General features: G+C 29.4%; 1 protein-coding gene across 1 annotated transcript; it reads left to right on the forward strand.

Annotated features, from left to right (window-relative positions):
- Window positions 1-59,699: 59,699 nt before the first annotated feature.
- On the forward strand, window positions 59,700-113,856 carry LOC129948611 (lysosome membrane protein 2). Its single transcript, XM_056059761.1, has 10 exons — window positions 59,700-60,378; window positions 86,261-86,429; window positions 108,619-108,710; window positions 109,466-109,623; window positions 111,428-111,566; window positions 111,706-111,909; window positions 112,372-112,627; window positions 112,692-112,945; window positions 113,147-113,272; window positions 113,337-113,856. The coding sequence occupies exons 2-10, from the start codon at window positions 86,270-86,272 to the stop codon at window positions 113,673-113,675; spliced, it is 1,728 nt and encodes a 575-aa protein (XP_055915736.1). The 5' UTR covers window positions 59,700-60,378; window positions 86,261-86,269; the 3' UTR covers window positions 113,676-113,856.
- The last annotated feature ends 14,490 nt before the right edge of the window (window positions 113,857-128,346 follow it).

Below are 128,346 nucleotides of genomic sequence, written 5' to 3' on the forward strand. Positions count from 1 at the left end.
CTCTTAAGCTCTTAAAAAGCAACAGATACGAATTGTTTATGAAATATAAGCCAGGTAAGTTTTTGAAGGTAGTACCCGTGGCATGATGGTTAGTGCGTTAAGGCGAAGCGAGAGAGTCGTTTATAGTACACGGCTCCACCAAAACCTACATTTGTGTTTCAGTACGTAAGTAATGTTGTAAAATGTAAAAAAAAAAAAAATAATTTTCGCGGGTACTGCCTCTTGCGAGGATTTGACAAATCCTTCAAGAGTAATCCTTGTCATGAAAAAGTGCTTTCTCAAACTAGCCGTTCGGATACGGCCTTAAATTGTAGGTCCCTTCAATTCCTGACAACAGTACTCGCACATAGGAATGGTTGAGAGTTGTAAGTCACTAGGCCCTGGTTCACAACGGACTGTTGCGCCACCCCATTTGATTTTTTGAAGTTTTTGAAGCCGTCAACTCCTTTCAATTCTTTAAATCCATTTGAAAATTAAATTATACTGTTTTAGCAAAATTCTAAAATTCAAATTTGGTTTTCATGAATCCCAGCTTCATTTTATTATTAATTACTTTTCGGACCGTTCAATACAAGTAGTATTAGATTGTTTCAAGTCTAAAAACCATGGTGTGCCCCAGGGCTCTGTTTTATCTCCAACACTCTTTCTCATTTTTGTTAATGATCTTCTGCCTGCAATACCTACTCCAACACATTGACTCTCTGAGGATGGTACTCTTAGCGTTTTATATTCGTTTGCAGACTCACATCTCTCTTCTTCGGATGTGGAATTGCAACGTCAAGATATGATAAGCTCATTAAATTCCTTCCTAAATAACATTTTTCAATGTGGATTAAGAAACCGAGTGGAATTTAATGCTTCGAAAACCCAATGCTGTCTTGTATCGTTAAGGAGAGATATATCCACATTGCCATTATCCATGGATGGCACTTGCATCAATAAGATTGAACACCTCGATATTCTCGGTATGTGTGTCACAAACCATCTCTTTTGGAAAGATCACATACGGCATGTCGTCAAAAATTCCGCAAGATGTTTGGGTTTTCTAGGGCAAGAAGTTTTTTTTCCCTCTCTGATTTGGCTGTTATTTACAAGACTTATATACGTCCAAAGCTTGAGTATAACTCCCATCTCTGGGCTAGTGCTCCTGCAACTTACTTAAGCCTCTTGGATAGTATTGAACGGAGAGCATTTAAATTGATAGATGATAATATCATCATAAGTTCATTTACTTCGCTTGAACATCGTCGTAAGGTTTCTTGTCTGACCCTTTTTTAACGTTATTTTAACTGTTTATGCTCTAGTGAAATATCCAGCTGCATTCCTCCCCTTAAACAGTTCAACCGTAATATTCGCGATTCTAGGAATGCTCATCATCATACCCTCTAGCCCAAATTCGGTCGTAGTGTTAAATACAGAGATTCGTTCTTTAGCCGTACTTCACGAATGTGGAATGCCTTACCACATTCTGTCTTTCCTATATTCATGGCAATATTTAGGAATTTAAAACCAATGTGCACTGACATTGCCTCTCAGACCCTCCCCCCTTTTCCTAGTGCTCACACTGTCTGTCTGCATAATAGAGGGTAGCAATATCCCCTTGAGTGTTCGCGTATTATAAAAAAAACTAGCAACTTTTGAAGTATTGAAAGCCAAATTTGACTAACGAAATGTTGGCACTGCACAATGGACCTAAGCTGGAAATCACATTTAAAAAGGAAATGAATGTCTTGAACCTTCTTCTACATTATATTAATACAAAATGCTTTCCCCCAAAGTTCTCAAGATCTTGAAAAAGCAACCGACACGAATTGTTTATGAAATATAACCCCTGCAAGTATAGTACACATCATATGTGCCAAAATTTAAGATAACTAAGGTTTCGTATATCCAAGTCAATATTTTGCTGTCCTTTCATCCAAAAATCCTTGTAATCTAAGGTTTTTACTCTAAATATGCAATTACATTTTAGAATCAAAACGGGCATTTTTTAAATAAATACATAGTTTTTTCGACCTTTACTTCAATGTTCGCTTCATTAGTTTGGAAAAGTAGATGTTGCTTTATTTAAACCTAATTGTGTTTATATTTCCTAAAAATAAGACAGCTTGGACTTCCTTAACGTTCGCTTTAGTTTCTGAAAGTTGATTTCATTAAATTCTTCCTTAGAGATTACAAAAGTTTTCATTATTTTAAAAATATTAGATCTTCATTTTTAAACCTTAAAAACTCACAGCCAATAAATAAGTCAACAAGTTTAATAACGCAGTGCTGTATTTTTTTTTCTCAGTTTATTTATCATAAATAATTTTCTAATATTTTAACATCAATAAATCTCTAAAACAAACAATAATTTCATTTATAAGCCCATCTTTCATATTTCTACAAAAATCCTAAAAAAAGTGTTTTAGATGATGTATTAAATATAAAATCAACAACAACAACTTTCTCCACCTTTCCTATAAATTTATAAATTTTTGAGATCCGGACAAAAAATATATAAAATATCGTTTCTATTGCAATATCAATATATCAAAAAATATATAAACGTGAACTTTTCAATTCAATACTCTCTCGTTGTGTGTGAATCAAATTCAATATAAATTTTGTGCGGCGTCGATGATGGCGATGAAGGTGGCAGTGGTGGATGGAGGGTGGGGGTATCACATCTTTTTGTCATAAATATAATAAAATCCACTCACAGCCATTAACACTGGATATTATCCTTCCACAAATCATGCTGCAATAAAAAGTTTCGCAACAAATCTGGGCTCACTAAAGTGTGAAAGCAATTTCATCCCGAAAAACGAGGACAAAAATTTTGATCGAGTTTTCTCTCTCATCGTCGTCGTAGTCCACAGCAAGGACGAGGGTGGGTTGTGGGATAAAGTGTATATACTTTTTCGTAGAAGCTCATACCGATATGATGTATACACTTCCAACCACCCACAATCCGAAACGAAACCTGCAACCCCTCCCTCAAAACCAATCTGCGTCAGGGTAAATAATCGTTTTGTTCTCGCATGAGGAGAGCATAGAGCATAAAACAATCTTTCAGTAATAAAGATGAAAATTTTATTAAAAGATGTCTGAAACAGATGTCGCCACGTATAATCTTTTATCGTATTCTTTCCACATCGTGACACAAAGTGTATTTATATCAGCCCAGCAGGAATCGGGATGTGATGGTGCGCTCTGGTTCAGGGACAAGCTATAAGCTATACCATTGTGTACAATATGCTATATACAGTCCATAAGGAGCAGCAGCAGAAGCTATAGCAAGCTCCGCCGCCGCTGGCAGCAAATGTTTCACGATTATATGAAAATCGATATGTTAGTCAATTTGGGTGCAATTTACTTGCCAATCCAAACCCCATTCCGCCCAAGGACCTTACATGTCGGATCATTATTTGGCATTACAGATGAGAGTATAGAGTTGTGGGGCTGGGATGGGGCGTGCTTGGAGGAATTCTTATAGACATGTTACAAAGTCAAATTGTGATGTGTGGAATAAAATACGTGTTATGTAGTCAAGGACGATGTACCTTCCCATAAGTCGTCGCACCGCACACCTAAAGTATACCTTGTCAACATTACAAGAGCGCTTTAGATAGATAAAAATATGGCATGTCTTGATTTTAGTATGTGATGTCCCCGATACCTTCCATATTGTCATTATCCTGCTGGGTGCCCGTCTTTTGCACTTGTGCGTATCCCAGACAGTGCTTAAATGTCATTTATTAAGCCAAAGATTTTATATAAGAGAGAGGCATCAACCCATCAAAGCTATAGACGTATATTATACACCTCAGCCATTAAATGCGCGAATGTTATATCAAGACTATCCCCAGGACCCCATCTGCAGGTATAGGAATAACTCTATATAGGACAAAGGATCCTGGGCCTGTAGATATGAATGGGAAGACGAAATCTATCTATGGTGCAATAAATTGCTTTACTTTTGTATATTTTCTTTTTATTTTGAAATGACAAATTGCGTGTTTGTTTTTGTTGTTTGGAATATAAGCAAAAAGTCGGTATCATATAAATAACACAGAGGAAACACACCCAGGAAGCAATTGCTATTTGTGCAATTTTCAAACAAACAATTTAACCTCTAATGGGACTCTTGTGGAGTCGTAAATTCCATACTTTTCTTCTTTCTACAATTTTCAAAAACACAAAAATAAAAGAATTGAAATAAGAAAAAACCCTTTTTTGCATTGTTTTGAAAACTGGTGGTGTGTGAAATTTGCACGGTGAGTGTGATTTTAGCCCGAGGAGGGTTATTGAAGTCAATTGTATAATGGGTTAAGGGTAAAGGGTATATGTACGCAGAGAAAGGACACAAATAAAAAGGTGACACACTCATAATCGGAAGGTGCCAAATATAATGAATGTTGTGTTTGATATCTTTTTTGAAGTGTCAAATATTGCGCAACATATTGTTTGAATGTTTTTTAAAGTAATGAATGTTTAAGGAAGGATTACGAAATACTGATACTGCTGGAAAGATACCTAGAAATATGATATTGACTTATTAATTGTATTTGAAGTTGGATCTGTTAATCTATTTTTTGTATCAAAGTCATTTAATGAACATTTCAACATTCAATTTTGGAAAATAGATGAAGTTTATAAATATCAAAAATTGTTGGTATATTTTCTGACTTTAGAGCAGAAAGTAATGTTTTTGAAAAATCGATGCATATCATCAAATATGTAATTTTTCTTTGTCTGTGGTCTCTGTGGACTCCAACTCGAATGAGACAGTCCACGTTGTGCGTTTTAGTAACGAAATTATTGGACACATTTAAATTAAACTTCTTTACCTTTCATTTACCCGTAGAAACCCCTTGCAGGTCTGTGTTTTTTTGCAAATTAGACTGCATCGGTTTCTTCGTCTAAAAGAAGGTGTACCACAATAGACTTTCGTTGGATTTGCGTGACAAGACCAACATATCAAATACTTGCTTTATACTAGGGGCTTTTTTTGTTAAGTTCTACGCTAATTTTAAAATAGAATTTAAATTTGTGAAGAAATTAAGTCAAATCATTAGAAACACAACTAAATAAACACACTTTGAAAAATAAATTCTTAAATAAGCTTTTCGCACGCAGAACGTGATTTATGACCGTGTTTTACTATCGATTTTTCACACCCGCAGCTTATGCAATACATCAATATTAGCGTTTTGAACTTTACGGTTGCAGAAATAAACAGGATTATAAAAGGTATAGTGTTTTAAAAAATTGTATTTCATTATTTTGAAAATTCAACTGAAAATAAAAAAGAGGCTGGAATGTCACCAACACTGATAACTTTCCAACCCGTCTTTCGATTTGTCTTGCTTAAAAGTTTTTAGGCTTTCGTGTTGTGTTAAAAAAGTTGTCAATTGAATTATTCCTAAAAAAATTAAAAATTACAAACAACATTTGTTCATATAAAGAAATAGTTTAGTTTGCGAATCTAGTTTTTTTCAAATAGATTTTTAGTCGAATTGTTAATTTTTTTTACAAATTGATGAATGAAATTAACTTCAGAGATATGAAGAACCGATCATCAATTTTTACCAAATTTGCGTACTTTTTCTTGTAGATTTTATATTTGTATGAAAAAACGGACTGTTGAATTTTTATAAACAAAAACTACTGAATATCGAAAACAATATTTTCTGTGAAATAAAAAGAGTTTAAAGATAATATTTATAATTTTTAAAAAGCTTTAATAGTCGTAAGTAAATTTTTTAAAAATTTTAGTATTCGATTTTTTTCAAAATTTGTCCTAATGTTGAAAACAATATTTTGTATAGGCTAAAATTAGTTGGAAGCCATAACCTCAAATTTTTGAAAAGATATTTGAGTCGAATATCTATTTTTACCAAATTTTATTAATTTTTTTGTTTAGGTTTAAAAAAAAACTGTCATCTCGAATTTTCTCAAAATGTTACCGAATGTTGAAAACAATATTTTTTATAAGATAAAATATGTTTGAAGCCATAATCTCATGTTTTTGAAATGATATTTGAGTCGAAATTCAATTTTTACCAACTTTGAGTAATGTTTTTTTAGGTTTTCATTTTTTATAAAAAAAAATCGATTTACATAAATTTATAAATATATAAATTTACTTGATTGTATCGGACACAGAAATGTTTCTTGTTCATTATATCTAAAGCTCTCTTTTAATATTTTCTAATTTCAGTTTTTTAAGGAGATGAAAAAATTCGTCAATGTTCTAAAAAAAATTGTAGCTTTAAACAATATTTAAGTTTGGCATCAAAACACATCTCATAGTTTTTTGTTTTAATGTTTTTCATCTGCTCATCAGGCAGGAATTTGAAGTTTTTCCATGTTTAACTAACAACTCTATTAATATTGAAATGTCATACTTGAATCCCCTATAAAACAAGTTGAACCTAACCCTCCCCCCTAAAAAACCTCCTAAAAAATTATGAAAACATTATTCCTCTGATGTGAAATCAAATGAAATAGAAATTAATTTATATTCAAAATAAAAAAATATATACATAAATAATAAAAAAAAAAACAGAAATATTATTTGAAAGATAAATTTGATGTGCTCAGTGATTTTTGTAAAACCGCTCATCAATTTTAAAAGCTATAAAAAAAGCCATGCTTATAATTAAAAACGAAATAAAATAAAATAAAATAAAATAAAATAAAATAAAAATAAAAATATATATAAATATATAAAAATAATCTCAAATTGGAAACAAATAAAACAAAAATACAATCAAAGAATAACTTTTCGTATATATTTGTAGGTTGGTATGACTTTTCATTCACAGATGACTAAAAATACCAATATTTTAGCTACAGTAATCGGGTTACCATCTGGGCTTAAATTTGAAAACAGTTTTTTTCTTATTTATTATTTAAAGTTTCATTCTAAAAAAAAAAAACAGTTCTTTCTTGGGAGATTTTATGTTTGTTCCTAAATAATAACATATACTAAATATATCTTCACAATTTTTGTGTAACTATGTAAAAATATATATCAGGCTTTGAACTTTTTTTTATGAAACTAAAATGGAAGCAGATAACAAGAACATAACAAAACGTTTACAAAATTCTTTAATTCATATATCTTTCTTTTAAAACCTCTGTGATCGTTTATTGGCCATTACAGAATTTAAAAGCATATTCGTGTTAGGTCTATCACTTCAAGAACACAAATATGGTAGATTTCTTGGATTTTAAGGCAATAAATTGCGGATAATAAAGGAGATGAAAACGTGGCACATTCTTAACAGCAATCCTAAAATAGCAAATATCTTCCTTTATAGTTGCTTGAATTTTATTTTACTGAAAATAAATTGAAATGAACTATGTCCGTTAATTTTGAATTTGTCATATTTTTAGATCTTAATGCTTTTTACATCAGACTTATGACTCAAGTCATACATCATATACGAGTACATCAGAACTTGTCTTCTTTTTAGTACATTTATGTTTTCGGACTGCCTTTTTTTTTGCAAGAATCAAAAGTATTCGATTTAAGTAATAAGATATACATGAAAAGTATATAACCTCAGATTTATAATTTTTGTCTCCAAAAACTCATAACGTGAAGCAGTACAAATTATTAGAATATAACAAAAACTTTTAAAGTAGTTTAATACAACGCCAATTGTGTGCACAATTCGTGTGTTTAGAATTTAGTGGCGTGATGGTAAGTATGTTGGAGCAAACGGGACCAAGTCCCTTGTTAGTGTCGAAGGTTGAGCTTCAGCTCATCTTCAACTCAATAAAAAACAAAAAGTCAGCAGGTGTCGATGGTATATCCACCGGAGGAGGTAATTGACTTTTACAGCACGCTCTTCAATAATGCACTGAATAATGCTGTGCACTGTGGTTCATCCTCTCCCGAAAAAGGAAAAGGACAACTCCAACCCGTCAAATCTTCGGTCGATAATTTTTTTTCCAAGCATCAGAAAAGTTTTCGAAAAGATCATCAATAGGGCTCCTACTAAGCGGCCTGCGGGCAACAAAATAATTCCGGATAAACAGTTCGGGTTCAAGGCTGGTCATGACACAATTCATGCTGCGTCTAAACTCGTTTCTGATATCCAATGGAATAAATCAAAACAACAATGCACAGGTGCTGTTCTGGTTGATTTAGAAAAGGCCTTTGACACCGTATGGTTAGAGGGTCTTTACCTAAAACTGGGCAGGCTTGGCATAAGCAAACCTTTGTTTTATATACTTTATGAAATGGTTATCGGTAGAAAATTTGTTGTCAAAAGTGGCAATGTAACTTCTACCACAACATTCTCAATTAAAAATGGTCTTCGCCGATTCTCTTCAGCATTTACACCAGCGATCTGATAGGTTTTCTTACAAAGGCAATTGCGTACGCGGATGATCTAATTGCGTACAGAACGGCTCGAAAGGTTTAGGTTATTAGATTGCTCTTGCAGCGTAATTTCGACAAGATTCAGCGATATTGCAACGACTAAAAAATGAAAATAAATGTAAGGAAGTCAGAGACAATTCTGTTCCGGACTCCGTATCACACGAGTGATATGTGCAAGAATTGGCGCAAGATGGTCATCGTTGATCTTCACCGGCAGCGACTACCTAACAAAAGTGTAGTGAAGTACCTCGGTATCTGGTAAGATCAGTATTTATATTTTGGCAGACATATAAATGCAGAGCAGGGCCAGAGGAGCTTTTCTCGGAAAAACGGCTATTTTACAGCAGTCGGCTTGACCCCAGAGTGAAGGTAATTTGCTACATGGCCCTCATACGGCCAATGATCGTTTATGGTTGTCCTGTGTGGTTCAACGTTGCCCCTTCCCAGATGGAGAAGTTTCAGATGTTCGAGCGGCAGTGTTTACGACGCTTAACCGGCTTATATCGAACAGCCAAATCTTCTTACGTGCATTAATATTCCAATGAGGTCCTATACAACGGGGCTCAAATCAACAGAATTGACAATTTCATGATAAGACTCCTTCGAGGTCATATTGCAAAAGTTATGTCTTTGACCAATAATATAATTTTTACGGGCGTTCTATCCGAACGACGCGACGAGTATTTTAAAAGTGCACGATTGAGGGGCTTCATTCCACCAGAGGCACTCCTCTTTTTAGACAGATGCGGTCTGATACAGGATAGATTGGTAGAGAACCAGTTTTGGTAGCTTCAATCGGCACTTGATAGTGGGTATTCGGGATGGGGTTTCAAGCCTTGGCTAGATTAAATACTTGTTTTATAGTTTGAAGGGTGAAAAAAAAGTTAGACAGTAAGATTTGCTGCTGTGGTTGTTCTAGTTCTAATTAGTGTATAATAAGAATAGGTTGTTTAAGTTAGTTTTTAGTTTTATATGAAGGACCTTAGTTTAAGCAGTTTTTAAGTTAAAATAAAAAAGGATATTGATATTAGTTTTTTTTTTACATTTTCTAATGAATACAAAAATAAATAAAATTGATTTGAAGTTAAATAAATCCAAGGGCCGAAAGGCATTAGAATTAAGTATTATTGTTTAACTTAGAGTGTCCGTACGGAACCAGTAAGTTATTAACTAGGCTATTTTTATGAATTTTTGTCTAGCTTTGAGATAGTCTTAAGAATTAATGAATAAAAATTAATTTAAAAACAAATGTGTGTTGGACTTTCATGCAAGAGGTCTTGGGTTGAATCCCTGCATGTGCCACCTTAAGTCTCTTTCACGGGTACTGCCTTTTACGAGGGATTGACAAAGCCGCCTAGAATAATTCTTCTCATAAAAAGTGGTATCTCAAATTAGCTATTAGGATCAGGCTTAGGTCAAAATGACGCTTGTGTGCACCGGGGCTAGGGACGTTATTATAAAGCTCCCCAGCAAAAAACATATAGCTTTTTTGGAACTTTCTTGAAAATAATATTTAACTGTCCTGAAAACTTAAGCCTTAATGTGAATTCCTACCGGGGTCACTTTTAATCCTTTAATTTAATTCAATTATACTTTTTTTAGCCACTTTTATATGAAACCATTTACAACTTGAAGCTACGTATATAATTTCTCGAAATTTTTTATAAACGCTTTTCAGAATTATGGTAATACAAAGTTGTACAATTTTGAAAAAAAAAAAAATAGATACAAATAATAAGAACATGATACGCTTTACCTACTTTGGGACATACGTATAGTAATATGAAATAACATAGGTGGTTAACTTACAAAAATAAATATAACTATTCTTTAATTCTAAGAAATGTGGTTATGACCACCTTGTTTTTATACATACTCGTGTATATTTGGTATATTGAATATGCATATAGAATATATATAGAAAGAAATTGATGTCATTGCATTTTATTTGTTGTTTCAATACAAATTTGCATTAATTTTATGCATCCAATGGATTGTGCTAAAATTGTTCAGTATTTTACAATTTTGTGTCGATGTGATATTTTCGTTATCCTTATTTTTGTTTGTCTGTTTGTTGATAGGTATAGCAAGCGGCTATATACTACGAGGATATATGTATGTATAGGTAGATAACTTACCTCTATATAGAACTTTTATCTATAGCTTGTGTATTTTTATTATTTTAACCAGAATTGTAGGTTTTTTTTTAATTTTTGTGTTTTGCTGATGCTCTTTCTCTCCCTGATGATATTTTGTTTTTGCCAACATCATTTTTTCTGCATTCAAACATCCTGGCATTGATTTATGCATGATAGAGCATATCAAGCGATGTGTAAAATGGGATATTTTTCCTGCTTTATATTCGTTTATTCTGGTTATGACCATCGCGGTATATATATAGTATAACTATATATGATGACGACCGACAACGACGACGACTACGACGGATCCTTTATTATCTGAACCAGGTCTTTCTCCCCTATATCATATAACCTCGTGCATCAAATGCAATCCTTTTATATCATCAGGCAGACCAGAGAGGTGCTCGGTTTTTATTTTGGTTTTTTGTGTTGGGGGTGTAGGGCGGCGATCTGAACAAAGACAGGATTTTAAAAATGGAGCAAATAAAAATCAACATGTCTGTAGCATAATCGCGGCACATCTACAAAGGGGTGATCCACCATATCCGCCGCCGCAACTTCGCATATCCAACCAAACTGGGGATGCAAAGGATAAAAAAAGGACAAACAAAATTGTGAAAAAATTAAAAATGAGTTAACACAAACACTGCGCGATTTATTTGCCCATGTGCTACCAGCAGGCAGGATAAAGGACTTGGGAAAGTTCTTTACCTTTCTGATTGCATATAGGTATATTCGCTTTGCAAATGGATGAGATTTACATCATATAGAGTAAAGAGGAAGTAGGACTCTTCAACTTCAACTTCATGGAACACGATTTATCAGAAGATTTTTGTGTTGTTTTTCTTTTGAGTTGTGTTTATTGAATTTCTTCGTCCTTAAATGATGTCGCGTTCGTGTAAACGTCCCTAGTGTATATACCCAGACTCATTTGTATCTAATACTTGACTTTGACAGGTATACATTCGTGTTACAAAAATGTCCTTCGACCCTTAAATTGATTTTGTTGGTCTTGTTGTGACAATATTTTTATTTAATTTTGTTATTTTTTTCGAAATGTGATTAATAAAGGTGACAACAAATTCTCTCTCTTCTTCTTTTCAAGTCAAAGGCAAAAGGGGTGAGTTATTTTTGTGAACGTGTGAAAGGATATGACTTTAAAACATTTTTGTTTGATGCCCATCCAGCGACCAACCCTTTCCTCTCTCCATATTTTGAAGTCAATTTGGAAACACAAATTAATTTTAATTTGAAACATGTTTAGTGTGTGTACAGATATTTATTAGGACGATTGTGAAGTGAATAAAACGTAAGTATGTCTGGTACATATATTTTGAAATCATCTCATGTGTAATGAATTCGAAAATTTATGGATCCAGCTTTGGAGTTGAAAGAGCGATTGTGACTGTTTTGAATGGGTTTAATGTTGAATAAAGTGTCAACTGGTTGAGGTAATTAGTCATTTAGATCCAATGTGTTAGATTGGATAAATTAGGCAAATTAGATATTGATTTATGGGATTTTCAATGGGCTTGGTGTGTACTGGAATGAATAATATCTATAATAGATTATTTTTGTTACTTTTGAATAACTATCAGAAAAAAGGATATGTTTATGTTATTTAGTCCTTAAGTAAGCTCTTTATAAATCACAAAAATCTTACTTCATGCTTCTGAGTTTGAGATGATTTCTATTTAACAATCTGAATATTTTTCAAATAAATACTGATATTAAGAAAACTCTTAAGAATTATTTGACTGCCATGAATTAATATTTTTGAAAGAATATTAAGTGGGAATATGAATCTTATTTCTTTGAGCTGTTTTGCAAAGGAGTTTCATACTTAAAAGAATACAATGAGTATATAGGTAGGTACAATAAAGAGCTAGATAGGTACTTGTACTAAATATACAAAAGAAGTTATGTTATAACAAACAAAGTAAAAAGGTATTGATTAAAATGTGTTGCTAAGATGGATTTATTAATAAAAATATAGATGCATAGACCTTCCAAAACTTTTAAATTCTACTCTAAAGGGTAGGGAGCGAATACTACGACGGCAAAGTATACATTAATGAGAGACAACTTTTTATTTTTTGATTCATAATTTACAGTAAGATAACAACCTTTTTATTTGTGAGGTCCTTATAAAATATGTTAAAGTCTCGTTAAAAATAGTACCGAGATTCCTAGCAGACGTTACAAATTCAATAACTGAGCCACCCAGCAGAATTGATGGAAGCTTGACTTACCAACTGCTCGTTTGTAAATACACAAGGTTTTAGATTTTCTTGGATTGATGTTATGCTTATGAGAGCCCACAGTTGTATAACTACTAGATCCTCATTAACATAGTTAATGGCATTTTTTATACTATCTAAAAGAGTGTCCAAGTATAATTGGACGTCATCAGAAAACATATGAACTTTACAAGATTTAACCAGTCAAGGAAGCTCATTAATGTAAAGTGAAAATAATAGAGGTAAAAGAATAGAACCCAGAGGGACCCCTGTTTGGACTGTCAGAAAACATTTGAAATCATACTTAAGTTTTTGGCACAGCACGTCGACTGATCGACTGTGTTGAACGCTATTGAAAAATCTAGCAACGTTAAGAATGTAGCACGATTCTTGTCCTTCGCTCTGCGTATATTATCAACAACAAGCAAAAGCGCTGTTTTACAGCTTCTTTTTGCACGAAACCCGGATTGCAGGTGTCCCTGCATCTGTTTTAAAAGTAGTTTTTCGAAGACTTTAGATATGAATGGCAGGATAGCAATAGGCCTATATTCTGGGTTAGCACAGTTTAAAGTCTTAGCAATAGGAAGTATCTTAGCATATTTCCATACTCTCGGATACTCAGAACTTGTTAGTATAGAATTGAATAAATGAGTTATGTATTTAAGAATATGCGGAAGTACAATTTTCAAGAACTTCGGATTGATCCTATCTATACCTACCACGCCTGATTTAATGGACAGCATTGCCTCGACGATATCTTCATCTGTGAAACGAGTAAAGTTAAAACTTTGTTCAGGATCATCAATTTCGTTATTCGAAACATCATATGCAGATCCATGAGATTCAATTGAATTACATGTTTTAAGAATAGATACATTGGTTTCCATGCGCTCTACATGTCTATTTCGCTGTACAGCCCGTACAACTCGTCGTTCCATCTTCTCCCCCACTTCCCTTCTATGTATACGGGACCGTAGATCCCACGACGAACTTTTCTCTCGAAACGACCCAAGGTGCTTTCATCCGCTTTTGTCATAGTCCATGCTTCTGCACAGTATAGCATGACAGGACGCTTTGCTCCTTCGAGAGAGGACTTTCCTACTCAATTGCTTTCTACGCTCAAAGAAACAGAGGTGTTGTAGGTCCTTTCTTGACGACAGCACTTTGTTTTGCCCTCACTAACCGTTAAACCCATTTTTGGCGCATCTGCCTCAATACTTACAAAAGCCCGATTGCCATAATGCTGAGTTCTTCCGATTATGTCAATGTCATCAGCATATACTAGTAATTGGACAGACTTTTGAAAGATAGTGCCTCTAGTGTTGACGTGTGAGCTCTGCACTATTCTTTCAAGCACGATGTTAAAAAAACCACATGACAGCGCATCACCTTATGCGGCCTTGAAATCGATGAAAAGATGGTGGGTGTCGATTTGGTATTCTTTGTTTTTTTTTTCCAGGATCTGCCGTAATGTAAATATTTGATCGACGGTGGACTTTCCTGGTCTTAAACCACATTTTTAAGGACCTATCACCTATATATGGCAGAGAAGATTTTGGAAGCGATGTTAAGTAAACTGATTCCTCTATAATGGGTGCAGTTTAGAGGGTTTCCTTTTTTCAGAATCAGGCAAACAATACTGAGGTTCCATTCCATTAATCGGTCAAACTTCCTTTCGATCATATCTCATAGTTAAGTGGATGCATGCTCCACACCTACTTATCTCCAGCTGTTTTAAAGAGCTCGGCATTCAAGCCATCTGCTCCAGCGGCTTTGTTAGACTTCAGCTTAGATATGGAAATCTTTACTTCGTCTAAGTCGGAAGGACGAGATTGTTGGCTTTTGACTTAAGAATTCATTTTTGGACCTTTAAGTCTATAAAATAAAATGGAATTAGTCAGATACGCTATGAAAATATATTAATTCTATAAAAGGGTACAAAAATAAGAAAAATGTTAAGGTCTCACATTAAAGTCTTAGATTACAACGTACTTTTCTTAAGAGTTAGGACGCCGAAGGATTTATTGTTCCGTGAGATGCCTTAATGTCATTGTTGAATTATTTCCAAAATACATTATCAAATCTAATTTCAACAACAATTATAAACTTTTTTTCAAAAATTGGTTAATAACAAAAATGTACTTACATTTTTCTTAATAAATTCTAAAATAGTTTGTATTAAAAACAGATCAACTAATTTACATTAGGGAAAATTGGAAAACAAAAACTCGGTTATTGATAGAATGAGTAGTTAAGAAAGTCCTTGCTTGAATTCGGTATTAACAAATTTTGTAAATTTTTATAGTAAAATTATACAAAATTCAAAAAATTATAAGAGTAGCTTTTAAGATCGTTTACAATTTTAAATTGTTTTTTCTTTTTCAGGCTTTCAAGAAAATCATCCAAATAAATAGTTATTCCTAAGACTTCAAAACACTTTTTGTTTAAGAGAAAAACATGCCTTTGAGGCTTAATGTATTACAAGTAAGGGATTTGAAGGTTGATGATCTAAAAGACTTTTGGATACAAACATTTTTAACTATTTATTTCATCCTTTGCCATTACCTGTCAAAGTTGTTGAAAATTAAGACATCGCGGTATGACATTTTTTTTATTTAAACTCTCACACTTGCCATGATATTCTTTAACAATAATATTCTTGATTAAACCGCGGTTTTTGACATTAAATTAATAAGTGTATATTTAATATGCATTCTTATCAAAAAATAAATCATTTAATTTTATTTGTTTAAGATCTCATTTTTATATTAAATCCATTAAAATGTATAAATTAATTCATAAAAAAGAAGAGTTCTTTACTAATTATAGGGAATATCTAAAAGAACCAGTACCAGTACTCCAAAGTCTGAAATATTAATACAAATAGGCTAATCTTATACCTGCTCTATAATATACAATGAAGATCTTGAACTCGTTCACAAATTGGCACTTAGTTTTTATTTTTATCAGCTTAAAATAATAATTGCTTATAATTCTATCATATTATGTCTTATTAAATAATTATTATTATTTTATTCAAATCAAAATAAACACTGTGCATGTGATTAGAATTATCATAATAAAATGGAGTATATATATCTTCGTCTATATAATAATGACATGTAATTTAATTTGACACTTACATATAAAAACAATAAAACGCATGACCATGAACAATTATTTCACTAGAATTGTATTAATTTTTTAATCTATTGTCTCTTGACTTAGTTCTTTATCTTGTCATAAATAAAATGAATGCAGATTGATTAAATTTAATTCCACATACATATGTACATATAAAAAAGTGAATCTGGGTGATATGCCTCAAGCGAAGCTATAGATCACCTATTTGAATCAACTTGAACTTTTTTTTACCAGCTTATTTGTATAGCAAAATAATTGTTTTACAAATAAATGTGTCTATCATTGGAATACTTTTTGTTCACATCTCGTAAAACACAATAGTTCTGGAAAGCTGTCAATCTTTAAAGGTAGAATAGAAGTTAAGCAAATTGTAACTTTATAGAGCCGCATTATGTTCAAGGGTTAAAATTTGAATTCAAGAATTGAATATCTTTCCCTAATTACGTGAAAATCCATAACCACAACAGGAAAAACTATAGAAGTCAACCCTTAAGGATGCACCCTGTCAATCATTTGCATCAGTCAACTGTCAAATTATTGTCATATTTTTCGTTTCTTATTTGTTTGAGGTTTAACTCTTTTATACAATTTGTTTACGCATACATAATTTTGTTATTTGATTTTTTTTAAAATTTAATGCAAATATTTGTTCTTGATTATTTTGAATAGTAATCATTTATGCAAAATTTGCTTAAGTTACTTGTATAAGATTTGAAAAACTAAGTTAAAAAAGATGGGATATAATGTAAATATTGACATTGTCAAAAAAAAATCTATGTAAATATTTTGATTTTAATTACTATTCTTTTACTTAAATACTCATCATTTTGATTTGAATTTTGAGTAGTTACCCATATACCTACGTTTAAAACGTTGGACTTTAAAAAAATATCCTTAAACAGTTTTCTTCCAAGAAATATAAACCTTTCATAAATTCTACATAAACAGCTTCAAGCTTCAATTAAAATTTGAGTACGAAATTCTGCATCACAAAATGCCGAATCACAAAATCCCGAAACATAAAATTCCATCCTTTCAATACTAAATCAAGAGTACTGCATAGGTTTTATTGTTGTTTTTTATTCTTAAGCTTGAAGTTAATTTTATGGATCTATTATTTAATTTAGAGGATAGAGCTAGGACATTAATATTAATCTGCGAGCACAGAAGAAACTCTTGTTAGATAGTTTGTTAATTTGTGTACAAGTATATTTTGAAATTAGCTGAATGTGACTTCCTTTTGTTTGGATTTTATGTGTTGTTTATTATAAGCTCTAAGTTAATTATGTTTATTGATAATAATTTGCTTTGTGTTAAATTTGAAACTATATTTTTTAATATTCTATCTGAAACCAATATTATAAGTATAATTTTTAATGATGGCTAGTAGCGGATGGTTTGAGCAGAACCATGCGTCCTTCATCAACTTTTGGCCGTGCACCAATCGGAAAGAATTACGATGTTTGAATTTTTGTATCCATAATAATTTTGAAACAAATTAATGAGAATCAACGAGAACGAAGTTTCCAACTAAATAAATAAAATAAATCGTAGAAAATCAGGGCCCAGTGACTTACAATTGTAAAACATTCCTGTGTGTGAGTCATGTCAGGGATGGAATGGACCTACACTTTTATGCCGAATCCGAACGGCTTATTTCATGTTTCATCAATTTCTCTTAGGAAGCAGTCCCAGAAGCTAAGTAAGATACTGATTTACTGAGATACGAGAGATTTATTTAAACTGTATCTACAGGACAAATTTTTATACTTTGCGAAATCATCGTACAATTTATTGATAATAGCTATGTTCTTCTGTTGTACCTTAGCCTTATAAATGTAGTTTTTGAGTGTATTTAACATTTTTGAAGATGCATATTTTGAGAACACGATGTGACTTCGAAATCAAAAAAACTTGATCCTTTAAAAAATGTTGGTTTTGTTTGTGTGGCAAAAAAAAAATAGTTTGCCGAAGGTCCCTAAGACGCTTTTTCTTGTTGTTTTCTGGTTTTGAACTGAACTATATCTTCTAATTTCTGATTTGTTAATTGAATGCAACTAAAAATAGAACCAGAACAAAAAAATATCTACGAAATTCAACCCATAAATATGCCCATAAGGCAAATAAATTTATAAATTTTACCTTCATCAGTATTTTGATTGATTGACTACCGTTCAGCGGCACAACTCAACAGAATCATGCAAAAAACTTTTCTTTTTTACTAACAATTTAATTAACTTTATAACAACTGCAAACGATATAAACTGAGAGTCTTACTGAAACATCGTTGTTTTTGTGTCTATTTTTTTCTACTATTTTATTTACAAAATTTTCTGGCATGCCTATTAAAATGAACTTTTGGGATTTTATTCATAAATTCGCATTTCACATCCTTAGGCCATTTTATGATTGACCGATCCAACTCTAACCCCACAACCAACCCTTCATCGTATAGGTAAGGTAACTTACAGACCTATGCAGAAGGCTGCATGATGTCAGAATTTTTTAATTAAAAATGTTTGTTTCTGTAACGTCTTTTTGGGATTGAATTTATAAATTCTCTTCTCCTATTTTGGGATGATATATGTAGAGAGATACAAGAGTATAAACTGCACTTGACATGACTGAATTTGAGTTTTCAAAAAATATGATTTATTGGGAAAAAAGCAACAACAAAAAAATAGAGCTTACCTTACCTTCTCCAGTCTACAAGTGATTTTTCTTTCATGGTGAAAAGTTACTAAAACTCAAGGATTCATTTTCGTATAAAACCTAACTTTATGAATTATTAAGGATGGTTTTGTGATGGTAGCAGATGCTTTCTTCCAGTTTTTTTTCACTTCTATGCCATCAATTCAATTTTACCATAATTCCTAATCTCATTTTCTATATTAATATGATAGCTGCCACGTGACCAGAACTGATTTGTTTTTATTGAAAGTTTTCATTCAGAGAATTAGCTATACCTACACTTTATAGGAGAGCTATTCGAATATAAAAGTTGCTAAATACCTACAACATAGATGAATAATGTACTTAGATATAGAAGAATCAAATCAACCCCTTTGATTTAATATATTTGAAAATACACACATATTTGTTGTTGTTTTTGAATTTAGATTGCATCAAGTTAGATATTATTATCATCTGAAACAAATGATGTTATAGAATGGTAACTAACCCCATGAGTGTAACTAATGCACACACCCCTAAATTGTCTATAGTCCTTTGAATGAATCATAACAAAGCATAAAATTAGGGCAATTTTCAACGACTTTATACTCTTTAGGAGTGATATGGTATACTAAGCAGCTAAGGAGTGACAACAAAAAACAGGGGTGTCGTCTTTTTAACAAAAAAATATGCTGATGGACAAATTTTGAAAATTTGGAAATGAATAAATACTTTTTTTCATTTCTTAATTGTTTGACAAATAACTTAGAACTTCTGTAGGGATTTCCAATAAGGGATTTCATTTTTATAGAAAAAACATATTTTAAAGAAATTGTTGGATGTTTATTTTATTGTACAAAAGAAAAAATGGCAAAGTATATGACACAATTTGGTACCATGGTTACAGTTGCGGTTGCATATTTTCATGATTAATACGCACATTTAAAGCTTTATATTTTCGATAACTTCAAAGATTCCATTTGTATGGTGACTAATTGATTTTCGAGCATTGGTATAGAGATATAAGCTTAAAATAAAAGTTCGAATCTGAAGCTTATCAATTCCGACAAAGCGGGTATTGTTTTAGCATTACGAAGTTTTTACTTCATAAATTTTAAAAAGCGAATCTATTATTGGAAAATCTTTTCATGTTTGAGAAGTTCTTTTTTCGAAGTAAAGCAAAAACTTGGACTATTTTTAAAATTTAATATTTCATCTTGTATTTTTCCTCGAACAAATTTTGTTTTTGTTTCTACATGTTTGGTTCTGGCTGAATATGAGTTGTGTTTCGCAAGTTGAATAGCACTTTTGTTATCACAATAAATAACCATTTGCTTAGAACATTCTGGAAACAATTCAGCCAGTAAACGTTTAAGTCACATTCGTGCTTGTACAGCAGCAACCATAGCCATGAACTCCGAGTCAGTTGTAGAAAGTTCCACTGTTGGTTGTCGTTTTTATGACCATGTTAATCCTTGAATCTGGGTAGGTTCATTCAAGTAGATAAGTTTCTTGTTTATAGTGCCTTTCAAGAATCGAAAGACCCGCTTTATGGCCATCCAGTGTGCCCTTCCTGGATTGTTGCTGTACCTGCTTAACAAGTTGATTGCATGACTTATGTCCGGCTTAGTTGTTTAAGCGGTAAATAGCATTGAACCAACAGCTTCTTTTTAAGTCACTTTGGACGTTAATTGTTTTTCCTCTTCTGTAGGTGTCGATACTAGATTCCAATCGAACATTCCACAAATGTATACCTTCTACGCCAGCTTTGTATTATTAGTAACAATAATTTCTTTGTGGGTTGGTGACCAAAGATTTTTCATTAATGACTTGCACATCGTCATACATGTGTGCTGCTCCAGAATCTACAAACCATGCTCGTTCTGAGACTTCATTTTTGGCTAAAAAAATATAACAATTTCATACGATTTATTTCTTACTCTTTTCTTATTTAGACACTGTCTTGTGAAATGACCAAACATGGCACTATCAATTGATTTCGGATTGCATTCAATTTCTTGCAATAATAGAGTCTTGACAGCATCACAAGTTAAGATTTCTGTTGAGTTTTCAACAGCCATAACCAAGAGTTTATAATCTGCAGGTAACCCTGCCAACATCAACGTCGCAACAACTTCGTCATCAATATTTAGTCCAGATTTTTTAACCAACTTTTAATTACGTCATAACCATCTTGTCCACGTTCAAATTCAATTCAACGAGTTGTTGCAGCAAATCCACCTTCCTAATAAGTATAGCGCCTAACCAGTATCTTGAAACGCATTTGTGAGGCTATCCTATGCTGATAAAGCATCCGCTATGTACGAATAGTTTTCGGTTTCAAGCAACAAAATAAGCTCAGACTTCACTTTCAGATCAGCTGCTATTTAAACAGGCGTAGCTGCAGCGTCCAACTCATCCTCAAAGCAATTCCATAATTCTTTTAGAACAATACTTTAAATATTTACATGAATATTGATGGCTAAAATTTGTCTACAGAAAATGTGTGAAAATATGACAATAACCTTTTTTAAAATTGACTATAGCATCAAAAAGCTATAACTCTCAATTTCTACATTTTAAATACAATTTTCGAATTCTATCTGAAATTTTATGTTCCATCATGATTATTAGTCGAGATATTCCTTAGCAAACACATTTAAAAAAAGTTACAGAAAATAAACTCCTAAGAGAAACAAAACTTTGTCAAATAAGAGCTCAACCAATAAGTCCTCTTGATTCCTTGTGTGATATTAACGAAACAAAACACAATAGATACAAAATTGAACTTTTAAAATTAACTTATTTGTGAAAAACAACAACTTTCAAACTTTTTTTAAAAAGTCTTATTAAAAACAGAAAAGATTGAATTTCAAAATGTCGATCAAAAACAAAATAAAAGTAATTTCTTTACTAGTGCATTTAATACTCTTATCGACAAAAAAATATTTTGATTTTTTATTTGTTACAAAATATTGAAGACATCCGAAACAGTTTTTCAATTACATGAGATTTCTTGATGGTTTGTTTTTTTATTTTTGAAGCTTGCTTGTTGTCTTGTATCTACTGACATAATTTGTTTGATATTTCCTATCGACTTATCTAAGCATTTCTTTATTCCATTTCAGCTTATAAAACAGAGCTCTCCAACACTCAACTCAAATAGAAATAAATGGCGTCAATAAAAGTTACAATGTCGACAGCACTGGAAAAGGACAACACCGCGCCGATAGCGAGACATCAACGAGGATGAAGCGACGACCGACGACGCACGAGATGACATATCTCGTTATGAATTAGAAAATATGTTGTTTTGTTATTTTATTTAATTTTGGATGAAGTTAGCGGCTGTCCGTGACACGTTGAACCTTTAATTGGGTCTAAAATCAGTTATTTTATATTAGCGTAAACGTATTGTATACAATAAGCGAACCTTGCACAATAACATTTTTGATATGGGAAAACAACGGATGGTGATTTTTGTGCATACTCTGTGCATTACAGAATATACTCGTATCTAATGTAAATTTTTAGTTGCTTAATAAAAATATTAATTTGCATTTCTGTGGGGGTTAGGGTAGAGTATGTAACGATGTACGCAAGTAATATTATATTAAGGAAAGGACGACTCTAGGTTAATAATTTGGGTGTTTATCTTTGTTGTTGTTATTGATGGTTCAGACTAAAAATTGGTTTTAATTATTAAAATATAAACTAATTATTTCTGTTTCGTGTATTTTACACATGTTTTTTTTAATTTCAAATGTTGTGCAAAAATTAGGGATCTTAGAAATTATTACAAAGAAGATTTTTTTTTTTCAATTTGCACTTTCTCAAAATTCAGTTAGTGAAAACAATAAAAACAAAGACAGGACAACAGAGGTAGTTGACAGAACTAAAATAAAACTAAAAATAAATAAGGTATCAATAGTCCATTGAGAACTATGTCATAGTGACTTACAAATTTGAAAGCACTCTTTAGTTTAGATTAAGGAGTAATTGCTCTCCATCTCCTCCTACCCTCACATAGAATGCACCATTTTCAAAGGTGAATTAAAAAAAACTAATTTTTTGAAATATTTATTTGTAATTTTTCATATAATCATGTAAAGTTAGTATATCTTCATTGATTTTACTATTTTGAATTAAATAAATTAATTAATTAAACCCATATTGCTTTAAAAACTATGCTGGCTAAAACATTACAGGCAACAGTGACAGCTATATATAGCCAATTTTTCTTTCATAAATTGAACAGGCATAGTGTGCAGCAGTTGTGGTTTTACACAGCTCAGATCATTTTTTTTTATTTAAGGTCAAATTTGGTAACCATAAGTTGCACCTTACGCCACCGTGAATGTGTCTCCAAAATCATACGACTTATAGTCGCTTCTTTTTTTCTGGATAAATATGTAATGTCGCTATTACATGCCAATAAATCAAAAACAAATAATCTCACATGAAATCGCTGCACTTCACAGCCAGTTGTCAATAGAAAGGAAATCAAAGATCAAGGTAACAAATAACAAAAGACGAAGGCTATTAGAAATTTGTGAGGATTTCGGGATAGTTATTCTGAACGGACACAGGATGATGCGATTGAAAATTTCACCTACTTTGACTCAAATGGCTCTTCAACAATTGATCTTTGTATTAAAAATTATAATATGCTACCGCATATACAAAGTTTTTAGAAGGAGGCTCAGATAAACTCGAATTATATGCCAATCGAACTTGTAGGGAACAAGTTGCAGAGCTCAAGGAATGATCAGTCTGAGGATTTATAAAAGGAAAAGTTTCATGGGCCATTGCTGCATTACTAGACCGAGAAGAGTGGACTGCTAAAAACATCATTGATGTCATAAAATCAGTGGAAGGAAACCAACGACACAGAAAGAGTAGATGATAAGAAGAAATGGTATAATGAAAAGTGTGAAAAAGCAAGAAAAAATCCTTCTATTGGTTAAAAATCTGAGGAAAAATGGGTCACAAAGTATTAAAGAAATTTATCTTCGAACAAATAAAGCTTACAAGAATCTTTGTAAAAACACAAAAAAAAAGTACTACAAATCGATTGGCGCAAAACTGAAAGAGGTGAAGACGTCTAAGGACTGGTGAAGTTTAGCAAAAGAGCTGAAAAAACTGTATTTGTGAAAGGAAATGCTTTGACTAGTGCAGACTTTAAAGAATATTTCTTGGTGCTACTCAACCTACGCATGCCTCTAGTACATATCGAAAGCATACCTCAAAATCTTGCCGTTCCTCTTCTCGACAACCCCATTACGGTCAACGAATTAAATGAATTTCTTCAAAATACAAAAAGGAATAAAGGGCCAGGTCAAGACCGAGTGCCACATGAGTTTCTTACCAAAGCTACACAATCAACAATAAATATATTTGACTATATCGAAGAGCACTTTTATACAAACTGCAAATCTAAGGGATTTCTGAGAAACTCATCCGAATAATAAGAGATGTGTATGATAAAACAACACCTGCATTATGGGATGGTGAACAATTTGAAGCAAAGATGGGCGTTAAACAAGGTTTCTTGCAGAGTCCACTATTTTTCGCACTTTATATAAATGATATCTATTAGTTCCAAGTTACGCTAATAGCTGATAAGCCACATATACTACAAGGCATGATAAGTAAGATGGCAGAATACTGTCAACGGTGGAATCTTGTTATAAACCTGGAGAAATATAAAGTGATGGGATCTAGAAAAAGAGGTGGTACACTTAGCCGACAAGAAAATTGGAAGCTCAACGGAGCATCCATTGAAGTTGTTAGCAAATACAAGTACCTTGGAATATGGTTAACTTCCGGACTAAGCCTACAAAGCACTTCAAAGAACGAGCTAAACAAGCTAGACAGAGCTTAAATTTTACGTGGAATCGGTTCATCACTAATAAAGATGTCAAATTGACTTCGAAGATCGATATCTTCAACGTGGTTACCAGGGCTATTCTCGGTTATGGAGCACAAGTATGAGGGGACTAACAACATGATGAAGTGGAAAAGATGCAAAGATACTTCTACAAAAAAGTACTGGGTCTGCCAATTGTGACGCCTAACTATGTCTTGAACCATGAATGCCAGTTAAGAACTTTTTTTGAGTACACGATGAGATTTCAAATGTACTACTCGTATATGGTAAGAGTTCTCAGTGTTTACGCAAATAACAGGTTACCAAAACTTTTAGCCAAGCTGATAATTGAAAAGAAGATTTTCTTGTTTAGGAGTTGGGAAAATATCCTCAATCGGGAAGATAAAGTTGGATGAGATCGTGACCAACAATACTCTGTTTAAGCTGGTTGTGGATGGCGGGCGTAGTAGTAAAAATAATCGAGCGCGAGCACTTAGAGTCTCTGCAAAGAGCACAACAAACGCGAACACACAGCTTATACCATTTGCTTGATTATACTGTTGGTGAAGTTTACGTCTCGGATGACTGGGATGTCTCCAAAATTCGCTGGATAGGTACTGAAAGCAAGAGCAGGGCACATTATGCTCAATTCAAACGAAGAAGAGACCCTTGCGCATTTGGTGGTAACTTGCCCAATTTTAAGAAATATTCGCCGAGAGACATTAGGAAGTGGTTCACTTGATATGAACACTATAATTGATTTCTTAAATGGAATAAAGTATTGGAACTACATCATCAAATACTTACAAATAGCACTGAATTATCGCCAACAACTCATAAATGAATTTAACAACTAGAATTTGAAACGTATCTTAATTATATGTTTGCCTTAAAAATAATTATAAATCTAGGGAAGTTTTTAGAAAAAAAATTGTATTGATTGCTACAGACGACAAAAGTCGTCTTTTTGTTTAAAGAAATAATAACACATTTGTTAAATTATTACTAATTCTATAAGAACTTAATGAAATCATAAAAAATATAAAAAACAATTTCATGTATGGATAAAGTGAAACAACAACATTACTTACTTACTTACTCAAAAACAAATGTAGGGGTTGGTGGAGGCGTGTACTATAAACGGCTCTCTCGCTTCGCCTTTCCAATAATTGTAGCGTGTTTTAGATGGAACTGTTGGTGATAAGAGAATTCTTGTACTGGCTTAAGAAAAACGTGATATCAACTTTTATTTCATCCTTTTAAAGTAAAAAATTGAGGCTTGTAAATCAACTACCCCAAACTTAGGATCTAAGACGTACTGCACAGTGTACCTCTCTTAATCATTTACCCAAAAATAGAAGTCTATAATTTGTATCTATACAATTATAAGCTAGATACATATCCCATTGTTGTTTTTTAGACACTCTCCTCATTTTTATGATATCCCATCAGAAAAATATGAACTTCATCTTAAGCAACGCACCAAAGCAATCAAGCTAAAAAAAAGTACTTTATTAATAAAACATACTCGTTTGCATAAAGTGAAAGAAAAAAAAAATAAATTCACTTTCCATATGTTCCCCCAACATTGAACTAAAAGATCGCACCCGAGATCAATTGGTCAAAACTAAATTAATTGTAATAAAAAGAAGAAGCAGAAAAATGTTTGATTCGAGCTTTTTGACTCAATCTCTATCTTTGATATTTATGCATATATTTTTATTTTGTATCTCAAGTATGCTCGTTCACACATCAATATATGATGCGAGACATCGCAGTCAAGTCAAGAAGTGTGATTGGACTTAAGTACGCTACGCATTCGGTATTATAGAATCATTCTTTGGTGTTATCAATCGAATGTGCAATATTCCAAACAATTAATAAAAAGATCAAGAATAATTGCAAAACGGATCATATTTAGTTTTTCTTAATTTATTGACGATGCGCTGGATCAGTGTGATGTTTGTTTTTAACTTAAAAACATACTCTTTGTAGTCGATATTAAATGTTAATATTTATTTGATTTATTAATAATATAATTAATAATGAATATTTTCTTAAAACTTCGGTAATTTCCGACACGTGTACTGTCCGTGTGGTGTGTGACTCAAGTGCATTTATTTGTGTTTCCTTTCTTGTTTATTGATAGTTTCATGTCAAAAACTATCTAGAATGTCATATGAAAAAATAAACAAGATAGTTATTAAAAATTCAAATTAAATTCGTATTTATAGTATAGGTAAGTGATTTGCATTTTTTTTAAGCACGCGTGTACCTATATAGGTATTTTACTGTTTTACTGTTTGTGTTACACTTTCAACGCACTTAGGGTTTTCCCGATTGAGATGCAATTAAAAAACAATCACAATTAAGATAAATACGGAAATGATGAATTGAAATGTGAAATATGTATAATAATTAAATCTGGGTACAAGTACATTAGAATTTATATGCATAGTATAAAGTGATACTTAATGAGATAATTTTATTATTTTCTTTTGAAATAACGACCATTTTAGTTGGTGATTTCTAATACAAATGTTTCTGATCTCTTAAATTGTAAACAAAAAACAAAATAGATAGAAAATAACATATAATTATTTACTTTTTGTAATTTTATCTTAAGTTCCTTGGAATATTAAAGATTTCTTTGTTTGATAATACAAAATAAGAAAATTCATATAAAAGCAAGAAATTAGATTCAGTTTTTGAACAGCTTTAACACTTCGTGAAAAATATTGAGCTTTGTGATTTCTTAAGAAATCATTTATTCACCATTTATAAACTAAAAAAGAGACTGGGACCCACACTGGTAACTTCCCATCCCTTCTGTTAATTTGTAATCCTAAAAAGTTTTTGGGTTTTCGTATTGGGTTAAAAAAGTTGTCATTTGAATTATTCTTAAAAAAAAAATTAACAACTATATTTTTCATATAAAGAAATAGTTTAGTTTGAAAATCTAGTTTTGTTAAATGGATTTTTTAGTCGAAACAAATGTTTACCGATTTATGAAAAAACCGACTATTGTTTACAGACAATATTTTTAATTTTTAAAAAGCTATTTGAGTCGAAAGTAATTTTTTACCAAGTTACTATGTTAAAAACATAACAATATTTCTTATAAGTTAAAATTAGTTAGAAGCCATACTCTCAATTTTTTGAAAAAATATTTGAGTATTTTTTTTAGTTTTTTAATTAAATGTAAAAAAACTGTCAATTCAATTTTTTTCAAAATTACTGAATGTTGACAACAATATTTTTTAAAGATAAATTAGTTTGAACACAAAATCTCAAGTTTTGGAAAGATATTTGAGTCGAATTTGAATTTTTACAAACTTTGAGTAATGTTTTTTTAGGTTTTCATGTTTTATAAAAATGAGATGTTAAAAACGTTATTTTTCGTTGCAAATAATTGTTTTGCAGATGAAAACATTTTTCATTCGTAAAATTTTCAAGGTGACAATTTTTTTTTTCAGTTTTTTTTTTTATTTGTAAAAAACCATTAGTTGGATTCTGTTACAAAAATGTATTTGTTTGGTATCACGGTACAATACATAATATAAAATTTAATTCAAGTCTTTAGCTTCATTGGTTCGTGAGATATTTAGGGTTAACCAAAATGTTCACCCTTTTTTTTAACTGCTATGGTAAAAAAAACACCTACGTAATCGTCTTGGGAGCCTTTTCTGCATCTTTCTGCATTATTATCTCTTTAAGAAAATGAGATATCTCTTTTGGTTCTTGAGCTATGGACGACGAAAAAACGTCGCAAACGTCCTTTCACACGCACACACAGACATCTTTTGTTTCGACTCTAGGGACCTTGAAACGTCAAGAAATTTCATAATTTTCAATTTGAAAAATCGGACCCATTACAATAGCTTCCTATGGGAAGTTAAAAATATTTATGTAACTAAAGTTGTTTTGGAATTTTTTGCTTACAAGTAGTGTAACAAGGGAACTTTTTTTTAAATCATCCTCAAAATTTTGTTTTAATGGACTGCACTTTTGTTAAAAGTAATTGTAATGAGAAATTTATTAATGCTTAAAAGATTTGTCTGTGTTGTTTAAAAAAAAATAAAAAAAACGATATTTCTTAGTCTTTTTATAAATTCCTGCAAATTGAACGGATTTTAATAAACAAAATTCACCATCACAATTATTAAGACTAAATTTAAAAACTAAATACTTTAAATACATGTAAATTAAAACGTCTTTTTTTAAGATATGTTTAAAATTCATCAATTTATGAAAAAATAAAGCATTCCGAATTTATTATGCACGCATAAATGGTGAAAAAAATTCAAATATAGCCTAAAACAAAAATTAAATAATTAAATAGAAACACCATTTTTATCAAAATCAATTCTCATTTAAAAAAAGTCATAATCTAATATTTAAAGAATATCATTAGCTGCAATAAGTTAACTTTCACGAAGATAATATGGATTTTTACTAAAACATTTTCTGTCACAATGAACATAATAATCCATACAATTCTTGTACTTTTTAATTAAATTACATTTTTATTAAACATATCAGTATTCAGTATTTCATACAGTTTTTGACAATCCTCTTTCTTAGTATTGAAAGAAACTCTGTACCATTTACAGGTACAATATCTTTTTTTGTTCTCCTAATACTTGAAACGAAAACCATTTCATACAAGTTATTTGTTGTTTGTGCAGGTTTTCGTGTTAATTAATTTGTTTGAAAATTAAATAAAAATTACCAACAACATTTTGCATAAATTTTAAAATAATTTGATTTGAAAATCTATTTCTGTTAACGAGATTTTTAGTCGAAAACCAATTCTTACTAATTTTAGTAAAATTTTATTTCTTTTATAAGAAAAGACAGATTAGACCACCACAACCACTTTATTTATTCACAAGAAATCAAAAATCGAACATCAATTTTTACCAATTGTGTGTAATATTTTGTGTATATTTCGATTTTTATGAAAAAACTGAATGTTGGATTTTCCATAAGTTGAAATTAGTTTTAAGCCAATAAAATATAAATTTTAAAAGGATATTAAGTCGAAAACAATGTTTTTTTCTAAAAAAACTATTAATTCATTTTTTCTCAAAATTTAACCAGACGTCAAAAACGTTATTCTTCGCTGAATTATATAATTTTGACATAATATTAATTTTTGTTCATAAAATATTCGAGGTGATCACTATGTTTTTAAGTTTTTTTGACTTATAAAATGACCGTCAATTGATTTTTTTTTCACCAAAATATGCTACATAGTTTTGTATCAGGTAGAACTATATAATACAAACATAATTCAAGTCGAAAGTTTATTGGTTCGTGAGATAATTTGAGTTTTTTAAGTTGCTATGGTAAAAAAAAACCACCCACTCAATTTGTTAAAGTCTGCATCCTTCTGCATTATTATCTGTGTCACAAAATTTATTTGCAGTAATGATTTTTGAGACATGGACGATAAAAAATCCTTCCCGAACGTGCTGATATTATCATTGTGGATTTTGTAAAATTACAGACTCTGGCCATTTTATTAGACGCACTTTATATTTAATGCAAAATCCTAATTTCCAGCTATTTTATCAGGTTTTCGAATATTGAATGCATTTAAATTATTTTGTATGCAGAATATAAAATAATTCCTAGAAATAAAGCATAAGATTTAAAGAATTTTTTTTAAATTCATATTTTCAGTTTAATGTTATTATTTTTGTAATTTTTTTTCAATATTTTGTTGAACCTTCTTTTGCTTTAATAAGAGCCTCAATTCTGCGCGGCATACTGTCAATGCATGATTTGACCGTTTCCTGTATTTGTGGGTGGTGATTACACATGTGAATTCCTCTTTCAATAAGTGACCGCATCTTTAACTACTTCCCTCTTTATCAGCTCCCACAAGTTTATAATTGGGTTCTAAGTTTTTATGGACCGGACTGTGTGGCATGGAGCTCCATTTTTCAAACAAATGTAACCATACATCCATTCTTGAACGTTAAAAATATCGCGTATAATCTAACAATGAAAGAAATTCTACAGTGCGTCTAATAATATGGCCAACTACTGTTTATACAATTAAGAACCTGATTAAAAAATGTATGAGTTCAAATGTGAATTCAAGACAACTAAATCCGATGTAAAAGTATAATTTGATTTTTGCATCAGAAAATTGACTAAATTTAATTGACTCGTATTAAAGAAGATATAGAAATGATTAATTAAAGATTGGGTTTTTCAGAACCTTAAAGATACTAAAATGGAATTGAATACATTAATTTGCTTATCTCCACCAACGATTTTAGAAAAATTAAGACAATATTCAATTTTTTCAAAAATATTGGTATGAATTTTATATTAAATTAAAAAAAAAAATAGAACGCACGGCCCAGTCACGACGTACGATGAATCTGCTCTTGCATCAAAAGAGTCTGTTTAAAAGTATTACCAGAATCCTAAGATTTAAAAAGGCACCTGCAAAACAAGTTTGTTTTCAAAAATTTAAATGCCATTTGATTTCTCAAAAAACTGTAGTTTTTAAAAAATGTATTTGAAAATTATAAATTGTATTTTATTAGTTCTTACAAAAACTTAAAAAGCAATAAAGGTTATTTTGGAGTTTCCATCTTGAAATATTTTCTTTATTGAAAGAAAACAAATTAAGAAAAAATAAGTTAAGATTAATTAAAAATAAAAATTATCTAAGTATTAGTTTTAGAGAAACTTCGAATATTTGACTTTTGATCTAAAAGTTTGTATAGGGACTACTGTCACTTTTAGTCTATAAAAAAAAAAAACAAAAACTAACCCTAACGCGAATCAGCTTAGAACTATACTTTCCAAATTTAAAATCAATTAACCCAATGGTTTGGGCTGTGGGAGCGAGGACAGACAGACAGACAACGCAAGTCATGATTGATTCAAATCTCGAGTTCAAAATTTGTTACGAACGCAATACTTGCCATATACATAAGTTGTAATTCTACAAGCACAATACACTATTTATTAGTATTTACATAGGTTATGTTTATCATATATACAGTTTCTCAGTTTAGCTGAAGCTTTAAATAATCAAGAATCTCATTTCAAAGTTCACTATTCCTAAATATAAGTTGAATTTCCATTTAAGGCTTTTGTTAAACAATTTTAAGTATTTCCCGCTTTCTTGTTATTGTGTTCGCTATTGCTCTATAAAAATTACTTAATGACGGTTACACACATTACTTGCGATACAATTCTTATTTTAAACGGACAATGATAAAGCTTTTCCTTATTTGACAATTTAATTTGTGTGCATTTATATGTGAAACATATACAACACTGCAGTGGTTTATAAACCTAAACTACAAATATTTTGTACTTGATTAAATAAAGAGAAAGTAAGATTAGTGCACTTGTTATTTTAAAGCATTTGATACAGTTTGATATTGAGTTCTCTTGTAGAATTATGAGTGCTTTTGGTGCCAATGAATCTCTTCTTCTTTAGAACAGAAATTACCTTTCTAACTCTTCAAACTAGTTGTATGGGATAGTTTTAAGTTTAAAATTCATAAAATAGATAGTGGTGTTTATCAAGGGTCTGTTTTGTCACCGAATCTCTTGCTTATATTCATAAACAATATTTTGTCAGCACCTTATAATTTTTCGAATTTTTGTTTAATGACTGTATGCTTAGGTTTTTATATTCGTTTCTAGATTCACGTCGTTTTCCTTCGGTGTATGATAAACTCATTAAATTCAGATCTTGACTATATTTTTCAATGGGGAATTATTAACTGTGTAAGATTTAATACTACAAAAGCTAAATGCTGTCTCTTGTTGTTAAAGCATAACCCACCTCCAATAACACTTTGGACGAAGAAAATATTCACCAGAGTGTGACTCACAAATCACCACGATTAAAAATTCTACATTGCCAAAAATGCTGCTTTCTTTCTACGATGTTGCTGTAATCTACGAAGCCTTTATTCATCTAAAACTCGAGTACAACTTTCATAATTGGGATGGTATGGCTATAACAAGCTTGAATTTTTGTTTAAAACTATGAAAATGAAATGCGATAGAACTGCAACTGGAACTTTACACCACTCGAAAACCGACTTAATGTTTCATGTATTTCGTTATTTCATCAATATTTGTAAAAGCAATAATTTGTCGAAAGAACCAGTTGCATTGAATCCCTTGAACAATTCTGCCGTAATACTTAAACTTATAAACTTATAAAAATGCCATACAGGTTGCCCTTAACCGCAATTCCAGACATATTGCAAAGTAGAGACCAATGGACGATCCTGGTGGGGGGGGTCATATGAGCCATAAAGCTTATACAGTCAAATTGTATAAGTTAAGATTTAATTTAAAGATTTGTTAGTAATTTGACGACATTCACCAAATAGCGGTTTGCTGTCAAAAACAACACAAATTTTTGTTTTCACTCAATTAAGAATTTGAAAAAACTTAAGTCATGATTTAAATTATTTTAATAAAATTTGTTTCTAAGAAAAAGAGATAAAGGTGTTCAGGTTCTTAAGAAGAAACCTTAAATAAGAAATCGTCAATTGTATTCTTAATTTGGCTTCTTTCTAGAAGAAAAACATATTTTGGTATTGTTCAGAAGGTTAACCCTAATAAAACCTTTATATTTTTAAGGTTTCTTAGGAACTAATGGTCAATCATCTTCTTTTTCTGTTCAAACTCTTGTCGATAATGAAATGATCAAACTCATAATGATTTTTGATGATCAACAATGTCATTTTTTTTTTGATTTTTAAGAAAATATTAATTATGTTTACTAAACTTGATAACGAGATTCAAATGTAAAATGTATATCTTAGCACTTTATTTACCAAAAATATTTTTAAGACAAATTTAAAATTTAAAATGATTTCCAAAAAAAAAAAATAAGTTACGTTTTGAAATCTTAAAATATAGGAAATAATTGTAAACAGTCTTTTTGAAAGACATTAGCAAGTCTGGCGATGTAGTTTTATTTCTATCAAATTTGATTTTCTGTTGAATACAAAAGATCTTAAAAAAAATAAAAAATCTACTTTTGAAGTGAATTCGCTTTGGATGCTCTAGAACTGAGATTTAAACACGAATTTCAATAATATAAATAAATGTCCAGACAACTTTTGACACTTTTGTTAAACTGATGGCTAACTGAAAAACATAATAAACATTTCATATTTATTGATGCAAAAGCTTTGAATCTCTTGAGATTTGAAGTGAAAAGAAATTCCGAAACATATAATTTGTGAGTGCCACACAAACGTTTCTTCCCAACTTATTTGTTTACCTTAATTTGTTTTCATTTAATTTTTGAGAGAAATTATGTACTTAAATGCTAAATGCACCTATTTCCCCAAATTCAAGAACCAAGCATTTTTCTCTCTACAGTTTTAAAGTTTTGTTGACTCCTTTAAGGTCAAATTACGAGCAAGAATTTAAGCGATAGTAATAATAAACTCCCGAAAAGTGAGTCCTAAAAAACTACGTCAAAAAAAGCTCAACAGTTCTTCATATCAGAGCATCTATATGAAGAATAGAATTTTTTACATAGAATTTTTTTTAGCGTTTTTCGCATTAAGAGAAATCGAAATAAAAAAAGTCTATTTTATTTTCCAAAAGAAAGCTACGTTTCAAAACAATTTCTTACATTTCTGAGTGAAATGCACTTAAAACCCTCTAAACTGTTGTGTTTTAGCTTTTAAATATAGCATATTTAGAAAACTGTTGGAATCTTGGGATGCTTTCATATGTAGGCCTAGGCAGTCATCCAAATTAAATAGTTAGACCATATCTTGCTGACAACAGTGTTCTATAATAATTTTTGATAACTAAGCAATTGAAATCTGTAAATGTAAGGTTAAGATTCACATTCGTTATATAAGTTTTGTTAGCCTCCTTTACAAATCATTAAAAAAAAGTCTGTATCCGCCCTTGGTAGAGACATTGTTTTTAGTCCCACATTAAGAATGTGGTTTTATTGTTGTGCTTTAATTAAGAACTGATATAATTGCGTACTAAGAAAAATCAAGTTAAAACCGTACAAAAAAGGACAAATTTATACAAATCTGATTATGCATAAAAATTAACTTAATAACTTAATTAATATCTTTACAACCAAGTAAAACTTCTTTGTTTTGTAGCCCAGTCACAACATTTTTACAGGGTTATTTTTAATTTGCAATTTTAAAGCGATTATTTTTGTATAATTTAATATAAACCTTATTGCGTTATCTTTGATGGCATACTCAAATCATTTATTAAGAAAATTGATTCAATTCCTCAATATTATTAAATGAACTATTATTACATTAATATAGACAATATCATTATTATGGTTATTATACTCCCATTACACTCTTTTCCTTAATGCAAACAATTAACCATAAATTTGCTTATATTGGAAAATATGTATTCATATGGTTAATTGGAAAATAAGAATAAAATTATAGCGAATCAAATATAATCAAATACCAGAACATTAACAACATTTTCATATGCAAACTTGTAACTTATTAACTTTTTTCCCCCTAAGATCAACAATCAACAAGGTTGACAGGTATTTAACAATTAAACCATACGTACCTTAGATACAAGTCTATACGACTGTCTACATATTGAACTTTCATAGTTTACAAAAATAGCAAGAGGTCAACAATGAAATGTCATATCAAACTGCTTTGAATGACACCTATCATACCAGTGTTATTTTATTTACAATAAGAGAACTAGATTTTAATAACACTCTCGATCGTCACAGATCACAAATTATACTTTATTTACGCATGCAATTATTTAGCTGTTTATTTGTTATTAATTTTTATTTATCTGAATGTCAAGGTAATTTGTTTAAAATATCCGCTTCAACTTTGTTGAACTTTTATAGCAAGAAAAAAAAATACAAAAACAAATTCCAACAAACCAATCATCGACTAATTTACCCTACAAACAATTAACACTCTTAAATTGTAGACATTCCTAAAAGTAGGCAACACGATTTGCTTCGATTGAACAGTTGATAATATTCTTTTATTCAAAAATTGATAAGAGTGAAATAATTCTTTTTGTTTAAATAAATAATTAATTAATCTCTTCTGAATGAGATAAGCTGTGACTTATGATGCTATAACTTATGAACTAATTGAAGTGAAGCTTACAACAGGTGCAAGGTGATAGTGCCTCATGTATAATTGTCTCTCAAGTGATTGTAGAACATCATGTTGTCATTTCAATGAAAACAAAAAATATTTATTACAAACAATTAAAGGTATTTACATCCATTAAACAATTAAACTTACATTGGGTTTGAGTTATTTGTAGATGTTTTTTTTTTGTATTTATTATTTTTATTCGGAGTGAATTACATAGAAGAGTTAATTATGAGAAATTTGCATTAATAATTAATGATTTTTTTACAAGTACTTGACAATTCGCTGAACCATATGTAAATTATTTTATTTCTTGTTGATGTAATAAAATATTAATATATTTGTTGTAATGAAGTTGAACTTACATTCATACATATGATTGATGGAACAAGCTACTTGAATTATTGTAATAAGTGTGATGTTTTATTTTTTTATTCAGTTAAAGTTTTTTTTTTTTAATAAAGACGCTTTTAAATATTTGATCGAATATTATGAGAATGCTAATTGGATAAAAATAAATAAGGGTAAGATACCTTTCTTTTTGTAACATAAATTCCAATGGAATAAGAATACAATGTAAATATGTTTGCATTGTATTTTGTTATTTACAAAAATAAGATTGGGTTTTTCTTGAGATGACATATTTAACCTTGAAAACAGTATAGCACGCTTTCTGGTAGGATTCAAATTTGCGGATGGGGTTCTTGTTCTGATGGTTTTAATTATCACTTCTTAGATTGGGTTGTTAACATTAGATCATTTATATAAAAAATAATTTTTGTCAGTTTTTGGCTAAGTAACATCTTTTTCTTATTTGATTTTTCTGTTAGTGAAATGTTTTTTTTTTTTTTTTTATTTGATTATAGGCTCAAGTCGAAAATTATTAATCACGATGTGTAATAAAACACATATTTGAATAAAAGTGGAAAAGTTTTTGAACTTTTATTATTTAATCTAAAGGCGGAAGTAAAAATACACATACAAAAGTATTTTGGGTATATGTAAAAAAATGATCATTTAATATTTACTTATAAATATTGAAAAAAAAAACAAGCTTATTAGCCAAAAGTGAGACAGGAACTGTGAAATGTGGTTAAATAAAATGTAGAAACATAAAACGAGATCTTACTCTTTTAAAAAAGAGGACGCCAATTTTGGTTGTGTGTTGGATTTAGGAATTTAGGAAAATTTAAAAAAAGGGGCTTACTCCAAACTTTTTTTGTGGCTTAATTATTTTTTAACTGATCCACTTTTTACCCAATATTTATGATATAAGGTTAATTTTTAATGTTATCAATAGGATTACATAAACAACTTTGATTGGTTATTCACAAGCATTCATAATTCATAGCAAATTGTTTATAAATGTAGTGTCTGTCATTATGAATAACTATTTTGGGTAAATTAATTTAGTTTGGGAATATTTTTTGAACAAATTTTTACTTCAATGGATATATCTTTCATCTCCGACAGTTTTGAGACTTGTCACTATACAACAAAATAATTTACTTGTACACAGAACGAAAAAGTCATCCTATAGACTATTTTGGTAGTCAATTTTCAGCCGATAACAGTGATAATTAATAGAACAATTTTCCGTTGTCCATTTTGGGATCCGAAATTTTTTTTATGATTTGGTAGTCATTATGACAACTGTAGAAGTCAATATGTCAACTTTGGTTGACGGAAATTGAAATTACGCTTGTCGTTTTGACTAATGTGGTAGTCAATACGACAACTGCTGTAGTCAATAGGACAACTGGGCTAGTCAATATAACAATATAACAATCTTCGAAACTCAAACTGTCATATTGACTACTGAAGTTGTTCTGTTGACTACTTTTTTTGTCATATTAACTACCCAAAATTGACAATCAAAAAGTGTTCTATTAACTATCCAGTAGTCAATTTTTAAAAATGAGGTTGTCATATTGACTATTTTGGTAGTCAATGCGACAAATTTTAATTTAACTATCGACGATTGTTAATACGACACTTTTTTTTGTCTGTGTATAAACTTTCATTTAGTAACTCTTTCTCATATAAATGTTTCCTTTTTTTTTGGGTCATTTTTAAACGCTTTTTTTAATAATGTGCTAAAATATTCCTAATAAAATACGAACTAATAATTTATTCGAAAATAATATAAAAAAAATAGGAAATTTTAGACCAATACCTTTATTTATTTACGAGTATTTATTCATCTACGGATTTTATATCTTACAGATTACTTACAATTCAATGAGTAATATAACTAAATATATACACAATATAAATATATACATAAATAAGTATATTTAAATAAATCACTATCTTAAGCTAATGTACAATATTTTATAAATTAATTTTAAATTTAAATCTGTTTGTTGAGAGATCAAGTTCATGACATAAAGAATTGAAAAGTTTAATACACCTAGAAAAGGATTCATTGCAACCATAATAGTATCTATGTGTTGGATTATTAAGAAAATGACGTAAACACAATTCTCTCTCCGCAATATAGATCTCAAAGTATCGGTGGACACTTAATACGATAAGAAAATACATCATACACAAACAACAAACACTGAATAGACCGTCTTTTTTCTAATGAATCAAGTCCAATGAAGGCACACCTAGATACATATGATGGACTGTCAATTCTCCATTTTAACTCCCTAACTACAAATTTTGTAAAAACCTTTTGCACTCTTTCAATACGTGTTATCCTTATAGAAATAGAAGGAGACCATACAATTGAACAATACTCAAGAATTGGACGAACTAAAGACATGTAAACTGATTTTAAAGCATAAGGGTTAGAGAACTCATTGCAGTTTCGCTTAACGAAACCAAGCCTTATAGTCCACAAGTAAAGAAAACAACAACGTTGAATCGAAAATGACTATAAGATCACGAATCTCAGACTTGCGATCAAGAATCTGATTACAAATTTGGTACTTGTTTATCATTGGAACCAAAGTTCGATGTGCAGTAAAAACATTACATTTTTGTATATTCAAAGGAAGAACACTTTCCTTAACCAAAGATTTTGATGATCATTTCTATCTATGCAAAGATATATTTTAAGGTCATCAGCATACATTAAACATGAGGTATTTTTTAAAAGAAATAGGATTTCATTAACGAAAATATTAAAAGGGAGTGGTCCAAGGTGACTTCCTTGAGGAAATCCAGATGAAATTATAATAATACCTGAAACAAAATGACCCAATTTCACACATTGCGTTCTGTTATTAAGGTAGCTAGATATCCATTTCAAAAACAACCCATGAATACCGAAAACTTTTAGTTTAGTTATAAGAATTTTATGGCAAATTGATTCAAAAGCTTTGAGAAATTAATAATAGAGTGTCAACCTGGTAGCTAGATTCAAAAGAATCGGTGACATAAATCCATGCTGCTCATTACAAATATGTTCTTTTATATTAAAAAACAAATGATCCTTTACTATGAGCTCAAATAATTTAGTGATTGCAGATATTTTAGAAATTGCACGATAATTTAATACTACATTTCTTGCGCCTGATTTGTAAATAGGACTTACATATGAAAATTTCCATTGATTGAGAAATAGTCCAGTAGAAAGGGATTTATTAAAAATTATCAGAAGCGGTAAAGCTAACGAAAATTGACATTGCTTTAAAACAAAAGATGGAATTCCATCAGAACCAGGATTCAAACTGGGTTTTAGTTTTGAGATACCATTTAGGATATCGGATTCAAAAAGATTAAGTGTTGAAATATTAGCATTTGTCTTATTTCCTGTCTCAATATTTTTCAAGGACTACCCCTAATATTCAGAGTTTAATTTTTGTTGAATGCTTGGTTTGTTCAAAACATTAACAAAAAATGTATTACAAAATATTGCCAGCAAACAATATCAACCATTTCTTTTTTCAAACTTATAGATATTTATTTTTGAATTTGAAAACAATCATGCCAAATATTTTTTTTTTTGAATTAAAATAATTTTCAAAGGTTTTTACATAGTTTTTACTAAATCTCACCTTATTTAAATTTTAATCTATCGATGAATAGTTTAAGTTATATAAAATGCTCATTCGACTTAAGACTTCATTCTTCCCATAGTTAGTTCTATGGAAGTTAATATGCATAAAATCAAATGAACGTAAGTGATGAGTTCCGCCTCGGTAGTACAAATGTAAACAAGATAGCAAATAAGGTGCATCAATATCACCGTTAATGAGTTGATGAAGAAATATTAAATCATTATTAACACGCCTTTGATGAAGAGATTGCAATTGAAGAAGCGAAATATGATGTTCATAGGAAGGCAGATCATAAGGATCATCCCAAAGAAGACCCTTTAGGGCAAAGCGAATGAAATTAAATGTGGAGCCGCTACAGACTTTTTACTGCGATATACAATAATCAAATACACTAAAGCACTATTCACATGAGCACGAGCAATGATAAAAGAATTAACGAATATTCGTCGATTATTTCATTTCTCATTTCTTTCACATGAAAGTTTTTAATTCGTCGCGAATGAAGTTTGACAAGGAGCCACAGCCAAACACCATTCACCACCGAAACCAAAACAAGAATGATTTTTTTATGTTAAGTACGATAGAAGTACAAGGCTATTTTTACCACACCAAAATTTGAAACTATCAATGTCGGCTTGTAAAAGGATACGATCATGGGTGGACTTTATAATCTTAAACATTTTCATGTCATCAGCAAAAATGAGAACTTCACTTGAGCGTAGACATGATGATACGTCGTTAATAGACAGGATGAACAGAATAGGGCCAAGATGGCTTCCCTGGGAACACCAGATTGAGCAACAAAAGGTTCTGAAAGACAATTTCTAAGTGTTACTTCATATCTGTTTTCAAAGTATACTTTGATCCAAGCTAAGAAAAATGGTGGGAAAATAAGAGCTTTGAGTTTAAATAAAATAATTCCGTCACTAAGTTGGCCAAAAGCTTTAGAAAAGTCAGTGAATACACAGTCAACTTTAAAACCATGTTCTTAAGCGTTTGATCATATGTTTGCGAATGTGAGAAAATTAGTAACGGTTGATCTTTGTTTCACAAAACCATGTAACTGTTCGCATGTACTTTTATCCAAAACTATAAATTCTGTGAAGAATAATATGACCTACATTTTTCAAAAATTGAGTTTTAATTCATAAATTCACTTCCCCCTAATTTTATTTGCTTCACTTTCTTTTTAGTAGCAAGTTGCAAGTGTAAATAAATTAAAACGTTTGTAAAGAAAAGAAGACTTGCTTAATTCGTTTTGGTAGACCAACCAAGTCTTCTTTTCTTTGGTTTTGTAGGTTATTTGTCCATTTGGTGTTGTTTGGATGTTAAAAATTTTTAACTCAGTAATTGTGCTTCTTGTTGAAAAAATAAGTCTTAGCATTAAATTATTTAATACAAACTTTTCTTGTTCCCATCCAGAAATACCCAGACATGAAAATTCGATTCAAAAACAAGTTAAAAATATAAAAGCTACTTTAGGATCAATGCCTTGATCAATTAAGACTTCAAATTGTTTTAGTTAAATAAAATAAAATAAAATTGGGTGGCGCAACAGTCCTTTGAGAACCAGGGCCTAGTGACTTACAACTCTCAACCATTCCTGTGTGCGAGTAATGTTGTCAGGAATGGAGGGGACCTACAGTTTATATGCCGAATCCGAACGGCTAATTTGAGAAAGCACTTTTTCAAGACAAGAGTTACTCTTGGAGAATTTGTCAATTCCTCGCAAGAGGCAGTACCCGTGAAAAGACTAGATGGCATAGGCAGGGATCGAACCCAAGACCTCTGGCATGGCAGTCCAACGCACTAACCATCATGCCACGGGTACTACTAATGTTATTGATAATAATTTCAGTTAAACGAGCAAGATATATCGAAAAAATCCTGAAAGGACAATTTAATTTCTATTTAACTTCCAAAAACTTGATTTTTTGACATCTTGATGCAAATAAGTTTGATTTTATGCCATGACTGTTTCTTCGAACCACAGTTTTATACTAAAAAGATACTCCAACTTCAGATTCCAGACAAAAAATGTCATTTTTACTGCTTAGTTATTGTGTACGTTTCTTTTCTTGGATAGATCTTCTAGAAATGAGGGATGCTAGAATCTTCACTTCCTGTAAAATACTTGTTAAATGCTTTTCCATTTTCCTGAAAAGTTGTGTCTCTGCTCTATCGGATATTATTATCTTTCATACTTTTCATGTGAATAGTGATTCTCAATATTAATGTGACAAGTATAAAAACCAATTTTAAAAAAGTCTCTTTGCCGAAATTCATCTTCCCTTTGTATTTGATTTACCAATCACTATCCTCAAAATAATGTAATACATAAAAAGCAGATTTCATTTTTACTTTCATATCATTAAGTTTGTTAAACAAAAGCAATAATAAGTACATATAAAATTATACTGAACAAACAAAGAAGTTATTGCTAAAATAAATAATGCAAGGATAACAGGAATTAGAATAGTAAGTTTAACTATCCAAATGTTTGTTAATGTTAACTTACTCAAAGCAATCACACACTAGTTCTATTTTATGACTAAATTAGTTGCAAATCAGTCATCATATAAAAGACTTCGTCATCATCAACATCTCAAACTATAACTATTTCCGCATTTTTTTTATTTTACCAGTTGATAACCTTTTTCACTTGCATTTTGCAAAAAAGTCATAGTGATAATAAAATAACAAATAAAAAAAAAACAGATGACCATGAAATTTCTGCCAAATCAAAAGAAATTAATATCAACCAAGAGTGCGAACGTAAAATATTGAACTTGAAAATAAATGGCGCTATTTCTTATCTATGACCATTTAAATGGTAATTAATTTAATTAAAAAAAACGACGCAATTAGAAAATGTTTCTTTATATCATCTGCATATATTTTTGTATGTATAAAATTCGCAATATTTTTATATTTAAATAATATTGTAACATGGTTTTAATTATTTGTAGGGAGGTTAGGCTCGTAGGAGGAGATTATGTGTTCATAGTCCAGATTAAATGGATTTACGAAGTTTTCAACTTAAGAGACAAGAACAATTTAATCACAGTTGTATTCAAGTGTCTTAATAAGATTGAAGCTTTATATTGTTAGTGTCAAATTTGGGTTATCAAATTTATTTAGCGGAGAGCTATCTTGGTTTTTTCTTTTTTTTTTTTAATTTCAAGTCCAATAACATTTTACAAGCGATTAATATCAATTTAATAATAAAATCAAATTAGTAAAATGACATCCATCATAAAAGCTATTTCTTAAAAGGTTCGAAGGTACGTACATACACAATATCGTTTAACTAAACAGGCCTTGTTGTCAATTGTTGTGGTTGGTTCGTTTAGAGACAAAATATTACGCATGTACTTGAGGTACATTATATAGTAGCTACCGCTGGCTGCTGCTAGTTGCCGTAACAAAACTTAATGGATAGATTGTGGCCGGACGGGCGGTTTGTGGTAGCATTTGCTGCGGCGGCGGTGGTGGTGTCGGTAGTGACACCAGATAGTAACGCGGTGAGATCTATGTACCTACAGAAGCTTTAAGTGCTGTCACACTAAAAATAGGCTTTTGTTGCACTTGTCATAAATATTTGGTCATGTTTTCGATTTAATTGTACAGATTGCTGATTCAGTGTATAAATGATGAATGAGAGTTTTTGTTTATGTTTATGGTGCTCTTTGACAGTTATATTTTTAGTTTCCATATAAACGTCAATTTTGAAATGTTTGCCTTTAATTTACAAAAAAAAATAACTTGGTAGAAGATACATTAAATGGAGAAATTTAGCTTGATTTTTGACGGAGTTTGAGACTTTGATTCTCAGATAATATTTATAGGAATACATCTAAACAATGGAAGATATTTATTTGGAGCTAATAAGTAAGAAGTAAAGTGATCGAAAATGAAAATTAAGTCAAAATGGAAAGAATTTGTTTTTTTTTTCAAAAACTATTTTTTCTACCATCTGTTTATTTACGTACAAATGAAAAAGAATTGTAAACCGATTTTTTGTAAACAATTTAATGAACAGGATTTCAAAAGAATCCAATCTTTTGTGAATGCAATCATTGATGAATTAAACAATAATTTAAAGATGACATTCAATGTACAAACATAGATTTATTTGGTAAGATTCATTTGAGGTTATAAACACCCCAAAAGAATACAAATACTTCAAAAGAATAGTATAATTGCAATTTTGTGCAAATAATTCAAATGAATTAATGAAGTCTCAAATGATTGCATTTAATCTTTTCAATATTAAATGATTTTTAGTTTCAAAATATAATTTTAAGCCCATTCTGAAAATGAATTTATTATTATAATGGTATATAAATATTAGAAGTCTGCCATCTTAAAAGTCAAGACATATTTTCCATAAAGACTACAAAATAGTAAATGAGTCATGAAAGAAAAAGGTAAGTTTATAAATGATCTTTTGTTTAAAACTTCTAACCCATTAAATTGTTTCGGCTATTCATATTCGTTTATAGGTTCTCATCCTTGTTTTTTGGATGTGGACTACCAACGGTCTCATTAAATTCTGATCTTGACAACATTGTCCAGTGGGGAATAAAAAACCGAAAACACAATGCTGTCTGCTGTCGGAAAAGCGTAACCCTCCCCCAATGCAACTTTACATGTGTGGTACTTGCAGCGAGGAGACTGGACAATTATCAGTCCTTGGTATGTGCATTACAAACCACTTGCTGTGGCGTGATCACCAATTTGACATCGCCAAAAATACTGCTAAATGTTTAGGTTTTCTCCAACGATGCAAGAAGTTTCCTACCCTTACTGATCTGGGTATAATCTATAAAGCTTTTATTCTCGAGTATAATTGTCACATTTGGGTTGGTGCCTCAATAACGTACTTGAGTCTTCTAGATGGAATCGAAAAAAGAGCTCTAAAAATGATAGGAGATCGTTCTCTCACTGAGACATTGGCTTCTCTTGAACACCGCCGCAAGGTCTCATGCTTTTCATTGTTTTATCGATATTTTTATAAGCAGTGCTCATTTATTGTAACGGCCAGTTGCATTCCTCCCCTTAAAAAATTCAACCGTAATACCTGTTCTGCCAGGAATGCCCATCAGTTTACCCTTGAACCCAATTTCGGACGTACTGTTAAGTACAGAAATTCTTTCTTTAGCCCCACTACACGAATGTTGAATGTTTTCCTAGGATCAATATTTCCCACTCATAAAAATATGCAGACATTCAAAACCAATGTTCATCGGTTTCTCCTTTTTAACCCTATCTTTCTTTTCTAATTGCTGGCACTGTGTTTAATCATTATAAGGGTACTCATAACCCCTTAAGTGCACGCACAATATACAAAAAACTTACGAGTTATTACTACCAATATTTGTAGGCGGGACCTACAATTTTATCTCAAGTTCAAGTATGGCCCGAAATTAAATCTTAATTCACTATTATTTATTATAATTGAATATTATTGACGTTGAGGAATAATATTAAGATTAGGGAACCAGACCAGTGTTTCGTATTAAAAAAGAATTACCTATAATTTTGTTTCAAACCTCTATAAAAATATATTTTGTTGCAGTGGTCAAGGGTGTAAAATATTAACCAGGTTTTATTATTATTGTAATCCTACAACTTAACGGATTAATGAAAAGTTTCCACCAACTTGAAGTCAGCCTAGAACTAAGCCCATAAAATAAGATTTTAATTATTGTTTTCAAGATTGACGTTTTGTTGATTTATAGTTGGTAAAACTAATTGTAATTGTAAATGCAATAAATGTTTTTTTTTTTTCTTATAAAAAAATAACCAACATAAAACTTTCAAAGATGTATTTAATATGTTGTTTTATTTTTGTTTTTCATCAAATGAAATTCTAAGGCAATAATTTGAATATGTTAAACCATAAAATTAAGATACTGGTTATATAGAAAACAACACATCGCATAACTTTTTTTTATTGAAGGTAATTTAATTGTTTTAATTTTTGTTTTTTAATATTTTTAGAAAAAAAATAAAATAAAATGACCTTAGTTAATAAACGTGTGTAAAACTCTGTCCCTGTCAAATTTTAAGCTTATTACTAGACTAATTATAAATAATAATTATTGTTATTGCAGAGAAAATGTGTACTTCTGTGTTTACCTACGCTATATCTTTGGTAAAAATTAAATAAACAGAAAATGTTTAAGAGGAAGCTGAGGTATATTGTACATATATTTTGGGGTTAATGTTTTTGATATGGAGAAATAGCTTAAATGTAGAGCAGGTAAAAGAAATATCAAGTTGCATTGAAACTACCAGGTTAAAAATAAGAAATATTTTACAATGACCAGATAGGAAGGTTAAAGTTACTCTAATTTCGAATATAAATAAATTTATATGTACTTGTATTCAGTTTAATGAGGTTAATAACTTTTGTAAAAAAGTACATTTTACTATTACTTGTTTTTTTTTTTTGTTTTAATTTGAAATATTTATTTCGTATGGTTACAACTTCATAATGCATAATTAGAAACAATGGCCTAATCTAACAACCCTGAGGTACATCATAAGGGTTTTTTTTTATATGTTTCATGCGGGAAGCATTTAGACTAAACAATGTCTTCTTCTTTTATACTTTTGAATACGTAGTTTTTATTTTAAATCCATAAGAAATTAAAACTTTGATGGTAAAGTAAATACGCAATTTAAAAGAATTCCATTTTGAATTTGAAGCTTTTCTAGGCCAGATATTCATACAACACTTCAAAATAAGAGGAAAATAATCATCCTTGTTTATTTATAAATAGTTTTATTTAATGAAATGTATTTTAAGTCTTAAAATATTCAAACAGCAAATAAAAACAAAATAACATGATGTGATGTGATACCTTTTTAAAAAATTTATTATCTCAAGCAGTTTTTTGCAAACAAATTAAATCGTGGTATATTTTAAAAAATCTTGGACAGTTTTGATACCAAATTTTAAACTTAAGTTTCACGGAAGAAAATCCATCAATTTAAGAGCAAATGAGGACGACCATTTCTGATCTTACATTCTTGACTAAGCCATTGGATTGATTGAGTTTTATCTTTTAAATAATTATTTTAAACAGATTCCCGTTAGTCGTTTTTTCCAATTACTTTGGAATAAAAATAATAGCAGCTCTATGTAATTATTTTCGTAAGCAATCGAAAATTAGATTTTTTTTAGGAAACGGCCCGATAGATGTTTTAAAAATTGTACCTTTTTTTTCTTTTTCTTAAATTAGATTTTTCATGTATACAAATATATTACCGTTGTTTCAATGTTCAATTTTGTTCAGGAACTAATTAACTTATTAAAGTAAATCAAAACCTGTTCTTATGTTGTCTAAGCAATATGCCAGTTTATTTTCGATTCTTCAAAAGTAAAAATAATTTTTTTTTCAAAATTCGATATCTCAAAAATGGATCAAAGTAACATTTAAATCATTTAATAACTGTGTTCCAAAAATGTTTTAAAAAGCTAATTCAAAAATTGTAGATATGAAAAAATATGAGATGATATATTATACAATTATTTTGCAAAGTCTTATAATGTAGGCAGGTAAAGTTTTAAACAGACTTTATGTTTAAAACAACAATAGGTGGTTAAATTTTAAATTTAAGAACTTAGTGTCCTTGCTTTTTATTATGATAATATTTGTTTGGTGTTATTATGTATGGAAGAAAATATTGGACAAATAACCACCGTGTCTTGTTCCAGATGTTCCACTTCCACATTTCCATCAGATGTTCCCTTTTTTCATGATGCTGAGAAACAATTAAGGTTCTATGTATTAATGTTCTGAATAATCTCACCCTTTAAGTCTTGTTTTGAAGTAGCATTTCATGGGTTCAAGCCAGAAAACCACAAAATAAATGCTAAAGTGCCCCAGGGGTGTGTTTTGTCTCCAACATTCTTTCTAATTTTAATAATGAACTCTTGTCTGCAACTTCTAATCCAATACATTGTTTTGCTGAACATATCAATATACCTTCGAGCACAACTTCGTTATACTGTCAAACACAGAGATAAGTTCTTTAGCCGCACTACGTGAATGTAGAGTCTTACCACAAACTGTCTTTCCAGGTCATTGTAATATTTAGGATTTCAAAACTACTACACTTTCTTTCAAAACCTCTCTCCCTTTCCTAATGTTCAAACTGTTTCTCTTCTTGAGTGTGCACTTATCATACAAAAATATTCTGTTACCATTGCTTGTCACCATTCTGACCATTGATGAAGCTTGAAATGGTTAAAAGGTTTTAGTTCTTGACTCAATTGCGCCTTGTGAGCGTGTAAATGGAGGGCTTTTCAGCCACACTATCGCGAACAGCAGCAATATTTTCTGCAGTACGAGCTGTACAAGCATGTACTGGTGTTCTTGCGTCTCCTAAAGACTCGATTTGTCCAACACAGATTAACTATTATATTTATTGAAAAGATCAGAAAAAGCACGATGTGAATTTTCCTGTGAACGCCCATTCTCAAATAAGCCTAAATTACTTTAACGCGTTGATTTATAAAAAACCGTTAATTCCAAAAATATATTTGTTTGGTATACGTTACAATATACAATATAACGTCTTTAACGTTTTTGGTTGTTAGTGAAAAATTTAGTTTTAACCAAAATGTTCACCTTTTTTTAAACTGCTATTGTAAAAAAAACACCCACGCAATTTTTTTGAAAACCCTTTCTGCATCTTTCTGCATTTTTATCTGTATAACAACATTTATTTGAAGTCTATATCTCTTCTGGTTCTTGAGCTATGGACGATGACAAAACGTCGCGATCGTATGGACGCACGCGACGACATCTTTCTTAAAACTTTTATTTCGACTCTAGGGACCTAAAAATGTAGAGAAATGTCAAAATTTTCGCTTTAACATATCGAACCCATTATAATTACATCCTATGGAAAGTTAAAAATATTCTTTATTAGTTCATTTTTACAAAATATTTACAAAAGAACCTAAAAGAGAAACTACTTAATTGATTCTTAAAAAGTGATATACTTCTTTAAAACCCTCGATTAAAAGTCAAATATAAAAAGTAGGTGCAACATATTTTTTGTTAAAATTGTATTTTCTTTCTTTTAACAATATTTTAATTAACTTAAATAGTGTCATCGATTAAATTTATTATCACTATATAGACTAAAAATATGACTCCTAATGTGCGACAACATATTTAAGGCGCATTAAACCATAAATCTTAATGAATCTAGAACAACAATTTACTGTCACTAGAAGCTTGTTTAACATTATGTAGCTTGTATGGTTTTAAAATTAATTTATCTCATTCTCATTACCACCAATTAAATTCCTAATGAACCCATTATAAATCGTAGTCAAAAACAATAAAACACCCAAAAGTTTGTTCTACTAACTTTTAAACCTTATTAACAAAAGCTCCTGTAAAAAGGGGACTTGGAGAATATTTGTACGCTCTTCATCCAAAATTGACCCCTTAAGCTTTCATATAAAAACAGTTTTTACTTTTATAAATGTTCTTATTAAATCCATGGTTTTCCTGCCACTGCAGTCTTCGTTTATTTAAACCATTAAAATTTGTTTTTATTATCTCTTTCCCCTTCTTGAAAAAAATTCTATGGGCGCTTATGAATATTGACCATAAGTAATTGAACTCACTTAGGAAATAATATAGGTGAATTTCAAACAAAACTTCAGTACGTACTCCCATCTGATAAAACAAAACCTTGAAACTCATCGTTTTCTATTTAGTTCGTACAAACAATACGTTTTAATGTACAATTTCTAATTTCAAGTTGACATTATGGCATTGACATTGGCCATTAGCTGATGGAATAACTTGAACCTAATGTGTGAAGTTGAAGTGATGATATTATGCTCACTTTTTTGATGATTTAACTGACGTATGTAGATATTAGTTTAAGTTGTTTATTTCACAGCAACATCAACAAAATCCATCCTAAATGAGGGAAGTAACATTTTAGAAACGTTAAATTTTAAACTTAACCAGGAAAGATATAGTAAAACATTTTATGTGCATCATATTGATGGACAATGTGTGATTTTTGTTTAATTATTTACATTTTTCTGTGGTTTCCGGTATATTTTTGAGAACATTACCTACCTGAACACACGACGTACCTTACCTACCGAAAAATTTCGAGGAAGCTATGAAACGTGACAATCCTCTATCAATTTGCTTAGATCTCTAAGATCTAAAATTTATTATTTAAAAAAAAAAAGTCTGTGATGGAAACCTACTGGGACATAAAAACTTATAATGTTTCTTGTCAAAATATAGACAAGTTATAGTGGTGTCATTGCACGATTCATAGCTTGCAAAATGTGTACCTATTTGCTTTACAGTAGAAGTACGAAGATGAAAAATATAGACAAAAGTTGTTATTACTGAAGTTCAAGGGTTAAAGTTGTAAGCTTTAAGAATATTTAATTTTGTTTTGCTATATTTAATTTAAGAACGTCATCTTTAAATAAAAAAAATAAACACTCTAGGTAAATACTTAAGAGAAATTACCTGTTTTGTATTTCAATATTTAGCTTTTTTGTGTTATTATTTTTAATCTCTATAAATGAAAGTTCAAGAAATTGATTTAATTTCTCAAATTATACAAAGTTGCTTTTTATTCAAACACTTTTGTTTACAATAATATTATTATAAGTTTTAATAATATGACATTCAATAAGTAAATGGTGATTTCAATACCAACTTAAATTGTATATTAGAAGTTTTTAAAGAATACTTTCTGGACCCTGAAATGGGGTGTTTATTGTGTTGTGAAATTCCATGAGGTTGTTTTTTTTTTTTTTTTTGAAAGAAGAGGTTTAGGGATGAGGTGCCTATTTTTGAAACGAATATTTCTTTGGAGTTGCATTTTTTTCTTTGGTTTTATTAGCGACTTTGGTAAAATACAATTAATATCATAATTTTGTCCTCCAAAGATTTTGTAGATAAAAAAAAATTCTGTTTTTGTAAGGACTTTTTACTTTTGTTTGGGATACATCTTGGGACTCAAAATATAAGAAAAAATTAGGAACAAATGTTTTAGAATAAAATATTGTGCTTGTTGTTTGGTCCAGAAAAGAAAGCATAAAACATAATTATAAAATTTTAAATATTTTTTGAAAGCAACACCTTACCTCCCTGACTATATTAAAAAGAAAAGGAATTCAAATTATTTTTCTACAAGCCTTAAGAAAGGCTGAAATCATAGGTCAGGGGATAGAATAAATGAGTTAATTAAGAACGAGTTCATAGTATCTAACAAATTAAATGCATTTTAAATGAAATGTGTGAAATTCTAAGAAAGGGTGTCCAAAATTTAGCTGTGGATTGTAGTTTTGCTTAATGAAAAAAGACGCTGGGATGTGACCCTGATAACTTTTCATTGCTGCTCTTACAAAATTCATATTTTTTATAAAGCCAACCTTACAGAATTGAAGTTAAATGAATTAAAGTAAATAATTTTGTTATGCTGTAAGAAGTCTGTTAATTCAATTTTACACAAATTTTACCAAATATTAAAAAAAAAGTTATGAAATAAAACGAGATTAAAATCAATAAATTTCCTTGTTTTAAAATCAAAAATTTAATTTTAACAAATTTATTATTCGTTTTGATTTCTTGTAAAATAACCAAAGTCTGATTTTTATTTTTATTAAATGCTTTTAAAAATATCATTATTGTCAACTTTTTTGTATTATTTTTTTCAAAAATTTTCAAAATTCAAGCTAATCTCGATATAATTATCTGCAAAGCAAAATTTATTTTAAGTCGACATATGTGCTAGTTTTTAAGATATGGGACAAAAAAAAGTAACCGTGACACGCACAAACAAAAAACTATTTAAGGGCCTTTGATTTAAATTTGAGGAACCTTCAAACTTTCAAACATTTTAAAATTACAAAAATTAAGTGTGAAATTAACAATAACTTCCAATGGAAAATTAAAAAATAAGACATTCACCTACCCTATTAAGTTATAATTAACATTTTAAAAGTGATAAAAGTTTAAAACCTCCGGGAGAGATGTTTTGAACTAATTTAAAAAAAAGAAGCACTTTTGTAAGTTCAGAATAACGTCTTTCAGAGATTTCAATTTCTACTTATTTTTAACTTTCTATAGGAAGTTATTGTAATGGGTTCCGATTTTTCAAATTCAAATTTTGACATTTCTCGATGTTTGAAGGTCCCTAGAGTCGAAATAAAAGATTTTTAGAAAGATGTCTTTGCGTGCGTGTGTACTTACATCCGTACGACTGTACGTTCTCGCTGTTGTTTTCGTTGTCCATAGCTCAAGAACCAGAAGAGATATCGATTTCAAACAAGTTTTGTTATACAGATAATAAAGCAAAAAGATGCAGAAATTGCTCTTAAGACAATTTCGTGGGTGTTTTTTTTTACCATAGCAGTTTAAAAAAAACGTGAAAATGTTGGTTAGCCCTAAATATCATACGAACCATAAACGCTAGAGACTTGAATTAAATTGTATATAATATATTGTAACGACATACCAACCAAGTATATTATTTGAAAAAAAAAATCTTATTAACGGTTTTTTTTAAAATGAAAAAAGCTGAAAACAAAATTTGTCACCTCTAAAATTTTACGAATTCAAAATGATTTTATATCCAAAACAATTTTGTGCAACTAAAACTAACGTTTTTAACATTTGGTAAAATTTTGAGAAAAATTGAATTGACAGTTTTTCTATAAAAAATAAAAACCTAAAAAATGACTAAAAGTTGGTAAAAATTGATTTTCGACTCAAATATCTTGTCAAAACTTTGAGATTACATCTTTTAATAATTTTAACTTGATAAAAATATTGTTGTCATCATTCTGAAAGATTTTGAAAAAAATCGAATTGACAGTTTTCTTACAAAAATTGAAAACTCAAAAATAGCATTACTTAAAGTTGGTAAAAATTGATTTTCGACTTAAGTATCTTTTCAAGACTTTGGTATTTTAGCTTTAAACTATTTTTATCTTTTAAAAAATATTGTTTTTAACATTAAAAAATAAAAATCTAAAAGAAAATTTTATAAAAGGTGGTAAAAATTGATTTTCGGCTCAAATATCTTTTGACATTATTGCTTTCAGCTAATTTTATTTTATAAGAAATATTGTTTTCAATATTCGCAACAATTTTGTCAAAAATCAAATAGATAGTTTATTTTACAAAAAATAAAAAAACTAAACAATAAAATGAATAAAAGTTTTTAAAAATTGATTTTGGACTCAAATATCTTCTCAAAACTTTGAGATATTGGCTTTAAATTACTTTAATCTTAAAAAAAATATTGTTTTCAACATTGGGTACAATTTTGAGAAAAATCTAAGCGACAGTTTATTTAAAAAAATAGGAATCGAAAATAAAAACAATACTAAAACATGGTAAAAATTTACTTACGACTCAAAATGCTTTTAAAAATTAAAAATATTGTCTTAAAACTTGTTTTATTTCACAGAAATATTGTTTTCGATATTCACTCGTTTTCTTATAAAAATCAACAGTCCGTTTTTTCATAAAAATATGAAATCTCCAAAAAGAAGTACGCAAATTTGGTAAAAATTGATGTTCGGTTCTTGATGTCTCTCAAATTAATTTCATTCATCCAATTTGAAAAATTGGTAAAAATTTGTTTTCGGCTAACTTCTTTTAACAAATTTAGATTTTCAAAATTTACTATTTCCTTATATGAAAAATATTGTTTGTTGTTTTAAAATATTAAACCCAACACGAAAACAAACTTTTAAGCAAAACAAATCGACAGACGGGATGGGAAGTTATCAGTGTGGGTCGCATCCCAGATTCTTTTTTAATATACATAAGATCAATAAATTTCTTTTTCAAAAATCAATTACTAATTTTAAAAAAATGTAAGACTTAGTTGCCCCTAACATGCCTTAGCAACTAATAACGCTTATAACTTAAACAAAAATTATGACGTCCTACACTGTTGTAAAGACTTTGAAAAATGTACCAAAAATATAAAATTGTGATCGATTTTTTGGTCTTAATTCACGAAAAAAATTACGTTTAATGTTTGGAAAATATTGTTCACTGTGTTTTTGGAGAAAAAAATTAACTTTAAATGGGTCTTTGATTAAAGTATGTAGAAACAAAAATGTTAAAGTTTAAAAAAACATCAATTGGCGGTTAAAAAAAATTAAAGCCCTATCAAAAACATTACTAGTTTACTTAAATGTCTAGAAATCTCACTTGAAACATCTAAAATTTTTGATTGCAGTCGTTTAAATGAAAATTTGGCTTATTGCAAAAATTTTACTCGATTTTTTTAGACATTTTTCAGAGTGAGTCGCATATGTATATTTTTTTAACTCCTAAAATTGTGTCTGAATTGTTGTCTTTTTCTTTTTAAATTTGTTGGTTTGCCCTTTGGCTTTTAATGAAATTCATATTTTCTTCACTTCTATTCAAAAATATTTTTAATCTCTTTTCCGAGTATAAAAACTTCAGAACTCTTACTGATTTTAAATTAAAATGGAAAGAGATTTCTTAAGTAAAACAATATTAATTAAGCTTATTTTATGGTGTTATTTGAAGTCAAAAGTTGACGAGTAAACAAGGAACCCTTTAGCTGAAATTCAGCAGCACTTATTAAAATAAAAAAGACAATTTAACGGTTATTAAAAAAAAAATAGCCATAAATAATTTACTTTCACAATCTTGTTAGTTTATAGTGTTAGTCCAAAGTTTGTGAAAAGTTAAAAGATAATAAAATTATTGAATTCAAATACTAACATCTAATTATCATTTTAATTCGTTTTTTTTTTTAAACTTTTTTAACCAGTTTGTTGAAATCTTTTAAGTTCTATTTTAGTTTCCCAAGAATTCGTTATTAAATATTTTATTTGCATAATGAGATTTTGTTCAGATACAAAACCTTATAAAGTGCATAAATAACAATTATAATGTAATAAAGGATTTGTACCTAAAGAAATATCAGTTCAATTTTAATCTTTTCATAAAATGTCGTTAAAGCAAAGTTGTTATATTTTTTTTTTGCTATGGAGACGAAGTTCCTTTGCAGTTATTTGAAGGTTGTTCTTAATGTTTCATCCAAAGTTCCCATAAATAAATTATATTTTGTAAATATTCTATAGTTTAATGTGATTAAAATTCAAGAATATTGCTCAGTATAAGAATAAGACAGTCTGGCGTATACGTATTTTTTTTTTCTTAAATATTTATTGTTTGGTTACGTATGTGTATGGGATGAATAACTTAATGGACTTTCTTTACGTTGTTTGTCTTTAATATTTATTATTTGTTCTAAGGTAAGCTTTGAATTGCTTAAAATAACATATATTCAAAATCATTAAGCATTTCATTTGAATATTAATTACAATAGATGATGATCTATAAAATTAAAATGGTGACTAATTTAGAGAAACCAAAGAATTATTTTGAAATCCACAAAGGTAAAGGTACTTCAGAAGAAGCGATTGACGCAAATGATGTTTTGGTAATGTCAACAATAGGTTTGGTACCTTTCATCCATTCTTGAACAGATGAGTGTGAAATGATTTACATTCAAAAATTTGAGTTTTTAGGAGATATTCTTGTGAACTACTCAAAAAAAACCTTTCAAATTTGTTAATTTACAATTTTGGTAAACAAAAAAATAGTGAATGTGTGACGTAAATGTATATTTCATTTTCTGGTTATAAATAAATAAACACTACATACATAATTTTAGATCCTTATTTAAAGGTCATTCATTATAATCATAACAAATTAATAAATTTAAGTTTTGTTGAATCATTAATTTGTTATCTTATCTCTTTTAATTAATTTGTTATCTTATAGAACTTTTGTATAACAATTTTTAAAAAGCCTTCTAAAAAGTCATTAATTTTGCATAACTTAAATAGTTTGATTTTATATTTTTAAGGCTTGAACATAAAATAAAAGCCTTAAATGAAACCTAATGTAAGTAATCCTCATACAAAAAAATGAAATCAGTTATTTCTCTAAAAACTTGCATTGTTTTATTTTTAAACAAAAAACAGAAACATATCTTTAATTGGACAGTTTCCTTATAGATTCTAGACGTATAAAAGATAATTCTTGTCATTCTCGCTACGTCTTTGTAAAAATCATATACATTTTACTTACAAGGACTTTTCTTTCCCAAAGCAAATAATTGTATTTAATTAGTTTTTGTGTGTTGTTGTTGTTGATTTTGTTTAAAAACCACAATCTTCTTGAGAATCTACTTACCAAAAAACACAAAAAAACCCAGTCATCCAACTCGCTTAAGGCCACAAAGAATATTAACCATTTATGTCTCTTCTGAGATTCTCTAGATGCTGTTGTTGATATTCGTACCTTTAAGTACCTGCAATCTGCGTCACTTGTATCTACGCTTCTTTTTTAGATCAACTCTCATATCACTAAGAGTACAAGAAGAACAATGGAATTTTTTCTTTTGAATCACACTCTTTTAGTTTAGTTGGGATTTTCCATAAGTCATCATTTTAGCATCATCACAGCGATCAGCATCAACGTCAGCTTCAACATCAGCATCCGAATCTGAATCTGAATCCTCAATACGCATCATATCCTCATATTGTGAATAATTGTCTTATATATTTAATTCGACATAAAGCAATCAACTCAACATACCGGTTCGAATCCGAAGAAGAAAATGAGACGAACTGAAGAACTGTATTTTTTTGTTTTTAATGACCCTTTATCCAAGAAATCAATTTGACGTCCTTGAAAGTTCATCAGTTCAGTGTTGGGTAGAGATAAAGTTTAAAAGGTATGTTTCCATTCCATTGTGATGTTGAAGCAGACAAAATTTTAATTCCTTATTTTATATACACATTAACTTTTATACGAAACTTATGATATGTACTTTCCTACTTTGTGATATTATAATTATTATTTCAAGAACAACAATTCTAGATAGGTACAATTTTTAATTAAATAAGTTCAAAAGGTTAAAATAACAAAATGATAACCGGCCTAAATCTCCTCCCATTTAAATGTACGTCACTTCTAAAGTAGTACTTTTCAAATGACGTCTCTCTTTAAGTGTCAATAAAAAAATAAAAGTACCTGCCAGTGACAATGACAACAAAGCTAAGGTGATAAGGAAAATTTTAATTCTTTTAATAACAATAATTGTGCATAAGGTGACAATGGTAACAGGGATGGATTTACATTTATGAAAATTATTATCAGAGAGTCTGTATACTTATTGGATTTAATTTTTTAATTTGATCAAAGAATTAACGAAACGTTTATTGAAACAATGATTTTATTATTGTATCAATGGCATTTTTCATCAATCAACACAAATTTCGTAAGTTATTGAAATAAATTGAAAAAAGTTAATAAAATAAATTTATTAAATCTTAAAATTAAAAGAACACCTGAGATTTTAGTTTTGTTTTTGAATTTTAGAAGAGCTAATATTTGTTAAAAATGAATCTAACAATATTCAAAGTTTTGAATTTTCGTTTTTAATTATTTTCGATACAGTTACGCCCATATTATTGAGTTTGATATTTTTAGTTTTTTCAGAATTCGATCTAAATATAAATTAATACAATTTAGGTCATATCCTACAATAGAATTAATTTTGGGTAGAAATTCACATTAAGTAAAATTTTCAAATTAAAAAAGACGGCGTTGGGTTCTTTCGCCTAAAACCATATCACTCAAATTACAAGCGTGCAAAACATTTCTATCAATATTTTCGTGTTAATCGATTCGGGCTATATTTCCGAAAGATTGGGCGTTAAGACTTTTTGGGGTTGTATAACATCCAAAATAAATTGGACCATATTGCCCAATAAGTCAATGCAATCGTTTCGTGATCCCAAGTAGAGGGTTGCAGGACGGAGCAGCATGTCACCGTAAATACAAACAGTTTGTATAGAAGTCTCAAAGCCTGCATAATTTTCACAATTCTCAAAATAGATGTCGCAAAGCTTTACCCCTTTGTCATAAAACCGAAATTTAACATTAAAAATTCTTTTTGGGAAAATTCCAACTAACAATTTGGTAGTTCTTTTCTTTAAAATTTATTTGTTCGTTACCACATTCGCTTTTGGGTTTTTTGGCGATTTTTGTTAAGCTTTTTGGACTTAATGACATTTTAGGATTCGGGATAGTTTTTGGCAAAAAGACAAACCGCCAAAAATGACAATTTTTAGTCGAATTAAAAAAAAAATATCATCCTTGTTAAGTTCGATGATTAAGTTTCTCCAAAACTAGTTGTACGTCAAAAGTAGTCTTACATGGAGGTCTAGTTTGAATTTTTTAACGAAATGTATTTAGATGTCAATCAAATGAAAATAGTCTTTGAATAAAAAAAAATTGATTAACATTTAAATCCAATTCAACTTTGAAGCACATTTGTATTTTTTAATAATCTTAAACTTTAATATTCTTTTTGCAATAAATCGTTTTTTTTCGAAATCCAACTGAAATTAATTAAGCCTACACTCAAAAACATCGTAGTAAAAATGTTGTATTACACAATTTTTTAGACAAACAATTCAACACAAAAAGATTTTTAAACTTCTACAAAATGGTTGGAAAATAAAAATTCTGCCTTCAGAGTTCAAAAAGTTTTCAATCAAATACATTTATATATTTATAATCAATGCTAAGTAGTGTTAAAAAAGAGTAATATTTTTGAATACATTTTTTTTCGTCGAATGGTGAAAGAAAAAAATCTGTTTTTTGAGAACAACTTGAAATTATCGACGTCTACTTAAATTTACAAGTATCACAAAAACCAAATCTCTGCTGGGTCACTTTAGAGGTAAATTTGAACTTTTTAGTCCATTTTTTTGATCAAATTTAGAGTCTTTGATCATTCATTTAAAAAAGAAAAGTCTAATTGATTTATTTAAAAATTGATATTAAATTGTATGGTTCACTTTTCTTACGAATTTATACCAAAACCGAATTTGGAGACTACAAAAAAACACATCTTTTTTAACCTTGTTCAAAGCTTAATACCAAAAGTAATAAACAAATTATGCAAAACATATAATTTCTTTTATTGATTAAATTTTAATTTAACTCGGAGTACGATTTTAAATTATTAATGCAGTCTTTACTTTTCAAAATTTGAATTTCCCGAAAAAATGTTTGTCAATCAAAGTAAAAATTATTAGTCAACACAATTCCTATGAAACAAATTGTCAAATCGCATTTTGATAATTTTTTTTTCAAAGAAAATTCCACTGTTGAAAAAATGTTGTTTGTTAAAAATATTTGGGTCGTGCTTTCTTTATTTGTGCATAAATGATTTCTTAGAAAAAATGTAAGCAATTGAGTATTTGAAATGATGGAATGGAAACCCCTCCCTACTATTTTGCTTACTAGTAAAATAGTGTGTCATCAAAGACTTTTCACAACTTTTTGTCTTTTTGTATGGGCCCTTAAATTGTTGCACCCCATAGAATTTCGTACAATAATAATCCGCCTCTGGTAATCAACACTTTCAATCAAAGGAAACGATGAAGAACAACACCATTTAAAATGTGTTTAACATCAGATTCTCAACGTGAAAAAAAAACATGAAAAAGCTTAAGAAAATCCCTTCCTTAATAAAAAACTCACATACTAGAAGATACTCACGTTGATAAAAGACTCGTATAAGAGAATGTCTGTATATTATACATATATAGAGATATATATGTAATTGCAAATATTAACCGATCGAAATCGTTCAACAGGAATAAACAACATCAAAACAAAAACAAATAAAAATCCGAAAAAAAATTGTATCTCATGAAGAAAAACTTGCAAAAGATACCCGACAAACGGCAACCTGTGTGACACACACAAGAAGCACGCTGCAGCTAAGCCACCGCTACCACTGCCTCCACCGGCACCACCACCGCCGCCGCCATCCACCGACTCCACTGATCTGATCCGCAATTCGCAGAGTTTCGTCTATGGAAAATGCGCAAAGAAAAATAAAACAAAACAATAAACACAGAAAAAGCTGAAAAAAACATAAGAAGAAAAAATAAAAAACAAAACTCAAGACCTGATGACTTAAAACTACTTAAGGTGGTGGAACGATCCGCACTGCGGTCTTAGTGGTAGTAAAGTTAAGTTAAAAGCATCTGAGAGATATGTAGATGCGGGTCCATTCATATGAGAGCTTTTCACATTACCCTGCGATAACTTTAGATCAACGGACATACAACGCGCTTTGCACTTGCGCGCCGCGCTCCTTTTTCTGAGTTATAATTATTTCTAAAGTTCGAATTAAATTGATATTACGGGAATCTATCTATCGTACTGTGTCGCTGCTCAAAGCAGTACCTCATCATAAATATAAAACAAATAGAATTAAAGGAAAATTAAAAATCATTTTAAGGATTACAAGGATTTTTCGTATCTTTCAGTGTGATTTTTTTCAAAAAAAAAAAATTATTTTTAAATGTTTCGTTTTTCTAATTCGCTGTGTAATTGTTAAATCCTTTTTGAAGGAGTCTTAAGTGAAAATTTGTGCGATTCAATTAAAAAAATAATAAAGATTATAATTTAAAAAAAAAGTGAATGTTCTTTGAAAGAGAAAATAATAAAATATATTTTTTTGGTGACCATAATGACAATAAAACAAGCATTTTTATAAACCAAAGGATATCTTTAAATATTGCATCAGGAGTTCGTATAGATTCAAAAGAAAAGGAATGCCTGTTGAGAACACAAGAATACAATTTATTTACCTACGAAATTAGTTTTGATGTAAGTGTTTTATTTTTTAGTTATAAATTATGTTGACTAACTATTTAAAGGAAAGAAATATTTTCCGTCCTTAGGTTTGAGTTTTATTTGAAATTTAACTTAAAATATTTTCTGTTTTTTAATATATTTTGAAAATTATTTTGTGTATCTGTAAGGAATTTAAAAAACTAACAGCATTCCAGTTTTTCTACTAAAAAATCCTGAAAGAAAATAATTTAGGATACTATTTTTTATTCGAAAAAAAATTGAATTTGTAGTTTCTTAGACAAAAATTGTCTTTGTATAAAAAAGGAAAGCATTGAATATCCTTTCATTTTCTTGAAATTTATTCAACGAACTTCTCAAGCATAGACCTAATGAATATAAATGGAGAAGAGCTAAACGAATTATGATCGTTAACAAAGAATTACTTTCTTCTGTTATTAAATTTTACAATTTTTAGGTGATTATCAAAAAACGATACATTTTTCAAGTCCTTGAAATTACATGTTTTTGTAAGTTTCGGGTGAATTATTTTTGAATTCTGTGCTTGATTCATTTGAAAAAAGTAAAAGTGAAAAATAAGTGGTTTTAGACAAGAAAATCAAGAAAATTGAACTTTTTCTTGTGCGAATAATATTAAAATACCATATTTATAAATTTTTTGAAAAAATGTGGAGCCTAAATTTTTCCATTCAATGTTTCTTAAACCATCTATGCACCTCAAACCCGTCTTCGTCAAAGAAGTAAAGTATCTTTTAGTTATCTGCATTATTTCGAATGTTTATCTCTTAAATAGTCCATCCTCAAAAGTAGTATCTTTATTTTTTATAATCTGTTATGTTCTCCGCCTAAATAAACAACATAAGTGTCAAAAAGTTCAAATATCGATTGATAGAGAGAAAATTAAGCAATATATTAATATTATCTTTTTTTAAGAAGGTATTTGAAGCGTCAATAATAATAAATAATAAAATAGATTTGCATAAAATTTGCACAAATTTATTTATGCTTTTTACTGACATTGACATCGAAGAGTGAAACTAAATTTTGAGTCTCAAAATTCTTGCAATATTGTAAAAACTCTATGGGAGGTAGCTTAAATTGTATAAATTAATAAATAAATAAATATTTATCTTTTGTTTTGTATTTTTTGTTATAGTCCGGTCATTCGCTTTGTGAAACTAAAAATAAGACTATTTTTTGTAAATTATTAATTTTTACATTGAAGGTTAATCGATCTTTCGACGACAAAGCACGATGTCGCGATGGTGAGATGATGAGACGTAATTAAAATAATTTTTTGGGATAATTGTTTGTTTATTTTTAGCAAAAGTAACTGTGTTTGTAGTATACTATTTTTTCTTTTGTGTCTGGTGATTTTGTTTCCGGCAGCTCTGCCGGCGATGATCGTTTTGTTAAGTGATCTGAAAATTGATTTCTATCTATTTTTAACTTTGAAGGATAGAAACAAAATTAAATTAATTATTTTGTATTTATTTTTATCCTGAAAATTGCCGATTTAAAATAAGTAAACAAAGAAGGGTACTTCAGACAAGAATTAATTTATTTTGTTGTAAAATGTGTCGAGTATGGGTATTTCTTGTGTTTTCTTTGTGACTAACCCAATCATCTTTCTATCAGAAACTATCTTGTGTCTTGTAGATTCCGAATCTATAAATTTATTTAAATTAATGCTTTTTTTGTTTGCGAATTTTTGTTGTCATTTGTTTTTTTTTTTTTGTTTATTAATTTATTTCAATGGGAATTTTGAATCTTTATAAATTAAAAATATGTCAGCTTGATATTTTAAATTGAGTCATAACATAATACTAAGCTATAGCCGCGTGGGTAATGACCTTGTCCTCGATACTACATATTTATCAACAGCTGGATTGATAGGAAAAAACTGAAATATAATCAAAACCAGATTAGGTGATTGATCGATATATATGTTACTATTAAAGAAAGCGAGATTTTGCATGAATAAATTAAATGGAAATATGTTAGCTCAAAATATTCATTGAACAACCGTTTTATAGTCTAGTGTTATGACAAAATTAAGCGTTCTTCAATTAGGGGTTTTATTCTGATGTAAAAAAGGAGCAATTTTATGAATGTTTGTCTCATTGTAAAAAGAGGGTGTGTCATTATAAATGGGAAAAGAAATTATTAAAATAGACGCTATGTTTGCAGAACCATATCTTTTGAATGTCTTTAATAATAAGTTTTCACATGACTACAAAGAAACAAAATTCCAAAGGTGTCCAATCACAAGATCTCGTTGATCAATTGAGATCAACTTTTCGAGAAATAACACGATCAGGAATCTTTTTTTTCTAAATTGTTATTTATTCGTGGAACTGTAAGTAGTTCCATTTTTGAAGTGAATTTTGACAATATAAATGCATTGTTAAAGCTCATTGCTCCATTTTTAATAAAACAACACTTTTTAAATGTCAAAGAGTTCAGGTTTAGAACTTATAGGTGACAAATTAGCGAAGGGAAAATGAAGCCTATTAAAACGAATTTAATATATTTTTTCTTATCAAAAATATAAAAAGAACTATTTGGTGAAAATCTTCTTTAAATGACTTTTTTAAATGGTGATTCTTTGATTAAAACCACTTTCAATTTTTACCAATCCTTTTTTAAATAAAATGTTTTAAATAAGAACTCTTGCGTTACAATAAATAAAGTATTTAATTTGTTTGAAACTGATCAAACCTGATAAATAAATAAGAATATGAGAAATTTTGTAAAAACTGTTTAATTTTACAAATCAATAAACTTAACTTTTGTTTCACAAATACATATGAATAGGTTTTATTGGATATAATCGATATTCCTAAAAATCGTCGCGAGAAACTATACAATCTTAAAACTTATAGTCAATTTTTTCCGCGTAAAGGCAAATTGGCCTTTTTTTAATCTAAAATTTACGTATTAAAAGATAAATTTGCAGATCTCCAAAGTCATTTCCGTCTATTAAATTCGAATTTTCAACCAAAACTGTTAGCAGTATTAAATTCAAATAATTTTTAAAATCCATTTAAAACAAATAAAATATGAAAAAAATAATTACAGGATTCAAGTAGATACTCCGACAACAATTTAAATTTTAAATTGAGTTATTATTAAAGTTAAACTAAGACTTCCTTTCATGTTAATATAATTTTTACCTATTTATTTGACTTCAATGTAATAACTCTAGTCATATCTCAAAAAACATCTTAATTTGGTTTGAGAATCAAAATATTCACCAAATTTGCTTACAAGCGAGCAGAATTGATGTCAAATAGACTATTTGTGCCACTCAACTACATTTAAACTGGTTTTTAGCATACAGTATGTTCTTATCACTCAGAAATTCATTACACGATTTTGGGAATACTTATTTTGAATTCTAATTCTGCAAGATTCAGAATAAATATGGTCCCGTGGATTTTTCCATTATAAGCTGCCACCATGTCAAGAGACTACTAGACTTGAAAGATTAAAAAATCAAATCAGACTCAACATTAAAATCATCGTAAATTGTATATATTCAAAATATAGGTTCATTAATCCTCATCGTAGAAACAATCAATGTTTATATTCTTTCAAGGAGTTATTTATTCAAGTTAGCGATATTGCAGAAAATATATTGCTTCAGCTAAAATTTAGATATCAAAAAATTCTAAAGATCCTACAATGTATGGCACATTTTGAGAGTCACTTATTTTCAAGCCTTAAAATAACAAACAAACAAAATTCCATACGCTTAATCCTACCAGTTTGTTTTTAAAATGACTCATAAATTACCTGGTAATTAACCGATAACTGAATATAATCCTTTTTTCCACGCTCAATTCACAATTTCAATTAAACCAGTTTCATTGAACATTCAATATTTTTCCATTTATTCTTTACTTTTTTTGTTCTTCATTTTCATATTTTCAAGTGTCAATAAAGAAAGATGTTGTTTTGTAAACAATTCCTGGCCTGGAAACTTTTTCAACAGTTTCTAGATATTTTACAAAAATAATAAAAAGAAGATATTGACGTCATAAAATTTTCCATCTTGGCCAACAGCGGGTTGGGTACTCGTATGTCTGCATTTATTTTCTTTGTAGAAACATTTCACAACATCAAACAAAACCCAATCCCAAATAAAAGTTTTCTCTTCTAAAAACAAACCAACTCACAATAAAAAAAAAAGAAACAAAGGACTTATTTATAATTCCAACAAATGAACAAATGACATAAAAGTTACAACCAAATAATTTGAAATGACGTTCCGCAACATTTATTATATGCTTCTCATAAAATGTAACCAACTAAAAATTCATACAACACACAACTTGAGTGTAGGTATGCTAAACAAAAGAGCAATTTGTAAGATATTTTATTTCAACACCTTAACACCAAATTGTCTCAATAATGCGGACAAAATAGCAGAAATGTATAATTACCATCCATATGGCTCTCTGACTACACCAACCAACCGACCCATAGCAATGTCGAACAATTGAAACATAAAATTAATAAAAATTCAAAAAAAAAATATATATACAAAGATTGTTTTGTGTGATGATCAGCAACTCGAGAGATTGAGTTATTAAAATGAATGTTCTATTGAACATTGATTCATTGAAATCGAGATTCCATTGCAAGTGCAACTCGCAAAATGAGACACAAAAGCAATTTATTTAACAAAAGATAACAAAGTTATAACGATAAATTACAAAATAGTTATTTTTAAGTGTTAGCTTTGGAAAAAAAAGCATTGGCCTCTGATTTGTATATTGTAAGTAATGCTCCTTAATTAACAACCATCCGTCTCGTTGTCGTCATTGTCTGCATGAGGTTTTCCATTCAATAAAAATAAAAACACATTATTATCATGAGCGAGCTCTGTGAATGAAAGACCTTGCAGAAATCTTAAGCTTTTCACGCAAATATGCAATTTACAAATAGTTATATCGAGACAGTCGCATCGTTGACGGCACTGGTGGTCAATTTGTGGAGATGCAGGTTCGAAATACAATTATTAGAGCATTTAATGCAGGTGGGGATGACGACCGATGGCATTTTTTCTTATATAATCAAAAATATAATGAAAATGCAAGTTAGAAATAGCAAATAATCAAAGTTGCATGAAAACTTTTCTTCACTCGGGATATTGGTAATTTTTGTGCTGGAAAAATCAAAGAGTCTATTTTTGCAGCAGCAACATGGTGTGGCAGTGCTATATACCTGAGACAGCCAGAGCAGTAGAGCACTGTGTTTGGGGGTAAATGGATGAATGCACGCGCATCGTTAAGTGCACGTAAGTGGAAAAATACTTATTGTCAAAATGTTAGGCAGGTATACGCCACTCCAAGCTGAAGCTGATTATAAGAGAGTAAAGAAATTGCAACTGAAAGAAATTGCATCATTTGACACAGTTAGACAGTTACAATTATTATTAAATATAAAAATCTTGAATATAATAATATTTCCGTCATAGCAACAACAGAGAAACAAAATAAAGTTCGTAGCTCAGCTCTTTTGTTTCATTGTGATGACAAATTTTCTGAGTATGGATAATCTGATAAAATTATGTTTACAAATTGGTCTGACAAGTTTCTTTTTTTCTTTTGTATTTCAATGTCTAGCTTATCGTCTAGTAATCTCGCTGGCCTAAAATTTGTTGTTGAAAATAAAAATAATTATAGAATTAAATTAAACCATGACAAACAAGTTCAACGTTTATTTTTTTATAATTGCTCTTTCGCACTTAAAGATGTTTACAAAACAACTTACACTCTTTAAACTCTTAATTTTAAATTACGGAAGAAGAAATAATTAAAAATCATTTGTAATAATTTTGTAATTATAAATTTCATTTTATTTTTTCATTCATATTAAACACACAAAACACACCATTTATTTATTTACCTTAAAATTAGATATGCTAATTTATACTTCGAATTTTGAGATAATTTTACACATTTAAAATACTTAATCACAGATATTTATTATTAATAATTAATAACTCTCAATGACAGGTATCTATATCTGTTTAAAGTGTTACATTTATTGATTGTGTGGTTAAAATAATGAAACAATATTGATCCAATTAGTTTTGCTACTTTAGGATAAAATCTGTATAATTAAAAATAAAGTTCAAACAAACAAGACAAAAACGAAAACAAATTATTTGTCATAATAAAACACAACATAAAGCAGACAATGGATTTGTGAGAAAGTATAAGTATATTTATTTTTATAACAATTAAACTTCGATTCAAGTGGGTGACATTGAATTTGCCTGCAGACATATGTATGTATGTATGAAATAACTTTCGATTTCATTGTCAAGCAGGCGTAGAAATTAAAGAAAAAAAATAAAACAAAGAAGATCTTTTTTTTTAGATGATATCGCTGGTAAATATTACCTGAGGCTTTATGATATTTGTATCATTCAAGAGGTGTTCCTTTTAATCTGAAGTATACAAACTTGTATGAAAGATGGGTAATAAAAACATGCATTTTTACTTAAATTGATTTCTTTCTTTGTTTATTGGAAATTTTATTTTAAAAGTTAAAACAAAGAAAAATATGCTTTATGGTTCCATTTTTGATTAACAAACGAATTTATTCATTTGAGCACGAATTTCGTTCACTAGTGATTCACATACGAATTATTGAAGAGTGATTCCCTGGATCTAGAAATTAATGCTAAAATTTTACTTTATTGTTCGTACTCAAAACTTACTATTTTTTTTTAAATTTCTTTCTCCTGTTTTTATTATCTTAAAAATCTTAAAAATTTCAAGTGTGTATTAACTTAAAGAAAAAAGGGGAAAAGCATGAAATTTTAAGTACGAATACAATTTCTACGAACGAAAAATAAATCGATAATTTTGATTTGTCAAAGTGATTGTTATAGTTTTATAAACACGGATTTTCAAAACACCACTCTTTTCGTTAAAAAATTGTGTATTCAAAGATTATTCAATTTTAACTACTGACTTACTAACTTTAAATTATTATCATAAAATTAATGTAAACATAATAACAACAATTTCATTTTGGAAACTTTCAACTGACTAATTTCAAATATCGTTAACATTCTCAAAAATATATTTAATATTGTTTAAAAAATCCTTTCAGCGTTTTATTTTGACATCAAGAAAACTCTTCCTATTTACCTCTAAAAACAATACCAGTCGAATCGAAGGGGTAAAGTTTGCAACAATATTTCCTTTGCATATTATTTGTCCATGATCAGTTAGCATGTTTGCCAGTTGGGCTCTATGTCTTCAATTACTTCCCAAGTACTGCTATTTGATCTTGAAAAAATTGTAAACCATTAGAAAACATAGACATAAAAATGGAGTTAAGTTCGAAAATATCGGCGGCCTATTGCGATCACCTTTTCGAGAAATAACACGAAACTTTTCTTGCAAAAAAAAACAATAGCTATGTAAAATGATCATATTTTTTTTAAGTTCTTCTTTATTTAATTGAAATAATAATAATAGCCTAATTTTTAATTGTTAAATGTCAAAAGATGGCAGCTTCAAAAGTGGCAGCTTACCAATTAGCAGGCTAATTAAAATAAAACCTATATTTTAATAGAGTTAATAACGGGAGTCAAATTCGGGTAAAATTGTATCTCAAGCTCTTATACGTGATCCTACCAACTTCTATAATAATAAAAATATGTTCAATTTCTGAATAAATCCCATCGTAAAATTTTGCCAAAAATAGATTTTTTTTGCTAAAAACAATAATTATAAGTTATAAACTTTGATTTATGAAATACATTCGGTTAAGCTTTAAAATAATTTGTTTTTTTTTTCTTAATAGGAACCTTGACCTTTTTTCAATTTTTGTTTTCTTCGTATGAATTGTGGAAGTTTGGCCAAGTACAAACAAAGAAAAAGTAAACAGTTTTAATCCCAACCTTAATAAATTGACTATAAATTAAGGATTTATAATTAAACATGAAGATTTTAACTTCATTTTAACTTAACATTTTTATGTATTATAATGGCGCAGGTTTGAAAATGTCGGCCATGGTGCAGTTACTATCATCAGATAGCAATATAGATGGTCTGTTTATAAGCCATATTAATTTTGTTAAAATTATCCTCAAAAACATGGACATTTGTATATCTTTGTTTTGTTAGTATATTATTTAAAATCCAAAGATTATAACTTTTTAAAAAATAAAGACATTAATTGTCATTTTATGTTTTATGTCAAATCTTATTAAAATAATAAAAATTAATTTTACATTGGTTTAAAAATAAGCTTAAAATGTAGGACATATTTAACGTAGTAAAATAAATTATTAGAGTCCCTTCTTAATTTAAAATTATGCTTTCTACGACATAAACACATCAAAATAAACTAAAAACATATAAGATTAATATTTGATGCTAATTTTATATTTTTAATACCCACTTTAAAAGAAAAAAGGTTTAATTTGTATTGGATTTTATAATATTAAAATATTTTGACTTTTTTTTTTAAGTATTTTAACAGAAAAAAAGAGCCAAAGGTTTTATCGTCGACACAGCAAAGATGCAATAGAATTTAAAAAAAAAATAACAGAGAAAGAACAAGCCCTTTTCAACTGTTCAATATATTTTTATCAAACAAAAAAAACATAATTATTACATTTTATAGCAAAGGAAGTTTATGTTTTTTTTTAAATTAAAAAACATCGATACTTTGTGTTAAACAAATTTTTCTTTGGATGAAGCATTTCAAATGTTGGATACATTATGTTTAATTACTAAATTAGAAACTGCTGGAATAGTTCAGTCGTTTTTCTTAATAGACATATAAGGACAATCCCATAAAACAAGATCATCGAAATCGGTCCAGTATTTCATGGGTTATAAATTGTGTTAATACTTCACTTTATCTTTTTATAAAAAAGTTGAAAATATAACATTTAAGGTTCTATTTATTTTCACTAGATGAATTGTCTCATATTTGAATTTTCCAAGTGTTTAATTTCCTAAGTGCACAGTATATTTTATTAAAACAAGTCTCTCAGGAATTTCGAAAAGTTTAAGAATAATAAAATATTGCCGTACGAAGTTCACCGGCTCAACTAGTTAGCTAAATATGCAATCCTTTCACAGAATATATACTTTATTAGTTAAATTAGGCTACAAAATTAAAAACTTATTTGATATTCCACAAGAGTTTGTTTATTGTCACTTTCAAATATGAATCTGCTGCGAATTTCATCACTGGTTTTATGGAAAATTTATTTTCACTCTAAGTGAGGATTATAATTGTTTAAATAAATTAAAACAAATGCTACTCATTAACACCCAGTTTACCTAAGACCAGTTTTATAAAAAAAAAAACAGTAAACCGATTCTGATTAGTTGTGGAAAATTTTAATAGCTTGTCTAAAACCAGGAATTGTTTTCCATCAAAGTTCTTTACCTACGCACTCTACATCAACATAAAAACTACAAAACAAACAACTTTCATACGAAAACATTTTTAATCGACTTTGAATATTCCAATTAAAATGTTATTTTCTTATAGTTGCGGAAAAATAACAAGAAAACTAGAAAATATTGTCTAAGCAGTTCCGAAATCTTCTAATAAATCAAAGCATATTATGCATTTATGCAGCGACAAATTAAAAACATTTACAAACTAATAATTTATAGCTTCTACATTTAAATATGCACTCTGATGATGGGAACTACATTGATTAGCGGGTTATAATTTCATGCTAGTTTTTTCAGATTTTCTTATATTCTCGTATTAATTAAATTGTTTAGTGTTTGCCATTTAAATAAAACACAATAAAAAATCGAAACAAATTGCATAACATCTCAAAAGATGATGAATACTGTAAATATCAATGCACCCAAAGCTATATTTTAACTGATTTTGTGCATCCTTTTTGGGTTTTTTATTTTGCAAATAAAACATCTTCAACAAAATGTCTACCCAGACTACTTGCATACAAAAGTATATACCCAGATGACCTTCAATTTTATCTCAAGCCATTCATCCTCCAGCCATCATCATTAAGCGAATGCATCTATCGAATCTCTCAAATGTGCACAGGTACACGTGAGTTTGGTTTTGTTGCTGGGTTGCTCCATTAAATTTCCCGTCTGATGTTGTTTATATTTCAATCCTGCACTCAGACAAAGCACACCAGTCCCGCTCGTCCCCTACCGTCATCGTTGCATTGTCTTTCAACTACAGGTGGTCATACATATATTAACAGGTAACTAACCTAACCCAATACCCAACCTAACCTAACCAAACCGATCCTGAACCGACCCCCTCCAACACTGAAGTTGCCAAGCGGCCGATGCCATGCCGCCTTATATCAACACTAAAAATTGTTCACCTACCAACCTACTTATCGTGACCGACTCTCGCTCGGTCTTACCTTTCCTGATCTCAAGAAACACACAACAACTCTTCAGACTTCGTATAATGATGAATATTACTCCGTCTGCATCGAAAAGTTGTAACAATTATCGTGCTGCATGGTATAAATAAATCCACAAAAAAAAAAGATATAAATATCCCAGCCGACTAACAGTCAAAACACAATATTTGAAATTTAATACAATTTTTATAAATTCATGTTTACTACTGATGGATAAAGACACGTACAAATTTTCAGTAATTTCTAACAAAGGCTAACCTTAGCACGAAATGTTGGTCTTTTTAAAACAAAAAAGTTAAAAAGAGTGTTTTTTTAGAGATTTAAAACTGTGGAATTGTATAACTCAAACATGGTATTTTTAAATTGACATGAAATTTGCTTTCTTCAAAAGATAATCTTCTGGCCACACATGATAAATGGAAATAGACTATTGACTTCACATATCCTCACAGAAAATCGTCAAGCTCCACAGCGGACGTCACATCACACGATTTTGGAGGTCAATTCAAGGGTATGTATCGTGAAGCCACCAAACTAAATATAAATAACTTGACAGCTGTCAAAGTTCCCTCAGTTCAAATTTCCGTCAGTTGAAATAGTGTTCCCAGCTTAAAGTCTTATACCTAGAAGAAAATTCATATTGTGCAATAAGAAAACACATCCATACTTTCAATACCTTCTAACTTTTCACCTTTTCAATGAAAGCTGGTTTAGTTCCTTTGAAACATTGCAAATTCCAAATACTAGACATTCACTGTTTTGAAGAAAACTGGCTTGCAACACAGACGATAATGGCTACTAACTGCTTGGGGCATTGGTCTTTTGGTGAAATGGAGATAAAAAGAAAGCAAATCTCATGGATTTCGAGATATACTCGTCTCTTGGTACAGAAATACGTCACGGGTTTAAGCTGGGTGGCTTGAGAGGGTATTCTCCACAACTGCAACTTAGTAACAGCTGGCCATGCCACATGGGGCAGTAGTTAGTAGTTATAGTAGAAGTTGCAATTATTACAAATCTTTTTCTCTCACATATCTTATTCGTTTCGTTCGTACATATTTAGTATATAAATGTGAATGCACTGCTGTTAAAAACATTTTTGACTTGCATTTTCGAATCGAATTATTGCATAATCATCACGGGAGAGTAGCTATATGACAAACGTGTTTAATAAGCTTTACTCCTTTATACGAGCACTGAGACTGAAAGGGGCTTGAGCGGCTTGCAAAAATGTACATCCATTCAACTTCGGTCACCGCGCCGATTCAAAGTTGTTTAGTGTAAAAATTATTATTAAATAATATAAAAAAAACACTCATTTGTTATTAATATATAATTTTATTTTCTTGTACGTCATTTGTGTACATTAAAAGATTGAAATAAAAAAACGCAACACTTTTAATTTTATTATAGATGAGAGCAGGTGATAAATTTGATTTGGTTATAGGTCGAAGAATGTTATGATTAATGATGACCTGTGTTTATAGAGCGGGGATTTTTGTTATGTTTCTTTAATTTTTTATTATTGAATGAATTCAAAGGTGAGCTAGGAGGAGGAGAAGTGCAGCTGTTGGAAGAAAAAAAAACTTGGAAAATATTATAAATTGGAATTGATAGAGGGGGGGTTGGTAAAGTTATAAGGATTAGAATAACGAGTATCTTTAGCATGTTGTTTTAGGCGTAATATTTATAAACCTGAAACACTGTATTTTTCAAACTGATAAACTATGTGTGTCAACTTGATTTATGGCTACGATTTAAACTAAGATAGTGGGGATTTTTTTTTGGCGACAAATTTTTGTATATTCAGTGTTGAGATTGAAATTTAGAAGAAAAAAATCCCCACTTGATCTGCATTCTGATAAACATTTGTATAGAATAAAATATTATGTTGCTTAAGTATTTGAAAACTGAAGTGTTCATATGAAGTGGAAACACTTTGTCTGATTCAATTTAGTATCAAACGCAAAAATAAACTTGAATTTTTAGAATGAACGAAATTAATGAATAATTAAATGGCCTAGATAAACACTTTTTTGGCACGTAAAGTATATGTATCATTCTTTAGGTGATTATTAAAATGAATGATGCAGATGGCAAAATGTAGATTACTAACATTTTAAAGAAGAAATATATGAACCATTTGATTGTTAAATCGCAAAGATTTGTAAGTTTTCGTTGCTTGGATATAACGTTGTAGTAAATTAACAACAAGGCAATGAGAGTACATTTTTCTCAATATGCCGTTGTTGTATTTTCAAAATTTAAAATGAAAAGTTTTATCATACTAAAGTGTTGAAAGTTTTTATTTTTTCCCCTGTGCAACCAAAGCCTTACTTCAAAAACGCTTAAAGTACTTTGCACGTACGATGCGTTTTCATGATGATCTTATGGATCTTACTTAATTATAGACTAAAACTCAAATGACGAAATTTAACTTAAGTTTTAAAACCTCAATTATCAACATATAAGAATATTTTATTAAGGTGAATGCCGAATTTGTTGACTAGTAAATAATTTTGTTTTAAAACAGTTTGCTTTCACTGTAGATAAATATTGAGACTGCGTAAAATAACAAACAATTATTTAACAAATATTTCGAAAATTAAGCCCTTTAAAAATTTACGGAAACGAAACATGATTTATTTTTCTTATTTCTTTTTATACAATTTTGGCGTCAAATTTTGGAGAATTGATATTCTTTTGAATTTAATTCTGATCTTCGGTTTTTTTTGTTAATAACCAAAAGATAATTTTGTAAAAACCATCAATACAGATTTGTCAAGTTAATTCTCAAGCATATTTACCTGAGATTTTATAAGAATTTTCTTATTCAAATTGAAAGAACAGAAGAATTGAATAAAAACTAAAATCATTTTTCATTTTCATAAAGCAAACAAATAAGATTTGCATTTCCTTTCAAAAATCAACTAACCAAATATATAAGAAAAATATAATGCTAAACAGAATAATGTACGTTTAAAAACTAAAATACTATTTGATTTCTCAAAAAGAACTAACTTTTATTTGAAAATCTTTAGATCGGTTGTTTTTAGATTAATTATGTGTTTTTCATGTAGGGTTGAAAAAATGTTAGATGAATTATTCTTAAAAATTTCAAAATAACCAAAAATATGTCTCATATAATAAAATAGTTTATTTTCAAAATCTAGTTTTGCTAAATAGATTTTTAGTCAAAAACAATTTTTTCCAATTTACTAGTTTTTCTGTAAAGTTTTTATTTCTAATATAAACAAATACAAATTGGATGAATCAAATTAATTTGAGAGATATCGAGAACCGAACATCTATTTTTACCAACATTTCCGTACTATTTTTTGTAAATTTAATTTTTTATGAAAAACGGACTGTGGGATTTTTATTAAAAAAATTACTGAATATCGAAAAAAATATTTTTTGTAAAATAAAATAAGTTTGAAGACAATATTTTTAATTTTTGAAAAGCTATTTTAGTGTTTTAGTATTTTTTTTAATTTTTATTTTTTTGTAAAAAAAATGTCAATTAGATTTTTGTCCAAATTCTACTGAATGTTAACAACAATATTTTTTAAAAGATATAAGTAGCTTAAGACTAATATCTCAAGGTTTTGAAAAGATATTTGAGTCGAAAATGTGTTGAAAAAGTTGATTGTAAAAAAAACTGTCAATTCGATTTTTCTCAAAATTTTTAAAAATGTTAAAAACAATATTTCATATAAGATAAAATTAGTTGAAAGTCATAATCTCAAAATTTTGAAAAGATATTTGAGTCGAAATTCAATTTTTACCAACTTTGAGTAACTTCTTTTTAGATTTTTTAATTTAAAAAAAACTGTCAATTCGATTTTTCTCAAAATCTTACCAGATTAAAAAACGTAATTTTTTGTTGCAAGAAATTGGAGATGAAATCATTTTGTAGGCGTACAATTTTCGAGGTGACAAATTATTTTAAAGTTTTTTTTTTGATTTATAAAAAAACCGTTTGTTGGTTTTTTTCCAAAAATATACTTGATTAATATCACGTTACAATATATAATATTAAATTAAAGTCTCTAGTGTTATTGGTTCGTAAGATATTTAGGGTTAACTAAAATGTTCACCTTTTTTTGTAATAGCTGGGACAGACATACAGACGGACGGAATCGAACCACTTTTTCGACTTCTCTACCATCATAATGTCATGTTTGATTAAAACTCGAGTTCGAAATTTTGTACGAATGCAAAACGTTCCCTAGTTAGAAGAATATTGACTTAAAAAATTTACTAATTTAAATGTCTCACAATTTTTTAGCCTTAATTTTCCTTTTACTTGCACATTTAGTGTTCAGAAAAAAAAATATAAACATTTTAATTAAAATGTTAATAGTATGCATTTTTCGAATGCTTTTGCATTTTTTTGAAACCGTCTATTTTGTACAGATAAATATCTGCTAACAGATAATATCTCCTAACATGTGTTAAATCTGCCCACTGCTACACCTGCCTTATATTAATATTACTTTTTAAGGTTCTTAAGATTTAAGTTAGATGTTCACATTTTATATTAATGGTTATGAAAAAATGTAATTCATGTAAATAAAATAACATCTTTTTTTATTAACATGATTTATAAAAAATTGAAAAAAAGTCTAGGCCAATTTTGAGGACAGTTTAGTTTAAGCTAAATATGGAGTGGTCTAACCTTATACTGTCAGTTTTAATGTCCTTAAAATGGAAAAAGAAGAAACGCTACAGATTTTTGATACAGACTTCTGAAAACACTATAGTTCAACTTGAGTATTTTGTTTTACTCACAAGTGTAGATATGCAGAAAATCAACACGTGGGCGTTATATTTTTCAATATTCAAAATTATTCATTATTTTCTAAGAAAACACGATTCAGATACCAAGATGAACCTTGTAATCAAGTAATAGATCTAAATATTAAGTATTGAAACATACAAATTCTCACCAAAAAGTAATGAAACATTAATACAAAAAATACCAATTCGTCTTCGCAAATGGTACTTTAAAAATTAATTACCAAAAGAACGAAAAAATGAATTTTTTATTAGTAAGTTATCGTTGAACTTAACGATCTACCATTTAAAGCTTAAAATCTTCTTCGAAACTGGAAAGTTTTGAAAATATTTGCGATAAATAACTTTACGTAAGTTTTCTTAAAGTCTTATATAGGCGACTTTTGAACTTCGTGATCATGTAAGAATTTATTTGACTTTATTTTAATTGAATTCGTCAGACATTTCTTTTGACTCACATTAAGTACTTAACCTATGTTACTACCTAACCTACCTAAATATAGAACACGATTTGGAATAATACATTTAAATACTTTTAGTTCTTCTTCTTCTTTCTTCTTTTTTGTTTATATCTTTATTCAGATGTTCACAAAATTCCCTACACTTTATTTGAATGAAATTGATATAAGAAAGCACCGGTCATGTATACGAGTACCTGTGTGATTTTTATGTGCAAAAATAACATTAAATTTATTCATTTTGTTATTTTATTTTCTTTCATTTTGTTTTGTTTGGTGTTTTTTTTCGCAAAATACCTTCATGAGTAAAAGACATATAAATTCAAAGCATACACTCGATTTAGTACTTAAATTATAAGATAAAAATCGTCTAATCGTTATTTTGTTTACATTTTATATTTTTATCACGGTTTGAAGAAACAAAATGATAAATTCGTTAAAAACTGATTTTTTATTGAAATCCAAAGAAATACATAAAATACAAAAGAAATAGTAACCAGACGATAAAAGCTTATTTATTATTGTTACTTTCCTCTAGAACTTGTGTAAAATTTACATTTTTACTGTTTATTAATATTTTTTTTATTAAAACAAAATTAAGATTTTATGATGAACTGTTTAAGTTGATTTTTACCAAGAGAACAAATTTATCCATACTTGATTTGGAAATATATTTTTTCTCACGCACCTACTTTGTAAAAAAGGTTTCTCACCCCTGAAAAAAACTACATAAATGCATTGATATTGCTAACAAACTAGAAAAACAAAAGAAACTATTAACTTAGTTCAAGAATAACGATTTTAATTGAAGAAGCAACAGAGCATAGGCGATTTAATTACCTGTAAGAGCACATGGTAGTTCATTTAATAATGTTGTAAGCTTTTGCAAAATTGAAGTAATTCCATAATAGATCATTACTAATAATGTAATCCGATTTCTAATTTCAAGTTCATTATTATTACGAAAGACTTAACTCATTAGAACCCGATTACCCAATGAACCATAGTTCTAAAAACCCACTCTTCTTTGAAAATAAAGTAATTCATAGCAAGTAGTGTATTAATTCTTATTAGTATTTTTTTTTGAAAAATTACTTTCAATATTTAAGATTCCGAAATCAACAAAAAGTTGAAATTTATTTATTATATTAATGGCCAAAGCACTCTGATTGTTTATTATTATCATAAGTGATTTTAAGTTTTATCAGTTAAAAACAAAAACAAAAAAAAAATACTAATTATAATTACATGTGTAATTGGTAATATCAATAAATATTAAATTCACATTTATTCAATATTTTCTTTCGATTATTACTCATCATTCGGATTCATTAACAACACTGTAACTACTTAACTTACAATATACAATGTTTGTACGTATATTAAGTCTTGTTTACTTAAGTTTTAATTCTTTCACCATCATCATCGTACATATATTCCGACACTTTTCGTCAGAACACACTTTACTTAACTTTGGAGGCCTCGATTAAAAGCCTGCCACTGCCGCCGTCACAACCACCCGCCAACCGACATTTATTGATGGGTTGGAGGAGATCATTCGCGTGGCTTTTAGTTGGTTAGGTTTAAAGTATAATGCAATCGCCAACATGCCATGACTTTGTTAAGGAAGTGAATTTCAAAATTAAGCGTTCCAATGACTTGCTTATTTTTTGAAACTGATTTTAACAAATTGATAAGAATTAATTTTGTAAAGTGAAAATGGAAATCCTGCATTAACCTTGGAAACCTTGAACAAAAATTACAAAAACCACTAAAGATATCACAATGATGGAGGTATTTGGTTATATAAATTTGTATAAAGATATTTTACAGGAGTTTCCTTGAACTTTTAAGGGTGATAAGTGAAAAACTCAAATTGTTTATGATTTTGTATCATTGTTTTTGTTCTAGAAAACTAATTCACTTATATGTTTTATAACATCGGAAACAATACTTCTAGAGAAATCTAGATTAACCTTCAATTATTGTATATACCTAATCAGTTTAGAAACAACAAGTTATTTGGATGTAACCATTTTAAGAACTTTAACAAACAGAACGAAGTTAATATTTTAATTATACATGATTTACAAAAAGAGATAAACATTTCTATAATTGCTTCCGTAGAAAAACATCTACTGTCTGAAAATAAATAGTTTTAATTTAGATAAAGAGAAGTTCCTGGTTTTTCTTTTTAATTATTTTATAATAATTATTTGTGCAAGTATAATTTTAATACATAAAATGTTTCAAACGATGATTTGATTTTAAATCTTCTTCAAGTACAATTTAAAAAGTAAATGCTTGATGCAAGCTCAATGATATCTTAGATGAAATAATACCAGGATTATTCTTTGATCAACTTTAATGCAAAACAGTCTAGAATGGGAAATAGACCACTATATGTTTTTATAAGTTTTTAAAAAACTCGATTACTGTTTTACCAAAGAAACATTACAGTTCTTATTTTTAACTATAAAATACTAAGAAGAAATTAAAATAAGCAATTTGTTGATGCCCTGGGTTACCATACGATATTTTTAAGTTATGTATTTTAGGAGTTATGTATTCTATTAGTTTTAAATTTGAAATTTTATTTTTCCAATATATATTTCTTGTTTATTTGGACCCTCTGTTTTTGTATCAAGTAGTTCCTTAAACTCTTGGCCTAGAAATTGATAATCGTGTCATTTCTACATACAATTCTAAAATGATACTCTGATATTTTGAAATGTAAGTTATTTTCCAGCCGATTATTGTCATTTCTTAAAATATTCGTATCAAAAAAACAATTTTTTTGTTGTTAAAACAATATTTCTTTTAAAAGAAATAAGCTTTAGATTAATATCTTTATTGGTTTCTCTTGTATTTGAGTCTTAAAACAATTTCAAGCATTTTTTGTATTAGTTTAAAATAAATGAAATACATTTTCCTTCGTAGTTCAAAATCGTTAAAAGTCGCTTAAAATGATTGAGCTGAAAAATACTTTCCTTCTTAATTTGTATGGAATTATAAAACGCTTAAATAATAAGAACAACATTTCATTAAAGGCGTTAGCAATATTAGTTCGTTAGAAATGTATGGTCAGACGAAAAGCAATTTTTTAAAAGAATATGCTTGCACTACTTAGAAAAGTATATCCCGATTGCTTTGATGAGGCTATATGAGGCAATACTTAAAAAAGGTGACCCAACCGCCCCAGCAAACTATAAGGCAATATCATTTCATAATGCAAGTTTGAAGATTAACACATCAATTCTAAATAAAAGGCTTATTAACTGGGTAAATTTAAACAACAAACTGAGCGAGTATCAGTCAGGATTTCGGAAAGGGTATTCTACAGACGATTACATTTTTTTTCTTCGATGTATAATACGAGGCAAACTGAAGCGTAATGCTAAATTGTATACCTATTTCGTTGACTTGAAAGCTGCATTTGATACAGTTGACAGAAAAACGCTGTTCTATAAACTTTACAACTTAGGTGTATCATCCAAGTTTGTTAAAGCACTGGAAAAACTATACAATCAAACGACAGCTAGCATTCATAATAGATGTGGCAAATCAAAAGAGATTCAAATAAATTGAGGACTACGTCAAGGATGCAATCTCAGCCCATTGTTATTTGCGTTATTTCTTGATGACTTGGTTGATTGGCTTCCTTGTGGAGTGGAGTTTGAAAGCTTAAAAATAAAAGTAATTATATATGCTGATGAAATTGCCATTTTGACAGTCTCCAGCTTCTTCAGCTTGTCATCAATAGGATATATGACTATTGTAAAAAATGGGGACTGGAAGTGAATTCTGCAAAATCTAAGATAATGGTATTCAAAAATTGTGCAGGACGGACTGCAAGAGGAGAAAACTGGAGGTATGATGGAGAAGTATTGGAAGTAGTCAAGGACTATGTTTATCTGGGAAGGAATCTTACGTTTAATTTGAAAATTGACAAGCACCTCAAAGCCGAGGCTGATGCTGCTAGTTCGGAAATTGTTGAAAATTTGCGTCGGTTCTTCCTTAGAAAAGTATTTGCTCCTTATGCAGTATGAGAGTGAACGAAAACACTATCCACTTCATGGGTGTATGTCCAATATTAAAGGAGCTAAGGAGACTCCTTTTTGGAAAAAGGTATCTAAGCCACAAAGAAACAATAAGTTACCTAAATGGAGAAGATTAGTTGCTAATCCAAAAATATACCACCGAGGCGATGATCTTATAGGAGAAGAATCATAAATGAACATTTTTAAACTACTTTTTTGTATTTTTGTGTCTACTAAAAGTCATGTTTTTCTTTGGATTTGGTAAATAAAGTTAAAGTAAGCAAATTTTCGTTTTTGAGTAAAAGTAATTTAAGTAATTTTATTTCGACTAAACTTAAAGTCACAACTACTCTCCTTTTTATTGTTTGTTTGAATTAAAAGTAAATTATGCAACAAGTCAATAAGTACAAATTACTTGAAAAAAACTAAAAATTGTATGATTTTAAATTGAATATAAAATAAGATAACATTGTCACTCGGGCAGACGACATTTTTGTCATGCTTCATTATTTATTCCTTAAATCAAAAAATGTATGTAACAAGAACCTTATAATTATTGAATAAAATATCTATCTATCCATCTACTTACTAAAGTAAGTCGATAACATGAGCCTTGTTAAATTTCGGCTTGCTAGGAAAAGGAGTTTCTGAGCTAAAGCACTTCAAAAATTACCGAACCTTTTGACAATTGATGAAGTTCTAAAAACTTTATCCGTGAAAACCAAATATCTTGATCTTAAAACACCTTCGAATATATAAGACTCGGGTTTTTTTACAGCAAAACTTGGATCCTTTTGTAATATGTTGTTTTTTGTTTGATATTTCTGTTGGTTTTTCAGGTATACATGACCATTCAAAACCCTTCGAAAAAGTTATGTTTTGCAGTATATGCCGCTTTCAATAGCTCTCATGCATAAATTTATAAACGCACATATTGTGTCATGATGGCAAAATATTTGTAAAATTTTTCATCAGTTTGTCCTTCGATAATTAATTAGGAACTTCAATAAAAATGTAACTTTTGTCAATAAGAAAAATAACCATTGTCACTTAAATATAATGAAATATTATAATCATACAAACACATTAAAGCATCTAACTACATATTTACATAAGCGTCTAAGATGTAACTTTTTAATAAAAGACTAAAAGATTAACAGAGGTGTGAAAACTTTTAAGTGAATAACTAAATAATGTATCATCAAAAAAATCTCATAAGCCCTTAGAAATCTCTTTCTAACCCAGTAACTGCTTTCAACTTACCAAAAATAATACTTTTTTCATAACGTTTGGATAGATCTTAGGCACTTTTTAGAACTCTTATATAACATGTCAAATGAAAGACCAAAAATTGTCTTTTTTAGAAGCTTCTCATCTATTTCTATTCACACTATAGTATTTTCCTGTAAGAAATTAAACTGAAACAATTACTCGTATATATTTGCTAATAAATAAATCAATATTTGCATTGATACAATAAAGAGAAATTAATTATCATTTATTTATCACTATTTAATTGATATTCTTTCACCATATACAATTTTTTGGCTCAAAATCTGGCACTCATATAGAATAAATATTATCGAATCAATTTGACAACAATGGAGAAAAGTAATCATCCTTGAAACAGTGTTTATGTTTTTACAATATTGACTTTCTTTTGGACTTTCCACGAATAAATTATAAGTCGACTAAAATAAATTGTATATCTTTGTAATGACTTCACATATAAGTGCAACAAAATGCACATTTTTTTTGTTATTCTTGTAAGATATTTCAAGTTAAATGATACCCATCTCACAACTAAGGACAGAACGTCAGAATTTCAAATGGGAATTCCCAAACCACACTAAAAATGTTTGATAAAATAAAACAGTTATACCTATCTAAAAAATGTATCTTAAAGTAAATAATTTAAGGAGAAAACGTGCTTAGATTCAATATCCCGCATGATCACAGGTTTGTTTTTTTTTTTTTTTTAAAAACATGTAATAAAAGTGAGAATGATAAAGCAAAAGTTCGTGAGATTCCATTCAAGTGCAACAAAATGATTTTACAATCTAAATAACATCAATATATGGAGTGACCATACAGGTGAATATAATTATTTAAATAAAATTCTAAGGGATGCAGATATTGATCTTTAGTATAGAATACCATAGTCGCCTCCAGAAATAATACAAAGGTGAGAAGACGGGGAGTAAAAGATATGGCAAATTCTGAATATACCAAAACTTGGGACCTTAAGTGGACTTTCAATCAAAAAAGAATATTTTGTATCCTCATTTATAAGTTCCAAAGGGTATCAAATGACCCTCGTGTAATTTTAACAGAATAACGGTTATTGATTTATTTTGTATCTACCGAGAAATTATATTGGAACCATATTACTTCAAAGAATATTGAAAATTCTTGTTCTTGCTTCCGACATAATTCTTATTTTCACTAATTGTCAAAACTAAGCGTTTTTGAAATTAAATTTCTTGATCATTTTTATACTAAAAAGTGAATTTCCAGTTCAAATACTAACGGAATATAAATTAAAGAAAATAATGGGAATTGGCCTGTTGATGACATTTCTGTCGAAATTTGACCTTTTACATAGTCAGCTTTTGCAAGTAATCATGATAAATCTTACAAAAGCTTTTATAAAAAAAAGGTTTGATTTGATTGTATAAATATTTGCATTAAATGATTTATGTATATTCCGTTATTATAACCATTCTGTAGTGGTAGCTAGCTCTGACAAATTTGACGGTTTGTACAATCTGATCCATTTAAAATTTCAATTGTTTCCTGCACTGATAAAATGAAAGTAATCTTCCTTAGCTCTCATGTGACATAAATTGCGAGATTGGTCAAAGCTTTCGTTGTATGGTTTTCCATTTAAATGTAGTAGTTCGCATCTTGGTTTAAAAATTAGGGAATTATCTTTATAAGAGAAAGAATTTTGGAAGTAGCTCTTGTCACACAAGTTATAATTAAGCTGGCTAAAGAGTAATCTGTTCTCTGACTGACGGGCATTTTCAATCATCTGATTTCGGTTAGATTCTTCAAGTTTTTAGATGATTTCGTAGAAAATTGATCTGCACAACTTCTCCACAGAAAGCAGCAATGTTCAAACCACCAGTCCTTTTTCAGAATTTCGTAGATCATCATTTTCTTACATAACCGAGTTTCCCGTAGACCAAACACTTTGCTTAAATAATTAGCCTGTAACTTTAGACTTAAAGTAAAATGTTTTGGCAGGCCTGTTTCCAAATAATAGTTTGGTGTGGAAAAGTTAAGATTTTACGACTGCATTGAAAATAATATATTTTGTTGAAAGGTTTTTATGAGCGTTAGAGAAAATCTTCTTCCAAGTAACATTAATTAAGCTTTGTGAAGTGTTTGCTTTAGTAAAACTCGCAAATACTCGTATTCTTCCGATTCTTCTAAACGATTTCCTGTGTTGATGACTAGACCCCACTTGACACAATAGTCCGTAAGACGATTTACCATAAATTGCAGAGTTTCTGCTGATTCGGGCTACAAGAGAAGGTCATCGGAGTAGAGTACTACATTTATTACGATATCCACAATTCGGACACCTCCCGAAATGTGCGCAGCTATATCATTAATAAAAAGAACAAATAATAGAGCACTGAGTAGATATCCTTGCTTTACTCCAGTAAGCAATTTGAATAGTTTTGAATATGATTTGTCATCCCAGACTGCAACTTCAGTATCTGTCTACAAACAACGGGTTATTTGGATGAATTTTGTTGACACTCCAAGTTGAAAAAGTTTAAAAAATGAAGCATTTGAAGTATTGAAGAAATCAAATGCAGTTTTAAAATCGACAACCAACGTGTTCAGTTTTTTGTTTTTGGCTTGAAATGCTTTTTCTATTGATGTTAAAGTAAATATGTTGGCAACCTTCGAATAGTTGTTTCTAGAGTCAGCTTGAACCTCTGTAACAAAGTTTTTTACATCCAACCAAGCCAATTAATGAGAACACCACAAAATATCTTCACAATCACATTCATGAAGGATATACCTTTGTAGTTTTCAACTGCATTAAATGGTTTAAAGTTTACATTAATCAATACACTGATTGAAAAAAATTTGAAATCCGGATCTCAAATCACTCTATCCCGTCAAGGTTTTTGAGTTATCAAATTTTAAAAGTTTTTTTTTGTTTTATTAAAATTCGTGATGGTTGTTACAGTTTCCAAATCCATAATCCCTTTATTTAATATTCATTAAAATTGAATATTATAGTAGTTTCCAAAATTTTCAAATAATCTTTATTGTTTGTAAGATTTTAAAGTAACTTTTTTTTTGTATCAAATATATCGTTTAAACAATTCTATCACTTCTTGATAGAGTTCTTGAAATATACATATGTATGTATATTAAAAATTACATTTAAAACGGGTAATTCTAAAATTGGAGCGGTAGTTAAATTTAAAGTTCGGATTCAAACCAGCACTGATGAAAATTACTCTTCAGAACATGTTTTTCAAAACCAGAATTCACATAGAGGTAATTGACTGCATATAACAAATAAGAATTTTCAGAATCTGAGTAATACTAAAGAGTTCAAATTGTATTTAGAAGACAAAGGTTTTAACTTTCAAAAAATAACATAAGGACTATTGTGCTATTGAGAACTTAATTCCTTAAAAAGTTCTAAATAAGCGACCATACTTTTTTATTTAATTACTTACATGGACAAAATTCAAAGCGAAAAATTATGATAAAAATATTGCTTTTTTAAAAAACTAATTAATATTCTTCTTAAAAAAAGGATAATAAAAAGTGAAGATAAGCTGGTCACCATAATAATCATGATGCACATTATGCGCCATCTCGGATGATGCGGTGACCATGTGAGATTGTGTATTTATATACTATTTTTATTTGTTGTCAAGTGTTGTTGCAACCTACTTTGCGAAGAGCTAAAAGAGTTATGTCATCCTGCATTCGGATGGATGACTCGACTTTTGCTGGCTGGACAGACCAGTTCTGTTTACCTCTGCACCTTTAAATCGTACACAAAAATATAAAAATAAAAGTGAATGTGAAGCATTTTTTCCTTCGAAAGGAGATTATACTTCACTTAAAATAAGAATGCAAAAGTCAATGGATATGAATGAGTAAAGTATATTGACCTTCAAGTTACTTTGTTGATAGGAGCTTATCCTGGTTTTCATTGAAAATCAATGCATATTGTGTTTATCATCGTCTTCGAGATGGATGCATCTTTCAAGGTTGTTTGCCTTCATGTTATTTTTAATTAGGTTGTAGGGATTTCTTATAATGCAACTTTATGGGTTAATAAGGTGGAAGATCATTTTTGGCAAAGCTTGATATATGATACTTCGTTTGGAGCCATTTTATGTTCTCTACATTTTTACAGAAAATTACACTGGAAAAAATCATTTGTTCCCAGATGAATATTAATGGAAATGTTCCAAATTAATGATTTCATTTGTATTAAAATATGTAAGGGGCAGTTAACAGTGTTGACTAATTTATGTACTTAAATTCAAATAACATTGAAATCTACTGTCAATAAATTAATTAAGACCATCATACTGTATCCAAGTTTGTATTATATACGAGTAGGCTTATTTTATTTAAGTTCAAATAATCATACAAACTCACTAATTAAATTAGTAGGATTCCTTGACCATAGTTGGGTTGGGATAGGCAGATAAAAGTTAGTACCTGTATTTCTGCTATTTTTAACAAGGTTCAAAATTTAATAAAAAATTATATTTAATACTTATGACAAACTAAAACCAGAATATTGTGAACAAAAAAAATACCTATGACTTATCGATGATAGAACCTGACCGTCAAATATTTACATGTTTACCTTAACGCTATATACCTAGGTGCTTAAGCTTAAGCTAAAGTTATATTAATTATATTGACATAGAAATATTTGCCCGAACCATTTGAACTGTCATTTTTTTAGTCACATTTAAACAAACCAAGAAAAAAATACCTATCTATTTATCGAAAACGATCTTGATCACAGACTATCACCTACCCTATCTACGTCTATGATAGATACTGTATAACCGTTAATAAACAAAATCGGTGCTTTTGCCCTCAAGATCAATTAAATTGTTTACTATTACAATTTCCATCTATTAATAATTTTTTTTCCATTTTTTCTACTTTTTTTTTTGTAGACATAAAATATGGGATTACAGAAACACTACCTGAGATATGGACGAAGTGCGAGGGACCATATATTCGGGTTGGGTGGTGGTGGAGGTAGTGGAGGAGGTACTGCCAACATAAGAAGCAGACCAACGCCCCTGTCGATGCTCATTTCACAAGGAGCCAAAATCAATAATAGTAAGTTTTTAAATCTTTTTCTCTTAAAATCGATTTGAAATCGTTGGTAAAATGTTCGAAAAAAATAATAGACGACAATTTTATAAAATAAAAACAGGACACTAGCAAAATTCAAAGTTTAATGACTTCAAAATTCTTTTCTTATTTGACAAATTGCAAAGTTCAATCAATTTATCTATTCATTTTTTAAGAAATCAATTCATTGCATTCTTTTGAGTTCATTCGTTTGAATTTGTCAGCAAAAGAATGCAAGTCAATACAAAACATATAGGGTAATTTATTTTCTGGTTTGTAAGCGTTGGACTTTTACACCTGTCAAACTCAGCTGTCAATATGAGTTGTCACTTGCTTATTCAATCGGTTTCACTTTTCGCGTATGACAGAATACTTATATTTATAGTTTATTGTAATAAAATTGTGAACAAATTTGAAGAGGGTCAAATCGTTACTAATGTCGTAAAGGCTGTGTTTCATTTCAAATTCGTCAAGTTTTTCTGATTGAGGCGATTGGATATCATGACTCAGACGATATGTGGTTTTACCAAGACGAGGCAACACAATACTTGCAATTATAGCTTTATTTCATGAGAAGTTTCATGTTAATTTGACTTAAAAACAACATTAGTTTTTTTTGTAAGTTTGCACATCGTGCCTACTCAAATAATCAAACTCTAGACGCATTAAAATTCAACATGACATAAGTTTTTCTTAATATATAGCCCAAAATGTCCGGTTAAGTAGAGTCCGCCAAGAATTTAGCAGTGAAGTCAATTTGAATGACATTGTATTTCGCACTTAATGACGAAGTCAAAACTATAAAATTTCAAAAAAAAAAGTGACTTACCTTCGAAACCGCAAATGAATTAACCTTAACGAATAAATTTCAAGAAATTTAAACAATTACCTTAAAAATGGTTCCAATTTTGTTTGTATCGACTTTATGGTGATTTCCAAATGTAAGGAACCTTCTCAATGTGAAGTTAATGAACGTAATCCTTTGATTGAATTCAATGAATGCATTTTTGACCACAACAAAATACTTTATCAATTCCAAAACTTTTCTTTTAGTTCATTATTGCCTTTTTCAATAATGACATCGTTTTCAATGATCACCAGATTTTTCATATTTTTATTTGATACAAATCGTTTTAAAACACGTTTCATTTCATTTGTATTCTCAGTTTTCAGATCTGCTAGTTCATGATCTTAACCCGAAAAACATTTGTCAATGACAGGAATTTTCTATCATCTGTCAAAAAAATTACAGCTAAAAAAAAACATTGATCCCTTAATTTTCTTTGAATAGTTTAAATTCTAAGAAGAGTGATATCGAGACTTAAAAATACTTCAACCTAAATTCGATCTTAACGGTACAAGTGATCAATGCATGGGCACTAATTAGATAGCCCACAGACAACTTGGTACAAACCAGCAGCGACGGCGGTGATGGCGACGCGCCTCACTCAGAGGGACGGAGGAGGGTAGGCGTTCGGAAAGACGAACGGACGTTTGTGCCAAAAACTGTAGCATATTGTCGCGCCACCACCGCCATCCATGGAAGTGTTGTAATGGACAATTCTAGCGGTGGTGTCGATGGTTTGGCTCGGTTCGGTCATTCGCTTGCTACCTATGTTAGGAGTCCGGTTTTTATTTGAGCTCTTGGATTTAATCTCAAATATAGAAGTCCAGTAGCCAGCATCTGGCCAGCAGCATCCATATGCTATAGGTATACCAAATCCCATATAAATAGATACTTGTTGTTTTTGTTGGATTTATCGATCTTGATGGCTTGATGCTGGCTCGAGCTATGTACATTTATGCTTATTTATATTCACGTGGTGCTGGTGTTGCTTTGAAATCAGTTTGTTTTGATATTTTGCAATGAGCACCATTGAAGCTATCAAGCTCTATGTACCTTTATTTGCTTGATGTTTACTTTCTGAATTCTGGTGGCTGTGGCTCTGGACTCGGTTCGGATTCGGATTGGGATTGGATGGTAATGGCTTGACTAGCCATGGCATGGAATATAACATAAAGTAGCATTTTTACTTTAGTCAATGGTTAATCATAGAGTTTTAGTTAGTATATATAGAGAATATCTGTATCTTAAGTAGCTATGTACATATGTTTAGTTTATACTTCATGGCCATAGAGTGGTGGCTCATTTGTTCAGCTGTGCAAAGCCAATGTAATGTGGGGTGCTGGATTTCTTAAATCGAATTCCGATTCGAAGTTGTTTTGGCGGTATGGACGTTTTTTTTCTTTTTAATTCTTGATTAATTATTGAAATACCTCAATGCGGAGAATGTCGAATGAAAATTTATAATTTACAAAGTGATATACTCTGTCAGACTTAGAATGATTGAGAATTGAGGAACGTTAATGAGAGTCTCGGATATAATGTATAACATATGATTGAAGAATGAGTAGGTAACTTATTACTTTTTTGTAATTTCTTTGTTGTTTTCAGTGAATTTCAGACCAAAGTCTTCACTTGGTCAAAAACTTAATAGTTTTTTTTAGCGAAAAAATACAAGACTACCCGATTTAAAGTTCAAGTAGTTTCCTTCGATGATAATTCACAGTTCTGTAATATGACAACATTAGTTAAATACTTGGTTGTAATTCAGAATGTTGACACTGCGAATGTTCATATTAGACTTTTTTTTTAGTTAATTTTGTAGAAGAAAAGACTCAGAAAAGTGAAAACAAAAATATCAATCAAAACTGGATAGAAAGATAAGATGTCGAAATGATTTCCGTCTGAATACCGTCAAAACATCGACGATTTCAGGAAAATAATGAATTATTACGGGTAAATGTCCGTTAAGAACTAAGGCCTAGTGACTTATAAATCTAAACAATTCATGTATGGGAGTAATGTTTTAGGGAAGTATTTCAGGAAATGATTGATACAAATTTTGAGACAGTGAAAGTGTTAGGTGATTTTTAATTGTAAACAATTCCTCATTTTCAATAAGAATAAAAAGAATATGGTTGCCATAGTGACATTATTAAATTATTCCAATAGTATATCGAATAACGAGGCTGGGATGCGACCTACACTGATAATTTCCCATCCCGTCTGTCGATTTGTCTTAAAAGTTTGTAGATTTTCGTGTTTTGTTAAAAAAGTTGTCAGTTGAATTATTCTTGAAAATTTTAAAATTACCAACAATATTTTTTATAAAAAGAAAAAGGTGAGTTTTAAAATCTAGATTTTTAGTCGAAAACAAATGTTTACCAATTTAAGTAGCATTTCTTAAATTTATATAAATTGGATGAATTAAATTAATTTGACAGATATCAAGAACTGAACATCAATTTTTACCAAATTTTCGTACTATTTTTTTTTGGACTTTATGTAAAAAAAACTACCGAATATCGAAAACAATATTTTATGTGCAATAAAAAAAGTTTGAAGATAATATTTTTAATTTTTAAAAGCTTTTTGAATCATAAGTAAATTTTTACCAAGCATTAGTATTGTTTTTTTTTTTAGGTTATTGTTTTTTGTAAAAAAAACTGTCAATTCGATTTTTCTCAAAATTTGACTGAGTGTTGACAACATTATTTTTTAAAAGATAAAAGTAGTTTTAAGCCAATATCTCAAAATTTTCAAAAGATATTTGAATCGAAACTCAATTTTTACTGTCTGTCGATTCGTTTTTTCTCAACATTTTTCAGAATGTTGAAAAAAATATTTCTTATAAGATAAAATAAGTTTAAACCTTAATCTCAAGTTTTTGAAAAGATATTTCAGTGGAAATTCAGTTTTTACCAACTTTGAGTAATGTTTCTTTTAGTATTTTTTTTTTTTTTTTTAAACTGGCAATTTGATTTTTTTTCCCAAAAATATACTTTTTTGGTATCACGTTACAATATATATTTTTTTTTTTTTTTTAAACTGGCAATTTGATTTTTTTTCCCAAAAATATACTTTTTTGGTATCACGTTACAATATATAATATTAAATTTAATTCAAGTTTCTAGCGTCAATAGTTCATGAGATATTTAGGGTTAACCAAAAAGTTATTTTTTTTTAACTGGAAGAGAAAAAAAACACCAAAATTGTTGTCTTATTTTTTTTGGAAAGTTGTTAGAGCTTTTTAAGTACCAACTCAAAAATAGTATTTTTTATTTTGTATTCTTAAGACTGTCACATTTTTATCAGATAGCTATTCCTTTTGACTATCAAAAACAACTTAGCTGATTCTAGCAAAACAAATAGTTGAATTAACTATAAAATGCATGTATTTTGTAATTCTTAGCTGTACGTCAATTACAGGACAGAGTTCGGATAATATATTCATTTGTTTTTGACATCAACAAATTAACTTCTTTTAGTGACTTAATTACACTATTTTAATAATGGCCATTAGAGTAAATGAAATAATCACTTAATTTAGTTGCATTTACGCATCGTACTTATAACCTGAACCTCATATTTAATAGCAAGTTAAATAAGAATAAATAATTCTTAGTTCTCGTCTAAGGTTGATATTTTTTAAACTCACTTTATTTTATTTTCCACAAATATTTCTTCTTTAAATACCTTGACTGATATTTTTTGTTAACAATTTCCAAGATCTTAAAATAGTTATGCAAAATAAAAATTAAAATTATTTTCGTTCATAAAATGTCAACACATACACAAAATACAAAATATTTGAATTAAGAAAGATTTGGAATTTTTAAAAAACAAATTCGAAGTGCAAAGTTTTAATTCTTAGCTTTAAAAAAAATATAAACAAACTTACAAAATATCTGCATTGATAAAAGAAAAGTAATGCAAAATAAAAAATCAATAATTTCGTTGCATTTACAAATGATTTGAATGACCAAAAATAATTGTAATCTCAAAATTAATGGTCATTCATTTTTTTTTAAATTATTTATTTTTTTCATTAAATTTTCGATTTTTAATTTAATTAAGTTTTATTTTGTATGCAAAATTGTTAAAAATCCAGGAAAATTTTAAGCCAGAATAGATTTCTACTGCAATACATTTTTTAACTTAAGTTAATCACAAAATTCTGATTCACAAGCTTTTCTGTTTTGGTATTCACTCTTCTTTATTAATGTGGATTGAATCTTATCTGACTGGTAGGGTTCAAGTTGTTAAAATTAAAAATTATAGATCCGATGATATAGATGTCTCATCGGGTGTACCCCAAGGGAGTCATTTGGGACCCCTCTTATTTCTCCTGTTTGTCAATGATATTCCCACTTTCTTTAAAAACTCATCCTGTCTTCTCTTCGCAGATGATCTTAAACTTTACAGAAGGATTTCCTGTAATTCTGACTGTTATCTTTTGTTATCTGACTTGCATAGTTTGGCAACTTGGTGTCAAACAAATTACCTAGATCTTAATGTTGCTAAATGTCAAGTTTTGTCTTGTTACAGGAACTTTAATAAGATAATGTTTGATTATAGCATTAACAACATAAACCTAGAAAGAGTAATACAAAAAAAAGATCTGGGAGTTATTCTTGATATCAACTTGTCATTCCACGCACATTTTGATTATATCATCAACAAAGCAAATCAGATGCTGGGGTTTCTTAAAAGAAATACAAGAGAGTTTAATGATTCATATACTCTTATGTCATTATATAACTCATTGGTTAGATCTGTGCTGGAATACTGCTGTACAGTTTGGAATCCATATTATTCAAATTCATCGAAAAGGATAGAAAATGTTCAAAGAAACTTTACAAGATATGCTTTTTTTAAATTGAGATGGAGGATTATAAGACCTTCCTACGAAACCAGATGCTTATTATTTGGAATGAAATCTCTAGAAACTCGGCGGAAATATTTTTCGATAATGTTCGTCAGGGATATAATAACTAGACATATAAAATGTCCTCCGCTTATAGATTTGTTCTATAAGGGAAATGCGCCCTCAAGAGTTACGCGCGAAAGATTTTTGATTTATGAACCATTCCATCAGAGAAACTATGGGCGCAATGAGCCTATCACCCGTTGCATCAGAGAAGCTAATGCATTATGCGAAAGAATTGATTTTATGTTAAATTGTACAAGAGATGCTTTTAAATCTATTATTCTTAGCCAAATTTAAATTTGATTCAAGATGTTTTCGAATTATGTTTTTATGCAGTTATGTTCTATTGTTAACTTATTATTTATCTTGTAATACCTATGCGTGATTTCACTGTTAATTTATTTATTTATTTATTTATTTATTTATTGTATAATACATAAGAATTTTTAATCTATTTATTGTATATATTATATACCCACCTACAAACATGTGAATATTATATTTGTATTTAATAAGTCTGTAAGAGATGAAAATTCTCTAATTGATGAAATAAAGTAAAACTAAAACTAAAACTATAACTAAAACTTGCTTTGAAAATTTTGTATGTCTAAAAAATATGTACTTTGGAGTTGAAAATAAATAAATCTTTACATATTTGATTTTTCATTAAAATTTGTTTTTGTCATAACTAATAAAAGACGTTTTTACACCTTTTCTTTCATAAATTCCAAAAGTTTTTTATTCGTGACATCAGCTTTTGATGAAAATAAAAAGATGAAATGATATTTTGAAATTACAACTGTTTTTTACAATTTAAAAATATACTTGTAAAATAAGTTCATCTTCAAAAATAAATAAATAATCCCTAATTTATTAATTTTCTTCGAAGATCGTTTCAGCGTTTTTTTCTTTCAATTCATTTTTGATTAATTAAATTTGTATTTTGTTTTTAGAAACATTTTTTGAATGCAATTATGTAGTTCTATAAATTTGAAATTTTGTTAAAAAAAAAACTTGTTCAGAAAATGAAATTTTAGAACGTTCCATTACTAATATTTAACAAGAAAATAATGGTTCTTAAAGGAGTACCTTATTAATTACATTAAAAAAATCGAAGTTAAGAGAAATAAATTTAGACAAAATTTGCTTCGAGGAAGTTTGAGTTCTTGTATTTTGACCAACAAATTTTTATTTGTAATTTTGTTATGTTTGGTCTTTAAAAAAGATACAAAAAATGCTTAACGCGAATCAGGCTTAACCTCTAGGATCGAGGACAAGGATACAACGAATGGAATCACCAAACCCACTTTTTTCGAAATGTCTACCATCCTTATGTCGTGTTTAATTACAATCTCGAGTTCGAAATAAAATACAAAAGTGGTTTACTAAAGTAACCTACAATTCCTAAAATCGATATTATTTCCGAAAATAACTTCGGTTTATGAAGTCAGTTCCTCGTAAGTTCAAGTTTTAGTTTAAAAAAAATTGCCATGGTCATAAGAATTCTTTTCGCAAGGAACATTTCTTATACTACTTAGTCAAAGTTCTTTTTAATAATTGAACATTTACAGTTCTTTAAGATTTCTAAAAAGGAATAAAATAATGAGTGAATTCATGAAGTTCATTATAATCACTTAAACTTACCTTATAATCCATTTTTGTAAAAGCAGACACTTATTAAGGTATAAGGCAAACAAAATTTAACAAAATAATAATAATTACTTCTCGGTTTGATATCCAGTGTAAAGGTATAAGAATTTTAATTGGACAGATAGATGTCATTTTTTCCCAAATAAACCTTCATTCATTGAACAAAAATTATAATGCTCAGCGCCACTTCTGTACCTGAAATAAACAAAAAAGTAAATACTGAAGCTAATGAGATTTTTCAAGCTGTGATTATATCAAGTTTTTTAGTTTTGTTGATGGCAAACTGATCTTGATGTACAAATGACAGACTTAAAAACCACCTATCAAGCCCCTTCGCTAAACGAGACTTTGTGTAGGTAATCATTTTGTACAAATTGACAAGAATGATAATTTTCATTTGACTTGTTCTTGTCTTCTATAGGTTTGAGATGAAGAAGAAGATACTAGCTTTTTTTTTGTTTAAGTCATGGATGGGAAAAAACCCTAATGGGATTTAACGTCATAATCGAGTAAATTTATTCATGGATGCATCAAAACAAGCTTTTGCTGTTTTTTTCCTTTAATTAGAATTGAATCTATCTGCGTCTGCGATCGAGACAGAATGACAACTTAAGTCAAGGTCTTCTAGGCTTCCTTTTTAATTCGACAAATAAATAGAGATTTTTGTTAGGCTTGAGGAAACAAATTCTTTGAATGCGACTCATGTGCATCTTTTTTAAGTTACTCATTGAACATTATTGATATTATTGTTTTGTTATGGTTGCAAATATGTTATTCATTGTATTACATTTAATAGCGTTGTTATAGAAGACGTTCTTTTTGTTGTTTTCGTTTGGAAGACCTTCTCAAGACGAATATGTTTTTCTTTAGAAATACAATAGCACAATGTTTCGGATGCGCGTGTTGACTTCACAATGCAAATGCAAAATGAAATGCGAGAAGTTGCTGCATATAAGACGCCAAGTGGTGCATTGTGAAGTGCAGTAAGAGTTATTGTTATAAATCAATTCATTCAGAGACAGAGTTCGAAGAAGCGTTTATAAATATAGGTATCATTTATCAAACTAGAATATTAAGCTTTCTTGATAATGTATTATAATGAGAAATAAGTAAATGGTTCCTGATTATAGAAATAAACAGTCTGAAAAAAATTAATTTAGAAATAGATAGTGTAGTTTTTCTTCATCTATTTCGAAGCCTGGCCTTAAGTTAAAATATGCAAATGGATGGTTTACAAGCCAAGCTGATGTGGTCAATTACGATTTAAAATACGAGAAAACTCGCAGTTTTGAATTGACTAGTACAGCTCTATCAGAAGTTGTTGATTTCTTGAAGAATAGCATTTGAAACGAAGTGTTTTATTTCATCTGTCATGAAGTTAAGTATCAAATTTAATTGTTATAAGTTTCTACAATCTCAATAAATTTACAGGAACACGAACAATCATGGCTTTCATTGGTTCTTATCATTGACCATTATGTTTCGAAATTCAAAAGCGACAAAGAAAGTTAAATAAGTTAAAAAATATTTTTAATTCATTTTTAATAAACAGCTGATTTTTTATCTTAAAATTCGGAGAAAATTATTTCAGTGAAAGCGTTTCATTTCCTTTTTTATTAAAATTCAAATTCTTGCTTTTAATAAAAAAAAATGACAACATAAATTCAATGATCGTCATAATCCTGTCAACAAAATTTGACTGTTTGTTTTCAATAATAAAAACCAATGGTGGCTTTTTCTGCCAGTTAAAAAAACCGGGAATTTTTTCTTACAGAAAGCTTTCATTGGATTTTTATAAAACTGAACAAACAAATCAGTAGAAAGATTCGTTTCATTTTCCAACAATAAACGCAGCCGTTGAGAAAAATAAATGTCCGTCAAGAAAACAAAACGGGTGTTATTTCTCATCAAAAGGAAACACAGTAAGAAATCTATTTGGACCTCAAAGAACTTTTGAAAAATCTGTGAAGGGGCTTTACAAAATAAAATATTTACGTAAAAAAGCTGATACTATAAGCTCAATTATACGGGACAATAAGATAAGTCGATTTTAAAATGTCATAATTAGAAGTCAGTTCTTGTTCAGGGGCCACACTTACATTTGAAACAGTTTCACCAAATTTTCAAACAGAAATCGGTTTTTTAATACTATCAGAAGAAAACGCTACAATATTTTTAAATTTTGTGAAATACATGTATGGTTTTCCAATAAAAGAGTTCATTGAAAATTACGCGGTGATTATGACTTTTGAAGATGACATCTTTTGATATTTGATAATCAAAAAATACGCCATTACTAAAAGTAGAACACGTATTTAACTTGTTTTAATTAACTCTAAAATGGTGAATATTTTGCAGTTTTTCACAGTTCGCACATTTGCAAGAAAGGTTTCCTGACCTCTTTACTCTTCGAAGAAATGGTCATAATCAATCAAATCTTGTAAATGAGTAACTTCAAACTTTTCTTTTGAAGCGTCGAGAACGAAAAGAAAAAGAATTTATGGAGTTATCGAGGACAAATCTACTGAAGCGAACGTGAGAATTGATCGTGAATATTTTTTAAATAAGAATTGGTGCTGTAATCGTTGCTGAGCATTTTGTCCATTTTTTCTGATGTCGTTTTTAATCGTTTGCAACATATTTTTGACTTTACAATGAAACATAGAACTAAAACGTCTAAGTGAAAAACCCTATATTTTTAACTTGTTATTGTAACTTCAAACTTATTTTATCTTATAAAAAATATTGTTTTCAACATTCAGTAAAATTTTAAGAAAAATCGAATTGAAAGTTTTTTTTTCAAAAAATAAAAACTTAAAACAAAATTTAACAAAAGCTGATAAAAATTGATTTTCGACAGAAATATCTGTTCAAAAATTTAGGATTATGACTTCCCACTAATTTTCACCTATAAGAAATATTGTTTTCAACATTCAATTAAATTTTGAGAAAAATTAAATTGATGTTTTTGTACAAAAAATAAGAACTTAAACAAAACATTACTAAATAAAAAAATAAATGGGGTGGCGCAACAGTCCGTTGTGAACCAGGGCCTAGTGACTTACAACTCTCAACCATTCCTGTGTGCGAGTACTGTTGTCAGGAATGGAAGGGACCTACAATTTTAGGCCGAATCCGAACGGCTAATTTGAGAAAGCACTTTTTCATGACAAGAATTACTCTAACGTGGCACTAACCATCATGCCACGGGTACTACTAAAACATTACTAAACGTTGTTAAAATTAAGGCTTAAGTATTTTTCGACTCGAATATCCTTTCAAAAACTTGAGATTAAGGTTTCAAACGAATTTATATTTATAATAACAGTATTTTAAACATTCGGTCAAATTTTGAGAAAAATTGAATCGACAAGTTTTTGTACAAAAAATAAAAACATACAAAAATCAATTTAAAACTTGTTAAAAATTTAATTTCGAACTTCCAAAAATTAAAAATATTGGCTTTTATCTCACAGAAAATATTGTTTTTTTGAAATTCAGAACATTTTTTCATAATATATATAGAGTCTATACAAAAATTGGTAAAAATTGATTATCTCGTGAACAATAGAAGACATTGACTTCAAATAAACACCTTCTAAATTGTATGTGTTTATATGAGAAATAAAAAAGAAATACTACTAAAATTGCTAAAAAGTGGTTTGTGACTAATAAATCTCGTTAACAAAAATAGATTTTGAAATTGGACTATTTCATCAAAAGCAAAATATTGTTATTAAATTTAATTTTTTTAAAATAATTCAAATGACAACTTTTGTAACAAAACACGAAAACCTTAAAACCTCTAAAGCAAGACAAATCGGTAGACAGGATAGGAAGTTATCAGTGCGGGTCGCATCCCAATCTCTTTTTTCTTAAATGAATTCAGTGGCCAGGGTGAAATTCAATCATTGCTTCATTTCTTTAACAAAAGGCCAATTTTAGCTGGCGGCAAAGATACCTTTAGAAACCGTTCAAATGCCGATTTTTAACAGAAAATTGAAATAAAATGTAAATTTTAAAGAAGTGCATAAAAAAATTAAGAAAAGTCAACTTTTTCGAGCTTTAATTTTTAACAACCTTGAACTGTCAAAGCTGTTAAAACAGTCATTTAGTATTGGCAATACTTTGCTACACAAATGATAACAAACTCAAATCTTGCGTAAATTCTGTGTCAACATTCAAAACCAAACCTTCCTAAGTCATATTTCTCCTTCCCAATAAAAACTGTCATAGTCTTATTACAATATCCCAATATCAATGTTACATCTTTTGTATTCGTTTAAATTATCAACCATTTACATTATGCGTAGACAAAAAGTCTTACATTGCATGTTGTGATTTTGACTGATACAATTTATTTAATTATGGGTATGACTCCATGTTGTCATGGCGTGGTAAGCATTTAGGACATGAAGACAGCAAAATCATCATCTACGGTCATACAAAAGCTTTAAATAAAATTCAAAACAAAAACAAAGCCATATTTCAATGCTTATAGCTTTTAGTCTTTGTTTCTTACCTATTTGTAGAATTTACAAAATCATTACAACCAACAATAATATTATAATGAAGAAACTCGAAAACAACTTCTGTTTAGTACAATATTTAAAATTGAAAAATTATGTAAGAACGTCATCATTTTCATGGCTGAACTGCGGGAAATTGAGCTAAAGCTGATTGATCTTTGGCCTAGTCTTTCATATATTTCGCGTCTCTTTTTGTGTAAATATTACTGAACTTTATGTCAGTTAAAGACGTATTTTATTCGTCGCGTCGAACTACTTAACACAATTAAGTTTTAGGTATTTATTTATATTAACTTTTGTTAAACTGTCTTCATTTTTTGTTTGTTTGTTGTTGTGTCTTGATTTGTGCAGAACGCATGAAGATGCAATTTGAATTGGCAAAGATTTGGCTTTAAGGGTAGGGTTAGATGTCGACAACTCCGAACGTGAAAACGAGAATTACAGAAAATTCCAGCTTAACAGCTTTGATGTCTCGACTCAACTCAACTCGATTTGCGTCTCGGCTCCGTTTCTTATTGGTATGTGACCAACAAAAATACAGATGCTAAATGAAAAGTAAATCCTCGTAGTGCAATCGTCATCCATGATGGTGGCAATGGCTGATGGCTTATAGAAGCCCCCTCTCTTATAAACATTGCCATACTCACATCAGAGTTAGTTATGTAATGCTTCTCTAGCATATTTTATTGCCTCGATGACGATCATGATGATAGACCCGGGTGGACAAAGTGTGGTTCTACAACAGACTCAGCACAACGATCGCACGTATACATAGCTCTCGTATAAGGGGTTAGGACTTTGGATCTGGCAGATTTATCATGGCTTAGTGGTAGCTTGGCATCCGAAACAGCTTATACCCAAATTGATTTCAAACGAACAAGATTTCTTGTTCAAAACTGAGGTTTTGATATTTGTTTGTTTTGTTTAAGTTTATTTTTTTGTAAGAGCTGCAATTTTGCCAAAAATTTATATCTCTGAGTGTACATAGCTTTGTATAATTTGAGACTGTAATTTTAGTTGCAGACTAAGAAGTCAAAGACAAAGCTCTAGCTGATGTGAGATTAAAAGAGAAGGTATTATATTCAAATTATATTGATATTGAATTTTACTTTCAATTAAATTGGTTATTGGAATAAAACGTTTAAGTTTCAATGTGAACAGGATTCAAATGTTGTTTAAGGAACGAGTTGAAAATGCATGTGGCATAAAAACTTGGTTTCGTTTTAACGAACTTTCGGAATTGTTAACACAATTTATAAATAATTAAATCTATAGGGGTCAAACTTGGGTTAAATGGGGAAACATGGTTTTGATTTAAGTTCAAATCTAGAAGTAGTGTAGTAATGTTGGGTAATATACACAATATATCGACTCTTATCATTAGATAATTGCATTGTTATTCAATAGAAATCTAATTTAGTCCTATTTATTTCACTTTTAACATAACAAGTAAACCTATTCGTTTCTTAGTGTATTTGTTTTTCCTTGTTCCGATTATTGCTTTTGAAACTATGACAAGTCTGGTTTAGGAAATTCTTTTTTTTTAAACGCTATTTTGGGAACTTTTTAATAGGAGTAATGGGATTTCGAAATTCCAATTTTTTTTTATTGTTAAAGTAAACTAATGTTTTTCAAATTTTTTTTAATTCTTAGGGTAAACTTGGATGAACACGCCTCGGATAGTGCACAAGTTACTTTATTAAATTTCAAAAAATCAAAAAGAATGCATGTAATTTTTAAAAATGTACAAGTAATTTCATTTTGTTTGTTTTTACAAAAACATTGTATACCATATCTCTGACGTGAAATTTTCGCCGTAGGGTCAAAAGTCCATAATGGACTTTTAGCTAATTTGGAAAGTCCATTAATGTTTTCCAAGTATGCAAAAACCCACCAAGTTATAATTGTATAAGTTTGGGAAGAAAGTAAGTCACAAGCCCGTACTTTATTTAAAAACAAAAAATTGGCTGGGATTGTCTTGCTTAAAAGTTTGTAGGTTTATTTGTATTGAGTTAAAAAGTTTTTAGTTGAATTATTCTTAAAAATTTTTAAATGACCAACAATATTTTTCATTTAAAGAAATAGTTTAGTTTGAAAATCTAGTTTTGTAAAATAGATTTTTAGGCGAAAACAAATTTTTACCAATTTAAGTATCATTTCTTAATTTTTTTTAGAAATTGCATGTATGAAATTAATTTAAGAGATATCAAGAACTGAACATCAATTTTTACCAAATTTGCGTACTTCTTGTAGAACGAACTGTTGGATTTTTATTAAAAACTAATGCATATCGAAACAAATATTGTATGTGAAATAAAATTTGAATACAATGTTTTTAATTTTTGAAAAGCTATTTGAGTAGAAAGTAATTTTTTACCAAGTTTTAGCATTGTGTTTTTTTTGTTAGGTTTTTATTTTTTGTACAAAAACTATCAATATTTTTAAAAGATAAAAGTAGATTAAAGCCATAATCTCAAAGTTTTGAAAAGATATTTGAGTTGAAAATCAATTTTTCCCATTTTTTTATAAAAAAAACTGTCATTTAGATTTTTCTCAAAATGTTACCAGTTGTTAAAAACGTTATTTTTCGTTGAACAAAATTGTTTTGGAGATGAAATCGTTTTGTATTCGTAAAATTTTTGAGGTGACACATTTTATTCTAGTTGTTTTGATTTATAAAAAAACCGTTTACTGCATTTTATCAAAAAAACAAATACTGGTTCGGTATCACTTTACAATATACTAGATTAAATTTTATTCAAGTCTCTAGCGTTTTTGGTTCATTAAATATTTAGGGTTAACCAAAATGTTCACCTTTTTTTAAACTGCTATGGTGAAAAAACCTGCCACGCAAATTTCTTGAGAGCCTTTTCTGCCTTATTATCTGTATAAAAAAATTTATTTTAAGTCGATATCTCTTTTGGTTGTTGAGCTATTAACGATGAAAAAAACATCGTCGCGAACGTACGGATACGTAGGAACACACGCACACACAGACATCTCTCTAAAAAACCTTTTATTTCGAATTTCTTTAAAATTATTTTTTCCGAGTTATATAATAAAGCTACCTTGTTCAACATTTCACTTATTGCGGTTTTCAAGTAATTTTAATTCGATTAAATTAAGTTGGTGTGATGGAATTCAACAACGGGAAACTGTTTTAAGGCAGAAACGTTTTGAATTATAGAAATGAAGGCCAGCTAATTTTTCCAATAGACTTGGCTCGTGGAAAGATAAAAATTATACTTTAAATTTCAAGGTACGAACAAGACATTTAAACATATTTTTAAGCTCAATAATTGTCTTATCTATAACATTTGAGTAAAACAATATTCCTTAAATTTTAATTGACCTTTTCGACTGTGCTTCGGCTGAGAGCAACAGCTGTATGTTTTCAACCGATATTTGAACCTTCAGCAAAGTAACGCAAATCTGCAATCCAAAGAAAAAACACTAGTATTTTCTATTTATTTTATTAAAAAGAATAAAACTAATAAAAGCATATAAGCATATACACATAAGTCAGATTTCGAAAAGTTTAAAATGCCATTGAAAGATAGAACCTCGGTTTAAGTTAAAAATCTAACTCATTTCTTCAAAACGTTTTAAGTCCTTTAAACTTGAATTAAAAACGATATTGGGGGTCTACAAAGTTTGGACTCGGTTTGATTGAAATATCATTCCCTCAGCAAACAAAAAAGTAAATATTTCAGTAATGTATTTCTGGTGTATATTTTAATTTTCTACATAATTGTATGTATTTTTGAAATTGATTTATTGATCTTCCGGGATCATCTCTTTTACTTTCCAACTAAATCTTTATTCTAAGCATGATCATTTGTAGCAAAAAAATGGTCCTTGCTTGAGCATGAACATTAACCACTCATACGAACAATAGCTTCTGTGGCTTCTTGTGATAAAGAAGAAGGTTCCTGTGTTGTTGCATGAATGATGGCTATAGCGGAGCGGACGTTGTAGATTACTGGTACTGGTTCACTTGGAAACGAGCCAATTCTCTTTTTTTTAACCCAGACTTTACCAGAATATTACAAAGCAAATTTTAATCTTTTTGTTAACTTCCCATAGAAAGCTCAAGAACCAGAAGAAATATCGACTTCAAATAAATTTTGTTAAACAAATAATAATGCAGATAGGGGTCCAAAGAAAATTGCGTGGAAATAAAAACCTAAAAAAACATTACTCAAAGTTGGTATTAATTAAATTTTGAGTCAAATATCTAAGATTATGGCTCCAAACTTATTTTATCTTCGAAGAAATATTGTTTTCAACATTTTGTAAAATTTTGAAAAAAATTGAGTTGACATTTTTTCTTACAAAAAATAAGAACTTTAGATAAAGTTTAACAAAAGTTGGTAGAAATTGATTTTAGACTCAAATATCATTTCAAAAGTTTGCGATAGTGGCTTCAAATTACTTTTATTTATTCAAAAATATTGTTGTCAACATTCAGTCGAATTGACAGTTTTTTACAAAAAATAAAACTTAATACTAAAACTTGGTTAAAATTTACTTTCGACTTAAATAGCTTTACAAAAATTAAAAATATTGTCTTCAAACTTTTTCTTATTTCAAAGAAAATATTGTTTTCGACATTGAGTAGTTTATTTTTATTAAAAATCCAATGGTCTGTTTTTCATAAAAAATAAAATCTACAAGAAATAGTACCTACGCAAATTTGGCAAATATTGATGTTCGGTTCTTGATATCTCCCAAATTAATTTTAATTAATTTACTAAAATTTTCGACTAAAAAAACTCACCTATTTCTTTATATGAAAAATATTGTTGGTAATTTTAAAATTAAGAATAAATCAACTTACAACTTTTTTAACCCAACACGAAAACCTACAAACTTTTAAGCAAGATAAATCAACAGACGGGATGGGAAGTGCGGGTCGCATCCCAGCGTCATTTTTTCACGTTGTTTTTTGATATTTTCCCTCCTTTAAAAATGATCCGTTTTTTGAAGTATCGTGTTTAACATTTTAACTAAATGCAATTTATTTTTAAATTATCATAACAAAAATTACAAGAAAACTTATTTTACATATATTAAATCAATTTTGCATAATTAAAAGGGTGCCTCGAAAGCGAAAATTAATTCCGTAGAACTTAGTTTCAAAAAATTGAGAAGTACGTCCTTTAAACTCAGAATTGTTTTGACTCAAGTTTTTTTTTTAACAAATTATTTGAAATGAAAAAATTCCTGAATTCTTAATATTTTAAAAACTTAGCTTCAAGTATAAACCATGAATTAGTAGATCGAGTTTTAAAATGATTTTTGAAGAAATTGGTCGTAAGAAATAAAAAAAAAGTTCGGTCTAATTTTGTTGATAGAATCTTCGTTTTAGGGAGGATGAGATACATACATACTTATAAAAGAAAACGATTCTTTTGGCATACGACTTAGTAAAGTTCCCAAAAAAGAATTTTCTGAAAAAGTAAAAGAACATCTTCTGGGTCAGTTGGTAAAACCCAAAAAGTCTATGAAAAATGTATTTAAAATGGATTGGAAGTTACAATGGTTACTTTAAATTTAAGCACGTAGAAAATGAATCACAAAACTGAATTAAATTAAAAAAAAGTAACAAAAAGACAGACAAGCAGCTGTGGTCTCGATTTTTCAATTTAGGTCTATAAACAAAAGCTTACACCATGTTAAAAGTGGAATTTATTTATACCATAGGCACAAGAATCTACATATAAATGTTAATCAATGAGTTTTGTACTCTGAATTCTACAAAACCGTCAAAATCAGAGACAAACAAAGTGTCAGAATACGATTACTTTTTAAGTCAAATTCCTATCAAACCAGCTAAATTTAAGATTTCTTGAATTCTTGAAATTTCTTGATATTTGATGCTGAATTTTTGTAAATTGAAGCTCATGGAAAATTAATTGAAATAAAATTATGATTTTTCTTTCGAAAATATAATAATTTTCTTATTTTGTTTACTTTTATTTAATTCCAAAAAAAATGAAATATAAAACCAAAACAAATTCTCAATTTCCCATAAATGCAAAACACACTTTGTTCAAAAATATGCGGACGTTTCGTTAAATGTAGTATATTTTTTTATTATGCTGTCTTATAAGTTTTTCTTTATTTGAACGTTGTTGAACTTCAATTACAACAATAAAAAGAACTAAAAAATAAATAAAAAAGTAAAATAATAATAAAAACTCCGCAATTCCTCAACGTTCTTTTTTATTCTTTTTCATTTAAAATGATTTTCCTTTGCCTTTATTTTATTTGACAGGTTTCTTAATGCATTTTTTTGCATATTCATTTAGTTTAATTTATTTCTATTCGATTAATGACGTGATAAGTCATACTTTTATTGGAAACCAATTATAGTCGGATATTAAAACAATTGAATAACGTTTTTATTGTTTTACCGTTGTTAATCGCGCGCACGTTCACAAGACTATCTCAAGGATTATTAATAATTATTCTAAATTGAATACAAAAATACAATAAAAATCACAATAATATGGTGTCCTTTATTTTGTTGTAATTAATTTTAACTTCCTGACTCTCGTAAACACAATGACTTTAACAATTAAAGAGGAAATAGCTCGGCGGCATTCGTACATGCGCCGCTTGGCGCTGCCGCGTAAATTCAATGTGGAAAAAAGACCATGTGGATGTAAAGTCCACCATTGCCGTTATTGTGAATATATTGAGATGTTTTCAATTGTCCGGAGTTTGGAAAATGCAGGTGGGTGTGTTTTTAAAAGACCGATCTACAGTTGATCAGTTGACCTAGACCGCGATTATCTTCAAGAGATTCCGAAAGCTAATTAATTTGAGCACGTGTCAAATTGAACATAAAAAACCAGGTGACGAATGAATGAATCACCTCAAAAGACGTGTAGTGCCACAAAAATAAATTTAAAAAAATTACATTTACATGCAGTGCGTGTGGTCCAAGGCTTTTTGTGATGGTTGCAGCGTCACTTAATTAATTTTAACGGTTGTCTTTTCGTACATTTCCACTAATTGTTAAAAAATAAAACCCTTTTTTTTCTCATACAACTAAAAAAAGTTCATGTTTCCAAGTGTCAAATGAAAAGAGTTTTAAATTTGTGTATATGCATGCATATATGCAATGCAGTTACAAGTGCATATATGAAACTTGAGTAATGAGCGATGATTAAAATTAAACCTTAAGACAGTAACTTGACAAGTGGTACATAATTTATTTTAAATTGATATAGGATATGATATTGCAGTTCAAGGTTGTGACAGTGATTTTTTTGTTCAAAATTTAAGTCTTTAGGAAATTGTGACAAGGAGAAATATTTAAGGTGATATCTCATTTAAACGTGTGTAAATCTTGAAGGTCTTGACATAAAGTAAAGGTGTTGTAAAATATGCATATAAAAAGGATAGTCATAATCATGACACATCATCAGCAATATTGAAATTAAATTTAAAAGAAATCAAAATTTAACTCTTCAAAAAAGTCTGTACATTCAAAACACCGCCATAATTGTCCCAAAAATAGTTTGTATATTTGTTTGTATACCTATGCTTTTCTTCGGTTCTTTATCGCTTTTGTTGTTATATTTTAAAAATGTCAGCAAAATTAATTGAAACACAATTTTATTTCGTTTGCGTGTGATGCTTACATAGTTTATTTATTGTTTAATTAATTTGTGCTGCGTGAAGAAAATAATGCAATATTTTACTTGCGACATTTAGGAACTTGTATATGGCAAGTATTGTAGTCGTACAAAATTTCGAACTCGAGATTTTAATCAAACATGACATTACGATGGTAAAAAAGTCAAAAAGTTGGGTTCCACTATTCCGTCCGTCTATCCACGCCCCTACAGTCTTAAAAAAATGTGAAAATAAAGTTGAAATCAGTTTCGAGCTAGACCGACTTTTAAGTTTTTTAGGATCAAAAAGAAAGAAGTTTCCATTCAAATTTGTTGGGCAAAAATCGAAAACTCTAATATGAGATGTGTTTCTCAACTTAGTTTCTCTCAGTTTAAAAAATTTGTTTTTGTATTCCCCCGAAAAAGTAACTGAAATAGAATGAATGAACCGATTTAAATTTTCTTTGATTTGATTTTTTTGAACAAACTCTTATATTTTCTTAATAATATTTGATTTTGAAGAATGCATACTTTTTTTGTAATAATAGTTTAATTTTTTTTTCCAACATCCGGTATCTAAAAAACTGGTCAGTATCAGTATCGATAAAACTCAAACGTAAAACTATTGTTTATACATATGTAAGCACTAAATGACTGTATACCAAAACATGGACAATATTTCTAAATAAAAAACAATTTACAAAAAATATCACCTTAACTGTTTTTTAAATTTGTTTTCTATAAATTAATGGCATCTATTTTTTTAATGGTAAACAACTCTTTGGATATAGAAGCAGGGCCATGCGACATAGCCTTACATTTTATTTGTATTGAAAATGTGTTCTCGAAGTTTCATTTCTTGGGAAATTGTTATATATTCAGTTTTTTTGTTTTATGACTCATCACAGAAATTAGTACACACAGACATTTTTAAAAACAATAACATACGTAAAAGGAAATGTGCACGTTAATGAGTTAAAAATAAAAAAAAATGTTGAAATTATTGTTGTTTTCATTATTTTATTCAAAATCCAAACAGATAATTTTGGATTAAAAAATGTTAAACCTTTTTTCTTTTGAAAACCTTCCTAAACTTCTTTATTTCTATAGAATTTGAAAATGAAGACAATATTGGTTCTTTTTCGTTAAAATTTCCTATATTAAGGACTTGCGTTTTTTTTTTAATTACAAAGCAAACGCAAACATTCTATTTTTAATTTGAAATACAATCAGAGTATTTATGTATGGGATTCGAGGTCGTTTATTGAACCCAAAATTCGATGACTTGGCAGCACACATTTTGACGGAAACGGATGCTATCTTTTGTTGCATATACGTTTTGAGTTCCTCTAAAGACGCTAATAGCTGAAATGTAATTACAGACAGCGGTCATTAGTTTGATGAATTAAAAGACGTTTTAAAGTTGTCAAGTCGCACAATTGGGAAAGCTTTTTTCTATATACAATTAACTAAAAATATGATTTGAATCCAATTAAGCTTGTCGATAGTTCATTCCATGTGTTTACATGTGCTGAATCCAACCCAACAAAATTTCAAGTCATTTGGTCAAGCCGTTTTTGAAATATGATGCAGGAAGTGTGAAAAACACAGTTTTAAGAAAAATTCGTTTAAAGTTTCAAGTCCTCTTAACTATGAAAACATCAACTTACCCTTCAATCGGCGATGCCTGATCCATAGAGTATTCTTTCCTCTTCTTCTTGAAACTTTTTCAAAACAGATTGTTCAGGTTCTGGATTGTTAAACGGCATCACTTTCATGCCGCTCAGAACGTGAGATTCCTTTTTCAACACGTTTCTCAATATAAGTATGGGCTTCGCGGCCTATAGGGCATCCCATAACCGATATTACTTTCAAATTACCTTCAAAACCATCATTGAAGGTTTCTTGAATAACTTTATCAGTAAATTCACCTGGTCCCTGGTCCACCGATTCCTTTATTTGTTTTATCTTCTTTAACAGCCCGAAGTCGTATCTTTAAAACGACTTCGATTTTGAAAAATCCCTTTACTAACGTATTCTAGACATATTAAACTAGCCTTTTATGAAAAATCTATCGATTTTTGAACCCATCACATGGGATGCACGACCCCTCATTCAAGGGGTCTTGGGTTCAATCCCTGCCTGTGCCACCTTAATTTTAAAAAAAAATAATTTTCGCTGGTACTGCCTCTTGCGAGGAATTGACAAATCCTTCAAGAGTAATTCTTGCCATGAAAAAGTGCTTTCTCAAAACTAACCGTTCTTGACAAAAGTACTCGCACATAGCAATGATTGAGAGTTGTAAGTCACTAGGCCCTGGTTCACAACGGACTGTTGCGCCACCCAATTTAATTTAATTTAACATGGGATGACCCCCTTAAAATATAAAACGACAACAAACTAGGCCTAACTTGTCCTTACTTTTATAGTACCGGAGGTAATAGGAGTTAATTGTGATTTGACTGACGGACGGCAGAACAAACTGGGGCTTTTCGTAGCTTTTTTCAATTAAAAACAAATTCTTTCATAAATATTTATTTTGTTTTCAATATTTTCTGTTTTATTTATTTTGAATATATTCTTTTATTTACAGATAGACTTGCTGTGATAATTATTGGAATAGTTACATTAATATTAGGTATAGTTTTATCAACAATACCATGGTTAGATTATTTTATATTAAAGGTAAGTTTTAATTTTTATTTTTTAAATTTAGTTTATTGGCGCAAAATTATTTTTGATTAGTAGCACAAAATTTACTAATGATTTGTTGGCTTCACCAGATTTAACAAGTTATTATACAGATATACACGATTACTAATTCGAAAAAAATAAGAATTTCAAAAACTGTTTCGAAACACAATGTTGAAATAAAAGAAAACTTAATTTCGGGCGCTTGTGTTTTAAATAAATCAAAATAAAATTGTTTGATACATTTAAATGGAAAAAACTAAAGAATATTTTAAAATATAACAATTTTGCATTACATGGTTATAAAAATTAGTTTTTCTTCAATTCTATTTGTCATTTTGTGAGAGTTTAAAATTTAAGAAGTGAAAACATTTTACTAAGTATTATGTGTCATACAGTCCTTAAAAGACCTTTTCTTAAATCGTCTTAATTTTCAAAATTATTGTTTTCTGCATTTTATAAAACTTCAACAATTTTTAATTCATTTTCATTCAACTGAACGCACTTGAAACAATTCACAAACGGACATATTATTCTGACATTTAAAATGTCAAAGTATATAGCTCCATTTTATGAAAACAGTTTGATGTCAAATTCTGTAAGTTTAAATAATATAAATCTTATTAGTCTAAGTTTATACAAAAGAAAACGCTTAATTTCTCTTAAATTCTGTGCCATTCTTATTAATTCCCTTTAAAATACATATTTTTGTTATTTATTTATACGTTTATTTATTTTTTAAATTCTAGAATCTGCGATTATGGAATGATACATTAAGTTTTCATTATTGGCAAAGGCCGGGCGTAGTGCGATTAACGAGAGTTTACATTTATAATGTAACTAATCCAAATGGCTTTTTAAATGGTGAAAAGCCAAGACTTCAAGAAGTCGGACCATTTGTTTACAGGTATGTAAGTAGTGATAAATTTGTATAGATATGTTTTCTTTTTTCATTTAAGGTTTTTCAAAGTAAAACTTATAAATACTGAAGTTATATTCTCGTAATAAATGTTGTATTTGATTTAGTTCTTGAAGGCAATGCGTGCTTAGATATTTCAAAGATACCTGCAATTTTGTCAACTGTCACTTTTAAAGCTGTTACCTTTTGACATTTCAGAAGTACAAAGTGCTCCATTACTTAAAATGGAACGATACTTGCGTTTGATAATTCATTGAAATTGTAAAAATAAGCTGCGAAACGAACTTCGACTATGCAGTTAAATATAGGAAAAAAATAGAGGGGTTTTACAAGTATATTAAAACGCCCTGATGTCAAGACCCACCCTCTCTAACAGAATATTATATATTTTAAATATTAACAAACTTTATTGCTCTTTTTACGCCTGTCAAAGTTGTGCATTTGTAATTCTGTTTGTTAACACAAATAACGCAGATCTTAAACATTCTCTATAATCTTGCTTTTAGAACTCGTTACTTTATACTTATTTGTTTTAAGTTTTTAATATGCCGAATTTCTTTAAAAAAAATTATAGAAAATGACTGAAAATGTAAATGCTAAAGGGGCTATTAAACTAAACATAAAGACAACTTTTGAATTGAACCTAACTATGGAAAAATGTCTAGTTTAGTTTCCATCCATGGTGGGATTGCAACAGCTGATCGTTTAGGTGTGTTCCAAGGCTTAAATTCTTAGTACCATTTTAGCTGGTTCCTTTTTACCTGCTAGAAGTTTTTGCGTCTCTAGTTATTATGGACATTAAGTTTCTTAAACGTATTCTCAAGAAAAACGTTCTAACTTATTTTTTTTTGTATAATTACACCAGTTTTCAATTTTTTTTATTTAAACGCTCCCACTTCCCTTCCTTCCCGAGTACACAGCACTCAAAAAAAGTACCAATTCCGTCGTTGGTCTAATGTTTTACAATGTCTCCCATTATAGTTGACACTTAAATTATCCAAAAATAAAAACTAGTCCCATAAACATTAAGGAAGCAATTAAATTAAACGCTCCCTCCATCAAAATTTCATAACATCATGTACCTTTTTACATATACCTACAAGCCATTTAGGCGTAGCTTATAAGAGTGAACTGAAAAGGTCAAAATCCGATGCTTCGCCTTAATGTATGTTCCTATATATTTCAATTGTTTGTTGCGCGTTGTAAACTTGGGTGCGCGCATGCGCCGCGCAGCTGTCACTTGCTATATAAAAATGTGAGGTTCTCTTCTCTTCATAAAAAAATGTTAATTATTTTTATGTTTTGACATAAAGTGTCGCTTATCGCATTCCTTAAACAAAAACCAAAGGGAAGAAACATACAAACATATATAAAATAGTTAGTATTCATTTGATCTTGACATTCAACATGCACTCTTAGAGGTTTATGTCACTTTTTTGACATAACATACATTTTAAATTATGTGTCAAATAATCGGCGATGAAGAAAAAATACGTTTTGGAATGCATACGACATTCATACATGAAGCCAGGTTAAAAGTTCAAGTTTTTGGGTTTATTTTTAAATTATATTTAATTGCAAGGTAATCTTGACAAATTTGAATTAAGGTTTAGTTATTTTGACATTTCTATATTCACGTTCGTAAAGTGGAAGGTATAGATCACTTATCAGACTGTTGATGTATTGATATTGATATATGTATCTTATGTTTACACCTTAAGTGTTAAGGTTGTTAATCATGATGATTTTTAAATTATTATTAACATTTTACATCTATTTCTTTTTTCATCAGGGAAGACATGGAAAAAGTTAATGTCAACTTTTATGACAACTTTACAGTGTCATATCAGCATAAGAAAATTTTACAATTTGTTCCTGAACTGAGTATTGATAAAAATACAAGAATTATCACACCAAACATTCCTCTATTGGTAAGTTTTCCATAAAGTTTTATTTACATTACGTTTTTGTTTGACATTTCGTTACATAATGACAAATTTATCATCTGTGATTTATGTATTTAAAAAAAATTTTATTATAATATTTTTTGTTTGTTTTTTAAAAAAATAGACGCTTACAAGTTTGAGTCCAAAACTTGGATATTTTCTTTCAAAAACTATTTCGATGGTACTTACAGCTGCTAAGTTTGAACCTTTCATAAGTGTGACAGCTGATCAACTTGTTTTTGGATATGATGATGCATTGGTTAGTTTGGCGCATAGATTTTATCCGAGACATATGCGTCCAATGGCAAGAATGGGACTTCTCATTGGAGTAAGTTAACACTTTTGTTTATCTCTATTTTAAATTTAACTTTATTGAAAACTGTTGACGTTACGTCACCGTAACATATTCATATATTACGATATACTACGTTAAAGTCTTAGTGGTTATACGTATGGACATATATACATTTAAGTTTATTCTGATTAAAAATTCGACTTAAATCGTTATGTTATAAATTTATAAAACAATGTAACATGATGTAAGTAACTTAACGTAACGTAATTCAACTTTCAGTGAAATGATGAATAAAAATCACTCCAAATAGAATCAATAACTTAATTACTTAAAAACCTCTGAAAAAAATTATGGTTTATTGAACAATCAATTGTCACAATCATCTAATTGTGTATTTTGACCTTACGTTACGTTAAGTTGATTCCTAGCTTCGTATTCTTCGATTTGGAGTTTCTTCTCAATTTGCTTTAACCTATATTTTTTTTTGAATTCTAGCGCAACGGTACACTAGAAGAAATCTCAACTATCAAAACAGGCCACACAGGAATGGATGAATTTGGCTACATATCGCGCCTTAATGGTCTTGATCACCTACCAACATGGCGTGAAAAGCCATGCGTAAGCATATCAGGATCAGAAGGTTCATTTTTTCCACCTCGAGACATAACCAAAGCAGATACTGTTTATATTTATGATAAAGACTTGTGCAGAGTGATTCCTTTGAAATACAGTGAAGGCGTTGAAAAAGATGGTAATTGTCAAAAGAAATCGTAATTTTTTAGAAAATTTTAAACCAACCTTTTTTTTTAATATAGGAATAAATGCAGATTTATATCGATTGCCAGAAAATGCATACGGAGATTCGGAGAAAAACCCTGAAAATACATGTTTCGATGATGCTGATTATGAGCCAGAAAAAGGGCTCCAAAATATAAGTCCATGTCAATATGGTGCACCTGTTTATATATCAAATCCACATTTCTATCAAGCTCATCCGGATTTCTTGGATTCGGTGGAAGGATTGAAGCCAAATCAAAGTGAACACGAAACGTACTTTAAAATTCAACCGGTAAGTTTTATTTAAACTTAAAAACAATTCTAAATTATATTTGAAATTTGTGACATTCTTAATGTGCGGTTAAAAAAAGAATAACTATTTTTTTTTGAAATTTTGAGCTCGCGTTTTTAAAAGTAAAATTGTAAAATGAAAATTTAACATTTGTCTAACTTTAACAATTTTTGTATTAATCTTTTATTTTTACCATTTCAGAAACTCGGTGTTCCACTTGAAGGTAAAGTACGAATTCAGTTAAACTTGAAAGTGACAAGAGCTCCAAATATCCATCCAGTAAGAAATTTCCGTGATTTCATGTTCCCTGTTATGTGGTTGGAAGAGGTTAGTTAAACATATCTTGTTTTCAAAAATTAAGTGATTTAACTTTCTTGTTTTTCTTCTTTAGGGAATTTCCGAGTTGACTCCCTCAATCCGCCGCTGGATTTATCTAGCAACAGTTTTTGCACCATTTATGATACCAGTTGCAGCTTATTTTATGATTGTCTCAGGATCATTTGCCATTATATTCATATTCGTCCGTGCCTATCAGAATTTCGTTTTTGCCCGTGATCCAACATTGGAAATTCTCGAAATGGGTCGTCGTTCAATACGACGTGGCAGCAGTTTTATAACACAACATCAACATAAATTACTGCAAACGCATCATCTTCAACGTGATAATTATTCACTATTGAAACAATCACCCAGTGTGGTTGACGAGGAGAAAGAGAAATTACCATCATAATGATGGTGATACAAAATGAATTAAATAATTATATCAAATAGCTTAATAATATAATTAATTTAAGCAACAAAAATATAACAACATAAACAAAATGTGATTTAGGCAATGATAATTTATATCTTAACAAATTCTGACCATCAATTTATTTAGATAGGTAGACAATGAATTAAACAAAAATAAAGGAAAAATTGTATTTATTTTTCTTAAACTTAAGCCAAAATATTTGTTTTAAGATTTACCATTCATCCAACATTAAAAATATACATAAAAACAGACAGACATTTACACACTTAAAACAAAAAAAAAACACTCATGGCGCTATAACTATTTTCCATTCAAACACTAAACTACAATTTTGTTTTAAAATTTCATTTCATACTAGTTTTGTAAAATGTATTATATTTAATTCATAGTTTTTTTATATTTTATTATTTAATTATATTCACTAGTCATCAATGTTAGAGGACGCCCCATTAAAACAAAAACAAAAAAATACAAACTAAAAAATTAAGAATTGCATTTTCTAAAAAAATGCACACGAACTGTAGTCAAACGAAATCATTTTTTGTTGCAGGTTTTTTAGGTTATAAGTATTTTTTAAAGTTAAAATAATTTAATAATAAAAATTCATCGTTAAAGATTAAAGATTATAATCACAACGAATCGATGTGTTAAGGTTGTAATTTTTTGTTTTTTATAATTTTATATTCATGACTGTATGATGATGATTTGAATCTTTAAAATATAAAATCAAACAAAACAAATAATTTAAAAATCTCGCATTGAAGAGATTTTATTTTTAAGATATTTTTTTTAAGAACATTTATTATGTAATTTTGTAAGAATGGAATGAATGAAATGTTTTTATGTGAATAAAAATTTAAAGTTGTGGGAAAAATGTTTAACTTTTGAATATAAATGAAAAAAAAATAAGTGTTAGTTTTTCTTCTTTTGAGGTTTCCTTAATTTGAACTGCAAATGGTCTTTAGCTGATCAAAGTTTTGTGTTCCAAATTCTCATTTTCAGAAAAAAATTGTTTAAACTATACGTAAAATAGTTGACTTAACTATTAAAGTTTCATTTATTACTGCGATTCATTAAATTCAAAATTTTAACAATCATTGACGTTAATAGATCTTAAAAATCTAGATAAAAGGAGATTTTTTCTTCAGGATAGTAATATCAAAGTTTTACAAATAACTTTCAGAAAAATTCAGTTTGCTTTATAGTATACTCATTACAAAATTTGATTGAACTGTTCTGAATTTAAAAAAATAACATGAATTTTGTATTTTAATCAAAAAAAACTTTACTCGAAATTATTTGTCAGCTCGAATATCGAACGAAAAATGATGTTACAATTCAGATCAGACATTTTTTTACTATACAAAAATGTCATTTTTGACAACTGATACAATTTAGATAAAATCCAATCGACAATTTGTATGCACCAAATTAATAACGAGGCTGGGATGCGACCCACATTGATAACTTCCCATCTGTCGATTTGTCTTGCTTAAAAGTTTTTATGTTTTCGTGTTGGGTTAAAAAAGTTGTCAGTTGAATTATTCTAACAAATTTTTAAATTACCAACAATATTTTTCATATCGAGAAATAGTTTAGTTTGAAAATCTAGTTTCGTTAAATAAATCTATGTTCCAAACATATTTTTACCAATTTTAGTAGCATTTCTTGAATTTTTACAAATTGAATGAGTGAAATAAATTTGAGAGATATCAAGAACCGATTTTTACCAATTTTGTGAACTTTTATTTGTAGATTTTATTTTTAATGAAAAAACGGACTATTGGATTAAAAAAAAAAACTACTGAACATCGAAAAAAAATGTTTTCTGTGAAATAAAAAAAAAGTTTGAGGACAATATTTTTAATTTTTGAAAAGCTATTTGAGTCGAAAGTAGATTTTTACCAATTTTTAGTATTGTTTTTAATTGTGTCAATTAGATTTTTGTCAAAAATTTACTGAATGTTGACAACAATATTTTTTAAAAGATAAAATTAGTTTAAGGCGAATATCCCATAGTTTTGAAAAGATATTTGAGTCGAAAGTAAATTTTGACCAAGTTTTAGTATTGTTTTTTTGTTAGGTTTATATTTTTGGTAAAAAAACTGACAATTAGATTTTTCTCAAAATGTTTCCAACATTTTGTATAAGATTAAATAAGTTTAAAGCCATAATCTCAAGTTTTTGAACAAAATATTTGAGTCAACATTCAATTTTTACCAACTTAAAATCGTTTTTTTTTTTTCGTTGCACAAAATTGTTTTGAAGATGAAATCATTTTGTAGTCCTAAAATTTTCGAGGTGACAATTTTTTTTTTCAGTTCTTCGATTTATAAAAAACTTTAATTGCATTTTTTCCAAAAATATACTTATTTGGTATCACGTCACAATATATAATAACTTAGGGTTAACCAAAATTGTCACCTTTTTTTAAACTGCTGTTGTACAAAAAACCACATACGCAATTTTCTTGAGGACCCTCTCTATCTCTCTGCATTATTATCTGTATAACAAAATTTATTTGAAGTCGATATCTCTTCTGGTTCTTGAGCTATGGACGACGAAAAAACGTCGCGAACGTACACATGCACGCACAGACATCTTTCTAAAAATATTTTATTTCGACTCTAGGGACCTTGAAACGTCGAGAAATGTCAACATTTTCAATTTGACAAATCGAACCCATTACAATAACTTCCTATGGAAAGTTAATGGTAAGAGTTGGTAAGGTTATTGGTATATTTGGGGTGGAGCAAATTTTGAACTTATTTGAATTACTTTAGTGACATTAAGTTTAAGTTAAACATCTCTCTATAAACCTTTTATTTAGATTCTAGTGATCACCGACAAATTTTAAAAATTTCAATTCGACGAATCGTTCAATTTAAATTACGGTTTGTTGTTTTTTCCGCACGAAAAAAAAAAAAACAAAATACTTTGTAAATAATTAAGACGTCCTTAATTCAAATCTTGATTTTGTATTTGTCTATCACATCGGGTTTTTTAAATAGGCCCCTTTAAAAAATGTAAAAACTTCCAAAAGCGCAGTTTTTAAGTCTAAATTAAACCTCAAATATTTCCGAACATTTCGATTTTGCATTCTCTTCTAGAAACAATTTAAATCATTTTACTATCTTACTTAGTTTCTCACTAATTATGGAGGTCTGTTTGATATTTGAAAAAACATTGAATTTGATACTTTCATAGTTTTAAAAATACGTTTTGGACTTAATTTTAAGTTCTGATTTTGAAAACTTTAAATTAAACTTATCAACAAATTCGTTACAAGAACACAACTTACTTTCAAACAGTTTTCCTCTTTTCTGCTGAGAACCGTTTTAGCATAAATTGTTTATGGCTGAAACATCAACACGCTTCAGCTTAGGCTTGAATGAAAACGGAAGCTCTAGTTCAAATTTGCTGAACAGATTTAAAAAAGTCAACAAACGAAATACATTTGCTTTTGGAGGGAATCCCATTGGTTATTATAGGCTGTGTAAGCTACTTCCGCGATAAATTAAATGTTTTCGATTTCAAAACACATTAATGTTTTTATTTTGAGAAAAAATAACAGCTGCTTATGACAAAGGTGCCATTTTAAAAATTTCATATTGGAAGTGTCATTCAAAGCAACCTCGATGCAGGCCTAACGTAACGCAGACGAAGCCAAAGCTAAAGCGTGTTTGTGTTTCAGCCATTAACGTTTCTGTCAGATTTTTGAAAGAAAGGTGAAATCTAACAACTTACATATAAAGACTTTTCGACTATCATATTGTATAAAAAGAGGCTGGGAAGCGACCCACACTGATAACATCCCATCCCGTCTGTGGATTTCTCTTGCTTAGAAGCTTATAGGTTTTCGTGTTGGGTTAAAAAGGTTGTTAGTTGAATTATTCTTACACGTTTTAAAATTACCCACAATATTTTCATTTAAAGAAATAGTTAAGTTTGAAAAAAGTTTTGTTAAAAAGGTTTTTAGTCGAAAACAAATTTTTACCAATTTTAGTAGCATTTCTTAAATTTGTTCAAATTGGATGAATGAAATTAATTTGAGAGATATAAAGAACCGAACATCAATTTTTACCAAATTTGATTACTATTTTTTGTAGATTTTATTTTTTTATGATTTTGAGTGTTGGATTTTTATAAACAAAACTACTGAATATCGAAAACAATATTTTTTTGTGAAATAAAAAGAGTTTAAAGACAATATTTTTAATTTTTGAAAATCTATTTGAGTAGAAAGTAAATTTTTACCAACTTTTAGTATTATTTTTTTGTTAGGTTTTTATTTTTTGTAAGAAAACTGTCCATTCGATTTTTCTCAAAATTTTACTAGATGTTAACTTAATTCTCTTTGTATAAAATTGTTTCGGAGGTAAAATCATTTTTATTCGTTAAAATTTTGAGGTTTCATTTTTTTTCAGTTTTCATTAATTTAAAAAAAACCGTTAAATGGATTTTTTCAAAAAATATACTTGTTTGGTATCATGTTACTATATATTATATAAAATTTAATTTAATAATTAAGATATTTAGGGTTAACCAAAATTTTCACCTTTTTTTAAACTGCTATGGTAAAAAATCGCCCACGCAATTTTCAATCTTTCTACCTTATTATCCATATAACAAAATTTCGAAGTAGATGTCTTTTCTGGTTCTTGAGCTATAGACGACGAAAAAACGTCGTAAACGTACGGACGTAAGGACACACGCACAGACATCTTTCTAAAAATCTTTTATTTCGACTTTAGGGACCTTAAAACGTCGAGAAATGTCAAAATTTTCAATTTGACAAAACGGAACCATTACAATAACTTCCTATCTGACGTTAATAATATAAGTATTTCATATGAATATAAAAGAAATTAATTATAGATTTGGAAAACCATCAAAAACTTGAAACGATACATTAATTTTAAAGTCGTATTAAAACCCATTTAAAATGTATTTCCAGGCAGAAAAACATGCCGACTAGTTTAACAATAACTTCAGGAAGTTGCATAAAAAACATTCCAGTCACTTTTTAGTATTTAAAATTAGCTTATTTTGACTCGTTGTTAAAAGCCACTTTCTTAAATTATAATTACATTTTTACCTTTAAATAAATTCTAAAAGCGGTGCTATTTTTGTTTTATCAACATATGGTTTCGTGTCAATATTGTGATAGGTTCAAAATTTTTAATAAAAAACTTCTGCTAGTCTCATATTTTATAAATTCTTCATTTTAAGATTTTTGTTCGCTAGGAAAGATTCGAAAATGTTAAAAACAGGCCATAATTTAAAAATTCGGTATTTTAACCCACTTCAATGTAATTTGTCTCTTTATTTAAAGTCGTTAAAAATGTGAATAATTTATTTTATAGAGATCCAAAGTTTAGTTAAATATTTTAAAAGGTGACAACGTCTTATTTTTAATCTTAAAAATTTAAAAAAAAAATGTTTGTAACACGCTAAATTTACATTTAAAAATGTAAAAAAATGAACCGGGGACCCCACGATCTGTAGTGGAATGATCTACCACCATGCCTATAAAAAAAGGTACAAATACACTAGGTCACGTTAAAACCTTCATTAATTAGATGAACTTTTTTTAAGTATTTGAAATAATTTTAATAGTAATATCATTTTGCGTTCGTAAAGTATTCGGACTGCCGAGTTAATGTTTTTTAAATTGAAATGATAACAATAACTTTCGAGGGAAACGAAAGCATATCCCAAACTTCTTAAATTGAAAGTTAATTTATAAAAAATAAACACAAAATTCCGAATTCAGAATGTAAGATTGAATTCCTCCTTGCCTACCATCTTTAGTATGCTGAATAAGGTTGTATCTTCAACTCTTCAATTTAGGAATTAGGTTTTTAAAGAAATCTTAATTTTTTTTATTAGACCCAACTCTAAATAGAAACCCTTTTTTAAATAAAAACAAAAATATTAAATACAAATAAAAATTAAAAATTAAAAGGCAACATGTAACTTATGGTCTTTTGGTTCTAAAACCATTTAGCTTCCCTCTTCTCACTTCCATCATGTACAATCAAACTTATCCTAAGAAATACTTTTATTAAACAATAATATAATAAGCCTGATTACACATCAAAATTGTGTAACAATTTACTTGAGTATTTAGCAAAATAGCCCATCAGGGGACCCACTAAAAATACATTAAATTCCAAATAGTCCATATACACAGTTTATATATATACGTTCAGCCAGCATTAGAAATACTTATGCTGAAGCAATTAATTAAAACCACATTATTTCAATATTATATTCCGATAAACCTCGCTCGCACAGCAGCAAGCAACGCCTCGTAAATTAGTTACGTATAAAATATAGGAATCTCCTTTACCCCAACCACCTTTTGATTGTGGGAGCCGTCCTCTTCATAACGTCATCATTATAACTAGGGTGACCATACCTTAAACTTTATTCTTTAACAAAAAAAAAACATTATGTTTGAAAGTTTGAAAATTGAATTTTTATTAAATTATTTTACTTGATGTAGTAACTATCGGATCAGACGAATAAGACGTAAAATCCGGGTTTATTATTAATAATCTAAGTTTTCAACCCCAACCCAAAAAGGTTTAAAACCTTAAAAATAACAGTTTTTGGATGTGCCTAAAATTTAAAAAAGACATATTTTAAAACCTTGGTGCAATCAAATTCAGGACGTTATAATCCTTTAAAAAGTATTGTTCTTTTTGTGAGTCAAAAAATCAATTTAATTGTTCCTCCCAATTAAAAAAAAATTGACTTGTGCAGAGTCGATTTTAAAGCTGATTTTAATGTTTTAACTTCTCTTTAAATTTATATAAGATTTTAATCCTTAAACAAAATATTGTGGATGAGGAATTGGAATGTTAAAGTTTACCCATCTAACTATCGTCCAATTACACTTACGTCCCTTCTTTAAAATATCATGGAGACGCTGATCAATTTTCAGCTTAAGAAATATCTTGAAGAACGGAAGCTTCTTAATGACCGGCAGTATGGCTTTGAGTTTGGCACCAAGCTCTCTTATCAAAAATGCGTGCATTTGGCATTGATGAATCCCTTCTTCGTTGGGTTCAAAATATTCTTTCGGACCGTTCAATTCAAGAAGTATTGGGAGGGTTCAAATCTGATATCCACAAAATGTTGTGTCCCAGGGCTCCGTTTTGTCTCCCACACTTTTCCTTATAATTATATATGATATTTTGTCTGAAACTTCTAACCCACTTAATTGTTTCGTTGACTGTACCCTCAGCTTCTCATATTCGTTTTTAGATTCTCATCCTTGTTCTTCAGATGTGGACTACCAACGGCAGAGTATGATAAGCTCATTAAATTCTGAGCTTCACAGCATTGTTCAATTTGGAATCAAAAACTGTGTAGAATTTAATGCTTCGAAAACCAAATGCTGTCTTCTGTCGCATAAGCGTAATCTTCCCCCAATGCCACTATTAATGGGTGGTACTTTCATCGAGGAAACCGAACATCTTTCTGTCCTAGGTATGTGCATTACAAACCACTTGTCGTGAAGTGATCACATATTGGATATTGCCAAAAATGCTGATAAGTGTTTAGGTTTTCTCCGAAGATACAAGAAGTTTTTTACCCCTTCTAATCTGATAATCTGTAAAGTCTATATTCGTCCGAAACTCGAGTAGGTAGGTGCTCCTATAACCTACTTGAGTCTCCTAGACATAATTTAAAAGAGAGCTCTAAGAATGATAGGTGACCGCCTGTCATTATTTTATCGCTACTTTCATAAACAATGCTTTAATAAAATAGCCAGTTGCATTCCTCCTGACAAACAATTGAACCGTAATACCCGTTCTTCTAGGAATGCTCATCAGTTTACCCATGAGCTCAATTTTTGACGTACTGTAAATTACAGAGATTCTTTCTTTAGTCGCACCTCACGAATGTGGAACGCTTTACCAGACTCAATGTTTCCCAGTAATTATACAATGTGTGCAGACATTCAAAACCAATGTGCATCGGTATCTCCTTTCAAATCCTATTCTCCCTTCCTAATTGCTCTCACTGTGATTAATCAAAATAAGGGTATGCATATCCCCTTGAGTGCGCGTATAATATTTAAAAAAAAAAAAACAAAAAAAACATTTTGTTCACTCTTGAAGTTCAGGTTTTATTTTCGTATCTTCCGAAATATTTTTTTTTAATAAACTAACAAAACAATCAAATAGATGCGTTGGTCACCCTATTTAAGATCAATGTTGAGTTCCTTCCCAAGAAGCTCTTATTTGTTAGCCAAACACTTGTGTAATTTATATTATTTTCATGACGAGGACGACGTCGACGATGAAAACAACACCGGCAGGATAAGAAAATACTGTAGGTTATAGACGTTATCCCTAAAAAAAACTTAAATGCGTAAAGCTTATAGCTTGTCAAGGATATTATACGAATGATGATGATGATGATGACGATTATGATGGTGTGTGTGTATTTGAAGTGATGGTGGTAGTAAAGTTGTCCTTGCAAAAGGAAAATATAAACGATATGATGGCGAATTCACGATGAAAGGCAATGGGCATTGGCAGCAGCACACAGAGCACACTATATACGACCGGCAAAGGAAAAGAGGTCCTTTAAGAGCATTAAATCAGCCGGAAAATCGCAATAAAAAAGTATATATCGGGCGGCATCTGGATGTGACGTATTTTAATCATAAGAAAGAAATAATGATTTTATGCCCTTTGGCCAAGCCATGCCGAGCGGATACGGAGTGTTCCTTTTTCGAATATAATAGTCGTGTCGTCGTTCATATAAACTCCCATATAACTATACATTGGATTTTTCCTTATATTTCTTCACCATTCTTCATTTTTATTTTCTCATCATATTTCTTTTCTTTATTTATTTTTTTTGTTCTATTTTTCATTCATGTTTGTGAGGGGGTGGCGTAAAGAGGGGGGAGGAATTTGTTCAAGGTTGGTTTCCATGACTTTTTGATATCCTATTCAAATCCACAATGGAAAACACAACGAGTTTTTAGGACATTTTAGGCTGACGACTCACCGAGGGTATGAGAGTACGACTCGAGTATATAAAATATTTTGTTCCATGTAAATGGGAACGCCTCAAAGGATATGGCTCAATTTTGTGCCGAGCTGAAAAAAAAAAAAACGAAATGATTTACGACAAATCTACAATTTTCGTTAAAAGACTGTCAAGTGAGATTTACAGATTTCCACACTCCAAAGAAAAGAAAATGATTTAAACCAATATTATGGAAAAATAAGGACGAAAAAAACCCAATTCCTTTTTCTTCCCAAAAAAAAAGGAAGTACAAAATTAAGGGAAACAAAATGGCTGAACTTCAAGTGTTTTTTATCTTTTTTCCTATCCTTTTATTTCTTTTTTAATTTGCAATAAAATAAATTACCAAATGAGCGAATAAGGATGCATTATCATTTAGTTCAATGGATTTCAGATTCATAGGATTATAAAAAAGGATAAAGATAGAAAAAGAAACGAAAATATAATAAAATAAAAATAAATGGAAGCAAATTGCGATTCAAATTCAATTTCTGCCACTGACATTTAGTTAAATTGAAACCTTTTAAAGAAGTCAGTGACGGTGGCAGTGGTGGTAGTGGCGGTGTCGGTGTTGGTAATACATAAGTATGTATATATTATTATATAGAAACGCTTGTTCTTTTTTTTATTGCATTTTCTTTCGAGAAAAAATCTGTTTTCGCCGGAGAGATATGAATAATTTATTCCATCCCAAATGGTGTTTTTTTTTTCTTCTTCTGAGAAGCCTTAGAATAAAATTCCAGTTGTGTTTTACGGATACGTACGTATTTATATAATATACAATATCTATCCACCTTTATAGATATTTCTATGAAATTATTTTGGTAATTATTAAATTTAATTTTTCTTTAAAAAAATATGCATTTTTCAAGTGAATTCTGGGGAAGTTTTTTACTCCTTGAAATAAAAGAATAAAATCAGTGCATTTAAATTTTCATGAAAATTTTTAAGGAATCATTTAAAATCAAATTGCACCTGTTTCCGTCTTAATTGAGAATTTAATCAAGTTTGTCGAGGCTCTGCCTCTTTCGAGGAATGTATTAAAATCTAAAAATAAGTTTCGAATACGGAAAGTGTCATTATCGGTGTGAATTGTAGAAATTATTGATTCTTTAGATCGTAGCTATCAAGCTGTGACATCATCCAGTTTAATGCAATACTAGCTATAGACATTTGGTTTGTGTAACGAATTTCATTAAATGTCTTCAAAAGTGAACACTAGGGCGTGTAAGCAATATTATAAATTTATTTGGAAACGCATTAATGCGTTTAACGTTAAAATAAGAATAGAAAAATAGTCTAAAATGCACCAAATAAAATGGGTGACAAAAACTTGCTCATGCATCTTGTGTTTTAAGAATTTATATTTAAAAATTTAAATGTTATTTAATTAAACAAAAAAATGTTTATTTATTGAATTGTTTTGAAAATCATTAGAGAGATTTTTTTTGTTGAATAATAATTTTTATGTATACAAAATTTTGTCTTAAAAATATTATTTTAATGCAGTTATTTAGTGTTTATAAAAACATGTTTTATATTTGAACTTCGTTTAAAAATGTTAAATAATAATTTGAAATAAATTAGTATTTTTTTTTAATACAAAAAAATATATAAAGATATTTTTGATCATATAATTTTTGAGACAGTATAAGTATATTGAAATCGGTTCATTGGTTCTTAAAAAAAGTTAAACAAATAAATACAAAAATAATGGTTCTATGTGGGTACACTTCTTCAACAGTAAAAATGCATGTTTTTTGTTGAAAGAAGCTAAGTCGGTTCGTTTTTAAACAAATTTGAATTTATGGTTTTTTCTCAAAAAAAAAAAAAAATTGCATGGAAAAATGAAAAAATAAACGCCTAACGCGTGGTTTGATTAAAATGACGAGTTCGAAATTCTTGAACAATGCAAAGCTTGTATATATAGTTCTTAAATGTCGCAAGTAAAAATACTATTTTAATACATTTTTTTCACTATACATCCCAATCATTTTGATAAATTTTCTCCAAATCTTTAAACTGTAAAAAAAGATTTTAAGATTAATTATCTTATAAATCTTAGTAACACTAATATTTTTTGTAATACCCGTGGCATGATGGTTAGTGCGTTGGACTGTGCCTGACCTGGCCCAATTTAGACCATAATGGGAGCGCTGCAGGAGACGCGCATAATAGTCCTCGCCGTGAATGTAAATTCACTGATTAGGAACAAAGAGCCAACATGTTTCAATTGTTGAAAGACTACAGTCCCGATGTGTTTATGGCCAGCGAAACCAAGCTAAACCACAAATTGACTCATAAAAATTACAATATCGTAAGAGACCGGCCCGACTCCACTCAAGGGGGCGGTGTAGCTCTCTTTATACGAAAAGGCATTAATTATAAAGTCATATACAAAAATGAATTGCGAAAGCTCAAGACGCTAGAAGTTTGCATTGTATGCATCTCTCTCACTTAAGGGAAACGGAAGTATAAGATTGCGGCTGGAGCTCCGCAGGTTACTTACTTTGCTTCATCTTGGCCGGTGATTTGAACGCAAAACATGAAGATTGGAGAAATCAACAAACAACAAATCGACCTGCTGGCTACTGAAAAGCTATCGTATCCGAGAAGCGGCTCCTTTCTGAATCTTTTGCTGTACGATACCACACTGACAGTTATAAACAAAGTGGGTAATCACTCTGGAAACTGCTTACAGGCAGTCGAGTACGACAAAGGTCACTGCGGACTGGCCGCTGTAATGCAGATTCTGAAGAAGTTGGAGGAATACGTTGCAACGCATTCTTACAATTACAGTAAGATGCTTTGGCCTCGTTCGCCAAAGCATTAGCGAGAGAACTTATTTCGAGTGAAATAGCCCCACCAAACAACAATAACTTGACAAATACAGAAATTGACCAACATTTACAAAAGATGGACGAAACAATACGATGGAACGATGGAACGTACAATACTAAACTACAAAAAAACGGGACCAAATAGACGCTTACAGAAACGCGGCTATTGACGCACTACATAGGCAAAAGACTGGCTTACTGACAAGAATCAAACACTTATACAGACCCACATGACTTGGAGGTTAGTACACTGAAGTCGTCAATAAAAAATGTCAATCTGTTGATTAAGGAGAACAACAGATTATCAATTAACAAGAACTGAGACCGCAAGATCCGGTCAGTTAATTCCAGTGACCCTAGTATGTTCCCTGAAATCAACAAGATATTCAGGAAAAAGAACGATAGTGACCTTCCGAGTCTAAAACTCCAAACACTGAAGAGAACAGAGACGTACTCAGGACAGCGCAAAAAGATCCAGAAGAAGCCATCTTTGACGTGACTTTTTTATAATTGAAGATCCGAAGGAAAAAGTTGAGGCGGTGGGAGCCGCTTTCCATTAAGTGTACAAGGTGAATGTTAGCATTCGCCCCAATCACGACCTGGAAAACAGAGCCTTAATTACTTTTACCTTCGAAATGATATGGCACAATGGCGATCTGAGAACGACGGTTTCATGCAAATGCCATAATCGATGAGCAAACGGGATCAAGTCCCATGTTATTGACGAAGAATTAGCTTCAGCTCATCTTCAACTCAATAAAAAACAAAAAGTCAGCAGGTGTCGATAGTATATCCAACGTTATACCAAAGTTTTTACCGATGGAGGCAATTGACATTTACACCACACTCTTCAATAATGTACTGAATAATGCATATTATCCAGTGCATTGGAAGACCGCTGTGGTTCATCCTCTCCCGAAAAAGGGAAAGGACAACTCCAACCCATCAAATCTTCGGTCTATAAGTCTTCTTCCGAGCATCAGCAAAATTTTCGAAAAGTTCATCAATAGGGCTCTTACTAAGCGGCCTGCAGACAAAAAAATAATTCCGGATAAACAGTTCGGGTTCAAGGCGGGTCATGACACAATTCATGCTGCGTCTAAACTCGTTTCTGATATCCAATGGAATAAATCAAAACAACAATGCACAGGTGCTGTTCTGGTTGATTTGGAAAAGGCCTTTGACCCCGTATGGTTAGAGGGTCTTTACCTAAAACTGAGCATGCTTGGCTTAGGCAAACCATTGTTGTATATACTTTATGATATGCTTAACGGTAGGAAGTTTGTTGTCAAAAGTACCAATGTTACTTCTACCACAACATTCTTAATTAAAAATGGTCTTCAACATTGAGCGGTGAATTCGCCGATTCTCTTCAGCATTTACACCACCGATCTGATAGGTAGTCTTACAAAGTCAATTGTGTACGCGGCCATCTAATTGCGTACAGAACGGAACAGAACCCGAAAGGATAAGGTTATTAGAATTCTCTTGCAGCGTGATTTCGACAAGATTCAGAAGACGGAGACAATTCTGTGTGAATTGGTGCAAGATGGTCATCGTTGATTTTCACGGGCAGCGATTAACGATCAAAAGTGTAGTGAAGTACCTTGGTATCTGGTTAGATCAGTATTTATATTTCGACAGACATATAAATGCTGCTCTGACCAGGGCCAGATGAGACTTCGCTCTAATGAAACGGGGGTTTTACGGCAGCCGGCTTGACCTACGAGTGAAATTGGTTTGCTACAAGGCCCTCATACGGCCAGTTGGGGTGGCTTCAATTGGCACTTGATAGTGGATAGTCGGGATGGGGTTTTAAGCCTTGGCCGGCATACATACTTGTTTTATAGTTTTAGGGTTAAGTTTTAAGTAGAATAGGCATTGTGGCACATAAAAAAAATTATTTAAAAAAAAACATGGATTAAAAAAAATTAAAAATGAAAATGAAAAACGACAAATGTTAGGTAGAATAGGTAGTTAGTTAGTTTTAAGTTTCATTTAAGGACCTAATTTTAAGTAGTTTTTAAGTAAAAATTAAAAAAGATATTGAAAATATTTTTTTTTTATTTTCTAATAAACAAAAATAAATAAAATGATTTACAGTAAAATAGATCTTAGGGCAGAAAGGCATTAGTATTAAGTATTATTGTTTAACTTGGAGTTTCCGTATGGAAAAAGTAAGTTAGTTGTAAGTTATGGTTAATTAGGCTAGTTTTATGAATTTTTGTCTAGCTTTAAGAAAGATTTAAAATTGAATTAATAAAAATGAATTTAAAAAAACAAAAAAAAAGTTAGACTGTCATGCCAATGGTCTTGGGTTCGACCCCTGTCTGTGCCACTTAAAGTTTTTTTTTTTCACGGATATTGCCTCTTGCGAGGAATTGAAAAATTCTCCAAAAGTGATTCTTGTCATGAAAAAGTGCTTTCTCAAATAAGCCGTTCGGATTCGGCATATAAACTGTAGGTCCGCTCCATTCCTGCAATTACTCATGGAATGGTTGAGAGTTGTAAGTCACTAGGCCCTGGTTCTCTACGGACTGTTACGCCACCCAATATTATATTTTTGGGACAGCCGTTGTTTCTTTTTATTTTACGTTGCAAACAATGTTTTTAAAATAATAACTGATTTTGGACAACTTTCCAAATTTCCGAATTTCCGAAAAAAAATAGTCAAAAAAGTGAGGATAAAATCCCAAAGCATTAAGTTTGTACTTATGTATATTTTGGTAGCTCATAATTTCACTGCGGTA

The sequence above is a fragment of the Eupeodes corollae genome, chromosome 2 (assembly GCF_945859685.1).
Source record: "Eupeodes corollae chromosome 2, idEupCoro1.1, whole genome shotgun sequence".
NCBI classification, from domain to species: domain Eukaryota; kingdom Metazoa; phylum Arthropoda; class Insecta; order Diptera; family Syrphidae; genus Eupeodes; species Eupeodes corollae.

Coding starts and splice junctions, on each gene's coding strand:
- LOC129948611 (XM_056059761.1), top strand. CDS start 86,270: ATGGGATTACAGAAACACTACCTGAGATATGGACGAAGTGCGAGGGAC. Junction 111,567..111,705: donor CACCAAACATTCCTCTATTG/GTAAGTTTTCCA, acceptor TTAAAAAAATAG/ACGCTTACAAGTTTGAGTCC. Junction 112,946..113,146: donor CGTACTTTAAAATTCAACCG/GTAAGTTTTATT, acceptor TTACCATTTCAG/AAACTCGGTGTTCCACTTGA.